Source organism: Hemitrygon akajei, chromosome 3 (genome assembly GCF_048418815.1).
Source record: "Hemitrygon akajei chromosome 3, sHemAka1.3, whole genome shotgun sequence".
Lineage (NCBI taxonomy): Eukaryota > Metazoa > Chordata > Chondrichthyes > Myliobatiformes > Dasyatidae > Hemitrygon > Hemitrygon akajei.
In genome coordinates, this window is record NC_133126.1 from 210,248,162 (window position 1) to 210,392,340 (window position 144,179).

Genomic DNA, 144,179 nt, shown 5'->3' on the forward strand with positions numbered 1-144,179 from the left:
CAATGCTGGAGATGTAGTAATGGGGGAACAAGGAAATGGTGGATGAACTGAATAAATATTTTGCATCAGGCTTCACTGTAGTAGTATGGTGGAAGTTCCAAGTGTCAGGGGCAAGAAATGTGTGAAGTTTTACTGCAACCCAGAGAGGTGGCTCTTGGGAAACTGAAATGTCTGAAGGTAGATAAGTCATGATGGTGTATAACCCAGAGGTCTGAGGTGGCTGAAGAGATTGTGGAGGCATTAGTAATGATCTTTCAAGAATCACTAGCTTCTGAAATGGTTCCTGAAGAATGGAAAATTGAAAATGTCACTCCACTCTTCAAGAGGAAAGAGAGGTGGCAGAAAGGAAATTATAGGTGAATTAGTCTGACCTCTGGTCGGGAAGATGTTGGAGTTGACTATTAAGGATGAGGTTTTGTGATACTTGGAGGCACATGATAAAGTAGGCCATAGTCAGCATGGTTTCCTCAAGGGCAAATCTTGACTGACAAATCTGTTGGAGTTCTTTGAAGAAATAACAAGCAGAATAGACAAAGGAGAATTGGCTGATGTTGTGTACTTTGATTTTCAGAAGGCCTTTGCTAGGTGCCACGCATGAGGCTGTTTAACAAACTACGAGCCCATGGTATTACAGGAAAGATTCTAGCATGGATAAAGCAGTGGCTGATTGGCAGGAGGAGAAGAGTGGGAATAAAGGGAGCCTTTTCTGGCCGGCTGCCAGTGATTAGTTGTGTTCAATAGGGGTCTGGATTGGGACCGATTCTTTTTGCATTATATGTCAATAATTTGGATGATGGAGTTGATGGCTTTGTTGCAAAGTTTGCAGACAATATGAAGATTGGTAGAGGGACAGGTTGTCTGAGGGACTTAGAGAGGCTACAGAAGGACTTAAGACAGTTTAGGAGAATGGGCAAAGAAATGGCAGATGGAATACAATGTTGTGAAGTGTATGGTCATGCACTTTGGGAGAAGAAATGAAAGGGTAGACTACTTACTAAATAGAGAGAAAGTACAAAAAACTGAGGTGCAAAGGGACTTGGCAGTCCTTGTGTAGGATTCCCTAAAAGTTAATTTGCAGGTTAAGTCTGTGATGTGGAAAACAAATGCAGTGTTAACATTCATTTCAAGAGGACTAGAATATAAAAGCAAGGATATAATGTTGAGACTTTATAAAGCACTGGTGAGGCCTCACTTGGAGTATTTGGGCCTCTCAGAAAGGATGTGCTGAAGCTGGAGAGGGTTCAAAGGAGGTTCATGAAAATGATTCCAGGATTGAATGGCTTGTCATATATAAAGAGTGTCTGATGACTTTGGGATTGTATTCACTAGAATTCAGAAAAATGAGGTGTGATCTGATTGAAACCTATTGAATGGTGAAAGGCCTTGATAGAGGATGTTTCCAGTGGTGGGAGAGTCTACGACCAGAGGGCACAGCCTCAGAATAGAGGTTTGTCCTTTTAGAACAGAGATGAGGATGAATTTCTTTAGCCAGAGAGTAGTGGGTCTGTGGAATTCTTTGCCAGAGGCAGCTGTGGAGGCCAGATCTTTATGTATATTTAAGGTAGAGATTGACAAACTCATGATTGGTCAGGGCATGTAGGGATACGGGGAGAAGGCAGGAGATTGGGCCTGATAGGAAAATTGGATCAGCTATGATGGGCCAAATGGCCTAATTCTGCTCCTATATCTTATGGTCTGGTAACAGTGGGATGGAGGCTGTCCTTGGGCCTGGAGGTACGTGTTTTCAAGATTGGTGGAAGAGGGGGAAGAAGAGAGAATGCCTGGGATGGGTGAGGTGTTTGATTATGCTGGCTGGTTTACCCAGGCAGTGGGAAATGTAGACAGAATCCATGGAGGAGAGGCTGGTTTCTGTGATGTGCTGAGCTGTGCCCACAACTCTCTTCAGTTTCTTGCAGTTACAGTTGCCGTACCGGGTATTGTAATGAAATGATTTGTCAGGGTTGCAAGAAAAACAATTTTTTTCACTGTATTCTAGTACATGTGACAATAATAAACCAATTGAACCATTTTGCACAGGATAATTGGACCATGATATTGTGGAGGAGGAATTCCATCCAGGTACTTAACCCTGATAGAGGTCATAGCATGTTGAATTGAGGTAAAGCCACGCTGAAGTACAAATTTAAAACAACATAATTCCATCAGCAAAATGATCAGCAGCAGGGCCTGTTTTATCCTGTTTTAGTGGCCCGCAGTTCAGAAACATGAAAATGTGGGCCTCTGTACCTCCCTCTGAGAGAGGATCCTTGATTTCCTCATTGGGAGACCACAGTCACTGACAATCAACATCGGCACACCTCAGGAGTGTGTGTGCTAAGCCCACTGCTCTACTCTCTACACCCATGACTGTGTGGCTGGGCACAGCTCAAATTCCATCTATAAATTTGCTGACGACACAATGGTTGTTGGCAGAATCTCAGATGGCAATGAGGAGGCATACAGGAAAGCGATAGATCAGCAGATTGAGAGGTGTCACAATAACAAACTTGAAAACTTGCACTCAACATCTGTAAGACCAAGAAATTAATTGTGGACTTCATGAAGGGGAATTTGAGGGAACACACTCCAGTCCTCATTGAGGGGTCTGTGTTGGAAGGGTGAGCAGTTTTAAATTCCTGGTTGTCAACAGTCCTGAAGATCTATCCTGGGTCCAACATATTAATGCAATTACATAAAAGGCTGTTTCATTAGGAGTTGGAGGAGATTTGGTATATCACCAAAAGCACCAGTGAATTTCTACAAACGTACCATGGAGAGGATTCTAACCAGCTGTATCACTGTTTAGTATGGGGGCTGCTACACCACTGTCTTGTCCCATGTTTCAATGTACAAGTGACATCTCCCTGCACGGGAAGATCAGCATATTTTCAGCAGAGAGGTCTTTAGATGGCAGATACCATCTGCTCAGCGAGGGCCCCTGAGAGCAGCATCTAACTGCTCTAGACTGAAATTTCCTGCTGCCACACTGCCACAATGCCCAGTACGTGGGAACAATTTCACAGAATTACCAAATGTACTTCATGCTGATTTTCCGTTTCAACCATCTGCCAGCTAATCAGCGAGGGGAAGAAGCCACAGACTGGAGATGAGGAACAGTGAGAGGAGCTGGCAGGTGATAGGTGGAACCAGGTGAGTGGGAGGGGATTGAAGTGAGAATCTGGGAGGTGATAGGTGGAACCAGGTGAGTGGGAGGGGATTGAAGTGAGAATCTGGGAGGTGATAGGTGGAACCAGATGACCAGATGATTGGGGGGGGGGGGAAATGAAGTGAGAATCTGGGAGGTGATAGGTAGAAGAGGGAAAGGGCTGAAGACAATGGAACTTGATAGGAGAGGAGAGTGGATCATGGGAGGGCAACACATCATACTCTGTCTGGGTAGCCTCCAACCTGATGGCATGAACATTCATTTCTCAGGCCTCCGGTAGTTTCTCCCCTCTCCCCCTTCCCTCTTCTTCAATTACTCATCCTGGCTCCCCTCTCACCTCTCCTCTTCTCCTCATCTGCCAGTCACCTCTCATTGACTCCCCTTCTCCCGCGGCTCACTATCCTGATCAGATTCTTTCTTCTCCAACCCTTTACCTTTTCCACCCATTAACTCCCAGCTTCTTATTTCATCCCCTTTCTGCCAACCACCCACCTTCCCCCTCACCTGGTCTCATCTATCACCCCTCACCTTGTCCTCCTTTCCCTCCCCCACCTTCTTATTCTGGCATCTCTCCCCTTCCTTTCCAGTCCCAAAGAAAGGTCTCAGCCCGAAACGTTGACTGTTTATTCATTTTCATGGCTGCTGCCTGACCTGATGATTTCCTTCAGCACCTGCAGAATCCTTCATGTTTATCGTCAGCGAGGCAGTGTGTTGGAATTTACAAGTCTGAATGTCTCTTTTTGCTTGTGAAATGTTGAGTTTTCTCTTGTGTCCTGCTCAAAGTGCATGTAAATAAATCATAAATAGATTAAGTTAATGTCTGCAATTTTTAATCAGTTTTTTATCAGCCATTTGAACTAAAAGGCCAAGGAGCAAACTGACAGAGATTAGGATTTGGATTTTCTTCAGGACAGAAGTTCACGTGTAGATCCTACACAGGACTTTAGACCATAAGGCAAAGGATCAGGGTTAGGCCATCCGGCCCATCAAGTCTCTTTCACCATTCCAGCATGGCTGATTTATTATCCCTCTCAACCCTATTCTCCTGTCTTCTCCCCGTAACCTTTGACACCCTGATTAAACGAGAACCTGTCAACCTCTGATTAAAATATACCCAAAGACTTGGCCTCCACAGCCAATGAATTTCACAGATTCTCCACCCTCTGGCAAAAGAAATTCCTCCATCTCTGTTCTAAATGGACATTTTCCTATTTGGGAGCTGCATCCTCTGGTCCTAGATTTATCCACTACAGGAAACATCATCTCCACATCCACTGTGGCTAGGACTTTCAACATTCAATAGGTTTCAATGAGATCACCCCTTATTCTTCTAATCTCCAGTGAGTACAAGCCCAGAGAAATCAAAATCCAGGTGAGGTAAGGCTGGGTAAGCTCCTTTAATTAATCTAATTAGATTAATTAAATAGGTAATTAAGTAGATAATGGAGGCAGCAGTTAGGGCAGTTGAGTGCTCTGTTTGCAGTATGTGGGAAGTCAGGGTGAGCACTGTTGTCCCTGATGACTACACCTGCGAAAGGTGCAGCTCCTGACAAACTGTGTTAGGGAACTGGAGCTGGATGAACTTCGGATCATTCGGGAGGCTACCAGGGACAAGTTGAAGTGGTTGTGACTCTGGCACTGAGACTGGACCCTCAGCTCAGAAGGGAAGGAGGGAAAAGAGGAGAGCAGTAGTGATCGGGGATTCAATAGTTAGGGGGACAGATAGGAGGTTCTGTGGAAGAGATCGAGAATCCCGGATGGTCTGTTGCCTCCCTGGTGCCAGAGTCTGCGATATCTCGAATCGTCTCAGTATTCTCAAGAGAGAGGGTGAGCAGCCGGACATCATGGTCCATGTAGGGACCAATGACATGGGTAGGAAGAGTGAGGAGGTCCTGAAAGGTGAGTTTAGGGAGCTAGGTGCCAAGTTAAAGGACAGGACCTCCAGGATAGCAATCTCAGGATTGCTACCAGTGCCACGTGCAGGTGGGTTTAGAAATAGTAAGATAGTGCAGATCAACACGTGGCTGAAGACGTGGTGCAGGAGGGAGGGCTTCAGATTTATAGATAATTGGGCAGTTTTCCAGGGAAGATGGGACCTGTTCCGGCTGGAAGGTTTACATCTGAACTGGAGAGGGACAAATATTTTTGCAGGCAGGTTTGCTAGAGAGGCTCCAGTGGATTTAAACTAGATATGGGGGTGGGGGAGGGGGAGGAGAACCAGAGTGTATGTATGTATGGGAGAAGGAAGAAAAAGAAGACAGTTCTCTATACTGTTAAGAGATAAACAGAGAGGAAGAGGTGGAGAATTTCTGAAATGCATTTATTTTAATGCTAGGAGCATTGTAAGAAAGGTGGATGAGCTTAGAGCATGGATTGATACCTGGAAATATGATGTTGTAGCTATTAGTGAAACATGGTTGCAGGAAGGGTGTGATTGGCAACTACATATTCCTGGATTTTGTTGCTTCAGGTGTGATAGAATCGGAGGGACAAGAGGGGGAGGTGTTGTGTTGCTTGTCAGAGAAAATATTACAGTGGTGCTTTGGCAGGATAGATTAGAGGGCTCGTCTAGGGAGGCTATTTGGGAGGAATTGAGGAATGGGAAAGGTGTAGTAACACTTATGAGGGTGTATTATAGACCACCTAATGGGGAGCAAGAATTGGAGGAGCAAATTTGCAAGGAGATAGCAGATATTTGTAGTAAGCACAGGGTTGTGATTGTGGGAGATTTTAATTTTCCACACATAGACTGGGAAGCCCATACTGTAAAAGGGATAGAAGGTTTGGAGTTTGTAAAATGTGTGCAGGATAGTTTTATGCAGCAATACATAGAGGTACCAACTAGAGAAGGGACAGTGTTGGATCTTCTGTTAGGGAATGAAATAGGTCAGGTGACGGAGGTATATGTTGGGGAGTACTTCAGGCCCAGTGATCACAATGCCATTAGTTTCAATATAATTATGGAGAAGTATAGGACTGGACCCAGGGTTGAGATTTTTGATTGGAGAAAGACTAACTTTGAGGAGATGCAAAAGGATTTAGAAAGAGTGGGACAATTTGTTTTATGGGAAGGATGTAATAGAGAAATGGAGGTCATTAAAAGGTGAAATTTTGAGGGTACAGAATCTTTATGTTCCTGTTAGGTTGAAAGGAAAGGTTAAAAGTTTGAGAAAGCCATGGTTTTCAAGGGATATTGGAAACTTGGTTAGGAAAAAGAGAGATATCTACAATAAATATAGGCAGCATGGAGTAAATGAGGTGCTCGAGGAATATTAAGAATGTAAGAAGAATCTTAAGAAAGAAATCATAAAAGCTAAAATAAGATACGAGGTTGCTTTGGCAAGTAAGGTGAAAATAAATCCGAAGGGTTTCTATAGTTATATTAATAGCAAAAGGATAGTGAGGGATAAAATTGGTCCCTTAGAGAATCAGAGTGGACAGTTATGCATGGAGCCAAAAGAGATGGGGGAGATTTTGAACAATTTCTTTTCTTCGGTATTCACTAAGGAGAAGGATATTGAATTGTTTAAGGTGAGGGAAACAAGTAGGGAAGTTATGGAAACTATGACGATTAAAGAGGAGGAAGTACTGGAGCGTTTAAGGAATATAAAAGTGGATAAATCTCTGGGTCCTGACAGGATATTCCTTAGGACCTTGAGGGAAGTTAGTGTAGAAATAGCAGGGGCTCTGACAGAAATATTTCAAATGTCATTAGAAACGGGGATGGTGCCGGAGGATTGGTGTATTGCTCATGTGGTTCCATTGTTTAAAAAGGGTTCTAAGAGTAAACCTAGCAATTATAGGCCTGTCAGTTTGACGTCAGTGGTGGGTAAATTAATGGAAAGTATTCTTCGAAATGGTATATATAATTATCTGGATAGACAGGGTCTGATTAGGAACAGTCAACATGGATTTGTGCGTGGAAGGTAATGTTTGACAAAACTTATTGAATTTTTTGAAGAGGTTACGAGGATAGTTGATGTTGCCTTATGGACTTCAATAAGGCCTTTGACAAGGTTCCACACGGAAGGTTAGTTAGGAAGGTTCAATCGTTAGGTATTAATATTGAAGTAGTAAAATGGATTCAACAGTGGCTAGATGGGAGATGCCAGAGAGTAGTGGTGGATAACTGTTTGTCAGGTTGGAGGCCGGTGACTAGTGGTGTGCCTCAGGGATCTGTACTGGGTCCAATGGTGTTTGTCATATTCTTTAATGATCTGGATGATGGGTGGTAAATTGGATTAGTAAGTATGCAGATGATACTAAAATAGGTGGCGTTGTGGATAATGAAGTAGGTTTTCAAAGCTTGCAGAAAGATTTAGGCCAGTTAGAAGAGTGGGCTGAAAGATGGCAGATGGAGTTTAATGCTGATAACTGTGAGGTGCTACATTTTGGTAGGAATAATCCAAATAGGACATACATGGTAAATGGTAGGGCATTGAAGAATGCAGTGGAACAGAGTGATCTAGGAATAATGGTGCATAGTTCCCTGAAGGTGGAATCTCATGTGGATAGGGTGGTGAAGAAAGCTTTTGGTATGCTGGCCTTTATAAATCAGAGCATTGAGTATAGGAGTTGGGATGTAATGTTAAAATTGTACAAGGCATTGGTGAGGCCAAATTTGGAGTATTGTGTACAGTTCTGGTCACCAAATTATAGGAAAGATGTCAACAAAATAGAGAGAGTACAGAAGAGATTTACTAGAATGTTACCTGGGTTTCAGCACCTACGTTACAGAGAAAGGTTGAACATGTTAGATCTTTATTCTTTGGAGCATAGAAGGTTGAGGGGGGACTTAATAGAGGTATTTAAAATTATGAGGTGGATAGATAGAGTTGATGTGGATAGGCTTTTTCCATTGAGAGTAGGGGAGATTCAAACAAGAGGACATGAGTTGAGAGTTAAGGGGCAAAAGTTTAGGGTAACACGAGGGGGAACTTCTTTACTCAGAGAGTGGTAGCTTTGTGGAACGAGCTTTCAGTAGAAGTGGTAGAGGCAGGTTCGATTTTGACATTTTAAAAAAAAATTGTATAGGTATATGGACAGGAAAGGAATGGAAGGTTATGGGCTGAGTGCAGGTCAGTGGGACAAGGTGAGAGTAAGCGTTCAGCACAGACTAGAAGGGCCGAGATGGCCTGTTTTTGTGCTGTAATTGTTATATGTTATAAACACTCCTCATATATAAACCCTTTCATTCCTGAACAGACAGGGAGGCAGATTCTGGAAAGGAGTAATAATAACGGTTGTTGTGGTGGGAGATTTTAATTTCCCAAGTATTGATTGGCATCTCCTTAGAGTGAGGGGTTTGGATGGGGTGGAGTTTGTTAGGTGTGTTCAGGAAGGTTTCTTAACACAATGTGTAGGTAAGCCTACAAGAAGAGAGGCTGTACTTGATCTGGTATTGGGGAATGAACCTGGTCTCTCAGTGGGAGAGCATTTTGGAGATAGTGATCACAACTCTTATCTCCTTTACCATAGCATTGGAGAGGGATAGGAACAGACAAGTTTGGGAAGTGTTTAATTGGTGTAAGGGGAAATATGAGGCTATCAGGCAGGAACTTTGAAGCAGAAATTGGAAGCAGATGTTCTCAGGGAAATGCATGGAAGAAGTGTGGCAAATGTTCTGCGGATATTTGCTTGGGGTTCTGAGTAGGTACGTTCCAATGAGACGTGGAAAGGATGGGAGGGTACAAGATCAGTGGTGTACAAAGGCTGCTCTAAATCTAGTCAAGAAGAAAGAAGAGCTTACCAAAAGTTCAAAATACTAGGTAATGACAGGAATCTAGAAGATTATAAGGCTAGCAGGAAGGAGGTTAAGAATGAAATTGGGAAAGCCAGAAGGTCCATGGGGCCTTGGCGGACAGGATTAAGGAAATCTCCAAGGCATTCTACAAGTATGTGAAGAGCAAGAGGATAAGACATGAGGGAATAGGACCTGTCAAGGGTGGCAGTGGAAAAGTGTGTATGGAAACGGAGGAAATAGCAGAGGTACTTAATGAATACTTTGCTTCAGTATTCACTACAGAGAAGGATCTTGGCGATTGTAGGGATGACTTGCAGCGGGCTGAAAAGCTTGAGCATGTAGATATTAAGGAAGAGGATCTTTTGGAAAGCATCAAGTTTGATGAGGCACTGGGACCAGACAAGATGTTCCCCAGGCTACTGTGGGAAACAAGGGAGGAGATTGCTGAGCCTCTGGCAATGATCATTGCATCATCAGTGAGGACAGGAGAGGTCAGGATTGGAGGGTTGCGGATGTTGTTTGCTTATTCAAGAAAGGAAATAGGGATAGCCCAGGAAATTATAGACCAGTGGGTCTTAATTCAATGGTTGGTATGTTGAGGGAGAAGATCCTGAGAAGCAGGATTTATGAACATTTGGAGAGGCATAATATGATTAGGAATAGTCAGCATAGCTTCGTCAAAGGCAGGTCGTGCCTTACGAGCCTGATTGAATTTTTTGAGGATGTGACTAATCATGTTGATGAAGGAAGAGCCGTAGATGTAGTGTATATGGATTTTAGCAAGACACTTTTAAGGTACCCCATGCAAGGCTTATTGAGAAAGTAAGGAGGCATGGGATTCAAGGGGACATTGCTTTGTGGATCCAGAACTGGCTTGCCCACAGAAGGCAAAGAGTGGTTGTAGATGGGTCATATTCTGCATGGAGGTCGGTGACTGGTGGTGTCTCAGGGATCTGTTCTGGGACCCTTACTCTTTGTGATTTATATAAATGACCTGGATGAGGAAGTGGAGGAATGGGTTAGTAAATTTGCTGATGACACAAAGGTTGGGGGTATTGTGGATAGTGTGGAGGGCTGTCAGAGGTTACAACGGGACATTGATAGGATGCAAAACTGGGCTGAGAAGTGGCAGATGGAGTTCAACCCAGGTAAGTGTGAGGTCGTTCATTTTGGTAGGTCAAATATGATGGTAGAATATAGTATTAATGGTAAGACTCTTGGCAGTGTGTAGGATCAGAGGGATCTTGGGGTCCGAGTCCATAGGACACTCAAAGCAGCTGCGCAGGTTGACTCTGTGTTTAAGAAGGAATACGGTGCATTGGCCTTTATCAATCGTGGGATTGAGTTTAAGAGCCAAGAGGTAATGTTGCAGCTATATAGGACCCTGGTCAGACTCCATTTGGATTACTGTGCTTAGTCCTGGTCACCTCACTACAGGAAGGACATGGAAACCATAGAAAGGGTGCAGAGGAGTTTTAGAACCATAGAACACTACAGCACAGTACAGGCCCTTCAGCCCTCCATGTTGTGCTGACCCATATAATCCTTTAAAAAAAGTACTAAACTCACACTACCCCATAACACTCCATTTTTCTTTCATCCATGTGCCTGTCCTAGAGGCTCTTAAATACCCCTAATGTTTTAGCCTCCACCACCATCCCTGGCAAGTCATTCCAGGCACTCACAACCCTCTGTGTAAAAAAAACTTACCCCTGACAATGTCCTTACAAGGATGTAGCCTGGATTGGGGAGCATGCCTTATGAGAATAGGTTGAGTGAACTCGGCCTTTTTTCCTTGGAGCGACGGAGGATGAGAGGTGACCTGATAGAAGTGTACAAGATGATGAGAGGCATTGATCGTGTGGATAGTCAGAGGCTTTTCCCCCGGGCTGAAATGGCTGGCATGAAAGGGCATAATTTTAAGGTGCTTGGAAGTAGGTACAGAGGAGATGTCAGGGGTGTTTTTTTTACACAGAGAGTGGTGAGTGCGTGGAATGGGCTGCCAGCAACGGTGGTGGAGGCGGAAATGATAGGATCTTTTAAGGGACTGCTGGATGTCTACATGGAGCTTAGAAAAATAGAGGCTATGGGTAAAGCCTAGGTAGTTCTAAGGCAGGGACAGGTTTGGCACAGCTTTGTGGGCAGAAGGGCCTGTATTGTGCTGTAGGGTTTCTATGTTACTAATCATTCTCATGAGCCTCCTTTGGATCCTGTCCAATATCAGTACTCCCTTTCTGAGATAACAGGCCCAGAATGCTGTCAATACTCCAAACTCTCAGCCTCACATTCTTGCTTTTATATTCTAGTCTTCTCAAAATGATTGCCAACATTGCATTTCCCTTCCTCACCACTGACCCAACTTGCAAGTTAGCCTTTACAGAAACCTGCACGACAACACCCAAGTCCCTTTGCACCTGACATTTTGAATTTTCTCCCCCTTTAGTCTACATCTTTATTCTTTCTACTGAAGTGCATGACCATACACTTTCCTACACTATATTCCATCTGCCACTTCTTTTCCCATTCTCCAGTCTGTCTCAGCCCTTCTGCAGACTCCCTGCTTCTTCAACACTACCTGCCCCTCCACCTATCTTCATGTCATCCACAAACTTGGCCACGAAGCCATCAGTTCTGTCATCCGAATTATTGCCATACAACATAAACAGAAGTGGTCTCAACACCGAACCCTGTGGAACATCACTAGTCACCAGCAGCCAACCAGACAAGGATCCTTTATCCCGCTCTGTGCCTACACGTACGACATTAGCCAATTGCCAGTCCTCTGGGACCTTGCTTGTGGCTAGAGAGGACACAAAAATACTGATCAGGGGCCCAGCAATCTCATCTCTTACCTCCTTCAATAAGGTGAGGTAAATCCCATCAGGCCCTGGGACCTATCCGTCTTGAAGCTCACTTGGTGGTACAAAAGGTATGAAGACGCCAATGCAAAGTGTTGGACAAAAACTGAAGAGGGTTGTAGGCTCATGGACACTAGCCTCCCCACCATCGAGAACCTCTTCACGTGCCTCAAAAGGCGACATCCATCATTACCCAGGAGTCAGAATTAGAATCAGAATCAGATTTAACATCTCTGGCATATGTTGTGAAATTTGTTAAATTTGCTACAGCGGTATATGATTAATATAGAAAAAACCTGAATTACAGCAATTATATATATGTATATTAAATAGTTCAGTCAAAATATGTAGTGCAAAAACAGAAATTAAAAAAGTATTGAAGTAATGTTCATGGGCTCATTGTCCATTCAGAAATCTGTTGGCAGAGGGGAAGAAGCTGTTCATGAATCACTGAGTGTGTGTCTTCAGGCTCCCGTACCTCCCCTCTGATGGTAGCAATGAGAAGAGGGCACGTCCTGGGTGGTGGGGGTCTTTAATGATGGACGCTGCTTTCCTGAGTCACTGCTCCCTGAAGATTCTGGGATACTACAGAGGCTAGTACCCATGATGGAACTGACTAATTTTACAACTTTCTGCAACTTACTTTAATCCTTTGCAGTAGCCCTCCATACCAGATGGTTATGCAGTCTATCGGAATGCTCTCCATGATATATCTAGGTTTTTGAGTGTTTTAGGTGACAAACCAAATTTCCTCAAACTCATAAGGAAATATAGCTGCTGTCTTGTCTTCCTTATAGCTGCATCAATTATGTTGGCACCAGGTTAGGTCCTCAGAGATATTGACACCCAGGAACTTGAAACTGCTCACTCTCTCCACTTCAGGTTCCTCTGTGAGGATTGGTTTGTCTTCCCTCATGTTACCCTTTTTACCCTTGTCTTACACCACTCAACTCGTTGGTATATCTCAGTCCTGTACACCCTGTTGTCACCATCTGAGATTCTGCCAACAATGGTTGTATCATCAGCATTTGGGCTGTGCCTAGCTTGGGTGTAGAGAGTGGAGCAGTGGGCTAAGCACACATCCCAGTGGTGTGTCAGTGTTGATTGTCAGGAGGTGGAGATGTTATCACCAATCCACACAGATTGTGCCAGGATCTTCCGGTCCCTTGAGCCACACTGTCCAGTAACCCTCGCCTAATCACGGGACAATTTATTTTGACCAATAAACTTACTAACTGGTAGGAGGAAACTGAAGCACATGGAGGAAATCCATATGGTCAGGGGAGAACGTACAAATTCCTTACAGCAGATGTTGGATTTCAACTCCAAACTCCAATGCCCTGAGCTGCAATAGCGTCGTCTAGCTGTGACGTTACCATGGTGCCCCTTTGCGTATGAGATGGGAGCATGTGGAGGGAGCTAACCCCTGTGTCTCAACCTCTGACCTCACCTTCCTGGGTGTGGAATAAAAGTTCTTCAAGAGATCTTCTCTGTCAAAGAACACTTTATTGAAATCAAAATTCTTTCAGAAAAATCCACAGATTTACATTACGAAATTTCAAATATTTAATAAAATAAAATTAGATGTTTTAATTCTTAAAATAAAACTGGGTGTGTGAAATGTGGGCCTGTGGCAGGGTACAAACATCTGCTCAGCAGATGGGATACAGGCTGGAAGGGGGCCGCATGTGCAAGGATAATACTGGGAATATATTTGGAATACTCTATCTGTAGTATCGGAATATAGGGTTCAACTCTGTCACCTCGTTATGGGAAGGATATGGAAGCTTTAGAGAGGGTGCAGAGGAGATTTATGAGAACGCTGCCTGGATTAGAGGGATACTATCAGGATAGGTTGAGCGAGTTAGGGCTTTTCTCTTTGGAGTGAAGGAGAATGAGAGGAGACTTGATGGAGGTGTACAAGATGATAAGATCAAGTGGACAGCCAATGACTTTTCCCCAGACAGATATGAGGGAGCATAATTTTTAAGGTGATTGGAGGAAAGAGTAAGGGGATGTCAGAGGTTATTTACGCAGAGTGGGGGGGGGGTGGAACCCCTGCCAGGGGTGATGGTAGAGGCAGATACATTAGGAACATTTAAGAGATTCTTGGGCACATGGATAAAAGAAATGGTGGGCTCTGTGGGAGGGAAGGATTGCCTTTGGTTTTAGAGTAGGTTGAGAGGTCGCGGGCCAAAGGGATTTCCCCATCACTGTTTCTGGTGTGGCAAGCACTCACCGTCCAGAGGGGAGGGAGACAAGGAACGTGAACACAGAGACAGCTTGGAGGCTCTCTACCATCACACTCCCCCCCCGCCCACAGTCCCACCGACTAGAGTTTCACAGGAGTGTGTCCTCTGCTACCGTAGCTACGGGTCAGATGGTGCAGGGTTCGGGGAGAGAAGGGATGGACTAGGACACCTGATGCCCCCGTGTTGTTCCTTGCACCTACCCTGATGTTTTCATTGTTTGTTTTTATTTAGAACCACAGTGCGGAACAGGCCCTGTCCAGCCCCTGAGCTGTGTCACCCAGCAACCCACCTATTTAACCCCAGCCTAACCACAGGACAATTACCCTACTAACCTGCCCATCTTTGGACTGTGGGAGGAAACTAGAGCACCTGCAGGAAACCCACGCGGTTCCATGGGGAGGATGTAAAAACTCCTTATAGGGGATGCCACGATCGAACTCTGAAATCTGAACACCGAGCTGTAATAGTCTTAGGCTAGTGGGGTACCCATGTCCGCCATGCAAGCACAAGTGAACCACCTGACCGAGGGGTCACAGGGGAAAGAAATCACTCCTTCCCCAGCCCTCTCCTTCCTCCAACCTCACTAACCAAACCCACCCCCCCACCACCGACACCAGGCAAGGGTGTAATAATGGGATGGGAGACCATAAGATAATAGTGTTGGACTGAGAATGCTGGCCTCGATGGAAACCTCCCTTTGATTGGCTTGAAGTATTTGTATTTTTCATACAAGCAATGATTAAGGAGAATAGTTCAAGGTTCCATGACCACAATAAACCCCTGCTGGTTGGAAGTGCAGTTCCTGGCAGGTACAGGATGAACAGAGGGATGTTATAGCAGGGTAGAGGTAGTGGCGATAAGCTCCCACTCCCTATTCAATGCTCCCAATGACGTGCATTTCAAACAGCCTCTGACAACCAAGTCTATCTCCTGGCCTTCATGTGTGGCATATTCCCAACAAGAGGGGCATAGAAAGGGTAAATGCTTGCAGACATTCTCCATGGAGGATGGGAGAGACTAGAACCAGAGGTGAAAGGTGTAATGTTTAGGGACAACATGAGGGTGGTCAGAGCGTGGAACCAGCTGCCAGTGGAAGTGGTGAATGTGGGTTGGATTTCAATACTTAAAAGGAATTTGGATAGGGCCATGGTCTGGGTGCAGAGCACTGGGACTAGCGGAATAACATTCTTTTAAAAGTCAGTGAGATATAGCACAGAATCAGCCCTTCGAGCTGCACCACCCAGCAACCCCCAATTTAACCCTAGCCTCACCATAGAACACTGTACAAAGACCTACTAATCGGTGCGACTTTGGGCAGTGGGAGGAAACCGGAGGAAACCCACGGACTTCACGGGGAGGACCTACAGAGACTCCTTACAGACGGCACTGGGATTGAATGCTGACCTCCGGAAAACCCTCAGCTTTACTCGCGTGGCTCTCACCACCACGTTACTGTGAATGATGGGCTTAAGTGAGTAAGGGAAGAACTGAGGGAGGCTGGAGGTCAGTGGAACACAGGGGTGGGAGTCGTGAAGAGAGGTGACTAGTTATGATTGTTCTAATTCGCTGGTTCGAGATGGTGTTAGGTAATGGTCCGTTCACAGCAGAATTTCATATCAGTGGAGAGGGTATAAAATAGAGCATTTGGGGTGGGGGGCTTGGGGGCAGTTCCTCGAGCCCTCACTAACGGGCTGGTGGGGGGGGGGGGGTCCATACACACTGCGATAAGTCATGGTTGCTATGTTCTGTCCTAATAAAAAAAGTTTCGTCGTTCTAACCAGATAATTGGAGCTCGGATCTTTCTGCCTATCGGAGACAGGTCCAAGGACCTTACTTTGTAAACAATACAAGTGACACGTGTATCAGCTGTGTCGGTTGGTAATGCAAATGAAGCGTTTCACTGTAGACGTGATAAATAAGTGTGAATCTGAATGTGTCACAAGGCCAATGGAGACAACACTGAGCTCTCGTTCAGAAGGAGCGTGAGCGTTTTTCACTGTCCACAGTGAAACACAGAGTGTCCTTAAAGACCTGAGAAAGATACTTGAGCTGTCTGTCACTCGCTCTCTCCAAAGACATCGTAAACTGAGCCGAAGAAATGACAGGGCTTCCCCTGCACACAAGAAATTCTTCAGGTGCTGGATATCCAGAGCAACACACACAAAATGCTCGCGGAACTCAGGCAGTGTCTATGAAAGGGAATGAAGAGGTAATGTTTTGGGCCGAGATCCTTCATCAGGACTTTCCCCGAGGTCACGTTTGAATTCCTGGACAAACCAAGCTCCATCTTGATGACTGAGAGCTCCGGCAGAACGGAATGTCTTCTTGCCCCAGTGTCTTCTATCAGGTACTTCTTCACGCAAAACAAGCAGGCAAGGCAGGTCATCCACAGAGGCAAGGGAATATTGTAAACAGTAGCTTGAAAGCAACATGCTCTCTGCCAAGTCTCTCTCTGCACGGCTCCTGCTCCAGGCCGCACCGTGCTCGAGAGCAAGCCCGCAGGGTCCTCCTCTCATCTAGGCATCTGTGCTGCCCAGGTGTTCCAGTTCAGTAGCGGAGGCTTTCTGCTTTCGTGACGAGGATTTCTTGCGCCGGAAACCTTGTGCGATCTGCTCGAACGTCTTGCCTTTTGTCTCGGGAACCCTGAAGTAGGTGAACAAGGTGAAGCCAATGAGCAGGCAGGCGAAAATGACAAATACGTATGGGCCGCACAGCTCCTGAATGGAAAAGAAAGCAGACAGTGTCAATGTATTAGATAAGTTCAATGGGACAAGCAGCCTGAAGCCGAATCCCAGTCCACCTTTTAAATCAAATGCTTCAGGGGTTCAATAATATAATCTCGTTCACTGACAGATCAATTCTAGTAGTTCATCTTAATCCCACTGCCCTGGTTTCTTCCCTTTGTCTTGTAGCATTCCTGATCCCACTGTCCCACTCTCTCCCCACAGTCCTGTATCAGTCCCCAAACTAATCCCACTGTCCCACTCTCTCCCCACAGTACTGTATCAGTCCCCAAACTAATCCCATTGTCCCACTCTCTCCCCACAGTCCTGTATCAGTCCCCAAACTAATCCCATTGTCCCACTCTCTCCCCACAGTCCTGTATCAGTCCCCAAACTAATCCCACTGTCCCACTCTCTCCACACGGTACTGTATCAGTCCCCAAACTAATCCCACTGTCCCACTCTCTCCACACCGCCCTGTATCAGTCTCCAAACTAATCCCACTGTCCCACTCTCTCCACACAGTCCTGTATCAGTCCCCAAACTAATCCCCCTGTCCCACTCTCTCCACACAGTCCTGTATCAGTCCCCAAACTAATCCCACTGTCCCACTCTCTCCCCACAGTCCTGTATCAGTCCCCAAACTAATCCCACTGTCCCACTCTCTCCCCACAGTCCTGTATCAGTCCCCAAACTAATCCCACTGTCCCACTCTCTCCCCACAGTCCTGTATCAGTCCCCAAACTAATCCCATTGTCCCACTCTCTCCACACAGTCCTGTATCAGTCCCCAAACTAATCCCATTGTCCCACTCTCTCCACACAGTCCTGTATCAGTCCCCACACTAATCCCACTGTCCCACTCTCTCCACACAGTCCTGTATCAGTCCCCACACTAATCCCCCTGACCCACTCTCTCCACACAGCCCTGTGTCAGTCCCCAAACTAATCCCATTGTCCCACTCTCTCCACACAGCCCTGTGTCAGTCCCCAAACTAATCCCACTGTCCCACTCTCTCCCCACAGTCCTGTATCAGTCCCCAAAATAATCCCACTGTCCCACTCTCTCCCCACAGTACTGTATCAGTCCCCAAACTAATCCCCCTGTCCCACTCTCTCCACACAGTCCTGTATCAGTCCCCAAACTAATCCCACTGTCCCACTGTCTCCACACGGTACTGTATCAGTCTCCAAACTAATCCCCCTGTCCCACTCTCTCCACACGGTACTGTATCAGTCCCCACACTAATCCCACTGTCCCACTCTCTCCCCACAGTCCTGTATCAGTCCCCAAACTAATCCCCCTGTCCCACTCTCTGCCCACAGTCCTGTATCAGTCCCCAAAATAATCCCCCTGTCCCACTCTCTCCACACGGTACTGTATCAGTCCCCACACTAATCCCACTGTCCCACTCTCTCCCCACAGTCCTGTATCAGTCTCCAAACTAATCCCCCTGTCCCACTCTCTGCCCACAGTCCTGTATCAGTCCCCAAAATAATCCCCCTGTCCCACTCTCTCCACACGGTACTGTATCAGTCCCCACACTAATCCCACTGTCCCACTCTCTCCCCACAGTCCTGTATCAGTCTCCAAACTAATCCCACTGTCCCACTCTCTGCCCACAGTCCTGTATCAGTCCCCAAAATAATCCCCCTGTCCCACTCTCTCCACACAGTCCTGTATCAGTCTCCAAACTAATCCCACTGTCCCACTCTCTGCCCACAGTCCTGTATCAGTCCCCAAAATAATCCCCCTGTCCCACTCTCTCCACACAGTACTGTATCAGTCTCCAAACTAATCCCACTCCCCACTCTCTCCACACGGTACTGTATCAGTCCCCAAACTAATCCCCCTGTCCCACTCTCTCCACACAGTACTGTATCAGTCTCCAAACTAATCCCCCTGTCCCACTCTCTCCCCACAGTCCTGTATCAGTCCCCAAACTAATCCCACTGTCCCACTCTCTGCCCACAGTCCTGTATCAGTCCCCAAAATAATCCCCCTGTCCCACTCTCTCCACACAGTCCTGTATCAGTCTCCAAACTAATCCCCCTGTCCCACTCTCTCCCCACAGTCCTGTATCAGTCCCCAAACTAATCCCACTGTCCCACTCTCTCCCCACAGTCCTGTATCAGTCCCCAAACTAATCCCCCTGTCCCACTCTCTCCACACAGTCCTGTATCAGTCCCCAAACTAATCCCCCTGTCCCACTCTCTCCTCACAGTCCTGTATCAGTCCCCAAACTAATCCCCCTGTCCCACTCTCTCCTCACAGTCCTGTATCAGTCCCCAAACTAATCCCCCTGTCCCACTCTCTCCTCACAGTCCTGTATCAGTCCCCAAACTAATCCCACTGTCCCACTCTCTCCACACAGTCCTGTATCAGTCTCCAAACTAATCCCACTGTCCCACTCTCTCCCCACAGTCCTGTATCAGTCCCCAAACTAATCCCCCTGTCCCACTCTCTCCTCACAGTCCTGTATCAGTCCCCAAACTAATCCCCCTGTCCCACTCTCTCCTCACAGTCCTGTATCAGTCCCCAAACTAATCCCACTGTCCCACTCTCTCCACACAGTCCTGTATCAGTCCCCAAACTAATCCCCCTGTCCCACTCTCTCCCCACAGTCCTGTATCAGTCCCCAAAATAATCCCACTGTCCCACTCTCTCCCCACAGTCCTGTATCAGTCCCCAAACTAATCCCATTGTCCCACTCTCTCCCCACAGTCCTGTATCAGTCTCCAAACTAATCCCACTCCCCACTCTCTCCCCACAGTCCTGTATCAGTCCCCAAAATAATCCCACTGACCCACTCTCTCCCCACAGTCCTGTGTCAGTCCCCAAACGAATCCCACTGTCCCACTCTCTCCCCACAGTCCTGTATCAGTCCCCAAACTAATCCCACTGACCCACTCTCTCCTCACAGTCCTGTATCAGTCCCCAAACTAATCCCACTGTCCCACTATCTCCCCACAGTCCTGTATCAGTCCCCAAACTAATCCCACTGTCCCACTCTCTCCCCACAGTTCTGTGTCAGTCCCCACACTAATCCCACTGTCCCACACTCTCTCCCCACAGTCCTGTATCAGTCCCCAAACGAATCCCACTGTCCCACTCTCTCCCCACAGTCCTGTATCAGTCCCCAAACTAATCCCACTGTCCCACTCTCTCCCCACAGTTCTGTGTCAGTCCCCACACTAATCCCACTGTCCCACACTCTCTCCCCACAGTCCTGTATCAGTCCCCAAACGAATCCCACTGTCCCACTCTCTCCCCACAGTCCTGTATCAGTCCCCAAAATAATCCCACTGACCCACTCTCTCCTCACAGTCCTGTATCAGTCCCCAAACTAATCCCACTGTCCCACTATCTCCCCACAGTCCTGTATCAGTCCCCAAACTAATCCCACTGTCCCACTCTCTCCCCACAGTCCTGTATCAGTCCCCAAAATAATCCCACTGACCCACTCTCTCCCCACAGTCCTGTATCAGTCCCCAAACTAATCCCACTGACCCACTCTCTCCCCACAGTCCTGTATCAGTCCCCAAACTAATCCCACTGTCCCACTCTCTCCCCACAGTCCTGTATCAGTCCCCAAAATAATCCCACTGACCCACTCTCTCCCCACAGTCCTGTATCAGTCCCCAAACTAATCCCACTGACCCACTCTCTCCCCACAGTCCTGTATCAGTCCCCAAAATAATCCCACTGACCCACTCTCTCCTCACAGTCCTGTATCAGTCCCCAAACTAATCCCACTGTCCCACTCTCTCCCCACAGTTCTGTGTCAGTCCCCACACTAATCCCACTGTCCCACACTCTCTCCCCACAGTCCTGTATCAGTCCCCAAACGAATCCCACTGTCCCACTCTCTCCCCACAGTCCTGTATCAGTCCCCAAAATAATCCCACTGACCCACTCTCTCCTCACAGTCCTGTATCAGTCCCCAAACTAATCCCACTGTCCCACTATCTCCCCACAGTCCTGTATCAGTCCCCAAACTAATCCCACTGTCCCACTCTCTCCCCACAGTCCTGTATCAGTCCCCAAAATAATCCCACTGACCCACTCTCTCCCCACAGTCCTGTATCAGTCCCCAAACTAATCCCACTGACCCACTCTCTCCCCACAGTCCTGTATCAGTCCCCAAACTAATCCCACTGTCCCACTCTCTCCCCACAGTCCTGTATCAGTCCCCAAAATAATCCCACTGACCCACTCTCTCCCCACAGTCCTGTATCAGTCCCCAAACTAATCCCACTGACCCACTCTCTCCCCACAGTCCTGTATCAGTCCCCAAAATAATCCCACTGACCCACTCTCTCCCCACAGTCCTGTATCAGTCTCCAAACTAATCCCACTCCCCACTCTCTCCCCACAGTCCTGTATCAGTCCCCAAAATAATCCCACTGTCCCACTCTCTCCCCACAGTACTGTATCAGTCTCCAAACTAATCCCACTGTCCCACTCTCTCCCCACAGTCCTGTATCAGTCCCCAAACTAATCCCACTGACCCACTCTCTCCCCACAGTCCTGTATCAGTCCCCAAACTAATCCCACTGTCCCACTCTCTCCCCACAGTCCTGTATCAGTCCCCAAACTAATCCCCCTGTCCCACTCTCTCCCCACAGTCCTGTATCAGTCTCCAAACTAATCCCCCTGTCCCACTCTCTCCACACAGTACTGTATCAGTCCCCAAACTAATCCCCCTGTCCCACTCTCTCCACACAGTACTGTATCAGTCCCCAAACTAATCCCCCTGTCCCACTCTCTCCCCACAGTCCTGTATCAGTCTCCAAACTAATCCCCCTGTCCCACTCTCTCCCCACAGTCCTGTATCAGTCCCCAAACTAATCCCACTGTCCCACTCTCTCCCCACCACCCTGTATCAGTCTCCAAACTAATCCCCCTGTCCCACTCTCTCCCCACAGTCCTGTATCAGTCTCCAAACTAATCCCCCTGTCCCACTCTCTCCCCACAGTCCTGTATCAGTCTCCAAACTAATCCCCCTGTCCCACTCTCTCCCCACAGTCCTGTATCAGTCCCCAAAATAATCCCACTGACCCACTCTCTCCCCACAGTCCTGTATCAGTCCCCAAACTAATCCCCCTGTCCCACTCTCTCCCCACAGACCTGTGTCAGTCCCCAAAATAATCCCACTGTCCCACTCTCTCCCCACAGTCCTGTATCAGTCCCCAAACTAATCCCACTGTCCCACTCTCTCCCCACAGTCCTGTATCAGTCCCCAAACTAATCCCCCTGTCCCACTCTCTCCCCACAGTCCTGTATCAGTCCCCAAAATAATCCCACTGACCCACTCTCTCCCCACAGTCCTGTATCAGTCCCCAAACTAATCCCACTGTCCCACTCTCTCCCCACAGTCCTGTATCAGTCCCCAAACTAATCCCACTGTCCCACTCTCTCCCCACAGTCCTATATCAGTTCCTAAACTAATCCCACTCCCCACTCTCTCCCCACAGTCCTGTATCAGTCCCCAAACTAATCCCACTGTCCCACTCTCTCCCCACAGTCCTGTATCAGTCCCCAAAATAATCCCCCTGTCCCACTCTCTCCCCACAGTACTGTATCAGTCTCCAAACTAATCCCACTGTCCCACTCTCTCCCCACAGTCCTGTATCAGTCCCCAAACTAATCCCACTGACCCACTCTCTCCCCACAGTCCTGTATCAGTCCCCAAACTAATCCCACTGTCCCACTCTCTCCCCACAGTCCTGTATCAGTCCCCAAACTAATCCCACTGACCCACTCTCTCCCCACAGTCCTGTATCAGTCCCCAAACTAATCCCACTGTCCCACTCTCTCCCCACAGTCCTGTATCAGTCCCCAAACTAATCCCCCTGTCCCACTCTCTCCCCACAGTCCTGTATCAGTCTCCAAACTAATCCCCCTGTCCCACTCTCTCCACACAGTACTGTATCAGTCCCCAAACTAATCCCCCTGTCCCACTCTCTCCACACAGTACTGTATCAGTCCCCAAACTAATCCCCCTGTCCCACTCTCTCCCCACAGTCCTGTATCAGTCTCCAAACTAATCCCCCTGTCCCACTCTCTCCCCACAGTCCTGTATCAGTCCCCAAACTAATCCCACTGTCCCACTCTCTCCCCACCACCCTGTATCAGTCTCCAAACTAATCCCCCTGTCCCACTCTCTCCCCACAGTCCTGTATCAGTCTCCAAACTAATCCCCCTGTCCCACTCTCTCCCCACAGTCCTGTATCAGTCTCCAAACTAATCCCCCTGTCCCACTCTCTCCCCACAGTCCTGTATCAGTCCCCAAAATAATCCCACTGACCCACTCTCTCCCCACAGTCCTGTATCAGTCCCCAAACTAATCCCCCTGTCCCACTCTCTCCCCACAGACCTGTGTCAGTCCCCAAAATAATCCCACTGTCCCACTCTCTCCCCACAGTCCTGTATCAGTCCCCAAACTAATCCCACTGTCCCACTCTCTCCCCACAGTCCTGTATCAGTCCCCAAACTAATCCCCCTGTCCCACTCTCTCCCCACAGTCCTGTATCAGTCCCCAAAATAATCCCACTGACCCACTCTCTCCCCACAGTCCTGTATCAGTCCCCAAACTAATCCCACTGTCCCACTCTCTCCCCACAGTCCTGTATCAGTCCCCAAACTAATCCCACTGTCCCACTCTCTCCCCACAGTCCTATATCAGTTCCTAAACTAATCCCACTCCCCACTCTCTCCCCACAGTCCTGTATCAGTCCCCAAACTAATCCCACTGTCCCACTCTCTCCCCACAGTCCTGTATCAGTCCCCAAACTAATCCCCCTGTCCCACTCTCTCCCCACAGTCCTGTATCAGTCCCCAAACTAATCCCACTGACCCACTCTCTCCCCACAGTCCTGTATCAGTCCCCAAACTAATCCCACTGACCCACTCTCTCCCCACCGCCCTGTATCAGTCCCCAAACTAATCCCACTGTCCCACTCTCTCCCCACAGTCCTGTGTCAGTCCCCAAACTAATCCCCCTGTCCCACTCTCTCCCCACAGTCCTGTATCAGTCCCCAGACTGATCCCACTGTCCCACTCTCTCCCCACAGTCCTGTATCAGTCCCAAAACTAATCCCCCTGTCCCACTCTCTCCTCACAGTCCTGTATCAGTCCCCAAACTAATCCCACTGTCCCACTCTCTCCCCACAGTCCTGTATCAGTCCCCAAACTAATCCCATTGTCCCACTCTCTCCCCAGTCCTGTATCAGTCCCCAAACTAATCCCATTGTCCCACTCTCTCCCCACAGTCCTGTATCAGTCCCCAGACTGATCCCACTGTCCCACTCTCTCCTCACAGTCCTGTATCAGTCCCCAAACTAATCCCACTGTCCCACTCTCTCCCCACAGTCCTGTATCAGTCCCCAAACTAATCCCATTGTCCCACTCTCTCCCCAGTCCTGTATCAGTCCCCAAACTAATCCCATTGTCCCACTCTCTCCCCACAGTCCTGTATCAGTCCCCAAACTAATCCCACTGTCCCACTCTCTCCCCACAGTCCTGTATCAGTCCCCAAAATAATCCCACTGACCCACTCTCTCCCCACAGTCCTGTATCAGTCCCCAAACTAATCCCCCTGTCCCACTCTCTCCCCACAGTCCTGTATCAGTCCCCAAACTAATCCCACTGTCCCACTCTCTCCCCACCACCCTGTATCAGTCTCCAAACTAATCCCCCTGTCCCACTCTCTCCCCACAGTCCTGTATCAGTCTCCAAACTAATCCCCCTGTCCCACTCTCTCCCCACAGTCCTGTATCAGTCTCCAAACTAATCCCCCTGTCCCACTCTCTCCCCACAGTCCTGTATCAGTCCCCAAAATAATCCCACTGACCCACTCTCTCCCCACAGTCCTGTATCAGTCCCCAAACTAATCCCCCTGTCCCACTCTCTCCCCACAGACCTGTGTCAGTCCCCAAAATAATCCCACTGTCCCACTCTCTCCCCACAGTCCTGTATCAGTCCCCAAACTAATCCCACTGTCCCACTCTCTCCCCACAGTCCTGTATCAGTCCCCAAACTAATCCCCCTGTCCCACTCTCTCCCCACAGTCCTGTATCAGTCCCCAAAATAATCCCACTGACCCACTCTCTCCCCACAGTCCTGTATCAGTCCCCAAACTAATCCCACTGTCCCACTCTCTCCCCACAGTCCTGTATCAGTCCCCAAACTAATCCCACTGTCCCACTCTCTCCCCACAGTCCTATATCAGTTCCTAAACTAATCCCACTCCCCACTCTCTCCCCACAGTCCTGTATCAGTCCCCAAACTAATCCCACTGTCCCACTCTCTCCCCACAGTCCTGTATCAGTCCCCAAACTAATCCCCCTGTCCCACTCTCTCCCCACAGTCCTGTATCAGTCCCCAAACTAATCCCACTGACCCACTCTCTCCCCACAGTCCTGTATCAGTCCCCAAACTAATCCCACTGACCCACTCTCTCCCCACCGCCCTGTATCAGTCCCCAAACTAATCCCACTGTCCCACTCTCTCCCCACAGTCCTGTGTCAGTCCCCAAACTAATCCCCCTGTCCCACTCTCTCCCCACAGTCCTGTATCAGTCCCCAGACTGATCCCACTGTCCCACTCTCTCCCCACAGTCCTGTATCAGTCCCAAAACTAATCCCCCTGTCCCACTCTCTCCTCACAGTCCTGTATCAGTCCCCAAACTAATCCCACTGTCCCACTCTCTCCCCACAGTCCTGTATCAGTCCCCAAACTAATCCCATTGTCCCACTCTCTCCCCAGTCCTGTATCAGTCCCCAAACTAATCCCATTGTCCCACTCTCTCCCCACAGTCCTGTATCAGTCCCCAGACTGATCCCACTGTCCCACTCTCTCCTCACAGTCCTGTATCAGTCCCCAAACTAATCCCACTGTCCCACTCTCTCCCCACAGTCCTGTATCAGTCCCCAAACTAATCCCATTGTCCCACTCTCTCCCCAGTCCTGTATCAGTCCCCAAACTAATCCCATTGTCCCACTCTCTCCCCACAGTCCTGTATCAGTCCCCAAACTAATCCCACTGTCCCACTCTCTCCCCACAGTCCTGTATCAGTCCCCAAAATAATCCCACTGACCCACTCTCTCCCCACAGTCCTGTATCAGTCCCCAAACTAATCCCACTGACCCACTCTCTCCCCACAGTCCTGTATCAGTCCCCAAAATAATCCCACTGACCCACTCTCTCCTCACAGTCCTGTATCAGTCCCCAAACTAATCCCACTGTCCCACTCTCTCCCCACAGTTCTGTGTCAGTCCCCACACTAATCCCACTGTCCCACACTCTCTCCCCACAGTCCTGTATCAGTCCCCAAACGAATCCCACTGTCCCACTCTCTCCCCACAGTCCTGTATCAGTCCCCAAAATAATCCCACTGACCCACTCTCTCCTCACAGTCCTGTATCAGTCCCCAAACTAATCCCACTGTCCCACTATCTCCCCACAGTCCTGTATCAGTCCCCAAACTAATCCCACTGTCCCACTCTCTCCCCACAGTCCTGTATCAGTCCCCAAAATAATCCCACTGACCCACTCTCTCCCCACAGTCCTGTATCAGTCCCCAAACTAATCCCACTGACCCACTCTCTCCCCACAGTCCTGTATCAGTCCCCAAACTAATCCCACTGTCCCACTCTCTCCCCACAGTCCTGTATCAGTCCCCAAAATAATCCCACTGACCCACTCTCTCCCCACAGTCCTGTATCAGTCCCCAAACTAATCCCACTGACCCACTCTCTCCCCACAGTCCTGTATCAGTCCCCAAACTAATCCCACTGTCCCACTCTCTCCCCACAGTCCTGTATCAGTCCCCAAAATAATCCCACTGACCCACTCTCTCCCCACAGTCCTGTATCAGTCCCCAAACTAATCCCACTGACCCACTCTCTCCCCACAGTCCTGTATCAGTCCCCAAAATAATCCCACTGACCCACTCTCTCCCCACAGTCCTGTATCAGTCTCCAAACTAATCCCACTCCCCACTCTCTCCCCACAGTCCTGTATCAGTCCCCAAAATAATCCCACTGTCCCACTCTCTCCCCACAGTACTGTATCAGTCTCCAAACTAATCCCACTGTCCCACTCTCTCCCCACAGTCCTGTATCAGTCCCCAAACTAATCCCACTGACCCACTCTCTCCCCACAGTCCTGTATCAGTCCCCAAACTAATCCCACTGTCCCACTCTCTCCCCACAGTCCTGTATCAGTCCCCAAACTAATCCCCCTGTCCCACTCTCTCCCCACAGTCCTGTATCAGTCTCCAAACTAATCCCCCTGTCCCACTCTCTCCACACAGTACTGTATCAGTCCCCAAACTAATCCCCCTGTCCCACTCTCTCCACACAGTACTGTATCAGTCCCCAAACTAATCCCCCTGTCCCACTCTCTCCCCACAGTCCTGTATCAGTCTCCAAACTAATCCCCCTGTCCCACTCTCTCCCCACAGTCCTGTATCAGTCCCCAAACTAATCCCACTGTCCCACTCTCTCCCCACCACCCTGTATCAGTCTCCAAACTAATCCCCCTGTCCCACTCTCTCCCCACAGTCCTGTATCAGTCTCCAAACTAATCCCCCTGTCCCACTCTCTCCCCACAGTCCTGTATCAGTCTCCAAACTAATCCCCCTGTCCCACTCTCTCCCCACAGTCCTGTATCAGTCCCCAAAATAATCCCACTGACCCACTCTCTCCCCACAGTCCTGTATCAGTCCCCAAACTAATCCCCCTGTCCCACTCTCTCCCCACAGACCTGTGTCAGTCCCCAAAATAATCCCACTGTCCCACTCTCTCCCCACAGTCCTGTATCAGTCCCCAAACTAATCCCACTGTCCCACTCTCTCCCCACAGTCCTGTATCAGTCCCCAAACTAATCCCCCTGTCCCACTCTCTCCCCACAGTCCTGTATCAGTCCCCAAAATAATCCCACTGACCCACTCTCTCCCCACAGTCCTGTATCAGTCCCCAAACTAATCCCACTGTCCCACTCTCTCCCCACAGTCCTGTATCAGTCCCCAAACTAATCCCACTGTCCCACTCTCTCCCCACAGTCCTATATCAGTTCCTAAACTAATCCCACTCCCCACTCTCTCCCCACAGTCCTGTATCAGTCCCCAAACTAATCCCACTGTCCCACTCTCTCCCCACAGTCCTGTATCAGTCCCCAAAATAATCCCCCTGTCCCACTCTCTCCCCACAGTACTGTATCAGTCTCCAAACTAATCCCACTGTCCCACTCTCTCCCCACAGTCCTGTATCAGTCCCCAAACTAATCCCACTGACCCACTCTCTCCCCACAGTCCTGTATCAGTCCCCAAACTAATCCCACTGTCCCACTCTCTCCCCACAGTCCTGTATCAGTCCCCAAACTAATCCCACTGACCCACTCTCTCCCCACAGTCCTGTATCAGTCCCCAAACTAATCCCACTGTCCCACTCTCTCCCCACAGTCCTGTATCAGTCCCCAAACTAATCCCCCTGTCCCACTCTCTCCCCACAGTCCTGTATCAGTCTCCAAACTAATCCCCCTGTCCCACTCTCTCCACACAGTACTGTATCAGTCCCCAAACTAATCCCCCTGTCCCACTCTCTCCACACAGTACTGTATCAGTCCCCAAACTAATCCCCCTGTCCCACTCTCTCCCCACAGTCCTGTATCAGTCTCCAAACTAATCCCCCTGTCCCACTCTCTCCCCACAGTCCTGTATCAGTCCCCAAACTAATCCCACTGTCCCACTCTCTCCCCACCACCCTGTATCAGTCTCCAAACTAATCCCCCTGTCCCACTCTCTCCCCACAGTCCTGTATCAGTCTCCAAACTAATCCCCCTGTCCCACTCTCTCCCCACAGTCCTGTATCAGTCTCCAAACTAATCCCCCTGTCCCACTCTCTCCCCACAGTCCTGTATCAGTCCCCAAAATAATCCCACTTACCCACTCTCTCCCCACAGTCCTGTATCAGTCCCCAAACTAATCCCCCTGTCCCACTCTCTCCCCACAGACCTGTGTCAGTCCCCAAAATAATCCCACTGTCCCACTCTCTCCCCACAGTCCTGTATCAGTCCCCAAACTAATCCCACTGTCCCACTCTCTCCCCACAGTCCTGTATCAGTCCCCAAACTAATCCCCCTGTCCCACTCTCTCCCCACAGTCCTGTATCAGTCCCCAAAATAATCCCACTGACCCACTCTCTCCCCACAGTCCTGTATCAGTCCCCAAACTAATCCCACTGTCCCACTCTCTCCCCACAGTCCTGTATCAGTCCCCAAACTAATCCCACTGTCCCACTCTCTCCCCACAGTCCTATATCAGTTCCTAAACTAATCCCACTCCCCACTCTCTCCCCACAGTCCTGTATCAGTCCCCAAACTAATCCCACTGTCCCACTCTCTCCCCACAGTCCTGTATCAGTCCCCAAACTAATCCCCCTGTCCCACTCTCTCCCCACAGTCCTGTATCAGTCCCCAAACTAATCCCACTGACCCACTCTCTCCCCACAGTCCTGTATCAGTCCCCAAACTAATCCCACTGACCCACTCTCTCCCCACCGCCCTGTATCAGTCCCCAAACTAATCCCACTGTCCCACTCTCTCCCCACAGTCCTGTGTCAGTCCCCAAACTAATCCCCCTGTCCCACTCTCTCCCCACAGTCCTGTATCAGTCCCCAGACTGATCCCACTGTCCCACTCTCTCCCCACAGTCCTGTATCAGTCCCAAAACTAATCCCCCTGTCCCACTCTCTCCTCACAGTCCTGTATCAGTCCCCAAACTAATCCCACTGTCCCACTCTCTCCCCACAGTCCTGTATCAGTCCCCAAACTAATCCCATTGTCCCACTCTCTCCCCAGTCCTGTATCAGTCCCCAAACTAATCCCATTGTCCCACTCTCTCCCCACAGTCCTGTATCAGTCCCCAGACTGATCCCACTGTCCCACTCTCTCCTCACAGTCCTGTATCAGTCCCCAAACTAATCCCATTGTCCCACTCTCTCCCCACAGTCCTGTATCAGTCCCCAAACTAATCCCACTGTCCCATTCTCTCCCCACAGTCCTGTATCAGTCCCCAAACTAATCCCACTGTCCCACTCTCTCCCCACAGTCCTGTATCAGTCCCCAAACTAATCCCCCTGTCCCACTCTCTCCCCACAGTCCTGTATCAGTCCCCAGACTGATCCCACTGTCCCACTCTCTCCCCACAGTCCTGCATCAGTCCCCAAACTAATCCCCCTGTCCCACTCTCTCCCCACAGTCCTGTATCAGTCCCCAGACTGATCCCACTGTCCCACTCTCTCCCCACCGCCCTGTATCAGTCCCCAAACTAATCTCCCTGTCCCACTCTCTCCCTACAGTCCTGTGTCAGTCCCCAAACTAATCCCCCTGTCCCACTCTCTCCCCACAGTCCTGTGTCAGTCCCCAAACTAATCCCACTGACCCACTCTCTCCCCACAGTCCTGTATCAGTCCCCAAACTAATCCCACTGTCCCACTCTCTCCCCACAGTCCTGTATCAGTCCCCAAACTAATCCCACTGTCCCACTCTCTCCCCACAGTCCTGTATCAGTCCCCAAACTAATCCCACTGACCCACTCTCTCCCCACAGTCCTGTATCAGTCCCCAGACTGATCCCACTGTCCCACTCTCTCCCCACAGTCCTGCATCAGTCCCCAAACTAATCCCACTGTCCCACTCTCTCCTCACAGTCCTGTGTCAGTCCCCAAACTAATCCCACTGTCCCACTCTCTCCCCACAGTCCTGTATCAGTCCCCAAACTAATCCCCCTGTCCCACTCTCTCCCCACAGTCCTGTATCAGTCCCCAAACTAATCCCCCTGTCCCACTCTCTCCCCACAGTCCTGTGTCAGTCCCCAAACTAATCCCACTGACCCACTCTCTCCCCACAGTCCTGTATCAGTCCCCAAACTAATCCCACTGTCCCACTCTCTCCCCACAGTCCTGTATCAGTCCCCAAACTAATCCCACTGTCCCACTCTCTCCCCACAGTCCTGTATCAGTCCCCAAACTAATCCCACTGACCCACTCTCTCCCCACAGTCCTGTATCAGTCCCCAGACTGATCCCACTGTCCCACTCTCTCCCCACAGTCCTGCATCAGTCCCCAAACTAATCCCACTGTCCCACTCTCTCCTCACAGTCCTGTGTCAGTCCCCAAACTAATCCCACTGTCCCACTCTCTCCCCACAGTCCTGTATCAGTCCCCAAACTAATCCCCCTGTCCCACTCTCTCCCCACAGTCCTGTATCAGTCCCCAAACTAATCCCATTGTCCCACTCTCTCCTCACAGTCCTGTGTCAGTCCCCAGACTGATCCCACTGACCCACTCTCTCCTCACAGTCCTGTATCAGTCCCCAGACTGATCCCACTGACCCACTCTCTCCCCACAGTCCTGTATCAGTCCCCAGACTGATCCCACTGTCCCACTCTCTCCCTACAGTCCTGTATCAGTCCCCAAACTAATCCCCCTGTCCCACTCTCTCCCCACAGTCCTGTATTAGTCCCCAAACTAATCCCATTGTCCCACTCTCTCCCCACAGTCCTGTAGCAGTCCCCAAACTAATCCCACTGACCCACTCTCTCCTCACAGTCCTGTATCAGTCCCCAAACTAATCCCACTGTCCCACTCTCTCCTCACAGTCCTGTGTCAGTCCCCAAACTAATCCCACTGACCCACTCTCTCCCCACAGTCCACTCGGTATCACTCCCCACAGCTCCGTTCTCTCCCCAGGGTTTTGGATTATGCTAATGATTCAACATTCCCTGTGTTTTGTACCTGGGATATGATTTCCTTATTCCAAGGTCCAACTTTCTTTATCCCCAGCTATTTCCACCCTCTCGTGAAACACCGGCACCAGCTCCCACAATCACTTTAAACTTCATTAGTTCATTTGGAAATGTATTATAATACTGTGTAGCATCTAAATAATGTGTTGAAATATGAACAGAAATAACAGTGAATAGTGTGAAGGTACAGAGGGATACTGCAGTTCATAGCTCCCTGTCACTGGCTACAGTGTTGGATCAGACTCTTTAACTCTAGGTTAGACTGTTTAATTGATGTTTTAACTGCAGTTTTAAAATTAAATATCTGTTTGCATTTTATATAATCACTTATATACAGGTAACTATTTCCTAGTGGCTACAATATGTACATGCAAGTTTAATGTGCCTCTGAAGCTTCCTTCAGGCTGTTATAGCCGAGGGAGGTAGTGGGGACAAGCTCCTAATGGCACTCATCTCTAACACCCTCTGACAATCAGCACAACTCCTGGCCTTCACGTGTGGCTTAGCTACTAAGCCTGGTGGAACTGTTTCTCCTTACAGAAGGAGGGGTTACCCCTGCCTTAAAACCAGCCGCTTTGGGCAGTTGGGGCTCGTCAGCCATGGTCGTCAGCTCATCTAGGAGAAGAAGAACTCTGATCTCAAACCTCTGCTGCCTTGAGGCTACACCTACTCATGACGGAGGCCGAGAGAGTAAACGAGGGAAAATCTGGAGTCCCTAAGGCAGTCTTACATTGAGTTCACAACTCCTGTGACGCTGCTGGTACCAAACTGTATCGGTCTCTGCCGTTCCTTTGGGTTCATTAGGTGTGTGGAGAGGGGGAGCCCGCTACGCGGTTTGCTCTCCATATCGTACTGCCCTGGCTTGCGTGTCACAATATCCATGGTCGACCTTGACCAATGGAGAGCCTCATAGTTGTTATACACAGTATAATTCAAGTCACTTTTATTGTCATTTCGACCATAACTGCTGGTACAGTACACAATAAACATGGGTCAACGTTTTTTCAGGACCATGGTGTTGCATGACACAGTACAAAAACTAGACTGAACTATGTAAAAAACAACACAGAGAAAAACTACACTAGACTACAGACCTACACAGGACTGCATAAAATGCACAAAACAGTGCAGGCATGACAATAAATAATAAACAAGACAATAGGGCAGTAAGTTGGTGTCAGTCCAGGCTTCGGGTATTGAGGAGTCTGATGGCTTGGGGGAAGAAACTGTTACATAGTCTGGTCGTGAGAGCCCGAATGCTTTGGTGCCTCTTCCCAGATGGCAGGAAGGAGAAGAGTTTGTATGAGGGGTGCGTGGGATCCTTCATAATGCTGTTTGCTTTGCGGATGCAGCGTGTAGTGTAAATGTCCGTAATTGCGGGAATTCTGGAACACTCTGGAAGCTTCTTTGTACAGCACTATTTGAATAATGACTTTCCAATTAGTTAACTTCTATCCATAAATTCGAATGGAATTTTACCTTATCCGTGGGTATAAAAAAATCTGTTCTATGCTACATGCCATCTTAGTTCTCTCTCTTTGTTTAGTAGTCTCTATCACTCTGTTCAACTCTTTTGTTCTATTAATACAATAAAATAATCATGAAGTAACAAAATTTGTGCCTCTTTCTTGACTTCTGAAGAAAGAAGATTAAAAACATCAGAAGCAAATGGCACACTTTCCTTTAATAGTCGAGGCACTGAATTCAAAAGTCCTGAAGTTATGTTGTAACTTATAAAACTCCAGTTAGACCATATCTGGAGTATTGAATACAGTTCTGATCGTCCCACCATACGAAGGGCTTGAGGATTTGGGGAGGCTGCAGAAGAGGTTTACCAGGCTGCTTGGATTTCAACCCCTTATCTAAGGAAGGATATGCTGGCATTGGAGGAGGTCCAGAGGACATTCACAACAATGATTCCAAGAATGACAGGTTTAATGTACTGCACAAGGAGTGTTGGATGACTCTGGACATGTACTCTCTGGAGTGTAGAGGAATAGGAGGGGGCATCTCATTGAAACCTACCGAATATTTAAAGGCCTAGGTAGAGTGGATGCGGAGAGAATGTTTCCTATAGTGGTGGACACAACCTCAGAATACTAGGACAGCCCTTTGGAGCAGAGGTGAGGAGGAATTCCTTTAGCCAGCTGTGGAGTTCTTTGCACTGCCAGGCGTGGTGGTAGCGGCAGATATCATCAAGCCATTTAAGAAGTTTTTAAGCAGAGTATGCCGAAAAGGGAGGGGTATGGATCGCGTTCAGGAAGAAAGGATTGGTTTAATTACATGTCACTAACTTATTTAGTTCAGGAGCTAGGGGCCTGTTCCTGCTTCACTGTTGTAGAGAATAAACAGATAGATTGTCTTTATTAGTCGCATGTACATTGAAACATCGAAACGTACAGTGAAATCAACCAGAGTCTGAGGATGTGCTGGGGGCAGTCCACAGGTGATAACATGGCTTGCCCTTAACTTACTAACCCGAGTCTGTTCATATTTGGAGTGTAGGAGGAAACCCATGCGGTCAAACTCTTACACACAGTGAGGGGTTTTAAACCCTGATCGCTGGTCCTGTAAAGCACGCTACACTGTCCTGCTGCATATTGTATGTCTATGTTTTGTGTTTTACGTCCAACCCCAGGAAAGTCCTGGGTACGATGGATTTTGGGAGCGTAGCTATAGAGACAGGCCCTCCATCGGTTGGGGTTGAGAACGGTGTTGCGTCCTGGCTGTTTACGATATACAAGCCAGGGCAGTACGATACCGAGAGCAAGTTGTAGCAGCCCCACCCCCACTCAACTGACGAATTCAAAGCAATGGCAGACACCAATATGGTTTGGCACCAGCAACGTTGCAAGAGATGCCAGTCAGTGTTGAACTCAACGTAAGACTGCCTTCGTGACTCCATTTCCAGAATTTTCCTCAGGGTTTACTCCCAAAGCCTTCCCCGTGGGTGTGTATAGCTGAGGTTTGAGATCAGAGCTTTCCTTCTCCTTGATGAGCTGCCAACGTGGCTGACGAGCCCGTCTGCCTGAAGTTACTGTTCTTCAGGTGCCACTAACCCGCCTTTACCCCTTCTCCTGTTGTTAGAAACGGCTCCGCCAGGCTCAGTAGCTAAGCCTAATGTGAAGGCCAGGAGCTGGACTTGGGTGTCAGAGGCTATTTGAGATGAATGCATTGGGAGCATTTAATAGGTAGTGGGAGCTTATCCCCACTTCCAACCCCCACTCCCCCCGGCTATGACAACCTTCATTAACTATATATAGAAATATAGAAAACCTACAGCACAATACAGATTCTTTGGCCCACAAAGCTGTGCCAAACATGTCCTTACCTGAGAAATTACCTAGGGTTACCCATAGCCCTCTATTTTTCTGTGCTCCATTAGAACATGGAACAGTACAGGCATTAGACCATAAGATCATAAAACATAGGAGCAGAATCAGGCCATTCAGCCCATCGAGTCTGCTTCGTCATTCCATCATGTATAATCACTCTGCCTTTGGCCTGATGATGGTGTACTGAGCTTATAATGTACTCCAAGATCAATCAAACTCTTGCCCTCTATTTTCTATCATCCTGTCTAAGAGTTTTGAAAAGTCCCTAATGGATCTGTCTCTACCAGCAGCCCTGGCAATGTGTTCCATACAGCCCCACTTGCTGACATCCCCCCATCCTTCCCTCCAATCTCCTTCAAGTTAAGCCGTTTTGCCTTTCGGTTGGTCCTCATTGTGCTGGAGAGGGCCGCCTGGGCAGGAATGGGGCTGGAACACGGGTCAGGTGCGGCTGTGATCGACGGAGACTTACCGCAATGTAGGGGAAGCACATGCCCACCAGGAAGTTGCAGGTCCAGTTGCAGAAGCCGGCGATGGTGACCGCCGCCGGCCGGGGTCCCTGGCTGAACAGCTCGGCCGCAATGAACCAGGCGATCGGGCCCGGCCCAATCTCGAAGAAGGCGACGTAGAGGAAGATGGCCACCATGCTGACGTAGCTCATCCAGGTGTACGTGTGCTGAGGGAGGGAGAGAGGAGAGGGAGATGGTCATGAAGGCCTCAGAGACACCAGGGGTTAAAGAAAAACAATCAACATGCTGAGAACCACTGGGTCTTTACCCTTGTAGGAAGAGAGCAGAGACAGGGACTCACACTGAAGGAGATGGGGGAGATGGCTTCCCATCTGCCACTATGAAGTTAGAACTCTGCAGACCCTTCAGCCCACCATGTTGTGTTGACTTTTTAAACTACTCCAAGATCAATCTAACCCTTCCCTCCCACATAACCCTCCAGTTTTCTATCATCCATGTGCCTATTTAAGAGTCTCTTAAATGTCCCTAATCTACCTACCTCTACCAGACCCCCGTTCCATGTACCCACCATTCTCTATGTAAAAAATCTACCTCTGAAAACCCCTATTCTTCCCTCCAATCACCTTAAAATTATCTCCCCTCATAATAGGTGTTTCCTCCCCGGAAAAACGTTTCTGGCTACACACTCGATCTACGCCTCTTATCATCTTGCACACCTCTAATAAGTCAGCTCTCATTCTCCTTCGCTCCAAAGAGAGAAGCCCTGGTTTCCCCAGCCTGTCGTCCTAAAACACGCTCTCTAATCCGGGTAGCACCCTGGTGAATCTCCTCTGCACCCTCTCTAATCCGGGTAGCACCCTGGTAAATCTCCTCTGCACCCTCTCTAATCTGGGTAGCACCCTGGTAAATCTCCTCTGCACCCTCTCTAATCTGGGTAGCACCCTGGTAAATCTCCTCTGCACCCTCTCTAATCCAGGCAGCATCCTGGTGAATCTCTTCTGCACCCTCTCTAATCCAGGCAGCATCCTGGTAAATCTCCTCTGCACCCTCTCTAATCCAGACAGCATCCTGGTAAATCTCCTCTGCACCCTCGTCACTTGTCAGTCATACTAAACCCGATTCTGTCTGACCTCCACTGAGACTTTGACATTTGCTCCCACGGTGCTGAGTTGGCTTCAAAGTTTAAGGTTCAAAGTAAATTTATTATCAAAGTACATAAATGTCACCATACACCACCCTGAGATTCGTTTTCCTGTGAACACTCAATAGATACAGAGAAACACAATAGAATCAATGAAAATCTACACACAAAGATGGACAAACAACCAATGTGCAAAAGAGGACCAACTGTGCAAATACAAAAAACAGAATAATGTTGAGAAGATGAGTTGGAGAGTCCTTGAAAGTGAGTCCAAAGGTTAAGCATTCAGTTTAGTGTTGAGGTGAGTGAAAGTTATTCATCCTGGTTCAAGAGCCAGAGATGGCCGAGGGGTATTAACGATTCCTTGACCTGAGGCTCCTGTACCTCCTTCTCGATGGAAGCAGCAAGAAGAGAGCATGGCCTCGCATTCCCGGGGTCCGAATTTTTAGCGCCAAGTGGTCGCTCACCTGCAGAGCCAGGCCGAACGTCAGGAGAATGGCACAGCTACACATCCCAGCCAGGCCCACTATGAAGAGGCTCCTGCGGCCAGCGTGCTCCACCAGGAAGACCTAGAGAGAGACGCACACGTGTCACTTCAAGCAGCTGGAGGCACACGCCTTTCCCTTGATTTATTCTTTCACAGGCAACAGCAGCGTTGATCGCCCACGCCTCAGTACTCCCTGCACCAACAGGAAGGTGAAAATAGGAGTCTGGAGGCTTCAGAACAACTTCTTCCCCTCTGCCTTTAGATTTCTGAATGGACAAAAACACTTCTTCATGCTTTTTGCATGACTTACTGAATCTAACTTTTATATATACTTACTGTAATTTACAGTTTTTTTACCGTTATGAATTGCACTGTACGGCTGCCACAAAACAACACATTTCACAGCGTATGTCAGTGATATTGAACTGGACTCTGATTCTGAAATTTGCTGTTTTGCAGCACTGATATAGTGAAAGGCATGAAATACTGTAAGTTACAATGGGTAATATATACACATTCAGTGGCTGTACAACTCTTGTTAATGCAGATATCTAATCAGCCAATCACATGGCAGCAACTCAATGCCAAAGGTATGTAGGCATGGTCAAGAGGCTCTGTTGTTGTTCAGACCAAAGAATGGGGAAGAAACGTGATCTAAGTGACTTTGACTGTGGAATGTTTGTTGGTGCCAGACAGGGTGGTCTGAGTACCTCAGAAACTGCTGTGAATCTGTGAAATTCTTAATGACAGAATATTGTGGAGGCAAAGTCATTGTGTATGTTTAAAGTGGAGGTTGATTAGTCAGCGGATCAAAGGTTACGGGGAGAAGGCAGAAGAATGTTACTCCGCTATTTAAGAAGGATGGGAGGCAACAGAAAGGAAGCTATAGACCTGTTAGCCTGATATCAGTGGCTGGGAAGTTGATGGAATCGATTGTTAGGGATGACATGATTGAATACCTGGAGGTACATGACAAGATGGGCCAAAGCCAGCATGGTTTCCTGAAAGGAAAATCCTGCCTGACAAACCCACTGCAATTCTTTGAGGAAATTACAAGCAGGGTAGACAAAGGAGATGTAGTAGACGTGGTGTACTTGGATTTTCAGAGGGTCTTTGACAAGGTGCCGCACATGAGACTGCTTAGCAAGATAAAAGCCCATGGAATCACAGTGGTGTTACTAGCATGGGTGGAGCATTGGCTGAATAAAGGGTTCCTATTCTGGCTGACTGCCGTTACCAGTGGAGTTCTATGAGGGCTGTGGAGGCCAAGTCACTGGGTGCATTTAAGGCAGAGATAGATAGTTTTTTGATTAGTCAGGGCATCAAAAGGGTATATGGGGAGAAGGCAGGGGAGTGGGAATGACTGGAAGAATTGGATCACCCCATGATTGAATGGTGGAGCAGACTGGTCTTACGGTCTTAATGTTGTTGAGGGGGATAATAAATCAGCCATGATGGAGCAGACTTGATGGGCCGAATAGCCTAATTCAGCTGTCATGTCCCATTAACCCAATAACCATATCCCACAAAATTATCACTCCTGGTTACTTACCGAGACCACAGTGAAGATTGTGTTGATGACCCCCACCCCAATCGTGGCGTATGTTGGCTGAGACAGCCCGGCCTGGCGGAAGATGGCGGTTGAGTAGTAAAAAATCTGGAGGGTAAAGAACAACAAACGCTTACAGAGTGGAAGAGAAACCGGGTGCCGTAGCGGACAGTAAACGTGCAAAGAGGTTACCCATCTAACAGGGACCTGACGAGACAGGGGCAGGTCCATAGTATGCAGCAGCAGTCTGAGGATCAGAAGCCCGATAGAATGATTTGACAGAGGAGAGACCATTCAGTCCATCAAAGTTCCAAAGTGTTGGAGTTATCACAGTACGTTTACGTCACCATACACTGCCTGAAGTTTCATTGTCCTGTGGTCATTCTCAGTAGGTACAAAGAAACACAACAAAATTAATGAAAGACCTTGCCCAACAGGAAGGGCAAATATCCAATGTGCAAAAGACAGCAACCTGTACAACACAAAAATACTAATAAATAATATTGAGAACTTGAGTTGTAGAGTCTTGAAAGTGAATCCATGAGTTATGGAATCAGTTCAGGGTTGAGGTCAGTGAAGTTATCCCCTCTGGCTCAGGAGCCTGATGGTTGAGGGGTAATAACTGTTTCTGAACCTGGTGGTGTGAGTCCTGAGGCTCCTGGACCTCCATCCTGATAGCAGCAGCGAGAAGAGAGCACGGCCTGGATGGTGAGTAGTCCTTAATGACGGATGCTACTTTTCTGTGACAGCACTTCGTGAAGAGGAGCCCAGTAGTGGGGAGGGCTTTACCCATGATGGAAGGTTGAAGGAGCAAGATGGTCAGCCCAGGTATGTGAGGACTAGGAAGAGCATAGGTTCCCTTTGCACAGCTGGGGACAGGAGCCATTTGTCATGCCAAGCCCGGATAAGGATGTAAACGGAGTGACACTTACTATTGGTCAGTCAATTAACTAATTCTAAACTATTAATGCAAGATTCAAGATTGTTTAATATCATTTCCTATACACCAGTACTAATGAGAACAAAATAATTGTTACTCCAGATCTGATGCAGTACTAATTTCATGCACTGATTTATCAAGAACCTATCTTCCTCCACTTTAAAAATACCAAATAATCTGGCCTCCACAGCCACCTGTTGCAACAAATTCCACAGATTCACACCCTCTTTCTAAAGAAATTCCTCCTCATCTCCATTCTAAATGGTCATCCCTCTATTTTGAGGCTATGCCCCCGGTCCCAGACTCCCCCACGACAGGAAACATCCTCTCCATATCCACTTGATCTAGGCCTTTCACCATTTGATAGATTTCAATGTGAAACTCCCTCATTCTTCTAAATCCCAGTGATTACAGGCCCAGAGCCATCAAATACCCCTCATATAATGTCTTTCATTCATGTAATCATTTCCCTGACCTTCCTTTGAACCCTCTCCAATATCAGGATATCCTTTCTCAGATAAGAGGCCCCAAACTGTTCACAAGGTACAGGATAGATATGTCCCACAGAAAAAGAGGTTCTCAAATGGCAGGGGTTAACCGTGGCTAACAAGGGAAGGATTGCATAGAAGCCAAGGAAAGGGCAGATAAGGTGGCAAAAGTGAGTGGCAAGTTGGATGACTGGGAAGCTTTTAAAATCCAACAAAAGGCAACTAAAAAGCTATAAGAAGGAAAAGATGAAATATGAGGGCAAACTATAAAGCAGGATACCAAAAGTTTTTCCAGTTACATAAAATAAAAGGGAGGGGAGAATTGACAATTGGACCACTGGACATGATGCTGGTGAGGTAGTAATGGGGGACAAAGAAATGGCAGATGAACTTAATAAGTACTTTGCTTCAGATTTACTGTGGAAGACACTAGCAGTGTGCCAGAGGTCTGTGAGTGTCAGGGAGCAGGAGTGAGTGTCATTGCCATTACAAAGGAAAAAGTGCTAGGCAAACTGAAAGGTCTTCAGGTGGATAAGTCACCTGGGTCAGATGGACTACATCTCAGAGTCCTGAGAGGGGTTGCTGAAGAGATAACAGATGCATTAGTCATGATCTTTCAGGAATCACTTGATTCTGGCATGGTCTTGGAGGACTGGAAAATTGCAAATGTCGCTCCACTCTTTAAGAAAGGAGGAAGACAAAAGAAAGGAAGTTATAGGCCAGTTAGCCGGACTTCAGAGGTTGAGAATATGTTGGAGTCCATTATTAAGGATGAGGTTTCGGGGTACTTGGAGACTAATGATAAAATAAGTCAAACTCAGCATGGTTACTGTCAATGGAAATCTTGCCTGAGAAATCTGTTAGAGTTGTTTGAGGAAGTAACAAGCAGGGTGGACAAAGAAGAGGCAGTGGGTGTCATTTACCTAGATTTTCAGAAGGCATTTGATAAGATGCCTCACATGAGGCTGCTTAACAAGATAAAATCTATGGTGTTACAGGAAAGATACTGACATGGATAGTGGAATGGCTGACAGGCAGGAGGCAGTGAGTGGGAATAAAGGGGGCTTTTCTGGTTGGCTGCTGGTGATTAGTGGTGTTCCTCAGGGGTCAGCATTGGGACCACCACTTTTCACATTGTTTGTCAAAGCTCTAGATAATGGAATTGATGGCATTGTGGCAAAGTTTGTGGTTGATATGAAGCTAGGTGGAGGGGTAGGTAGTGCTTTAATTGCAGCAGGACCTGGACAAATTGGAAGAATGGACAAAAAAGTGGCAGATGGAATACAGTATTGGGAAATGTATGGTAAAAGGAACAATAGTGCAGACTATTATATAAATGAGGAGAAAATTCAAACATCAGAGGTGCAGAGGGACTTAGGAGTCCTTGTGCAAGACTCCCAGAAGGTTAATTCATAGATTGAGTCTGTGGTGAAGAAGCCAATGCAATGTTGGTGCTTATTTCGAGGGGAATAGAATATGTAAACAAGGAGATAATGCTGGAGTTTTATAAGACAGTGGTCAGCCACACTTCTGTTATTATCAACAGTCTGGGCCTCTTATCTCAGAAAGGATGTGTTGTCATTGGAGAGGGTCCAGAGGAGGTTCACGAAGATGATTTCAGGAATGAAGGGGTTAACATATGAGAAGCGTTTAGCAGCTTTGGGCCTGTACTCACTGGAATTTAGAAGAATGTGTGGGGTTCTCATTGAAACCAACTGAACGTTGAAAGGACTAGATAAGATGGAGGTGGAGAGGATGTTTCCTTTGATGGGGGTACCCAGAACTAGAGGACAGAGACTCAAAATTGAGAGGTGACCTTTTAAAACAGAAGTAAGGAGGATTATTTTTTAGCCAAAGAGTGGTGAATCTGTGGAATGCACTGCCATTGATTGCAGTGGAGGCCAAATCTGTAGTTTATTCAAAGCAGAAGTTGATAGGTTCTGGATTGGTTGGGGTATCAAGGGATATGGTGAAAAGGCAGGTGTATGGGGTTGAATGGGATCCAGGATCAGCTGTGATGAAATGGCAGAGTGGATTTGATGGGTCGAATGGCCTAATTCTGCTCCCAAGTCTTATGGTCTTTAAACTGCTCAGAATACTCCAAGTGAGGCCTCACCAGTGCGTTATGAAGCCTCAGAATTACAACTTCGCCTTCATACTCTAGTCCTCTCAAAACGAATGCTAACATTGCATTTGCCTTCCTCACCACTGACCCAACCTGCCAGTTCACCTTTAGGGAATCCTGCATGAACAATCCCAAATCCCTTTGCACCTCACATTCTAGAACTTTTTTCCCCATTTGGAAAATAGTCTATGCTTTTGTTCCTTCTACCAAAGTGCATGACCATACACGTCCCAACACTGTATTCTATTTGTCACTTCTTTGCCCATTCTCCTAATCTGTCTAAGTCCCTCTGTAGCCTCTCTGCTTCCTCAAAACTACCTGAATCTCCTCCTATCTTCATATTGTATGCAAGCTTCTCCTCCTATCAATTCCATCATCAAAATCATTGATATGTAATGTACAAAGAAGCGGTCCCAACACAGATCCCTGTGGAACATCACTAGTCACCACAGCCAAACCGGAAAAGACTCTCTTTATTTCCAGTCTTTGCCTCTTACCAATCAGCCAATCCATGCTGGCATCTTTCCTGTTAAGCTGCTCTCATCTTGTTAGCAGCCTCAGGGTGGCACCTTGTCAAATACACAGCATTTACCGATTCTCCTTTGTCTATTCGGCTTGTTATTTCCTGAAAGAATCCCATAAAGTTTATCAGGCCAGATTTTCCCTTAAGGAAACCATGCTGACTTTGTCCTATTATTTTATCATGTGCCTCCAAATACCCAAATCCTTGACAATCAACTCCTACATCTTCCTAACCACTGAGGTCAGGCTAACTGGCCTTTAATTTCCTTTCTGCTGCCTTCCTCTCTTCTTGAAGAGAAGAGTGACATTTGCACTTTTCCAGTTCTCTGGAACCATGCCGAAATTTAGTGATTCTTGAAAGATCATTTCTGAAGAGATTCTGGAGGCATCCCTAATCCCTCCACAATCTCTTCAGAACCCTGGGGTGTAGTCCATCAGGTCCAGGTGACTTAGCTGCCTTTCAGTCTCCAAGCAACTTCTCCCTAGTAACTGCATCTTCACACATTTCTGCCCTCTGACACAATCAAACTTCCAGCATACTGCTAGCGTCTTCCACAGTGAAGACTGATGCAAAATACGCCATTTCCTTGCCCCCCATTACTCTCTCTCTCTAGCATAATTTCCCAGTGGTCTGATATTTAATCTCACCTCTCTTTTACTCTTTATATATTTGAAAAAAACTTTTGGTACTCTCTTTGATAATATTGGCTCACTTGCCTTTGTATTCCATCCTCTCCCTCTGTATAGCTTTTTTAGTTACATTCTGTTGGATTTTTAAACCTTCCCAATCCTCTAAATTCCCACTAAATTATGCTTTATTATATGCCTTCTCTTTTGCTTTTATGTTGACTTTGACTTCCATTGTCAGTACAGTTGCATCATCCTGCCTTTAGAACATTTCTTCATATTTGATGTATCCATCCTGCATCTTCCAAGTTGCTCCCAGAAACTCCGTTGCTGTTCTGCCACCATCCCAGCTAGTGTTCCCTTCCAATCAACTTCGGCTAGCTCCTCTCTCATGCCTCTGTAATTCCCTTTACTCCATTGTAATACTGATACATCTTACTTTATCTTCTCCGTTTTAAACTGTAGGGTGATTTCAGTGCTTCCCAAGGATTCCTTTACCTTAAGCTCCCTAATCAAATTTGTAACTGGTTTGTACTGGCTGGCTTGTGTGTTACTTAGAGAGGTGGTGTGTAACATCCATGGTTGATCCTGACCCACTGAGTGCCTCAATGTGGAGATTCTATTGACTATAAACACAGTAGTGTCTTAGTGATTGATTGCACTAATAAGGAATTGGAACATACACAATGTTACCAATCAGTCAGTATCTGCATCCAATTAGTCACTACTGTATAAAATAGTCTTTCTGTGTTCAAACTTCAGAACAGTTTAGTGACAAGGTGCATGCTGTTCTCCTTGTGCACAAGTAAATGAGGTGTGCTTGAGGAATGAGTGCAAGTTTTCAGAGTTCAGTTTATCGGTGCCAACACAACCAATTAGACACAGGGACCCTTCCTCCCCACCCCACTTCTTCCTCATAGCTTCACGCCTTTTATTCCTGTGATTTTAGTTAGGCATTTGACAAGTTTCCTCTTGGGAAGTTGCATGGGTTCCACTAGAGAACCCAGGAGAAGCCCACGTTATCACAGGGAGAAAGTGCAAACTCTACACCTAGAGTGGTGGAGGTTGGGATTGAGCTCTGAAGCCGAGCCACTCTGCATTAACAGAGTTAAAGAAAGGGGAAAAGTGTCAGTACTGTGTGTGGGCAATGATTAATTCAAGCAATTCCCACTCTGTTGATTGGCTCAGTTTCCAGATGGGAGGGAGAGCGGGAGAGAAAGAGAGGGGGGAGAGATAGAGATAGGGAGAGAGGGATAGAGATAGAGAGATGGAGAGAAGGAAAGAGGAAGTGAGTGAGTGAAAGAGAGAGAGGAAGGGAGAGATGGAGAGTGAGGGGGAAAGACTGATCCCCAGACAAATAGTGGCTCAGAGAGTAGTTCTAGGACCTCCGAGCTCAATACAGACCTTTGACATTGTTCAAGTGGAGTTTGCACTTTCTCCCTGTGACAACATGGGCCTCTCCCAGGTTCTCTAGTGGAACTCATGCAACTTAATGTTACGGATTGGCCTCCCAAGAGGAAACTTGTCAAATGCCTGACTAAAATCCACGTAGACAACATCAACAGCTCACAAGAGACTGAGAAACTGTGCACAGCGGAGTAGAAAACCATTAGACATAGGTGTAGAATTAGGCCAGTCAGTCCATCAGGTCTGCTACACCATTTCATCATAGCTGATCCATTTCCCTCTCAACCTCATTCTCCCTAACCTATGAACCTCCAACTAGTCAAGAACCTATCAACCTCCAGCACATTCTTGTACTGTGTATACTCCATAGTGTCTTTTGATGAACATGTGATGAATAAAGCTCATCTTTAATTTCTAAAGGAGGTGGGAACAGAACCAGAATGGTGATTTCAACATCAGGAATGAGGATAGGATGGGCTGGAACTTGAATCCTACACCAGATGTTGTGTATGGTCCAAGCATCTGAAATGGGGTGGATCGAACATCTGATACAGGGTGGATCGAACGTCTGACACGGGGTGGATCGAACGTCTGACACGGGGTGGATCGAACGTCTGACACGGGGTGGATGGAACGTCTGACACGGGGTGGATCGAACGTTTGATACAGGGTGGACACATAAGGCATTGGTGAGGCCTCACTTTGAGTATTGTTAGCAGGTTTGGGCCCTTTATCTAAGAAAGGATGTTTTGACATTTGAGAGGGTTCAAAGGAGGTTCATGAAAATTATTCCAGAATGAAAGGTTCATCATATGAAGATCAACTAATGGCTCTGGGCCTCTATTCACTGGAATTTAGAAGAATGAGGAGGGGTTTCATTCAAAGCTATCAAATGTTGAAAGGACTAGATAGATTGGATGTGGAGAGAATGTGTCCTATAGGGGGAGAGTCTAGGACCAGAGGACACAGCGTCAGAATAGAGAGAAGCCCATTTAGAACCTCAGAACAGAGATGAAGAGGAATTTCTTTAGCCAGAGGGTGGTGAATCTGGAATTGATTGCCATGGGCAGCTGAGACAGCCGAGTCATTGGGTGTACTTTCGACAGAGGTTGGTAGGTTTTTGATTAGTCAGGGCGTGAAAGGTTACAGGATGAAGGCGGGAGAATGGGGTTGAGAGGGAAATGGATCAGCCATGATCAAATGGCGGAGCAGACTCGATAGACTGAATGGCCTAATCCTGCGCCTATATCTTACGGACCCAACGTTAGATACATCAGATAAAGAGGCCTGCACACTCGGAGTCCCGGATGCATTAATGTTGGGGTTCCAAAGACAACCCTACTCACCGCATTGATACCGGAGAACTGCTGGGAGATGTGCAGCATCAGTGCCACAGTGATGGGCTGTCGGTAATTGGAGGAGCAGAATAACTGTGCAATGGAGACCTTTGGCTCCTTCTCGATCTCCTCCTTCTCCTTCTTCATCTCTGCAATTTGCTTGTCAGTGTCAGAGGTCCCCAGCAGTCTGCACAGACCTGCAATGTAGTGAAACCAACATCTCAACCATCAGGCTCCTGAACCAGCGCGGATAACTTCACTGGCCTCAACACTCAACAACCTATAGACTCACTTTCAAGGACCCTACAACTCATGTTCTCAGTATTTTTTGCAGTTTGTCTTCTTTTGCGTATTGTTTGTTAGTCAGTCTTTCTTTATGCACAGTTTTTCATAAACTATTGAGATTCGTTCTCTTGCAGGCATATTGGAATTGCTCTCAGCAACTCAAAATTTTGAAACATTGAGAGTACTGCGTTTGTATGTTTTTGTCAGAATAAAGACAAAGGCCAACAGGTTTAGAGAACCTTTTTCTTTGAGAGATATTGAGGACCTGGTTAAGAAGGCTTTTTTTAAAACTAAGACAAATCCAAAAACTTAGCGACATATGCCAGTGATATTAAACCTGATATTGATTCTAAAAGAATCATCAAGCAAGCTGAAAGCGAATTCATGCCATGAAGTCATAAGACATAGAAGCGGGATTAGGCCATTCAGCCCATCAAGTCTGTTCTGACATTCACTTAATATCCTTTTCAAACACAAGACATACACAGCTATTTTAAGACCAAAACGTTAGCAAGAGACAAAATTGGTCATGTTGAAAATCATTCAGAATGAGGTAGTAAATTAGCTTCACGGGAGAAGCCATAAGACCATACAGAGCTGAATTAGGCCGTCTAGTTCATCCAGCTCCAGCTCCAACTCCTGAACGTGGTTTGTTCGCAGCTGCAGCTGGATGCACTTCTTGAAGTTGTAGTTGTCGGGGACACTGGAGGTCTCCCTGCTTTTCCACATTCTATAAGCAGCATTCCATGACATATCTACTGTCCTAACTGAGCAGATATAAAGAACAGAATGAAAAAAAAAATTGAGATTTTCTTTCCTTTACTTTCTCTGAGTGAAGCCCCTCTTTAGAGAATCCTCGAAGAGCTAAAGCCTCAAGATCACCACTCTGGCGACGTCCACTCAGACAACAGCTGCTGGGACAAAAGCTGCTGTAGCCCATCCACTTCAAGGTTCAATGTGCTGAGCATTCAGAGATGCTCTTCTGCACACCACTGTTGTAACGTGTGGTTATTTGTGTTACTGTCACCCTCCTGTCAGTCCGCCCATTCTCCTCTGATCTCTCTCATTAACAAGGTGTTTCCACCCACAGAACTGCCCCTCACTGGATATTTTTTATCGCACCATTATCTGTAACGTCTAGAGACTGTTGTGCATGAAAATCCCAGGAGATCAGCAGTTTCTGAGGTACTCAAACCACCCCGTCTGGCACCAACCATCATTCCATAGTCAAAGTCACTTAGATCACATTTCTTCCCCATTCTGATGTTTAGTCTGAACAATTTAACCTCTTGACCACATTAATAAGACATAGAAGGGGAATTAGGCCATTCAACCCATTGAGACTGCCCCACCATTCCATCATGGCTGATCCTGGATCCCACTCAACCCCATACACCTACCTTCTCATCACATCCTTTAGTGCCTCAACCAATCAGAAAACAATCAACTTCTGACTTGGCCTCCACCGCGGTCTGTGGTAGAGCATTCCACAGATTTACTACTCAATGTCTAAAAACAATTCTCCTTACCTCTGTTCTATAGGGTTGCCCCTCAATTTTGAGGCTGTACCTATAGCCCCACCAGAGGGAACATCCTCCCCACATCCACCCCATCTAGTCCATACAACGTTCAGCAGGTTTTGTTGAGATCCCCACACATTATTCTAAATTCCTGTGAGCACAGGCCCAAATCTTCCAAACACTCCTCATATGTTCACTCCTTCATTCCCAGCATCATCCTGATGAACCTCCTCTGGACTCGCCAATGACAACACATCCTTTCTGAGATTTGGGGCCAAAACTGTTAACAATACTCCAAATGCAGCCTGACTAGTGTCTTATAAAGGCTCAGCATTGTCTCCTTGGTTTTATATATTCTATTCCCTTTGAAATAAAAGTCAACATTGCATTTGCCTTCTTTACCAAAGACACAAGCTGTACATTAACCTTCTAGGCGTCTTGCATGAGGACTCCTGTCCTTTTGCACCTCTAATGTTTGAACCTTCTCCCCGTTTAGATAATAGTCTGCCCTATCGTTCCTTTTACCAAAATGCATCATCGTACATTTCCCAACACTACATTCCATCTGCCACTTTTTTCCCCATTTTTCCAATTTGTCTAAGTCCTGCTGCAATTGCATTGTTTCCTCAGCACTACCTACCCCTCCGCCTGTCTTCGTATCATCTGCAAACTTTGCCACAAAGCCATCAATTCCATTATCTAAATCATTGTCAAACAATGTGAAAAGTAGCGGTCCCTGAGGAACACCACTAGCCACTGGCAGCCAAACAGAAAAGGCCCCTTTTATTCCCACTTGCTGCCTCTTGCCTGTCAGCCATTCCTCTATCCATGTCAGTATCTTTCCTGTAATGCCATAGAATTGTTTCTTGTTAAGTAGCCTCATGTGTGGCACCTTATCAAATGCCTTCTGGAAATCCATGTAATTGACATCCACTGCCTCTCCTTTGTCCACCCTGCTTGTTACTTCCTTGAAGAACTCTAACAGGCTTGTCAGACAAGATTTCCCTTCATAGAAACCGTGCTGACTTTAACTTATTTTATCATTAGTCTCCAAGTACCTGGAAACTTCATTCTTAATGATAGACTCCAAACACTTTCCCAGCCACTGAGTTTAGGCTAACTGACCATTATTTCCTTTCTTTTGCCTTCCTCCCTTCTTAAAGAGTGGAGTGACATTTGCAATTTTCCAGTCCTCTGGGAACATGCCAGAATCAAGTGATTCTTGAAAGATTATGACCAACGCATCTGTAATCTCTTCAGCATCCTCTCTCAGGACTCTGGGATGTAGTCCATCTGGCCCAGGTGACTTATCCACCTTAAGACCTTTCAGTTTGCCTAGCACTTTTTCCTTTGTAATAGCAATGGCCCTCACTCCTGCTCCCTGACACTCACAGACCTCTGGCACACTGCGAGTGTCTTCCACAGTGAACACTGAAGCCAAGTACCCATTAGATTCATCTGCCATTACTTCGTTCCTCATTACTTCCTGTTTGCCAGATTTTATGCATTGAATTGTTGCCACATGATTGGCTGATTATTTATTTGCATTAATGAGCAGGTGTACCTAATAAACTGGCCACAGAGTGCATGTTACTGTGTCCACACACCAAAACACCAGAAGATAATGGAGCAGGATTGGGCCATTTGGCCCATCGAGTCTGCTCCACCATGGCTGAGTTATTTACTCTCTCAAGCCCACTCTCATGCCTTCTCCCAGGAACCTTTGACGCATCAAGAACCTTGCTTTAAATATACCTAATGATTGCCATCCACAGCAGTCAGTGGCAATGAATTCCACACACTCGCCTCCCTCTGGCTGAAGAAATCCCTCCTCGTCTCTGTTCTGAACGGATGTCCCACTATTCTGAGGTTGTTCCCTCTGGTCCTATACTCCCCCAATAGAGGAATCTCTCCACTTCCACACTATCTAGGCCTTACAAGACAGGCAGTCCCCGGGTTACGTACGAGTTCCATTCCTGAGTCCGTCTTTAAGTCGGATTTGTACGTAAGTCGGAACACGTACATCCAGTATTATTTAGCGTCAGTTAGTCAAACGTTTGTCTTAGTATATGGTATATATTTTACCTTTCTATGCATATAAAACATTTAAGAAACGTATGCATTCCAATAATTAAACCACTGTTTTGCTTAGTAATAATTGTAGCTTTCATCAGCTTTCACATGCTCTCACATGCTCCATTATTCTCACTTTATCCGTTATCCTTTAAAATTGTTCTGATCGTTGACCGACTGTAGCCTAACGCTTTTCCAATGACTGATGGCATTTCACCTCTTTCTGATCGCTTTATTATTTCCACTTTATTTTCAATTGCGATCGCTTCCCGTCAATGGAACAGAAACACTGTGGGCGTCAGATCCCGAGCTCCGCCGGCTCCCGAGGTCCGCTGGGTCCTGAGGACCACCGCACAGAGACAGGTTAAATGGGACAAGTGGGGGCTGTGCTGGGTTTGGGTGTTTGATCCTCTGCAGTATTCCGCGTGGGAATTTAAACTGGAGGTGGCAGTGTTTTTTTTAATGAAGTCGAGTTGTGAGCTCGACATCAACCCGGCACGGCTGGTACAGGAGTCACTGGATCGACATCAAACCGGCACAGGAGCGGACTGTCACTGGATCGAATCTCCGTTCTCGAGCCCGGTGCTGATCTCATTGTGCCTCCATCCGACTGGAACGGGGTGGGGGGGGTGGGTGGCGGGGTCAGGGTGAATCTTACTAAGAAAAATTTAAGCCAAATACAAAGTTAAACACTCAACACAGTGTCAACAGCAATGACTTAAAATGGCGTACGGCATCACGATCCGACTTAAAATGACGGACGGCGTTCTCCTTCTCCAGTTCGTAAGTACGAGCTGACCGAAAGTCGGACGTTCGTAACTCGGGGACTACCTGTACTTGATAGGATTCAGTGAGATTCCCTTTCATTCTTTGAAACTCCAGCGAGGACCAGCCCGGAGAATCCGAATCAGAATCAGGTTTATTATCACCGCCATGTGTTGTGAAATTTGTTAACTTAGCAGCAGCAGTTCAATGCAATACGTAATATAGCAGAGAGAAAAAATAATAATAATAAATAAAGCAAAACATAATAATAAATAAATAATCAAGTAAATCAATTACATATGTTAAATAGATTTTTAAAATCTATTTAAAATAGATTTTTTATTATAATAGATTTATTAAAATCTATTAAAATAAAATAGATTTTATTAAAATAGATTAAAATAGATTTTTAAAATCTATCATAGTAAGAGGTACGGAAAGGGGTTTCTGCGGCAACAGGCGAGATTTAAGGATGGTGTGTTGCCTCCCTGGTGCAAGGATCCAGGACATCACGGACCGATTGCAGGGAATCCTCAAGGGTGAAGGTGAACAGCCGGAAGTGGTAGTGCATGTCGGCACAAATGACATCGGGAAGAAGAGGAAGGACATTCTGCAGCGGGACTTCAGAGAACTCGGAAGAAGGCTGAAATGCAGGACTTCCAGGGTGGTTATCTCTGGTTTGCTTCCAGTTCCTCGTGCTGGAGAGGGCAGGAACAGGGAGATAATGGATCTGAATGTGTGGCTGAGGAACTGGTGCAGGAAGCAAGGATTTACATTCTTGGACCACTGGGATCTGTTTTGGGGTAGGGATGAATTGTACAAAAGGGACGGGTTGCACCTTAATAGGCGGGGGACCAGCATTCTGGCAGACAGGTTTGCCACTGCAACACGGACGTGTTTAAACTAAGTAGTGGGGGGGAGGGGATGAACTGGAAATATAAGGATGGAGTTAAAGGGAAAGTGAAAATAAGAAAAGTTAAAAAGGACAACAGAATCAATGGAGTAGAAAGCTCAAGAAGAGATCATACAGTATGGCCAAGTGAAATAGGAATTGATATGAAAGGAGAAGGGAATAATGAATTAAAAGTATTATATATGAATGCACAAAGTATAAGGAATAAAGTAGATGAGCTTGAGACTCAGTTGGAAATTGACAACTACGATGTTGTGGGAATAACTGAGACATGGCTTCAAGCGGACAGGGCCTGGGAAATGAATATTCAAGGATATACATCTTATCGAAAGGACAGACTGACTGGTAGAGGGGGTGGGGTGGCTCTGTTGGTGAGGAATGATATTCAGTCCCTTATGAGGGGGGACATAGAATCAGGGGATGTAGAGTCTGTATGGATAGAACTGAGAAATTCTCAGGGTAGAAAGACCCTAATGGGAGTTATCTACAGGCCTCCAAACAGCAGTCTGGATGTAGGGTGTAAGTTGAATGAAGAGTTAAAATTGGCATGTCGCAAAGGTAATGATACAGTTGTCATGGGGGATTTCAACATGCAGGTAGACTGGGAGAATCAGAATGGTACTGGACCCCAAGAAAGGGAGTTTGTGGAGTGCCTCCGAGATGGGTTCTTAGAACAGCTTGTACTGGAGCCTACCAGGGAGAAGGCAATTCTAGATTTAGTGTTGTGCAATGAACCGGATTTGATCAGGGACCTCGAGGTAAAGGAACCATTAGGAGGTAGTGACCACAATATGATATGTTTTAACCTACAATTTGAGAAGGAGAAGGGAAAATCGGATGTGTCAGTATTACAGTTGAACAAAGGGAACTATGGAGCTATGAGGGAGGAGCTGGCCAAAGTTCAATGGAACAATACCCTAGCAGGGAAGACAGTGGAACAACAATGGCAAGTATTTCTGGGAATAATGCAGAAGGTGCAGGATCGGTTCATTCCAAAGAGGAAGAAAGATCCTAAGGGGAGTAAGGGGCGGCCATGGCTGACGAGGGAAGTAAAGGGCAGTATAAAAATAAAAGAGAAAAAGTATAACATAGCAAAGATGAGCGGGAAACCAGAGGACTGGGAAGCTTTTAACGAGCAACAGAAGATAACAAAAAAGGCAATACGCCAAGAAAAAATGAGGTACGAAGGTAAACTAGCCAAGAATATAAAGGAGGATAGTAAAAGTTTCTTTAGGTATGTGAATAGCAAAAAAAAAAGTTAAGACCAAAATTGGGCCATTGAGGACAGAAACGGGTGAATTTATTATGGGTAACAAGGAAATGGCAGATGAGTTGAACAGGTATTTTGGATCTGTCTTCACTAGGGAAGACACAAACAATCTCCCAGATGTAATAGTGGCCAAAGGAACTAGGGTAAAGGATGAAGTGAAGGAAATTTATATTAGGCAAGAAATGGTGTTGGATAGACTGTTGAGTCTGAAGGCTGATAAGTCCCCGGGACCTGATGGTCTGCATCCCAGGGTACTTAAAGAGGTGGCTCTAGAAATCGTGGACGCATTGGTAATCATTTTCCAATATTCTATAGATTCAAGAACAGTTCCTGCTGATTGGAGGGTGGCTAATGTTGTCCCACTTTTCAAGAAAGGAGGGAGAGAGAAAACAGGGAATTATAGACCGGTTAGCCTGACATCAGTGGTGGGAAAGATGCTGGAGTCAATTATACAAGAGGAAATTACGACACACTTGGATAGCAGTAGAAGGATCAGTCCGAGTCAGCATGGATTTATGAAGGGAAAATCATGCTTGAATAATCTTCTGGAGTTTTTTTGAGGATGTAACTATGAAAATGGACAAGGGAGAGCCAGTGGATGTAGTGTACCTGGACTTCCAGAAAGCTTTTGATAAAGTCCCACATAGGAGATTAGTGGGCAAAATTAGGGCACATGGTATTGGGGGCAGAATACTGACATGGATTGAAAATTGGCTGGCTGACAGGAAACAAAGAGTAGTGATTAACGGGTCCCTTTCGGAATGGCAGGCTGTGACCAGTGGGGTACCGCAAGGTTCGGTGCTGGGACCGCAGCTGTTTACAATATACATTAATGATTTAGATGAAGGGATTAAAAGTAACATTAGCAAATTTGCTGATGACACAAAGCTGGGTGGCAGTGTGAAGTGTCAGGAGGATGTTATGAGAATGCAGGGTGACTTTGACAGGTTGGGTAATGATACAGTTGTCATGGGGGTGCAGGTTGGGTGAGTGGGCAGATGTATGGCAGATGCAGTTTAACGTGGATAAATGTGAGGTTATCCACTTTGGTGGCATGAACAGGAAGGCAGATTACTATCTAAATGGAGTCAAGTTAGGAAAAGGGGAAGTACAACGAGATCTAGGTGTTCTTGTACATCAGTCAATGAAAGCAAGCATGCAGGTACAGCAGGCAGTGAAGAAAGCTAATGGCATGCTGGCTTTTATAACAAGAGGAATTGAGTATAAGAGTAAAGAGGTCCTTCTGCGGCTGTACAGGGCCCTGGTGAGACCACACCTGGAGTATTGTGTGCAATTTTGGTCTCCAAATTTGAGGAAGGACATTCTTGCTATTGAGGGAGTGCAGCGTAGGTTCACAAGGTTAATTCCCGGAATGGCGGGACTGTCATATGTTGAAAGATTGGAGCGACTGGGCTTGTATACACTGGAATTTAGAAGGATGAGAGGGGATCTGATTGAAACATATAAGATTATTAAGGGATTGGACACACTGGAGGCAGGAAGCATGTTCCCACTGATGGGTGAGTCCAGAACTAGAGGCCACAGTTTAAGAATAAGGGGTAGGCCATTTAGAACAGAGATGCAGAAAAACTTTTTCACCCAGAGAGTGGTGGATATGTGGAATGCTCTGTCCCAGAAGGCAGTGGAGGCCAAGTCTCTGGATGCATTCAAGAGAGAGTTAGATAGAGCTCTTATAGATAGCGGGGTCAAGGGATATGGGGAGAGGGCAGGAACGGGGTACTGATTGTGTATGATCAGCCATGATCACAGTGAATGGCGGTGCTGGCTAGAAGGGCCGAATGGCCTACTCCTGCACCTACTATTGTCTATTGTCTAAAATGTGCAAAAACAGAAATACTGTGTATTAAAAAAAAAGTGAGCCATCAAACACTCCTCATACGTTAACTCTTTCATTCCTGGAATCATTCTCATGAACCTCCCGTGGAGCATCTCCATTGCCAGCTCATCTTTTCTTAGATAAGCGGCTGAAAGCTGCTCACAATAGTCCAAGTGGGGTCTGACCAGTGCCCGATAAAGTCTCGGCACAACACACAAAAGCTCACATTCACAAACACAGAAAAATCAGACACATTCCAATTCATGCTTTCACACGTTAATTGAGGGCAGTTCTTTTCATGAGGTGTGCCCCACCCTTTCCCTCACCTTTGACAAGCCCCCATGTTCCACCAATCAGGGCTAAGATGGCAGGTCACCAGAGAACCTGATGACTAACCAATCTGCCCTGTTTAGTGTGACGTACCGTTGGAGAACTCAGTTTAACCAGGCCCACGTGGTTGCCATGGCAATTGCCACCAGCACAGATTTAAAGTTTGAAAAGAATGGTTGAATATAGAAGGGATAATTGCTGTTTATAGATTATGGAGGAGCAATTGCCGTCAATAAACGATCAGACGTGTTCTGGGTTATTTCCCCGAGTGATTTCCTGTTGAGTTTTATCCGCCCTCTTTCCTGTACATAATGAGTCACTCATTTCAACAGATGCCAAGAGCTCCCTGCGGCCTCTGCCAACCACGTCAAGAGGGAGCCAGGAATTTTATCCGAACAGGCACAGAAAATTCTGCAAATACTCAGGAGGTCAGGCGGCATCTGCAGAGAGAGATACCAACTCACCATTTTGGCCAATGAAGTGAATCTATCTAAAGTCAGTTTGAACTTTGGAGAATGCAGACTGGTGGTAGGGGCAGATCCATTAGGGACATTTGAGAGACTCTTAGATAGGCACATGGAAAGAATATAGAGCAGTACAGAACAGGTACAGGCCCTTTCACCCAAAATGTTGTGCAGAACCAATTAAATTAAACTTTTCCACTGAGGGTGTTGGATGTTTGCAAAGCTAGATATATCAGGTATATTTAAGAAACTCCTAGGCACATGGATGATAGAAAGATCAAGGCCTTTGTAGGAGGAACACACACAAAGTGCTGGAGGAACTCAGCAGGCCAAGCAGCATCTATGGATAAAAGCGCAGTCAACGTTTTGGGCAAAGACTCTTTGGCAGTCCTGCCTACTGAGTTCCTCCAGCATTTTATCTGTGTTGCCTAAAGTCAAATAATAATGAGGCAGTCTACAGAGAGGAAGTCATCACCTTGACTCAGTGGTGTCAAGAAAACAACCTCTCCCTCAACGTCGCAAAAACAAAAGAGCTGGTTGTGGATTACAGGAGGAATGGAGACAGGCTAACCCCTGTAGACACCAATGGATAGATCTTGGGTTGAGAGAGTGAATGGCTTTAAATTCCTTGGCATAAACTTCACCAAGGATCTCACGTGGTCTGTACACACCAGCTGTGTGGTGAAAAAAGCACAACAGCACCTCTTTCACCTCAGATGGTTGAGAAAGTTTGGTATGGGCCCCCAAATTCTAAGAACTTTCTACAGGGGCACAATTGAGAGCATCCTGACTGGCTGCATCACTGCCTGGTATGGAAACTGTACTTCCCTCAATCGCTGGACTCTGCAGAGAGTGGTGCGGACAGCCCAGCGCATCTGTAGATGTGAACTTCCCACTATTCAGGACACTCACAGAGACAGGTGTGTAAAAAGGGCCCAAAGGATCATTGGAGACCTGTGTCACCCCAACCACAAACTGTTCCAGCTGCTACCATCCGGGAAATGGTACCATAGCATAAAATCCAGGACCAACAGGCTCTGGACAGCTTCTTCCACCAGACCATCAGACTGATTAATTCATGCTGATATAACTGCATTTCTATGTTATACTGACTGTCCTGTTGTACGTACTATTTATAATAAATTACTATAATTGCACTTTGCACATTTGAACGGAGGCGTAATGTAAAGATGTTTTACTTCTCGTGTATATGAAGGATGTAAAGGATGAAGGAAGTAAATTCAATTTCCAGCACCTGCAGCTTTTCTGTTGTAGGAGGGAAGGGTCAGACTGACCTCAGAGCAGGTTACGCTGAAGGGCCTGTACTGTGCTGTAACGTTCTATGTTGTGTTTCATTCGATGAAATGTTCAGCAGTTTCCTTTTATTTATTCAGTTATATTAATTATTTTTTTCTTTATTTATTGAGATACAGCACAGAATAAGCCCTGCTGGTCCTTCGAGCTGCACCACCCAGGAACCCCCAATTTAACTCTGGCCCAATCACCGGACAGTTTACAACTTACCAAGTGATATGTCACTGGCCTGAGGGTGGAAACAAGAGCATGCGGAGGAACCCCACATGGCTACGGAGAGAACGTTCCAACTCCTTACAGACATTGACGGGAATTGAACCCGGGTCACTGGTACTTGTGCTCACTACCACTATACTACCCTGGCTTCTCCATAGATGCTTCCTGACTTCTTGAGTGTTAACAGCTTTTCCTGCTTTTCTTGCCAGTAACTGCAAGATTTGGCTTCACATTGGATATAGATCTTAAATCTCCTGCCCACTCCCCACTGCACATCACTCCCTCTCCGTGACGCTCAGATAAATCAGAATCCTGGCTGGTTTCTCTGCTGTCATCCTGAAAAGTAATTTCTAGACTAGCTAGAAATGTTTAAGAGGCATTTAGACAGACAGATGGACAGACAAGGAATAAGATATGGACCATTAGCTGGCAGATGGGATCATGTTTAAACTGGCATCATGCTTCCTAAGCTTGTCATAGCCGGGGGGTGGTAGTGGGGAGAAGCTCCCACTACCTATAAAGTGCTCCAAATGGTGTGCGTCACTAACAGCCTCTGACAACCAAGTCCAACTCTTGGCCTTCACATGTGGCTTTGCTACTAGGTCCAGTGGAACCATTTCTACTGATAAGAGAAGGGGCAGAAGTGGACCACTGGTACCACAAAACCAGTTGCCTCAGGCAGGTGGGGCTTGTCAACCTTGGACGGCAGCCCGCCAAAGAGAAGGAAAACATTAATTTTAAACCTCCGCTGCCAGCCAGGGTCCCTGAGGCAGTTTGATGTTGCTTACAACTATATTCTGACAACCTCTGTGGCGGCACTGATGCCAAGCTGTATCGGCACTTGCCCTTCCCTCGGACGACATCAGTGACATGGAGACGGGGAACCTGCTGCATGGGCAACAGTTGGTTCTTCAAATCTTCCCAGCCAGGTTTGCACCCTGGAGAGGGCACAGTCCACCAGAGGCAAAAACCCGTGATCACCAGCTGCTTACTGCTATGGTTGGCACAGACATGGTGGGTCTAAGGGTGCATTAAAAACCTAGAACTGCACAGCACAGAGCAGAGCTTATAGCCCACAAAATCTCCTCTAAACAACCTAAATCTGCTCTAAACAACCTACATCTGCTCTAGACAATCTAAATCTGCTCTGAACAATCTAAATCTGCTCTAGACAATCTAAATCTGCTCTGAACAATCTAAATCTGCTCTAGATAATCTAAATCTGTTCTAGACAATCTAAATCTGCTCTAGATAATCTAAATCTGCTCTGAACAATCTAAATCTGCTCTAGACAATCTAAATCTGCTCTGAACAATCTAAATCTGCTCTAGACAATCTAAATCTGCACTGAACAATCTAAATCTGCTCTGAACAATCTAAATCTGCTCTGAACAATCTAAATCTGCTCTAGACAATCTAAATCTGCTCTGAACAATCTAAATCTGCTCTAGATAATCTAAATCTGTTCTAGACAATCTAAATCTGCTCTAGATAATCTAAATCTGCTCTGAACAATCTAAAGCTGCTCTAGACAATCTAAATCTGCTCTGAACAATCTAAATCTGCTCTACACAATCTAAATCTGTTCTAGACAATCTAAATCTGCTCTAGATAATCTAAATCTGTTCTAGACAATCTAAATCTGCTCTAGATAATCTAAATCTGCTCTGAACAATCTAAATCTGCTCTAGACAATCTAAATCTGTTCTAGACAATCTAAATCTGCTCTAGATAATCTAAATCTGCTCTGAACAATCTAAATCTGCTCTAGACAATCTAAATCTGCTCTAGATAATCTAAATCTGCTCTGAACAATCTAAATCTGCTCTAGACAATCTAAATCTGCTCTGAACAATCTAAATCTGCTCTGAACAATCTAAATCTGCTCTAGACAATCTAAATCTGCTCTGAACAATCTAAATCTGCTCTAGACAATCTAAATCTGCACTGAACAATCTAAATCTGCTCTGAACAATCTAAATCTGCTCTAGACAATCTAAATCTGCTCTGAACAATCTAAATCTGCTCTATACAATCTAAATCTGCTCTAGACAATCTAAATCTGCTCTGAACAATCTAAATCTGCTCTGAACAATCTAAATCTGCTCTAGACAATCTAAATCTGCTCTAGACAATCTGAATCTGCTCTACATAATCTAAATCTGCTCTGAACAATCTAAATCTGCTCTAGACAATCTAAATCTGCTCTGAACAATCTAAATCTGCTCTAGACAATCTAAATCTGCTCTGAACAATCTAAATCTGCTCTAGACCATCTAAATCTGCTCTAGACAATCTAAATCTGCTCTGAACAATCTAAAGCTGCTCTAGACAATCTAAATCTGCTCTGAACAATCTAAAGCTGCTCTAGACAATCTAAATCTGCTCTAGACAATCTAAATCTGCTCTAGACCATCTAAATCTGCTCTGAACAATCTAAATCTGCTCTGAACAATCTAAATCTGCTCTAGACCATCTAAATCTGCTCTGAACAATCTAAAGCTGCTCTAGACAATCTAAATCTGCTCTAGACAATCTAAATCTGCTCTAGACCATCTAAATCTGCTCTGAACAATCTAAATCTGCTCTGAACAATCTAAATCTGCTCTACACAATCTAAATCTGCTCTAGACAATCTAAATCTGCTCTAGACAATCTAAATCTACCCTGAACAATCTAAATCTGCTCTAGATAATCTAAATCTGTTCTAGACAATCTAAATCTGCTCTAGATAATCTAAATCTGCTCTGAACAATCTAAATCTGCTCTGAACAATCTAAATCTGCTCTGAACAATCTAAATCTGCTCTAGATAATCTAAATCTGTTCTAGACAATCTAAATCTGCTCTAGATAATCTAAATCTGCTCTGAACAATCTAAAGCCGCTCTAGACAATCTAAATCTGCTCTGAACAATCTAAATCTGCTCTACACCATCTAAATCTGCTCTAGACAATCTAAATCTACTCTGAACAATCTAAATCTGCTCTAGACAATCTAAATCTGCACTAGATAATCTAAATCTGCTCTGAACAATCTAAATCTGCTCTAGACAATCTAAATCTGCTCTGAACAATCTAAATCTGCTCTGAACAATCTAAATCTGCTCTGAACAATCTAAATCTGCTCTAGACAATCTAAATCTGCTCTGAACAATCTAAATCTGCTCTAGACAATCTAAATCTGCTCTAGACCATCTAAATCTGCTCTGAACAATCTAAATCTGCTCTAGACAATCTAAATCTGCTCTGAACAATCTAAATCTGCTCTAGACAATCTAAATCTGCTCTGAACAATCTAAATCTGCTCTAGACAATCTAAATCTGCTCTAGACCATCTAAATCTGCTCTGAACAATCTAAATCTGCTCTACACAATCTAAATCTGCTCTAGACAATCTAAATCTGCTCTAGACAATCTAAATCTACCCTGAACAATCTAAATCTGCTCTAGATAATCTAAATCTGTTCTAGACAATCTAAATCTGCTCTAGATAATCTAAATCTGCTCTGAACAATCTAAATCTGCTCTGAACAATCTAAATCTGCTCTGAACAATCTAAATCTGCTCTAGACCATCTAAATCTGCTCTGAACAATCTAAATCTGCTCTAGATAATCTAAATCTGTTCTAGACAATCTAAATCTACTCTGAACAATCTAAATCTGCTCTAGACAATCTAAATCTGCACTAGATAATCTAAATCTGCTCTGAACAATCTAAATCTGCTCTAGACAATCTAAATCTGCTCTGAACAATCTAAATCTGCTCTGAACAATCTAAATCTGCTCTGAACAATCTAAATCTGCTCTGAACAATCTAAATCTGCTCTAGACAATCTAAATCTGCTCTGAACAATCTAAATCTGCTCTAGACAATCTAAATCTGCTCTAGACCATCTAAATCTGCTCTGAACAATCTAAATCTGCTCTAGACAATCTAAATCTGCTCTGAACAATCTAAATCTGCTCTAGACAATCTAAATCTGCTCTGAACAATCTAAATCTGCTCTAGACAATCTAAATCTGCTCTAGACCATCTAAATCTGCTCTGAACAATCTAAATCTGCTCTGAACAATCTAAATCTGCTCTACACAATCTAAATCTGCTCTAGACAATCTAAATCTGCTCTAGACAATCTAAATCTACCCTGAACAATCTAAATCTGCTCTAGATAATCTAAATCTGCTCTAGACAATCTAAATCTGCTCTAGATAATCTAAATCTGCTCTGAACAATCTAAATCTGCTCTGAACAATCTAAATCTGCTCTGAACAATCTAAATCTGCTCTAGACCATCTAAATCTGCTCTACACAATCTAAATCTGCTCTAGACAATCTAAATCTGCTCTAGACAATCTAAATCTGCTCTAGATAATCTAAATCTGCTCTGAACAATCTAAAGCCGCTCTAGACAATCTAAATCTGCTCTGAACAATCTAAATCTGCTCTAGATAATCTAAATCTGTTCTAGACAATCTAAATCTGCTCTAGATAATCTAAATCTGCTCTGAACAATCTAAAGCCGCTCTAGACAATCTACATCTGCTCTGAACAATCTAAATCTGCTCTAGACAATCTAAATCTGCTCTGAACAATCTAAATCTGCTCTAGACAATCTAAATCTGCTCTAGACAATCTAAATCTGCTCTAGATAATCTAAATCTGCTCTGAACAATCTAAATCTGCTCTGAACAATCTAAATCTGCTCTGAACAATCTAAATCTGCTCTAGACCATCTAAATCTGCTCTGAACAATCTAAATCTGCTCTGAACAATCTAAATCTGCTCTGAACAATCTAAATCTGCTCTAGACAATCTAAATCTGCTCTAGACCATCTAAATCTGCTCTGAACAATCTAAATCTGCTCTGAACAATCTAAATCTGCTCTAGACAATCTAAATCTGCTCTAGACAATCTAAATCTGCTCTAGACAATCTAAATCTGCTCTAGACCATCTAAATCTGCTCTAGACCATCTAAATCTGCTCTGAACAATCTAAATCTGCTCTGAACAATCTAAATCTGCTCTAGACAATCTAAATCTGCTCTGAACAATCTAAATCTGCTCTGAACAATCTAAATCTGCTCTGAACAATCTAAATCTGCTCTGAACAATCTAAATCTGCTCTGAACAATCTAAATCTGCTCTAGACAATCTAAATCTGCTCTAGACAATCTAAATCTGCTCTGAACAATCTAAATCTGCTCTGAACAATCTAAATCTGCTCTGAACAATCTAAATCTGCTCTGAACAATCTAAATCTGCTCTAGACAATCTAAATCTGCTCTGAACAATCTAAATCTGCTCTGAACAATCTAAATCTGCTCTAGACAATCTAAATCTGCTCTACACAATCTAAATCTGCTCTACACAATCTAAATCTGCTCTGAACAATCTAAATCTGCTCTGAACAATCTAAATCTGCTCTACACAATCTAAATCTGCTCTACACAATCTAAATCTGCTCTGAACAATCTAAATCTGCTCTGAACAATCTAAATCTGCTCTAGACAATCTAAATCTGCTCTGAACAATCTAAATCTGCTCTACACAATCTAAATCTGCTCTACACAATCTAAATCTGCTCTGAACAATCTAAATCTGCTCTGAACAATCTAAATCTGCTCTAGACAATCTAAATCTGCTCTGAACAATCTAAATCTGCTCTGAACAATCTAAATCTGCTCTACACAATCTAAATCTGCTCTGAACAATCTAAATCTGCTCTGAACAATCTAAATCTGCTCTGAACAATCTAAATCTGCTCTAGACAATCTAAATCTGCTCTGAACAATCTAAATCTGCTCTGAACAATCTAAATCTGCTCTGAACAATCTAAATCTGCTCTGAACAATCTAAATCTGCTCTGAACAATCTAAATCTGCTCTGAACAATCTAAATCTGCTCTGAACAATCTAAATCTGCTCTGAACAATCTAAATCTGCTCTGAACAATCTAAATCTGCTCTAGACAATCTAAATCTGCTCTGAACAATCTAAATCTGCTCTGAACAATCTAAATCTGCTCTGAACAATCTAAATCTGCTCTGAACAATCTAAATCTGCTCTGAACAATCTAAATCTGCTCTAGACAATCTAAATCTGCTCTGAACAATCTAAATCTGCTCTGAACAATCTAAATCTGCTCTACACAATCTAAATCTGCTCTGAACAATCTAAATCTGCTCTGAACAATCTAAATCTGCTCTGAACAATCTAAATCTGCTCTAGACAATCTAAATCTGCTCTAGACCATCTAAATCTGCTCTGAACAATCTAAATCTGCTCTACACAATCTAAATCTGCTCTAGACAATCTAAATCTGCTCTAGACAATCTAAATCTGCTCTAGACAATCTAAATCTACCCTGAACAATCTAAATCTGCTCTAGATAATCTAAATCTGCTCTAGACAATCTAAATCTGCTCTAGATAATCTAAATCTGCTCTGAACAATCTAAATCTGCTCTGAACAATCTAAATCTGCTCTGAACAATCTAAATCTGCTCTGAACAATCTAAATCTGCTCTGAACAATCTAAATCTGCTCTAGACAATCTAAATCTGCTCTGAACAATCTAAATCTGCTCTACACAATCTAAATCTGCTCTGAACAATCTAAATCTGCTCTGAACAATCTAAATCTGCTCTGAACAATCTAAATCTGCTCTAGACAATCTAAATCTGCTCTAGACCATCTAAATCTGCTCTGAACAATCTAAATCTGCTCTACACAATCTAAATCTGCTCTAGACAATCTAAATCTGCTCTAGACAATCTAAATCTGCTCTAGACAATCTAAATCTACCCTGAACAATCTAAATCTGCTCTAGATAATCTAAATCTGCTCTAGACAATCTAAATCTGCTCTAGATAATCTAAATCTGCTCTGAACAATCTAAATCTGCTCTGAACAATCTAAATCTGCTCTGAACAATCTAAATCTGCTCTGAACAATCTAAATCTGCTCTAGACAATCTAAATCTGCTCTGAACAATCTAAATCTGCTCTGAACAATCTAAATCTGCTCTGAACAATCTAAATCTGCTCTGAACAATCTAAATCTGCTCTGAACAATCTAAATCTGCTCTGAACAATCTAAATCTGCTCTGAACAATCTAAATCTGCTCTGAACAATCTAAATCTGCTCTGAACAATCTAAATCTGCTCTGAACAATCTAAATCTGCTCTGAACAATCTAAATCTGCTCTGAACAATCTAAATCTGCTCTGAACAATCTAAATCTGCTCTGAACAATCTAAATCTGCTCTGAACAATCTAAATCTGCTCTGAACAATCTAAATCTGCTCTGAACAATCTAAATCTGCTCTGAACAATCTAAATCTGCTCTGAACAATCTAAATCTGCTCTAGATAATCTAAATCTGTTCTAGACAATCTAAATCTGCTCTAGATAATCTAAATCTGCTCTGAACAATCTAAAGCCGCTCTAGACAATCTAAATCTGCTCTGAACAATCTAAATCTGCTCTGAACAATCTAAAGCCGCTCTAGACAATCTAAATCTGCTCTAGACAATCTAAATCTGCTCTGAACAATCTAAATCTGCTCTAGATAATCTAAATCTGTTCTAGACAATCTAAATCTGCTCTAGATAATCTAAATCTGCTCTGAACAATCTAAAGCCGCTCTAGACAATCTAAATCTGCTCTGAACAATCTAAATCTGCTCTGAACAATCTAAAGCCGCTCTAGACAATCTAAATCTGCTCTGAACAATCTAAATCTGCTCTAGACAATCTAAATCTGCTCTGAACAATCTAAATCTGCTCTACACAATCTAAATCTGCTCTGAACAATCTAAATCTGCTCTAGACAATCTAAAGCTGCTCTAGACCATCTAAATCTGCTCTGAACAATCTAAATCTGCTCTAGACAATCTAAATCTGCTCTAGACAATCTAAATCTGCTCTGAACAATCTAAATCTGCTCTGAACAATCTAAATCTGCTCTGAACAATCTAAATCTGCTCTAGACAATCTAAATCTGCTCTGAACAATCTAAATCTGCTCTAGACAATCTAAATCTGCACTAGATAATCTAAATCTGCTCTGAACAATCTAAATCTGCTCTAGACAATCTAAATCTGCTCTGAACAATCTAAATCTGCTCTAGACAATCTAAATCTGCTCTGAACAATCTAAATCTGCTCTAGACAATCTAAATCTGCACTGAACAATCTAAATCTGCTCTAGACAATCTAAATCTGCTCTGAACAATCTAAATCTGCTCTAGACAATCTAAATCTGCTCTGAACAATCTAAATCTGCTCTAGACAATCTAAATCTGCACTAGATAATCTAAATCCGCTCTGAACAATCTAAATCTGCACTAGATAATCTAAATCTGCTCTGAACAATCTAAATCTGCTCTGAACAATCTAAATCTGCTCTACACAATCTAAAGCTGCTCTAGACAATCTAAATCTGCACTGAACAATCTAAATCTGCTCTAGACAATCTAAATCTGCTCTGAACAATCTAAATCTGCTCTGAACAATCTAAATCTGCTCTGAACAATCTAAATCTGCTCTGAACAATCTAAATCTGCTCTAGACAATCTAAATCTGCACTGAACAATCTAAATCTGCTCTAGACAATCTAAATCTGCTCTAGACAATCTAAATCTGCTCTGAACAATCTAAATCTGCTCTGAACAATCTAAATCTGCTCTAGACAATCTAAATCTGCTCTGAACAATCTAAATCTGCTCTAGACAATCTAAATCTGCACTGAACAATCTAAATCTGCTCTAGACAATCTAAATCTGCTCTACACAATCTAAATCTGCTCTAGACAATCTAAATCTGCTCTAGACAATCTAAATCTGCTCTAGACAATCTAAATCTGCTCTACACAATCTAAATCTGCTCTGAACAATCTAAATCTGCTCTGAACAATCTAAATCTGCTCTGAACAATCTAAATCTGCTCTGAACAATCTAAATCTGCTCTAGACAATCTAAATCTGCACTGAACAATCTAAATCTGCTCTAGACAATCTAAATCTGCTCTGAACAATCTAAATCTGCTCTGAACAATCTAAATCTGCTCTAGACAATCTAAATCTGCTCTAGACAATCTAAATCTGCACTGAACAATCTAAATCTGCTCTACACAATCTAAATCTGCTCTAGACAATCTAAATCTGCTCTAGACAATCTAAATCTGCTCTAGACAATCTAAATCTGCTCTACACAATCTAAATCTGCTCTGAACAATCTAAATCTGCTCTGAACAATCTAAATCTGCTCTAGACAATCTAAATCTGCTCTGAACAATCTAAATCTGCTCTGAACAATCTAAATCTGCTCTAGACAATCTAAATCTGCACTGAACAATCTAAATCTGCTCTAGACAATCTAAATCTGCTCTGAACAATCTAAATCTGCTCTAGACAATCTAAATCTGCTCTGAACAATCTAAATCTGCTCTAGACAATCTAAATCTGCTCTAGACAATCTAAATCTGCTCTGAACAATCTAAATCTGCTCTGAACAATCTAAATCTGCTCTAGACAATCTAAATCTGCTCTGAACAATCTAAATCTGCTCTAGACAATCTAAATCTGCTCTGAACAATCTAAATCTGCTCTAGACAATCTAAATCTGCTCTGAACAATCTAAATCTGCTCTGAACAATCTAAATCTGCTCTACACAATCTAAATCTGCTCTGAACAATCTAAATCTGCTCTGAACAATCTAAATCTGCTCTGAACAATCTAAATCTGCTCTGAACAATCTAAATCTGCTCTGAACAATCTAAATCTGCTCTAGACAATCTAAATCTGCTCTGAACAATCTAAATCTGCTCTGAACAATCTAAATCTGCTCTGAACAATCTAAATCTGCTCTAGACAATCTAAATCTGCTCTAGACAATCTAAATCTACCCTGAACAATCTAAATCTGCTCTAGATAATCTAAATCTGTTCTAGACAATCTAAATCTGCTCTAGATAATCTAAATCTGCTCTAGATAATCTAAATCTGCTCTAGACAATCTAAATCTGCTCTGAACAATCTAAATCTGCTCTGAACAATCTAAATCTGCTCTGAACAATCTAAATCTGCTCTAGACAATCTAAATCTGCTCTAGACAATCTAAATCTACCCTGAACAATCTAAATCTGCTCTAGATAATCTAAATCTGTTCTAGACAATCTAAATCTGCTCTAGATAATCTAAATCTGCTCTGAACAATCTAAATCTGCTCTGAACAATCTAAATCTGCTCTGAACAATCTAAATCTGCTCTAGACAATCTAAATCTGCTCTGAACAATCTAAATCTGCTCTGAACAATCTAAATCTGCTCTAGACAATCTAAATCTGCTCTGAACAATCTAAATCTGCTCTGAACAATCTAAATCTGCTCTGAACAATCTAAATCTGCTCTGAACAATCTAAATCTGCTCTGAACAATCTAAATCTGCTCTGAACAATCTAAATCTGCTCTGAACAATCTAAATCTGCTCTGAACAATCTAAATCTGCTCTAGACCATCTAAATCTGCTCTGAACAATCTAAATCTGCTCTGAACAATCTAAATCTGCTCTAGACAATCTAAATCTGCTCTGAACAATCTAAATCTGCTCTGAACAATCTAAATCTGCTCTGAACAATCTAAATCTGCTCTGAACAATCTAAATCTGCTCTGAACAATCTAAATCTGCTCTGAACAATCTAAATCTGCTCTAGACAATCTAAATCTGCTCTGAACAATCTAAATCTGCTCTGAACAATCTAAATCTGCTCTACACAATCTAAATCTGCTCTGAACAATCTAAATCTGCTCTAGACCATCTAAATCTGCTCTAGACAATCTAAATCTGCTCTGAACAATCTAAATCTGCTCTGAACAATCTAAATCTGCTCTGAACAATCTAAATCTGCTCTGACCAATCTAAATCTGCTCTGAACAATCTAAATCTGCTCTGAACAATCTAAATCTGCTCTGAACAATCTAAATCTGCTCTGAACAATCTAAATCTGCTCTGAACAATCTAAATCTGCTCTAGACAATCTAAATCTGCTCTGAACAATCTAAATCTGCTCTGAACAATCTAAATCTGCTCTACACAATCTAAATCTGCTCTGAACAATCTAAATCTGCTCTAGACCATCTAAATCTGCTCTAGACAATCTAAATCTGCTCTGAACAATCTAAATCTGCTCTGAACAATCTAAATCTGCTCTAGACCATCTAAATCTGCTCTAGACAATCTAAATCTGCTCTGAACAATCTAAATCTGCTCTGAACAATCTAAATCTGCACTAGATAATCTAAATCTGCTCTGAACAATCTAAATCTGCTCTAGACAATCTAAATCTGCTCTGAACAATCTAAATCTGCTCTGAACAATCTAAATCTGCTCTAGACAATCTAAATCTGCTCTGAACAATCTAAATCTGCTCTAGACAATCTAAATCTGCTCTAGACAATCTAAATCTGCTCTAGACAATCTAAATCTGCTCTAGACAATCTAAAGCTGCTCTAGACAATCTAAATCTGCTCTAGACAATCTAAATCTGCTCTGAACAATCTAAATCTGCTCTAGACAATCTAAATCTGCTCTGAACAATCTAAATCTGCTCTAGACAATCTAAATCTGCTCTAGACAATCTAAATCTGCTCTGAACAATCTAAATCTGCTCTGAACAATCTAAATCTGCTCTGAACAATCTAAATCTGCTCTGAACAATCTAAATCTGCTCTGAACAATCTAAATCTGCTCTAGACCATCTAAATCTGCTCTGAACAATCTAAATCTGCTCTACACAATCTAAATCTGCTCTAGACAATCTAAATCTGCTCTAGACCATCTAAATCTGCTCTGAACAATCTAAATCTGCTCTAGACAATCTAAATCTGCTCTGAACAATCTAAATCTGCTCTGAACAATCTAAATCTGCTCTGAACAATCTAAATCTGCTCTAGATAATCTAAATCTGTTCTAGACAATCTAAATCTGCTCTAGATAATCTAAATCTGCTCTGAACAATCTAAAGCCGCTCTAGACAATCTAAATCTGCTCTGAACAATCTAAATCTGCTCTACACCATCTAAATCTGCTCTAGACAATCTAAATCTACTCTGAACAATCTAAATCTGCTCTAGACAATCTAAATCTGCACTAGATAATCTAAATCTGCTCTGAACAATCTAAATCTGCTCTAGACAATCTAAATCTGCTCTGAACAATCTAAATCTGCTCTGAACAATCTAAATCTGCTCTGAACAATCTAAATCTGCTCTAGACAATCTAAATCTGCTCTGAACAATCTAAATCTGCTCTAGACAATCTAAATCTGCTCTAGACCATCTAAATCTGCTCTGAACAATCTAAATCTGCTCTAGACAATCTAAATCTGCTCTGAACAATCTAAATCTGCTCTAGACAATCTAAATCTGCTCTGAACAATCTAAATCTGCTCTAGACAATCTAAATCTGCTCTAGACCATCTAAATCTGCTCTGAACAATCTAAATCTGCTCTGAACAATCTAAATCTGCTCTACACAATCTAAATCTGCTCTAGACAATCTAAATCTGCTCTAGACAATCTAAATCTACCCTGAACAATCTAAATCTGCTCTAGATAATCTAAATCTGCTCTAGACAATCTAAATCTGCTCTAGACAATCTAAATCTGCTCTAGACAATCTAAATCTGCTCTAGACAATCTAAATCTGCACTAGACAATCTAAATCTGCTCTAGACAATCTAAATCTGCACTAGACAATCTAAAGCTGCTCTAGACAATCTAAATCTGCTCTAGACAATCTAAATCTGCACTGAACAATCTAAATCTGCTCTAAACTCAGTCTAATGCTTTCCCTCCACCTAGCTCTCAATTTTTCTTGCACTATACTGTTGTATGGGTGCCAGGCAGGGCATACATCTCTACCAAATGAGGTGTAAGGTGCTCCTTCCCTATGCTAGCCTGCAGCTCACCCTTGAGCAAGGTGTAGCACCTGCTTAATCCCTTGATCAGGGTCACGTGAAGCCATGGGAGCAGGTGGTGGACGGTCATATGAGCAGCCGGTGCATATCACAAGCCCTGGTATGTGAACACTGACGCCAGGCAGACAATCTCTGGGAAGTATTGATAATGGCTGGGGTCACTCATCTTGTAGACACTGCCCAGAAGAAAGCAATGCACACCACTTCTATAGATAAATTTGCCAAGAGCAAATGATTGCCCAGGTCATGCGACATGGCACAGAATGATAGAGCACACAGTTGTATCCTTAATGTTCAGAATTAAAATCTGAGGTTGATTGGCAGACTCCCTCTACCTTACATCTGAGTTTCCTGGCAGTGTCTTGTTTGGTGTGTCTCAGGGACCCCAGACTCCAGCCAGTAGGTGATTGCTAGAAAGCTCAGCTGCTCCTTTATTTCCTCAGGCTTTTTCTCTTCACCTTACCAAATTTTATCAATCCATCACAGAAAGCGTCCCTTTTCGATGTATCACAGTTTTCTGCTCTGCACAGGACCACAAGAAACTGAAGAGGTTTGTAAACACAGCTCAGCACATCACAGAAACCAGCCTCCCCTCCATGGACTCTGTCTGCACATCTCACTGCCTCGGTAAGGCAGCCGGTATAACCAAAAACTCCACGCTCCTGGCATTCTCTCTTCTCCCCTCTCCCATCAGGTAGAAAATACAAAAGTCTGAAAGCACCCACCACAGGCTCAAGGCCAGCTTCTATCTCACTGTTATGAGGCTATTGAATGGTCCCCTAGTACAGCAAGATGGACTCCTGACCTCACAATCAACCTTACTGTCTGCCTGCACTGCACTGTACAGAGTCATAGAACACTACAGCAGGACAGACCCTTTGGCCCATCTAGCTGATTCTCAACTGTTATCCTAAATAATTCTAATGACCATAGTCCTCCATACCCCTCCAATCCACGTACGTAACAAACTTCTCATAAGTGTTTACATCAAACCCTCTGAAATCAAACCTTTCTCTGTAGCTGTAACCCTTAACTCTGCATTCGAAAATGCAAGAGGCTGTGGAAATCCCGATTTCTTTCCAGTGCTGATGAAGGGTTTCGGCCTGAAACATCGACTGTTCATTCTCTCCAGAGATGCTGCCTGGCCTGCTGAGTTCCTCCAGCAATTTGTGTGTGTTATTGTGCATTCAGTTATTGTTTTACCTTGTACTACCTCAATGCTCCATTATAAAGAAAGTATCCATCTCGATAGCATGCCAAACAAACTATTTCTCCTCCTCAGTGTACTAGTTTACCCTCAAGTCTGCCACAGAAGGAACAGCTGATCCATACATAAGGATTCAAGTTTTATTTTCCGAACATCAGATTGGGGAAGAAATGTGATCTAAGTGAGTTTGACTGTGGGATGATTGTTGGTGCCAGATGGGGTGGTTTGAGTATCTCAGAATCTGTTGATCTCTTGGGATTTTCATGCACAACAGTCTCTAGAGTTTACAGAGAATGGTGTGAGAAAAAAAAACATCCAGTGAGTGGCTGTTCTGTGGCTGAAAACGCCATGTTAATGAGGGATATTAGAGAATGGCCAGACTGGTTCAAACTGACGGGAAAATGACAGTAAATCAAATAACCTTGCCTTACAACAGTGGTGTGCAGAAGACCATCTCCGAATGCACAACCTGTTAAAATTTGCAGTGGATGGGCCACAGCAGCAACCGGGTTTTACTCCTGTAACTAATGCAGAGACCAACGTGTTTATATAAATGTGAAATTAAATAAACAGTGCGTACAGAGAGCAACGGTAATGTGCGAGTGTCCATGGGTTGGTTCGTTGTCTGTCAGAAATCTGATGGTGAAGGGGAAGAAGCTGTTCCCAAACCTCTGCCTAAACTTCCCTGTTTCTCACTTCTCCTTCAAAGTGACCGCATTAAAGTTCTTGAGTGACTGTGACAATCCAAGACAGTCCAACTTTCAGGCTGAGACCCTTTGTCAGGACTGAAAAGGAAGGAGAAAGACACCAGAATAGTAAAATAAAGGGAGGGCGGAGAACAAGCTGGCAGGTGATAGGTGAGACCAGGTGAGGGTGAATGTGGGTGGGTGGGGAAGGGGGATGAAGTGAACCAGGCAGGTGATAGGTGAGACCAGGTGAGGGTGAACGTGAGTGGGTGGGGAAGGGGGATGAAGTGAACCAGGCAGGTGATAGGTGAGACCAGGTGAGGGTGAACGTGGGTGGGTGGGTGGGGAAGGGGGATGAAGTGGGAAGCTGGCAGGTGATAGGTGAGACCAGGTGAGGGTGAACGTGGGTGGGTGGGGAAGGGGGATGAAGTGGGAAGCTGGCAGGTGATAGGTGAGACCAGGTGAGGGTGAACGTGGGTGGGTGGGGAAGGGGAATGAAGTGAACCAGGCAGGTGATAGGTGAGATCAGGTGAGGGTGAACGTGGGTGGGTGGGGAAGGGGGATGAAGTGAACCAGGCAGGTGATAGGTGAGACCAGGTGAGGGTGAACGTGGGTGGGTGGGGAAGGGGGATGAAGTGGGAAGCTGGCAGGTGATAGGTGAGACCAGGTGAGGGTGAACGTGGGTGGGTGGGGAAGGGGGATGAAGTGGGAAGCTGGCAGGTGATAGGTGAGACCAGGTGAGGGTGAACGTGGGTGGGTGGGGAAGGGGGATGAAGTGAACCAGGCAGGTGATAGGTGAGACCAGGTGAGGATGAACGTGGGTGGGTGGGGAAGGGGGATGAAGTGAACCAGGCAGGTGATAGGTGAGACCAGGTGAGGGTGAATGTGGGTGGGTGGGGAAGGAGGATGAAGTGAACCAGGCAGGTGATAGGTGAGATCAGGTGAGGGTGAACGTGGGTGGGTAGGGAAGGGGGATGAAGTGCACCAGGCAGGTGATAGGTGAGATCAGGTGAGGGTGAACGTGGGTGGGTGGGGAAGGGGGATGAAGTGAACCAGGCAGGTGATAGGTGAGATCAGGTGAGGGTGAACGTGGGTGGGTGGGGAAGGGGGATGAAGTGAACCAGGCAGGTGATAGGTGAGATCAGGTGAGGGTGAACGTGGGTGGGTGGGGAAGGGGGATGAAGTGGGAAGCTGGCAGGTGATAGGTGAGACCAGGTGAGGGTGAACGTGGGTGGGTGGGGAAGGGGGATGAAGTGAACCAGGCAGGTGATAGGTGAGATCAGGTGAGGGTGAACGTGGGTGGGTGGGGAAGGGGGATGAAGTGAACCAGGCAGGTGATAGGTGAGATCAGGTGAGGGTGAACGTGGGTGGGTGGGGAAGGGGGATGAAGTGAACCAGGCAGGTGATAGGTGAGACCAGGTGAGGGTGAACGTGGGTGGGTGGGGAAGGGGGATGAAGTGGGAAGCTGGCAGGTGATAGGTGAGACCAGGTGAGGGTGAACGTGGGTGGGTGGGGAAGGAGGATGAAGTGAACCAGGCAGGTGATAGGTGAGATCAGGTGAGGGTGAACGTGGGTGGGTGGGGAAGGGGGATGAAGTGGGAAGCTGGCAGGTGATAGGTGAGACCAGGTGAGGGTGAACGTGGGTGGGTGGGGAAGGGGGATGAAGTGAACCAGGCAGGTGATAGGTGAGATCAGGTGAGGGTGAACGTGGGTGGGTGGGGAAGGGGGATGAAGTGAACCAGGCAGGTGATAGGTGAGATCAGGTGAGGGTGAACGTGGGTGGGTGGGGAAGGGGGATGAAGTGAACCAGGCAGGTGATAGGTGAGATCAGGTGAGGGTGAACGTGGGTGGGTGGGGAAGGGGGATGAAGTGGGAAGCTGGCAGGTGATAGGTGAGACCAGGTGAGGGTGAACGTGGGTGGGTGGGGAAGGGGGATGAAGTGAACCAGGCAGGTGATAGGTGAGATCAGGTGAGGGTGAACGTGGGTGGGTGGGGAAGGGGGATGAAGTGGGAAGCTGGCAGCTGATAGGTGAGATCAGGTGAGGGTGAACGTGGGTGGGTGGGGAAGGGGGATGAAGTGAACCAGGCAGGTGATAGGTGAGATCAGGTGAGGGTGAACGTGGGTGGGTGGGGAAGGGGGATGAAGTGGGAAGCTGGCAGGTGATAGGTGAGATCAGGTGAGGGTGAACGTGGGTGGGTGAGGAAGGGGGATGAAGTGGGAAGCTGGCAGGTGATAGGTGAGATCAGGTGAGGGTGAACGTGGGTGGGTGGGGAAGGGGGATGAAGTGAACCAGGCAGGTGATAGGTGAGATCAGGTGAGGGTGAACGTGGGTGGGTGGGGAAGGGGGATGAAGTGAACCAGGCAGGTGATAGGTGAGATCAGGTGAGGGTGAACGTGGGTGGGTGGGGAAGGGGGATGAAGTGAACCAGGCAGGTGATAGGTGAGACCAGGTGAGGGTGAACGTGGGTGGGTGGGGAAGGGGGATGAAGTGAACCAGGCAGGTGATAGGTGAGACCAGGTGAGGGTGAACGTGGGTGGGTGGGGAAGGGGGAGATGGTAAATGAAAAAGATAAAGGTTTGAAGAAGAAAAAATTAGGAGAGGAGAGTGGACCATGGGAGAAAGGGAAGGAGGAGGTTCACCTGAGGGAGGTGATGGGCAGGTGAGGAGAAGAGGAGGGATGAGAAACTAACAGAATGGGGAATGGAGAAAGTGAAGGAGGGAGTGGGGGGAGTAATTACCATATGCTAGAGAAATCGATTTTCATGCCATCAGGTTGGAAGCTAAATGAGGTGAAAAGTTGAATCATCACTGAGTAATGATTTGATCTGTATGAACAGCATACAAGACAAGATTTTCACTGTGTCTTGGTACATATAACAATGATAAGTCAACACCAAGTCCAACTACTTGGAGATCAAAAGCGGCCTGTCCCAGCCTTGCTTGAAGTGGTTCCTGCGCCTGCCGTACAGAGTTACAAATCCAATCCTTCGCCAGAAATAAATTCCTCCTCGCCTCCATTTTAAGTAGATTTTCCCACCCCTAGTTCTAGATAACCCCACCGGGGGAAACATCCTCCCAGCCCCCACCTTGTGAAATCCCCTCAGGATTTTAATCTTTCATTCTTCTAATCTCCACAGAATTCAGAGCCAACTTCCTCAACCTCTTGTCGTCCATCAACATCTTCACTTTATTGAATTCTCTGCACTGCCTCCAAGCACTTGACAACACCCCTTATCAAATGGCAAGACAGAAGCTGTACAGCCAGTGCAATCTCACCCAGAAAGACAGACAGACACACACACACACACACACACGCACACACACGCACACACACGCACACACACGCACACACACACACACACACACACACACACACACACACTCACACACACACACACACACACACACACACACACACACACACTCACACACACACACACACACACACACACACACACACGCGCGTTGAAATGTATTAGCAAATATGCAGACAATGCTGAGATACACGTATACACTGGGTGTGCATAAACATAAAAACCAGCCACACGGACTAAAGCACCACACGCGGACACATCTCCACTGACACACACACACACGTTTCCTTGCAGCACTTAACATGCACCCCACCCTCTGTCATAAATAGACAAGCCCCCATGCTCAGCCAATCACAGGATATGTGAGGTGTGAGTGTGTGTGACTCATCACTCTGTGTATATTCACACACTTGCTGAACCCGGATACCCACGATCGCCATGGGAACATCCACAAATCCAGTTTCAAAGTTCTGAAACAAGACATTCATGTCAGAGAACAACTTGCTTTTGATGTATTCCTGGAGCCTGATTGCCATTATGTAATGCTCGGGGGACCATTTTGGCTTTGTACTCACTGTCAGTCTTTGCTGCACTTACCAGTTCCACTTTACCCCCTCCCTGTCACCTGGGGCATAACCTTATTACCCTGTCAGAAACAATGCTCTTCCACCCAAACTCTGCCTGGCAGGCAGAGCTATGGATCTGTAGTGGAGAGTATACTGACTGGTTGCATCATGGGCCGGTAAGGAAACACCAAAGTCCTCGAATGGAAAAGCCTACAAAAAGTACTGGATATGGCCCAGTCCATCACAGGTAAAGCCCTCCACACCACTGAGCACATCTACGTGGAGTGTTGTTGCAGGAAAGCAGCATCCATCATCAAGGACCCCCCCACTCAGGTCATGCTCTCTTCTCGCTGATGCCATCAGGAAGAAGGTTCAGGAGCCTCAGGACTCAAGCATCAGGTTCAGGACAGTTTTTACCCCTCAACCATCAGTGTCTTGAACCAGAGGGGATAACTTCACTTACCCCATCACTGAACTGCTCCCACAACCTATAGACTCATTTCGAGGACTCTTCATCTTGTGCTCTCAATATTTATTGCTTATTTATTTATTTATTTATTTATTATTATTTGTTTTGTTCTATATGCTGTGAATGAACCAGGAGGTGGTATATGGTGACATTAAGTAAGTATATGTACCTTGATAATAAATTTACTTTGTATTTTGAAATTTGAGGTCTTGTGAGGACAGGATATCTCACATTACATTGGAGTTAAATCTCCATTAACAAAAAGGCCCGGCAGAGGACGTACTTGCAGCACTTGGTAAAACTGCATCTTCCCCAGAGCATAAACAAGAGAAAATCTGCAGAGCACAAACAAGATTGATTTCTCAAACCTCTGGTAATCCCCCCCCCCCCTTTCCCATTCCCCTTCCCCTTTCCCATCTCTCACCTCATCTCCTTACCTGCCCATCGTCTCCCTCTGGTGCTCCTCCCCCGTTTCTTTCTTCCATGGCCTTCTGTTCTCTCCTAACAGATCCCTCCCCTTCCTTCTCCAGCCCTGTATCTATTTCACCGATCAACTTCCCAGCTCTTTACTTCATCCCTCCACTCCCAGTTTCACCTATCACCTGGTGGCCATCTCTCCCCACCCCCCTCGTCTTTTTTTCTCCAGCCCTGCCGAAGGGTCTCGGCCTGAAACATTGACTGTACTCGTTTCCATAGATGCTGCCTGACTGGTTGAGTTCCTCCAGCATTGTGTGTGTGTGTGTGTGTGTGTGTGTGTGTGTGTGTGTGTGTGTGTGTGTGTGTGTGTGTGTGTGTGTGTGTGTGTGTGTGTGTGTGTGTGTGTGTGTGTGTGTGTGTGTGTGTGTGTGTTTTTGAAAATCTGCAGACGCTGGAAATCCAGAGCAACACACACAAAATGCTGGAGAAACTCAGCCGGCCAGGCAGCATCAATGGAAAAGAACACAGTCGACATTTCGGGCCGAGACCCTTCAGCGGGACCCGGCCGGAAAGGTGGACTGTACTCGTTTCCATCGATGCTGCCTGACTGGTTGAGTTCCTCCAGCATTTTGCGCTCAGAGCACGATGGTGTGATTCTGCTCTGCCATCACAGCGGGCACCCTCACGGCAGCCGCTACTGTCCGGTTTGGTGCAGCATCCTCCCACGATACAAAAACTACAGCAAACTGTCAGGTCGGCAGAAAGTCACAGGCTGTGGCCTACCATCACTACAGGACTAGCACAGGTCGAGGACAAAGAAGCAGGCAGGAAATTTCATTGCAGACACTACCCACTCTGCAAAGTACCTTTTCCAAAAACTCCCTTCAGGAGAGCTCTAGAGAACTATTACAATCTTAAAAGTTTCCAGTTAGTCCCACCCCCCTACTTTATCTAATACACCTGTCACTGTACTGTTACCCACTTTTTATAATGCTGTTTACATTGTAAATACATGCTGGAATTTAAGGAGTCATATAGAGCACCACAGCTCAAAAACAGGCCCTTTGGCCATCTAGTCCATGCTAATCTGTTGTTCTGCCTAGTCCAGTCGATCTGCATCTGGACCATAGCCCTCTATTCCCCTCTGATCCATGTACCCATCCAAACCTCCCTTAAATGTTAAAATCAGACCTACATTGACCACTTCCACAGCAGCTCGTTCCACACTCTCACTGCCCTCTGAGGGCAGCTCGTTCCACACTCTCACCCTCTGAGTGAAGCTCGTTCCACACTCTCACCGCCCTCTGAGTGAAGCTCGTTCCACACTCTCACCTTCTGAGTGAAGCTCGTTCCACACTCTCACCACCCTCTGAGGGCAGCTCGTTCCACACTCTCACCCTCTGAGTGAAGCTCGTTCCACACTCTCACCGCCCTCTGAGGGCAGCTCGTTCCACACTCTCACCCTCTGAGTGAAGCTCGTTCCACGCTCTTCCCACCCTCTGAGTGAAGCTCGTTCCACACTCTCACCACCCTCTGAGTGAAGCCCGTTCCACACTCTCACCGCCCTCTGAGTGAAGCTCGTTCCACACTCTCACCGCCCTCTGAGTGAAGCTCGTTCCACACTCTCACCACCCTCTGAGTGAAGCTCGTTCCACACTCTCACCCTCTGAGTGAAGCTCGTTCCACACTCTCACCCTCTGAGTGAAACTCGTTCCACACTCTCACCGCCCTCTGAGTGAAGCTCGTTCCACACTCTCACCCTCTGAGTGAAGCTCGTTCCACACTCTCACCGCCCTCTGAGTGAACGAGTTCCACACTCTCACCGCCCTCTGAGTGAACGAGTTCACTTCCATGTTCCCCTTAAACCTTTCACTCTTAGACCATGAGCTTCGGTTCAAGTCTCACCCAACCTTGGAAAAAGCCTGACTGCATTTGCCCCATCTATGCCCCTCATTTATTCCACCTCTGTACTTATTCACCATTCAGAGATACAGCGCGGAACAGCCACAACACCCAGCAACCCACCTATTTAACCCAACCCAAACACAGGACAATTTACAACAACCTACTACACTGTATGTCCTTGGATCCTGGAACAAAACCAGAGCACCCAGAGGAAAGCCACGCAGTCACGGGGAAAACGTACAAACTCCTTACAGGCTGCGGCAGGAATGGAACCCAGATCACTGGCAAAGTGCTGCAGGACAACAGATTTCACGAGGTATGCCGCTCGTATTTAACCTGATTCTGATTCTGAGTTGGATTTATTATCGTCACATGGACAGAGATACAGTGAAAATCCTCTGTTTTGGATGCCATCCAGACTCAAGTCCAACAAGGAAGAAGAAAAGGAAATTGGAATGCAAAGGGTAATGTCAATAGTTTCAGGGAGAGTGCAGTGCAGGTAAGTTATAAAAGGATCATGATGTGGCAGATTGGGAAATAGGGAGATCATCTTTAATGTACAAGATATCCCTTCAGCAGTCTGATAACAGTGGGTTAGAAGCTGTCCTTAAGCCTGGTGGTATTTGATTTAAAGCTTCTGTATCTTCTGTCTGATGGGAGAGGGGTAAAGAGAGAATGTCTGGGGTGGGGAGGGGGGAGTCTTTAATTCAGCCGGCTGCTTTACTGAGGAAGCAGGAAGTACAGAGGGTATGTCGGTTTCTGTGATGTGCTGAATTCTGTTTTCTTTAGAGAAAGGTGTGACCTTTGGGTTAATGGTTGGTGGAGAGGATGTTTCCTATAGCGAAAGAATCTAGGTCCAAAGGGCACAGCCTCGGAATAGAGGGACATCCCTTTGGAACAGAGATGAGCAGGGATTTTTTTTTTAGCTAGAGAGTAGTGAATTTCTGGAATTCTTTGCCACCAATGCTGTGGAGGCCTAAAGACATTGCGTATATTCAAAGCAGAGGTTGATTAGTCAGGGTGTGAAAGGTTACAGGGAGAAAGCAGGAGAATGGGGTTGAGAGGGATAATAAATCAGCCATGATGGAATGGCAGAGCAGTCTCGATGGGCTGAATGGCCTAATTAGACTCTTATATATCATGGTCTTAATGGACCACTGTAAATTCTGCCTAGTGTGTCTGTGCCTGGGACAATCTAGGGAGAGTAGCAGGAATTTGGGGAGAATAAAAACTGGGATTCCTGTCAGATTCCTGTACAAAAGTGGTTAGTGTTCCATGTGGACTATGTTTCCATGTTTTCCTGCTCCATGATTCAACGGGATGCAGAGCTGGGCTGAGAACTGGCAGATGGAGTTCAACCCAGAAAAGTGTGACTTTGGTAGGTCGAACTTGAAAACACTAGGTTAGTGACAGTATTCTTAGTGATGCAGAGGAATAGAGGGATCTTTGGGTCCACATCTACAGATCCCTCGACGTTGACAGGCTGGTTGAGAAGGCGTATGTATGTTTGCTTTCATTACTCAGGGGACTGAATTCAAGAACCACAAGGTAATGTTGCAACTCCATAAAACTGGTTAGACCACACTTGTGTTCAGTTCTAGTCACCTCATTATAGGAAAGATATGGAAGCTTTAGAGCGGGTGCAGAAGAGATTTACCAGGATGCTGTCTGGATTAGAGAGTATGTCTTATGAGGACAGATTGAGTGAGCTAGGGCTTATCTCTTGGGAGAGAAGGAGGATGAGAGGTGACTTGATAGAGGTGTACAAGATGATAAGAGGCATAGACTGAGTGGACTGCACAGAGAGCTTTTCTCAACATGGAAATGGCTAATACGACTGGAAAAAGGTATAGGGTCAATGTCCAAGGTAGGTTTTTAGCACAGAGAGTGGGGGTAAGTGGAAAACGCTGCCAGGGCCGGTGGTAGTGACAGATACTTTAGGAGACTCGTAGATAGGCACATGGAGAGAAGGGTTAGATTGATCTGAGACTAGGTTAAAAAGTTGGCACAACATTGTGGGCCAAATGGCCGGTACTATGTTGTGGTGTTCTAGAATCACACTATAATTCCTTTCCCCCACCCACACACTTCTCTATTCCATGAAAAATCCTGTTGTGACCACAGATAGACCCGAGAGGTCAGTGCAAACCTTTGGGAATGACATTGAATAATTGTCAGGTTGAACAATTTCTGAAGGGGCACTGAACCCATAAACAACACCTTCACCAGTTTTCTTTTTCTATCGGTCTCCGAAATTCAAACAATCCAACTCAAAAGATCACTGGCAGGTGAGCTTTTTTGAATTATGCTCCTAAAACTGTGGAATTCAATACCTAAAACTATAAGGATGCAGACAGAGTTGAAACTTTAAAAACACTAGCTCAAAGCGTATTTACTTTACCTTGCTATTAACTAACATCTTTTTATATTTTATTTTCGTTTGCACTTCTTCCCCATTGTAAACCACTTGGAATTACATTGTCTGTATGAAAAGTGTTCTAGAAATAAGTTATTATTATTTATTCTTTCTCAGCTGAAGCTGGTAAAACATGAGGGATGGGCATAGCCAAACACGCCCATCTCTCAGTTGCTAGGAATAGATCATTATTATTAGCTTTTCTCTCATTTTTCAGTACTTAATTACTTCTTAAAATGTATTTCTTAATATAATTTATAGTATACTTTAGGCTGGTAGGGCGGAGATACCAAAGGAGGTGTAAGGCACTCCTTCTCTCCGCTACCCTGCAGGTCACCCTTGAGCAAGGTGTAGCTCCTGCTTAGCCCCCGATCAGGGTCACGTGAAGCCATGGGAGCAGGTGGTGGTTGGTCGTATGAGCAGCCGGCGCACATCACCAGTCCCGGTTATGTGACCACTGACACCAGGCAGACAATCTCTGAAGAGTATTGATAATGGCCGGGGTCACCCATCTTGTAAAGACACTGCCCAGAAGAAGGCAATGGCAAACCACTTCTGTAGAAAAATTTGCCAAGAACAATCATTGTCAAGACCATGATTGCCTATGTGGCACGTAATGATGATGGCAATGAGTATATTTTAAAAATTACAATGTAGCGCTGCCATTAAACACCAAACTTGATGACATATTAAATCTGATTCTGATTCTCAAGCTTTCGGAGCCTGAAAACAACAGGAGGTATTGCCCAGTCAATCAGTGAGCAGATTGAAAACCCGGATGCTGGAGTTTCTGCAGATGCAGGAAATCTAAAGCAACACACACAAAATGCTGGAGAAAGCAGCAAATTAACGAATCTCACGAGATGTGCCGTTGACATTAAACCTGATTCTGACCCTGGTGAAGGGTCTGGACCCAAAACATCAACTGTTCATTCCCCTTCACAGATGCTGCCCGACCTGCTGAGTTCCTCCAGCATCGTGTGTGTGTGTTTTCTGGATTTCAGGCATCTGCAGAATCTCTTGTGTTGATAACTCAACTTATCGATTTTCCCTGGACCTGAACTTGCCTCCATCCCCCTCCTTCCCCCCTCCAAGGCCAGTCACTCACCCTTCCTGGCTGCCTCCTCTCTGCCGAGCTTTATGTAGAGGTATCGCGGGCTCTCGGGGCAGAAGGGTAGCAAGATGGCCTGCAGAATGGCGGGTGCGCCTGACAGCCCGAGAAGCAGTGGCCACAGACGGTCGTTCCCCAACAGCGAGTTGAGCCCGATCACCTGCCATGGACAGGAGCAGAGGTCAATGTTTGTCCGGGTGGGGAAAAGGGGATTGTTTTGCTGCTGTAGTTTGTATGTTGGCTGCGTGTGGTTCTGCAAACATTGTGGGCATGCCATGTTGGTGTTGGAGTGTGTGGCAATAATTATGGGCTGCTCCCAGCCCACTCTCAAGGGTGATAGAAAAATACACAGAACAGGCCCTTCAGCCCATCTAGTCCATGCCTAGACTCATCAACTTGCACCAACCCAGATCATAGTCCTCTGTAGCCCACCTACAAATTTCTGTTAAATGTTGAAATGGAACCTATATGCACGACTTCCACTGGAGCTCGTTCCACACTCTCACCCGCCTCTGAGTGAAGAAGTTCCCCCTCATGTACCCCTTAAACATTTCACCTTTCACCCTTAACCCATGACCTCTAGTCTATTCTCAGTTGGGAAAAGCCTGCTGGCATTTACCCTATCTATACCCCTCATAATTTTGTATACCCCTATCAAATCTCCTCATTCCCCTCTGCTTTAGGGAACAAATTCCCAGCCTATTCAACCTTTCCCTGTAACTCAGGCTCTCCAGTCCTGGCAACATCCTGGTAAATTTTCCCTACACTCATTGTTTCTTGCAGGCAGCATGGTAGGGTAGCAGTTGGCGCACTTGCTTTACAATTTCCGATCAGGGTTCGATTCCCACCACTGTCTGTACTACTGACACCACCAGGTTCAGGAACAGTAATTATCCCTCACCTGTCGGGCTCCTGAACCACAGGGGATAACTTCACTCACCCCAACACTGAACTGCTCCCACATCCTGTGGACTCACTTTCAAGGACTCTTCATCTCATGTTCTCGATATTTATTTCTTATTTATTTATTGTTATAATTTCTTTCTTTTTGTATTTTGCACACTGGTTGAACACCCAGTTGGTGCGGTCTTTCACTGATTCTGTCATGGTTATTATTTTATTTGGATTTGTTCAGAATGCCTGCATGAAAATGAATCTCACGGTTGTATATCATTATAATAAATTTTCTTTAAACTTTGAAAAAGGAGTTTGTATGTTCTCCTGCGACCATCTGGGTTTCAACCGGGTGCTCCAGTTTGCTCCCACATCCAAAGACATACGAGTTAGGCTTAGTAAATTGTGGGCGTACAACACTCTCAGACTATGCTGGAACTGGACAGCTCCTGGGACTTGTACAACACACTCTCGGACTGTGTTGGAACTGGATAGCTCCTGGGACTTGTACAACACACTCTCGGACTGTGTTGGAACTGGACAGCTCCTGGGACTTGTACAACACACTCTCGGACAGTGTTGGAACTGGACAGCTCCTGGGACTTGTACAACACACTCTCAGACTGTGTTGGAACTGGACGGGTGCTGGGACTTGTACAACACACTCTCGGACTGTGTTGGAACTGGACGGCTCCTGGGACTTGTACAACACACTCTTGGACTGTGTTGGAACTGGACGGCTCCTGGGTCTTGTACAACACACTCTCAGACTATGCTGGAACTGGACGGCTCCTGGGACTTGTACAACACACTCTCAGACTATGCTGGAACTGGACGGCTCCTGGGACTTGTACAACACACTCTCGGACTATGTTGGAACTGGACAGCTCCTGGGACTTGTACAACACACTCTCAGACTGTGTTGGAACTGGACGGCTCCTGGGACTTGTACAACACACTCTCAGACTGTGTTGGAACTGGACGGCTCCTGGGACTTGTAAAACACACTCTCGGACTGTGTTGGAACTGGACGGCTCCTGGGACTTGTACAACACACTCTCGGACTGTGTTGGAACTGGACGGGTGCTGGGACTTGTACAACACACTCTCGGACTGTGTTGGAACTGGACGGCTCCTGGGACTTGTAAAACACACTCTCGGACTGTGCTGGAACTGGATGGCTCCTGGGACTTGTACAACACACTCTCAGACTGTGTTGGAACTGGACGGCTCCTGGGACTTGTAAAACACACTCTCGGACTGTGTTGGAACTGGACAGCTCCTGGGACTTGAAAAACACACTCTTGGACTGTGTTGGAACTGGACGGCTCCTGGGACTTGTACAACACACTCTGGGACTGTGTTGGAACTGGACGGCTCCTGGGACTTGTACAACACACTCTCAGACTATGCTGGAACTGGACGGCTCCTGGGACTTGTAAAACACACTCTCGGACTGTGTTGGAACTGGACAGCTCCTGGGACTTGTACAACACACTCTCGGACTATGTTGGAACTGGACGGCTCCTGGGACTTGTACAACACACTCTCGGACTGTGTTGGAACTGGACGGCTCCTGGGATTTGTACAACACACTCTCGGACTGTGTTGGAACTGGACGGGTGCTGGGACTTGTACAACACACTCTCGGACTGTGTTGGAACTGGACAGCTCCTGGGACTTGAAAAACACACTCTCGGACTGTGTTGGAACTGGACGGCTCCTGGGACTTGTACAACACACTCTCGGACTGTGTTGGAACTGGACGGCTCCTGGGACTTGTACAACACACTCTCGGACTGTTTTGGAACTGGACGGCTCCTGGGACTTGTACAACACACTCTCGGACTGTGTTGGAACTGGACGGGTGCTGGGACTTGTACAACACACTCTCGGACTGTGTTGGAACTGGACAGCTCCTGGGACTTGTACAACACACTCTCGGACTGTGTTGGAACTGGACAGCTCCTGGGACTTGTACAACACACTCTTGGACTGTGTTGGAACTGGACAGCTCCTGGGACTTGTACAACACACTCTCGGACTGTGTTGGAACTGGACAGCTCCTGGGACTTGTACAACACACTCTCAGACTGTGTTGGCCAGTGGAGCAAGACAACACATTCATTGTACATTTCGATGTTTTGATGCACTGTACATGTGATAAGTAAAGCTAATCTTTAAAATTCTTTAAGATTGCTTGAGATGTTTAATGTCATTTCCAGTACACAAGCTTAGAGGGGAACAAAATAATTGTTACTCTGGATCCAATGCAGCAGAAAAAAAAACTCTTTAAGATAAAAAAAACTGCAATAATTAAAAAAGACAATGAATATAAATGCATAAGATAGCTTATATACATAAATTGATTGTACGTCCATAAAGTGACAGTAGAACAGGAGTGTCTGTACATAAGGCGACTGACAGGAAATGATAAAGTCATTGGTTGGGGGTGTGGAGGGGTGGGCTAGAGGGTGGAGGTGTTGATCAGCCTCACTGCTTGGGGAAAGTAACTGTTTTTGAGTCTAATAATCCAGCCGTAGAAGGTACATAGCCTCCACAGCAGATTAGGATTGCATTTAATCTTGAAACTGCCAGAGGAAATGGTGGAGGTTGTTTAAATACAGGAGACTTGGATAGTAGGGGTGTGGGGCACTGTTGGCGTGCCAGTGTACTGTACCTGGCTCAGGAGGATTCCCGTGACGATGGCCAGCTGGTGGATGGTGCCCAGTGCCCCGCGCATGCTGGTGGGGGAGATCTCCCCGACGTACATGGGCACCAGTCCCGACGATAGACCTACAAGGGAAGCAGAGAGCTTGGTTGGTCTCATCTGAAACATTCGAGCCAGCACAGCCCAGCAGTCTGAGCCATTCTCACGCTGCTTTGTGGATGATATATAGAGGCCTCTCCACTGGACTGTGACAAGAGAAAGGAAAATGCACCCACCACAGAGAGGCCATCAGGCTAACCAACGACATCTGCCCACTTACATAAATCCCACACTAACCCCAATTTATTAGACGATAAGATACAGGAGCAGAATCAGGCCATTCAGCCCATCAAGTCAGCTCTGTCATTCCATCATGGCTGATTTATTATCCCTCTCAACCCTAATCTCCTGCCTTCTCCCTGTAACCTTTGATGTCCTGACTAATCACAAGCTCATCAATCTCCACTTTAAATGTACCCGATCCACAGCCCTCTGTGGCAATGAATTCCACAGATTCACCACCCTCTGGCTAAAGAACCTCCTCATCTCTTCATCTAAATGGACATCCCTCTATTCTAAGTCTGTTCCTTCTGGCCATAGACTCCCCCCATGGTAAGAAACATCTTCTCCACATTCACTCTATGTAGGCCTTTCAATGTTTGGTAGGTTTCAGTGAGACCCACCCTCTCATTCTTCTGAACGCTGGTGAATTCAGGCCCAGAGTCATCAAATGCTCTTCATCCATTAACCCTTTCATTACCAGAATTATTCTCCAGGTGTCCTCATTCTTGCCTTGTCCTTCTAAACTCCAGTTTCTGGGAATGGTCATCTACAAATGCCAGTTCTAAACTCCAGTTTCTGCGAATGGTCATCTACAAATGCCAGTTCTAAACTCCAGGTTCTGGGAATGGTCATCTACAAATGCCAGTTCGAAACTCCAGTTTCTGTGAATGGTCATCTACAAATGCCAGTTCTAAACTCCAGTTTCTGTGAATGGTCATCTACAAATGCCAGTTCTAAACTCCAGTTTCTGGGAATGGTCATCTACAAATGCCAGTTCTAAACTCCAGTTTCTGGGAATGGTCATCTACAAATGCCAGTTCTGAACTCCAGTTTCTGGGAATGGTCATCTACAAATGCCAGTTCTAAACTCCAGTTTCTGGGAATGGTCATCTACAAATGCCAGTTCTAAACTCCAGTTTCTGGGAATGGTCATCTACAAATGCCAGTTCTGAACTCCAGTTTCTGGGAATGGTCATCTACAAATGCCAGTTCTAAACTCCAGTTTCTGGGAATGTTCATCTACAAATGCCAGTTCTGAACTCCAGTTTCTGGGAATGGTCATCTACAAATGCCAGTTCGAAACTCCAGTTTCTGTGAATGGTCATCTACAAATGCCAGTTCTGAACTCCAGTTTCTGGGAATGGTCATCTACAAATGCCAGTTCTAAACTCCAGTTTCTGGGAATGGTCATCTACAAATGCCAGTTCTAAACTCCAGTTTCTGGGAATGGTCATCTACAAATGCCAGTTCTAAACTCCAGTTTCTGGGAATGTTCATCTACAAATGCCAGTTCTAAACTCCAGTTTCTGGGAATGGTCATCTACAAATGCCAGTTCGAAACTCCAGTTTCTGGGACTGCTCCGCTACTATTTCCAGTTCAACAGCTCCATCTGTTACAGTGTGCCTTCATCCAGCCATGTCTTCCTCACAACCACATTGTGCCAACTGGCACCGTGGGCATGTGGGATCCAGTGAGGGCAGGTGACCCTGGCTCGAGACTAACCACCAAAAACCTCCGGAGTATCAATGCTTTACCACAATAGATGCCGGTGATGGCTCTCCCTGCGATGACCATGATGTGTGATGGGCCCATTTTAGCCAAGCCCATCAACAGAGCACCGGCTATTGCCAGAACGTTGAGAACCTTCATCGCCTTCAGCCTGGAGAGTGAGGAAAGCACAGAGGTTAGAAAGCAACTTCAGAGTCAAAGATTCCTTAAGATTGTCATTTCCAGAACATAAATGTAATGAAGAACAAAATAACTGTTACTCCTGGTCCGATGCAGCACAAAAATACACGGTAAGATAAAGAGCACAATAATAAAAAAGATACTTTGAGGGGCAGAGCGAGGAGATGGCACTAAATGGCGACTACCTGCATCTTCAGAAATAGCTCTATTTCCATCTTTGATGTCTCTTTTCTCCTTTTCAAGGTTCTTTTGAAGACCCTGACCTGGAGTTACACCCTGACTTTGGTTCCATGTGGGAATGGGACCCACTCTCGGGGCCTCACGACCGCTAGGAAATGATAAAGTGGTGGTGGTTGGGGGTGTGGAGGAGTGGGTTAGTGGGTGGAGGTGTTGATCAGCCTCACTGCTTGGGGAAAGTAACTGTTTTTGAGTCTGGTGGTCCTGGTGTGGATGCTACGGAGCCTCCTCCCTGATGGGAGTGGGACAAATGAGCAGGGTGGGTGGGATCTTTCATGATGTTACTGGCCTTTTTCCAGCACCTTTCTATATATATGCCGTTGATGGAGGACAGGCTATGCCAATGATACGCTTTGGATCTGCAGGCTGCAGTGCAGTTTTTGTACCAAGGAAAAATTTTACAAGAAACCTGAGGGAGATGTTTTTACTCAGAGTGTGGAACAAGCTGCCACTGGAAGTGCTGGATGCGGGTTAGATTATAGACTATAAGACCATAAGACATAGGAGCAGAATTAGGCCATTCAGCCCATCAAGTCTGCTGCGCCATTTCATCACGGCAGATCCCGGATCCCTTTCAACCCAATGCACCTGTCCTGTCTCCATATCTCTTGACACCATGACCAATCAGGAAACTATCAACTTTCACTTTGAATCCACCACGGTCAATGGCAATGCATTCCACAGATTCACCACTCTTTGGCTAAAAAATACTCCTCCTTACTTCTGTTTTAAAAGGTCACCTCTCAATTTTGAGACTGTTCTCTAGTTCTGGATACCCCCACCATGGGAAACATCCTCTCCACATCCACCTTATCCAGACCTTTCAACATTCGGTAGGTTTCAATGAGATCCCCCCGCATTCTTCTAAATCCCAGTGAATACAGGCCCAAACCTGCCAAACGCTCCTCATATATTAACCCCTTCATTCCCAGAATCATTCTCATGAACCTCCTCTGGACTCTCTCCAATGACAACACATCCTTTCTGAGATATGGGGCCCAAAACCGTTGACTATACTCCAAGTGCGGCCTGACTAATGTCTCATAAAGCTTTAGCATTATCTCCTTGTTTTTATATTCTATTCTTCTTGAAATAAATGCCCACATTGCATTTGGCTTCTTTACCACAGACTCAACCTGTAAATTAATCTTTTGGGAGTCTTGCACGAGGACTCCTAAGTCACTCTGCACCTCTGGTGTTTGAACCTTCTCCCCGTTTAGATAATAGTCTGCACTCTTGTCCCTTTTACCAGAATGCATTATCATACATTTCCCAACAGTGTATTCCACCTGCCACTTTTTTGCCCATTCTTCCAATTTGTCTAAATCCTGTTGCAATCTTATTGCTTCCTCAGCACTACCTACCCCTCCGCCTATCTTTGTATCACCTGCAAACTTTGCCACAAAGCCATCAATTCCATTATCTTAATCATTGACGAACAATATGAAAAGTAGCAGTCCCAATACTGACCCCTGAGGAACACCACTAGTTACCGGCAGCCAACCAGAAAAGGCCCCTTTTATTCCCACTTGCTGCCTCCTGCCTGTCAGCCATTCCTCTATCCATGTCAGTATCTTTCCTGTAACACCATAGGATTTTTATCTTGTTAAACAGCCTCATGTGTGGCACCTTATCAAATACCTTCTGGAAATCCAAGTAAATGACATCCACTGCCTCTCCTTTGTCCACCCTGCTTGTTACTTCCTTGAGGAATTCTAACAAATTTGAGAGGCAAGATGTCCTTTTTCAGTAACAATGCTGACTTTGACTTATTTTATCATTGGTCTCCAAGTATCTTGAAACCTCGTCCTTAATAATAAACTCCAAAACTTACCAACCACTGGAAGCTTCTCCCCATTTGGAACTGGAACCACACGTTAGGCTAACTGGTCTATAATTTCCATTCTTTTGTCTTCCTCGCTTCTTAAAGAGTGGAGTGACATTTGCAATTTTCCAGTCTTCAGGGACCATGCCAGAATCCAGTGATTCTTGAAAGATCATGGCCAATGCATCTGTTATCTCTTCAGCAACCTCTCTCAGGACTCTGGGATGTAGTCCATCTGGTCCAGGTGACTTATCCACCTTAAGACCTTTCAGTTTGCCTAGCACTTTCTCCTTTGTAATAGTAATGACCCTCACTCCTGCTCTCATGGACCTCTGGCATTCTGCGAGTGTCTTCCACGGCAAAGACTAAAGCAAAGTACTTATTAAGTTCATCTGCCATTTCTTTGTCCCCCCCATTACTACCTCACCAGCATCATTTTCCAGAGGTCCAATATCAACTCTCACCTCCCATTTACTCTTCATATAGATGAAATTTTTTTTGGTATCCTGCTTTATATTGCACACATTCAGAGGGCTAGTCTGCCCTCATATTTCATCTTTTCCCTTCTTATAGCCTTGTTACTTGCTTTTCGGTGGATTTTAAAAGCTTCCCAATCATCCAATGTCCCACTCACTTTTGCTACCTTCTATGCCCTTTCCTTAGCTTTTACGCAGTCCTTAACTTCCCTCATCTACTCCTGCCATTTGAGAACAACCTGTGGGATGTATCTATCCTGCACCTTGTGAATTATTCCCAGAAACTTCAGCCATCTCTGCTCTGCCGTCATCCCCACCAGTATCCTCCTCCAATCCTCCTGGGCAAGCTCCTCTCTCATGCCTCTATAATTCCCTTTATTCCGTTGTGATACTGATGCGTGTGGCTTATGCTTCTCCCTCTCAAACTGCAGTATGAATTCAATCATATGATCACTGCCTCCTAAGGGTCCCTTTACGATAAGCTGACTAATAAAATCTGGATTATTACACAGCATCCAGTCTAAGATGGCCTTTTCCCCGAGTAGGCTCGAGCACAAGCTGCTCTAAAAAGCCATCAACAATTTCCTTCTCTTGCGATCTGACACCAACCTGATTTTCCCAATCCCCCTGCATAATGAAGTCCCCCATTACCATTATTATATGCCCATTTGTAAACCTGCTGCAACATCTAAGAGTAGTTTCGATAGGTACATGGATGGTCCAGGTGCAGGTCGATGGGGCGAGGCAGAAAAATAGTTTGGTGCAGACTAGATGGTTCAAAGAGCCAGTTTCTGTTCTGTTTCTTGTGGCCACAGGCAGAAACCTGAGCAGGTTCACGAGAACAGATTAAAATATAAAGAATGTTTAATGGCTCTGGGCCTGTACTTCCCAGAGTTTAGAAGAATGAAGGCGGAGTCTCATTGAAACCTATCGAATATTGAAGAGCCTAGGTAGGTGATGTGATGAGGATATTTCCTATAGTGGGGTAGTCTAGGACCAGAGGGCACAGCCTCAGAATAAAAGGGTGCCCATTTAGAACAGAGATGAGGAGGAATTTCTTTAAGCAGAGGGTGGTGACTCTATGGAATTCATTGCCACAGATGGCTGTGGAGGCCAAATCATTGGGTCTATTTAAAGCACAGGTTAATAGTTTCTTGATTAGAAAGAATGTTAAAGATCACAGGGAGAAGGCAGGAGAATGGGATTCAGAGGGATAAAAAAAATCAGCCATGATGGAATGGTGTAGCAGACTTGATGGGCTGAGTGGCCTAATTCTGCTCCTTTGTCTTAAGGCATATAGTTGTGGTTAAAAGGGCGGTACAAAATCTGTTCTGTTTTATCATGATGGTTAGGGACAAGTATTGTCCAGGACATCTTGCTCTATGAGAACTCCTGCACCCAGCCACCAGGCAGGAAGTTTAATATCTCAGTCAGAAGATGGACATGTTGCCCTTCCTTGGTTCCATGTTGAACAGTGGGCCTTAACTCTCTTGAAAGGTTAACAATCTAATTCTGGAAGACTCTGAGATGCCCAGAAACTGCGGGCAAATCCTTAAAGGAACACAAATAGTTTCAAAGTTCAAAGCAAATGAATTATCAAAATTCATATATGTCACTATATACAACTTCGAGATTCGTGTTCTTGTGGGCATTCACAGTAAATAGAAAGAAGCAGAAAAGAATCAATGAAAAACCTCACACAACAAGGACAAACACCGAAAAACAAAAGACAATAAATTGTGCAAATACAAAACAGAAAAAAAGTAAATAAATAATAAATATTGAGAACATGAGTTGCAGAGCACTTGAAAGTGAGTCTATAGGTTGTGGAATCAGTTCAGTGTTGTGTGGAGTGAAGCTATCCTCTCGGGTTCAAGAGCCTGATGATTGAGGGGTGATAACTGTTCCTGAACCTGGTGGTGTGGGACCTGATGGTTGAGGGGTAATAACTGTTCCTGAACCTGGTGGTGTGGGACCTGATGGTTGAGGGGTAATAACTGTTCCTGAACCTGGTGGTGTGGGACCTGATGGTTGAGGGGTAATAACTGTTCCTGAACCTGGTGGTGTGGGACCTGATGATTGAGGGGTAATAACTGTTCCTGAACCTGGTGGTGTGGGACCTGATGGTTGAGGGGTAATAACTGTTCCTGAACCTGGTGGTGTGGGACCTGATGGTTGAGGGGTAATAACTGTTCCTGAACCTGGTGGTGTGGGACCTAATGGTTGAGGGGTAATAACTGTTCCTGAATCTGGTGGTGTGGCACCTGATGGTTGAGGGGTGATAACTGTCCCTGAACCTGGTGGTGTGGGACCTAATGGTTGAGGGGTAATAACTGTTCCTGAACCTGGTGGCGTGGGACCTGATGGTTGAGGAGTAATAACTGTTCCTGAACCTGGTGGTGTGGGACCTGATGGTTGAGGGGTAATAACTGTTCCTGAACCTGGTGGTGTGGGACCTGATGATTGAGGGGTAATAACTGTTCCTGAACCTGGTGGTGTGGGACCTGATGGTTGAGGGGTAATAACTGTTCCTGAACCTGGTGGTGTGGGACCTGATGGTTGAGGGGTGATAACTGTCCCTGAACCTGGTGGTGTGGGACCTGAGGCTGCTATACCTTCTTCCTAATGGCAGCAGTGAGAGGAGAGCATGGTCTGAGAGGTGGGTGTCCCTGATGGTGGACGCTGCTTTCCTGCGACAGTGCTCCTTGTAGATATGCTCAATGATGGGGAGGGTTTTACCCCTGATGGACTGGGCTTTATCCATTACTTTTTGTAGGATTTTCCATTCCTGGGCATTGTTGTTTCCGTACCAGGCCACGATGCAACCAGTCGGAGTATCTCCACTCTCCATCTATGGAAGTTAGTCAACGTTTTAGATGTCATGCTGAATGTGTGAATTTAGCCAAAATCTCTGTGGGTTAATTTGGGAAAGGAGTGAAGGCGTGATGCTATTAGAGCTCTTGGTTCAATACCAGCATCCTCTGTAAGAAAGTTTGTACATTTTTCCCAAATGTGTGTCGGTTTCCTCTGGGTGCTCCCACAGTCCAAAGACGGTTAGTAGGTTCATTGGTCAGTGTAAATTGCTCTGTGATTAAGCTGGGGTTAACTATGTGGTTGCTGGGCGGTATGGCTCGTTGGGCTTGCTTCACACTGTTTCACTAAATAAAATGAAATTGGATAATCTATTTGCATACCTGCCCAGTCTGTCCGCCAGATAGCCGACGAAGAAGGATGAGAACATGCCCCCGATGCAGAAGACGGCGACAGACAGGGTCCAGTAAACAACCACAAGCCGGTCCTTCTGCAGGCTCGCTGCTTGTGTGAGATTCCCGGTCGCCGTGTCGTTTTGGTCAGCATGGAGGATCCGGGCATAATGCCTCTCGATAACCTGGGGAGGGGATCAGACCAGGACTGAGCCTTTGCACGCAGAATACCCTTGAGCACTGAACCTCTAATCCAAGTAGGAGTTACAAGCCAAACTCTATCATGGTAACATAGGACCATGACAGCACAACACAGGCCCTTCGGCCCACAATTTTGTACCAACCTTTTAACTAAGATCAATCAAACCCTTCCCTTCCCTCTAACCCTCCACTGCTCTCTCAGCCATGTGTCTATCTAAGAGTTTCTTAAATGTCACTATGTTGTCTGCCTCTACCCTGGCAGGGCACTCTACACACCCACTACTCTCTGTGCAGAAAACGTACCTTCCTCTGACACCCCCCATACGTTCCCCTTAACACCTTAAAATTACGCCCCATTTCCATCCTGGGAATAGGCCTCTGTCTGTCCGCTCCATCTATGCCCCTTATCATCTTATACACCTCTCACCCTCTCTCAGGATTGCTGGTTGTCTGTTGTATCCAACAATGACAGGAGACCTATGGGGGAGAATTTTTAAACTGGAAGACCTGGACAGAGTTATAGAAAACCACAGCACAGAAACAGGCCCTTTGGCCCATCTTGACAGCTGCACTCTCTTGACCTTGGAAGCCTGGGTCCAATAGTACGAGTAGTCATCATAAACCGGGGTTGTCTGTGTGCTTTTCCTCTCAGGGCTGCAGGGGTGAGGGGTCATCCTCTGACATCCCCCCTACATTTCCCTCCAGTCACCTTATGCCCCCTGGTATTAGCAATCGCCATGCTGGGAAAAAGTCTCTGGCTGTTCACTCTTATCATCTTACACACCTCTATCACGATTCAAGATTCAAGATTGTTTAATTTCATTTCCAGTACACAAATGAGAATTAAATAATTGTTACTCTGGTCTAAATACTGCTTTGAACTCCTCCATATATTCTGGACTGTTGGTGCCAGATGGGGTGGTTTGAGTATCTCCTGGGACTTTCATGCACAACAGTCTGTGGAATTTGCGAGGAATGGTGTGAGGAACAAAAGGTATCCAGTGAGCAGCAGGTCCGTGGGGACAAATGTTTTGTTAGTGAAGGAGATCAGAGGTGAATGGCCGCACTGGTTCAAGCTGACAGCAGTAACTCAAATGACCACGCGTTACAACAGCGGTGTGCAGAAGAGCATCTCTGAGCGCGACATGTCGGACCGTGAAGTGGGTGGGCCACAGCAGCAGAAGAATCAGAATCAGGTTTATTATCACCGGCAAGCGACGTGAACATTGTTAACTTAGCAGCAGCACCAACAGACCACAAACATACACTCAGTGGCCGCTTTATTAGGTACAGGAGGTAGCTAGTAAATGGCCATTGACTGTATGTTGTGAAATTTGTTGTTTTGAGGTAGCAGTGCAGTGCAATATAGAAATATAAAACACAAGTTCTGCAAAAATAGTGAGGTGGTGCCATGAGACCAGCGACTGTTCACAAATCTGATGGTGGAGCTGCTCCTGAAACACTGAGTATCTCTTCAGGGTTATTTGGCTGAAGCCTGCTATTGTGGACTGTGGGATCTTGCCGTGCAGGATCCGGTCCCACCTTTCCTTCCTTCAAGGCGGCTGCACGTCATCAGCATTTCGAGTGCAGTAGGGAGCTCCACCCAAGGAGGCGACGAGTGTTCGAAAGAAGCAGGACCGGACCCGACAATTCCTTGCATCACTGTCCAATCACAAAGAAGGCGGCTCCACCTCGTCAGGAGTTTGAGGAGACTCGGTATGTCACCAAAAGACTCTCGCTTATTTGTACTGAAGTACCATGAAGAGCATTCAGTGGTTGCATCACTGTCTGGCGATGTACCAAATTGGGAAAACGCTGTAGGAAGTTGCAAACTCAGCCAGAAAACTGCTACGTTTTGCAATGTACTGCTGCCACTAAACAAATTTTAAGACGTATGTCAGTGATAATAAATCTGATCATATTTCGTCTGGGTAGCCTCCAACCTGATGGTATGAACGTAGATTTCTCCTTCCAGTATTTTCCCCTTCCTTTTCCCTGTTTTTGTATTCTCCACTCTGGCCTCTTACCTCTTCACCTCACTATCCCTTCACTTCTCCCTGGTGCCCCTCCTCCTTGCCTTTCTCCCATGGTTCACTCTTCTGTCCAATCAGATTCCTTCTTCTTCAACTCTTTACCTTTTCCACCTATCACCTCCCAGCCTCTTACTTCTTTACCGACCCACCCGGCTTCACCTATCACCGGAAACGGAAGAAGTGCTACACCTGCCCCCACACTTCTTCCCTCACCACCATCCCAGGCCCCAGACAGTCCTTTCAGGTGAGGCACCACTTCACCTGTGAGTCAGCTGGGGTGATATACTGTATCCGGTGCTCCCGATGTGGCCACTTATACATTGGGGAGACCCGCCGCAGACTGGGAGACCGTTTCGCCGAACACCGGCGCTCAGTCCTCCAGCAGTGGCGGGATCTCCCTGTGGCCACACACTCAATTCCACAGACCACTCCCACTCCGGCATGTCTGTCCACGGCCTCCTCTACCGTCAAGATGAGGCCACAAGCAGGTTGATGGAGCAATACCTTATCTCCCGCCTGGGTAGCCTCCTACCTGCCGGCATGAACATCCAACTCACAGACCTCGGTTGATACCCCTGCCCCGCCCTTACCCCCATCCCTATCTATTATTTCAGTCTGGTTCTCTTTCTCTCTCTTTTTTCCCCCTTCACTATTATCTCCCCCCAGCCCTACCTTTCTTTCTCTTTTATTTCCCATAATTCTCCACCTTCCCCCTAGCCCATTTCTCTCCAACCTATCACTTCCCAGCTCTCTATTTTATCCCTCCCCCCACTTCTTATCCCCCCTTGACCATCCCATGTTACTTCACTCCTGATGTAGGGTTTCGGCCCGAAACGTCGTCACTATCTCCTCCCATAGATGCTGTCTGGCCAGCTGAGTTCTGCCAACATTTTGTGTTTTTATTCACCTATCACCTCCTTGTTTGTCCTCCCTCCCTCCCCCCCACCTTCTTTTTCTGGCTTGTTCCCCCTCCTTTCCAGTCCTGATGAAGATTCAAAGTGCATTTATTATCAAAGTATGTTTGCAGAACACAGCCCTGAGATTTGTCTTCCCACACAGACAGCCACAAAACAAAGAGAACGTGTTGAAAACATACACCCAATGTGGCAAAAAAAAGAAAAAAACAAAGCGGAAAAAAGACTTGGTGTGTCACGTCAGTGATAAACCGGTTCGGATTCGGATGACCCCGGTTGAAGCGATGACAAGCTGCTTGTCTGACTTACCTCCTGGGGTGCGTTGATAACTCCCGTTCCATAGCCAAACTGCAGCGATCCCAGTACCGCAGTGAAGACAGACAAGAGCAGGAGGCCAGATGGCTGGGGGCAGAGAGCACAGGACAGTCACAGGCTGGACGCATTAATTAGTCACATGCACATTGAACCATACAGTACAGAATGTGTTCACAAACAAGAGAAAATCCGCAGACGCTGCAAATCCCAGCAACACACACAAAATGCTGACGCAATTCCGCAGGACAGGCAGCAGCTGTGGAAAAATGCACAGAGGACGTTTCAGGCCGAGACCCTTCCCACAGGACTGGAGAGAAAAAGATGAGGAGTAGATTTAAAAGGTCGGGGGAGGGGAGAGAGAACCACAAGGTGATAGGTGAAACCTTGAGGGGGGAGGCGGAGGTAAAAAGCTGTGAAGTTGATTGGTGAAAGAGATGCAGGGCTGGAGAAGGGCGAGTCTGATAGGAGAGGACAGAAAGGCCATGGAAGAAAGCAAAGGGGGAGGAGCACCAGCGGGAGACGCTGGGCAGGTGAAGAGATGAGGCAAGAGAGGGGAAAGGGGATGGGGAATGGTGGGGGGGGGGCACCACTGGAAGTTTGAGAAATCAATCTTGTTTGTGATCTGCACATTTTCTCTTGTTTATGTTCTGAGGAAGATGCAATGTTACCAAGTACGTCCCCTGCCAGGCCTTTTTGTTAATGAAGATATAACTCCAATGTAATGTGAGATATCCTGTCCTCACAAGATCTCAAATTTCAAAATACAAAGTAAATTTATTATCAAAGTATATATTCTTAATGTCACCATACACCACCTCCAACATTCTGTGTGTGAGTACGTAATGGGTTGTTTGTGCTAACAACCAACACAATCTGCGGATGTGCTGGGGGCAGCCCACAAGAGTTGTCATGCTTCCGGTGCCAACATAGCCTTGCCCACATTGTTCAGCAGGACAACTCTGAGCCAACATTGAACAAGACAGATGCAACAAAGGCAAAACAAATCCCTTCCTGACACCCCAAACCCCCACTGGTCTTTGTCCTCGTGCCCCACCAACCTTGGTCATGAACCCTGGGGATCACAGGCCTTCGACCTCAGTGCCTGTTATCCTGACTCCTGTCCCTGGGGATCCACCATCTAGACACGCCAACTGACCTCGAGCCCAGAAACCCAGCTTGTCCCTGGGCTCTGGAGGGATTCAGCCCCAGCAGGCGCACACTGATCAGAGTGGGTGGGAATGAGGGCAGAAAGGAAGAAAGGACAGGAGGATGGAGATGAACACGGGGAGGAGGAAAGGAGAGTATATAATGGAGGAGAGTACACATGCCAGAGTTGACCCTTCATATTAGCCATGTCCAGCCTGGGAAAAAGTCTCAGGCTATCCACTCGATCTTTGCCTCTTATCATCTGATACATCTCTAGCAAGTCAGCACTCTTAACTGTTACCATCAGGGAGGAGGTACAGAGGCCTGAAGGCACTCACTCAGCGATTCAGGAACAGCTTCTTCCCCTCTGCCATCCAATTCCTAAATGGACATTGACCCCGTGAAAACTGCCTCATTTTTTTTAAAAATGTATTATTTCTGTTTTAGCACTATTTCTAACCTATTTAATATACAGTACATATACAGTTACTGTAATTTATTTTTTAAATGTTCTTTCTGTATTATCGTGATTCAGATTGAACTGCTGCTGCACAACACATGCCGGTGATAATAAACGTGATTCTGTTTCCGCGAGCACCCACGGCTCTGTGTGAAAGACATGCCTCTGACATCCCCCACTCCCACGTACTTCCCTCCATTCACACTGAAACGATGCCCTCTCTCATTAGTCACCTTCACTTTGGCTGTCAGCAGCAGACACAAAATGCTGGAGGAACTCAGCAGGTCAGGCAGCATTGATGAAGGGGAATAGGGATTCAACGTTTAGGGCCGGGGCCCTGCCCACTCTATTATGCCTCTTATTATCAAGCCACCTTTCATCCTCCTTCACTCCGAACGGAAGAGCCCTAAGGTCGCTCAACCTATCCTCATGAGCCATGCTCTCTAATCCAGGCAGCAACCCAGTAAATCTCCTCTGCACCCTCTCTCACCCAGGCAGCATCCTGGTGAATCTCCTCTGCACCCTCTCTAATCCAGGCAGCATCCTGGTAAATCTCCTCTACACCCTCTCTAATCCAGGCAGCATCCTAGTAAATCTCCTCTACACCCTCTCTAATCCAGGCAGCATCCCAGTAAATCTCCTCTGCACCCTCTCTCACCCAGGCAGCATCCTGGTGAATCTCCTCTGCACCCTCTCTAATCCAGGCAGCATCCCGGTGAATCTCCTCTGCACCCTCTCTAATCCAGGCAGCATCCCGGTGAATCTCCTCTGCACCCTCTCTAATCCAGGCAGCATCCTGGTCAATCTCCTCTGCACCCTCTCTAATCCAGGCAGCATCCTGGTGAATCTCCTCTGCACCCTCTCTAATCCAGGCAGCATCCTGGTAAATCTCCTCTGCACCCTCTCTAATCCAGGCAGCATCCTGGTGAATCTCCTCGGCACCCTCTCTAATCCAGACAGCATCCCGGTGAATCTCCTCTGCACCCTCTCTAATCCAGGCAGCATCCCAGTGAATCTCCTCTGCACCCTCTCTAATCTAGGCAGCATCCCAGTGAATCTCCTCTGCACCCTCTCTAATCCAGGCAGCATCCCAGTGAATCTCCTCTGCACCCTCTCTAATCCAGGCAGCATCCCGGTGAATCTCCTCTGCACCCTCTCTAATCCAGGCAGCATCCTGGTGAATCTCCTCTGCACCCTCTCTAATCCAGGCAGCATCCCGGTGAATCTCCTCTGCACCCTCTCTAATCCAGGCAGCATCCTGGTCAATCTCCTCTGCACCCTCTCTAATCCAGGCAGCATCCTGGTGAATCTCCTCTGCACCCTCTCTAATCCAGGCAGCATCCCAGTAAATCTCCTCTGCAGCCTCTCTAATCCAGGCAGCATCCCGGTGAATCTCCTCTGCACCCTCTCTAATCCAGGCAGCATCCTGGTGAATCTCCTCGGCACCCTCTCTAATCCAGGCAGCATCCCGGTGAATCTCCTCGGCACCCTCTCTAATCCAGGCAGCATCCCAGTGAATCTCCTCTGCACCCTCTCTAATCTAGGCAGCATCCCAGTGAATCTCCTCTGCACCCTCTCTAATCCAGGCAGCATCCCAGTGAATCTCCTCTGCACCCTCTCTAATCCAGGCAGCATCCCGGTGAATCTCCTCTGCACCCTCTCTAATCCAGGCAGCATCCTGGTGAATCTCCTCTGCACCCTCTCTAATCCAGGCAGCATCCCGGTGAATCTCCTCTGCACCCTCTCTAATCCAGGCAGCATCCTGGTCAATCTCCTCTGCACCCTCTCTAATCCAGGCAGCATCCTGGTGAATCTCCTCTGCACCCTCTCTAATCCAGGCAGCATCCCAGTAAATCTCCTCTGCAGCCTCTCTAATCCAGGCAGCATCCCGGTGAATCTCCTCTGCACCCTCTCTAATCCAGGCAGCATCCTGGTAAATCTCCTCTGCAGCCTCTCTAATCCAGGCAGCATCCCGGTGAATCTCCTCTGCACCCTCTCTAATCCAGGCAGCATCCTGGTAAATCTCCTCTGCACCCTCGCTAAAGCTTCACCGGAATGAGGCAACCAGACTCAAGACAATTCCCCTGTGTGTTTGGATATGAGCAATTATCAGGGATTATTGACACATTCCAGAAGTTTCACAAATACTTTTGTAACATAATATCGCCTCACATCACACCTTCAAATCAGGCTGAGCAGGAAACTTGGAGATTTTAGACAACCCAATCCTCCAATTACAGAAGGAGCATAGAGCTTGCTCTCCACATGACTCTCTTGTCCTCTCATCCCTCCCCAGTGATATCCCTGCAGCCGTGACAAGTGCTACACCTGCCCGTTCGCCTCCTCCTTCACCACCAACCAGGGTCCCAACCATTCCTTCCAGGTGAGCTGGCCTTATCAGGGTCACCTATTGCATGCGGTGCTCCTCTCCATCGGTGCGACCTGATGTACGGTAGATTGGGGGAGTGATTTGGTGAGCACCTTCACTCTGCCCACCACGAAAGACAGGATCTCCTGGTTGTTATCCAATTCTGTTTGATTTCCCAGTTTCCATTCCAGCCCATGGTCTCCTCTACTGCCATGATGAGGCCAAACTCAGGTTGGAGGAGCAACACCTCATATTCTGTCTGAGTAGCTTCTAACGTGATGGCATGACCATCGATTTTTCTAACTTCCAGTAATTTCTAAAGATTTGAAATTTATTTATATACTTAGATATACCAAAATTACTCAGTTGTTGTGGAGGAACTTAAAAGTTTGCATAGATTGGACATGTCACCTAAAACTGTGACAAACTTCTACAGACACACAGTGGAGAGTATTCCTGACTGGTTACCTCATGGCCTGGTATGGAAGCACCAATGTCCAGGAATGGAAAGACCTACAGAAAAGTTTTGGATACAGCCCGGTCCATCACAGTCGGCTTCCTCGTAACTGAGCACATCTACACGGAGAGCCGCCAAAAGAAAGCCATATCCATTGCTAAGGATCCACACCATCCAGGTCATGCTCTCTTCTCATTACTACTTCTGAGCAGGAAATACAGAACCATCAGCTCCCACACCACCAGGTTCAGGAACAGTTATTACCCCTCAACCATCAGGACCCACACCACCAGGTTCAGGGACAGTTATCACCCCTCAATCATCAGGTCCCACACCACCAGGTTCAGGGACAGTTATTACCCCTCAACCATCAGGTCCCACACCACCAGGTTCAGGAACAGTTATTACCCCTCAACCATCAGCTCCCACACCACCAGGGTCAGGAACAGTTATTACCTCTCAACCATCAGGTCCCACACCACCAGGTTCAGGAACAGTTATTACCCCTCAACCATCAGCTCCCACACCACCAGGGTCAGGAACAGTTATTACCTCTCAACCATCAGGTCCCACACCACCAGGTTCAGGAACAGTTATTACCCCTCAGCCATCAGGTCCCGCACCACCAGGTTCATGAACAGTTATTACCCCTCAACCATCAGGTGCCACACCACCAGGGTCAGGAACAGTTAATACCCCTCAATCATCAGGTCCCACACCACCAGGTTCAGGAACAGTTATTACCCTTCAACCATCAGGTCCCACCCCACCAGGTTCAGGAACAGTTATTACCCCTCAACCAACAGGTCCCACACCACCAGGTTCAGGAACAGTTATTACCCCTCAACCATCAGGTCCCACACCACCAGGTTCAGGAACAGTTATTACCCCTCAACCATCAGGTCCCACACCACCAGGTTCAGGAACAGTTATTACCCTTCAACCATCAGGTCCCACGCCACCAGGGTCAGGAACAGTTATTACCTCTCAACCATCAGCTCCCATACCACCAGGTTCAGAAAATGTTATTACCCCTCAACCATCAGGTCCCACACCACCAGGGTCAGGAACAGTTATTACCCCTCAATCATCAGGATCCTGAACCATCGTGGAGAACTTCACTCAACTCACACTGAACTGATACCACAACCCTACACACTCCCTTTCAAGGACTCTACAATTCATATTCTCAGTATTATCTAACAGTGTGTTTCCTCCAAGTGCTCCAGTTTCCTCCCAAAGCAGGATAGTAGGTTAATTGGTGAAATGGGTGTAATTGGGTAGCGTGGAGGATGGGCTGGAAGGTCCTGTTCTAACTCAAAAATAAATAAATCTGGGAGCCCCTGGAAATACTGACAACCCCTCCCCCGGGATCCCCTGTAAATATCTACACGCTCCCCAGACACCCCTGTAACTATTAACCCACATCCTCAGTACCCCTGTAAATACTGATACACAGCCCGGGACCTCCCAACAATCTCATTGGGAATCCCTGTAAATATTGACACCCTGAAAACACTGACACAAACCCCGGGAACCCAATAAATACCCACACACACTCACTGGAGCCCCTGTAAATACCAACACAAACCCTGACATACCCTGTAAGTACAGACACACTCACCAAGACCCCCTGTAAATACTGACTCACTCCCCAGAACCTCTGTAAATGCTGACGCTGTTTAGTATACATCCTGTGAATAATCACACACTGAGCATCCTTCAAAGAAGCTGGCCCACCAATTATATCTTGAGCGATTATTGCTTTAACGTAAGGGACCATCGGAAGAAGTGCTGAGATCTCGAACAGGATTATAAAACAAAAACGATTCTGTGTGTACTCTGGTCTCAGGCCGTAAAGAGGTACTGGGAGTGATATGTTTCATCATTCTGGTCTGAGTTAAAAGTCTAGCAGTGGCATTCTGATTGAGTTGAAGGTTGTCGATAGATTGCCTTGGAATAAATAAATTTCAGTAATCTAGGTTATGTGATTGATCTCAGCACTGACTCGACTCAAACCCGTGTCCTAGCAGCTCTCACAAAGAAATCTGGAGCATTTTATGAGCACAGCTGTCCTGATGAAGGGTCTCTACACGAAACGTCAACTGGTTATTCATCTCCATAGATGCTGCCTGACCTGCTGAGTTCCTCCAGGATTTTGTGTGTGCGTTTCTGAGGCACTTTTATGCCTGAAATGCTGTCAAGCGGACTAATGGAGGTGGAGCGAGTCATTTGGACACAAGGGAATTTTCCACACACTCAGGATGTTTTTCTCTGGAGTGCCGGAGACTGAGCGGACTCCCGATGGAAGTTTATCAGATTAGACAGGCACACAGTCCATATCCTTTGTCCCACCAGGGCCAAAATGTCTAATACTACAGGGCATTCCTTTAATGATGAAAGGGGTATTTACTGAGAGGGGTATTCATTTAATAAGAGGGGATAAATTCAAAGGATTTTTTACACAAACACAAGAGATTCTGCTGTGCTGAAAACTTTGAGCAACACGCCCAATGTTTCTATGGAGGGAAATGAACAGTCATCTTACGGGCTGAGGCATTGACTGCATCGATGCTACCTGACCTGCTGAGTTCCTCCAGCATCTTGTGTGTTGTATTTTTTAAACACAGAGCGTGGTGGGTGCCTGGAATGCGCCGCCTGCGGTGGTGGCGAAGGCAGATGTAATAGAGGCATTTAAGAGATTCTTGGATAGGTGCATGAATGTGCAGAGACTGGAGGGATGCGAATAGCATGCAAAGAGAAGGAACGGGGATTAGGTTAATTAGCCCAGCACAACACTGCAATACTCCGAGCAACACACACAAAATGCTGGAGGAACTCAGCAGGCCAGACAGCGCTTGTGGAAAAGAGTACAGTCGACATTTCGGGTCGAGACCCTTCGGCAGGGCTCCTACTCTGCACACAGCCCTCCCAAACCCTCACCTCTAACACGAGCTCAACATACCTCACCACACAGCAGTGGAGGCGGAAACATGAGAGACGCTTAGCAGATGTTTAGAAAGGCAGATGATGGTGAGGCAAGTGGAGGGATATGGACATTGTGTAGGCAGAGAGATTAGTTTAGTTGGCCATTTGATCACTAATTTAATTAGTTCAGCACAACTTTGTGGGACGAAGGGCCTGTCCCTGTGCTGTATGTTCTTGTGTTCGATGTATTTCAGAGACTCTTAAACAGGCGCATGGATGATAGAAAATTGGAGGGCTGTGCAGGAAGCAAGGGTTAAATTGATCTTGGAGTATTTGAATTAGCCCAGCACAATGCTTCATCACTCTGCACAAAGATTCCTGTATCTTTAAAACTGATTTTAAAGTTCTCTTGCTTGCTTTGCTGCAGCTTTATAAAACTCTCCTGCACAGCCCTGGGTTTGTCTTTATCGCATACAGTTCTAGTTGCCCCAATATAGCAAGGGTATCAAGGACCACAACCTTATCGTATTTGGTTTGAAGACTTGCATGCCTCAATGACCCAGAGATCTACAGTCTGCTGGCTTTATGCTTTGGCGTTTGGTAGGGTCACCATGCCAAGCAGGTCAAACAAGACTGTAGTGGACACAGCCATGAGGAATCCTAGAGAGGCTGGTCAAGGACAGAGAGAGATGGAGGATCTTCATTGCTGCCCAAAACGCCAGCTGCATAATGGGCAGTAAGTAAGCAAGTCGAGGTGTTGAAGAGGTACAGGAGAGGTTCACCAGGATGCTGCCTGGGTAAGAGGGCATGTGCTGTCATGCGAGGGTGGACAAACTTGGGTTGTTTTCTCTGGAGTGGAGGAGGCTGAGGGGAGATCAGATCGAGGTTTATAAGATTATGAGAGGCATAGATAGACAGTCTTTTTGCCAGGGTGAGCATGTCTAATACCAGAGGGGATGCATTTAAGGTGAAAGGAGGTAATTTCAAAGGATGTGAGGGGTACATTTTGTTACACGGAGAGTGGTGGGTGTCTGGAATGGCTGCCTGGGGTGGTGGTAAAGACAGATACATTAGAGGTGTTTAGATAGGCTCAGGAATGTGAGGAAAAGGGAAGGATATGGACATTGTGTAGGCAGAGGGGATTAGTTTTGGTCACTTGATTACTAACTTAATTGGTTTGGCAGCACATTGTGGGCCGAGGGTGCTGGACCGCACTGTGGTGTCTATTCGATGTTTTTACCCTCTCAGTGTTCTGGCAGCGGAGTGATTACAGATTCCAGCAATTTCCAGCATCTGCAGATTTTCTCTTGTTTGTGATTACAGAATCGTTTTCGGTTTATTATCCTGTTCGTGCTCTCATATCTTCTCCCGCCGGTCTCTTAAATATAAATAATCTTCCAGTCGCTACGGAGCTAACCGTTTGGTTTCCCGCCGCCTCCCTCTCCAAGCCCAGGTTGCAGCGAACCGTTCACTCAGCGGACAAGATCATTGGTTGTCAGCTACGGGCATTAAAAAACCAGTTCGTCGCCAGAGCGAAGAAAAGAGCTGGGAAAATTATTGCGGACCCCACCCTCCTTAGCAGATTGCCTTCAGGGAGACGCGTCTGTCACCACCAGGTCTACACGTCATCTCTCAAGTTTCTGACCTGCAGCTTCTCAGCTGCTACACAACGCTAAATGCTGGAATACCTCAGCAGGCTAGGCAGCATCTATGGGGGAAAAAGGTAAAAAGCCACCGTTTCGGGCCGAGACCCTTCGGCAGACAGTACCGAGATGTACCCCAGGTTACTGTGGAAGGCGACGGAGGAGACTGCTGAGCTTCTGGCGATGATCTTTGCATCATCAATGGGGACGAGAGAGGTTCCGGAGCATTGGAGGGTTGCGGATGTTGTTCCCTTATTCAAGAAAGGGAGTAGAGATAGCCCAGGAAATTATAAACCAGTGAGTCTTACCTCAGTGGTTGGTAAATTGATGGAGAGGATCCTGAGAGGCAGGATTTATGAATAAGGCTCTAAAAGTAATCCGGGAAATTATAGGCCGGTAAATTTGACATCAGTAGTAGGTAAATTATTGGAAGGAGTACTAAGAGATAGGATCTACAAGAATTTGGATAGAGAGGGACTTATTAGGGAGAGTCAACATGGCTTTGTGCGTGGTAGGTCATGTTTAACCAATCTATTAAGAGTTTTTCGAGGAGGTTACCAGGAAAGTGGATGAAGGGAAGGCAGTGGATGTTGTCTACATGGACTTCAGTAAGGCCTTCAACAAGGTCCTGCATAGGAGGTTAGTTAGGAAGATTCAGTTGCTAGGTATACATGGAGAGGTAGTAAATTGGATTAGACATTGGCTCAATGTTCTCTGGATGCTTTCAAGAAGGAGCTAGATAGGTATCTTATGGATAGGGGAATCAAGGGATATGGGGACAAGGCAGGAACCGGGTATTGATAGTAGATGATCAGCCATTATCTCAAAATGGCGGTGCAGGCTCGAAGGGCTGAATGGTCTACTTCTGCATCTATTGTCTATTGCCTATTGTCAATGGAAGAAGCCAGAGAGTGGTAGTGGAGGATTGCTACTCTGAGTGGAGGCCTGTGACTAGTGGTGTGCCATAGGGATCAGTGCTGATTCCATTGTTATTTGTCATCTATATCAATGATCTGGATGATAATGTGGCAAATTGGATTAGCAAATTTGCTGATGATACAAAGATTGGAGGTGTAGTGGACAGTGAGGAAGGTTTTCAAAGCTTGCAGAGGGATTTGGACCAGTTGGAGGAATGGGCTGAAAAATGGCAGACGGAGTTTAATGCGGACAAGTGTGAGGTATTGCACTTCGGAAGGTCAAACCAAGTTAGAACATACAAGGTAAATGGTAGGACACTGAGGAGTGCAGTAGAACAGAGGGATCTGGGAGTACAGGTACATAATTCCCTAAAAGTGGCATCACAAGTAGATAGGGTTGTAAAGAAAGCTTTTGGTACATTGGCCTTTATAAATCAAAGTATTGAGTATGAGAGTTGGAATGTAATGGTGAGGTTGTATAAGACATTGGTGAGACCGAATTTGGAGTATTGTGTGCAGTTTTGGTCACCTAATTACAGGAAGGACATTAATAAGGTTGAAAGAGTGCAGAGAAGGTTTACAAGGATGTCGCCGGGTCTTGAGAAACTGAGTTACAGAGAAAGGTTGAATAGGTTAGGACTTTATTCCCTGGAGCGTAGAAGAATGATGGGAGATTTGATAGAGGTGTATAAAATTATGAAGGGTATAGATAGAGTGAATGCAAGCAGGCTTTTTCCACTGAGACTAGGGGAGAAAAAAACCAGAGGTCATGGGTTAAGGGTGAAGGGGGAAGTTTAAAGGGAACATTGGGGGGTCTTCTTTACACAAAGAGTGGTGGGAGTGTGGAATGAGCTGCCAGATGAAGTGGTAAATGCGGGCTCACTTTTAACATTTAAGAAAAACTTGGACAGGTATATGGATGAGAGGGGTTTGGAGGGATATGGCCCAGGTGCAGGTCAGTGGGACTAGGCAGAAAAATGGTTCGGCACAGCCAAGAAGGGCCAAAGGGCCTGTTTCTGTGCTGTAATGTTCTATGGTTCTAACATTTCAAGACGTATAATATGATTAAGAATAGTCAGAATGGCTTTGTCAAGGGAAGGTCGTGCCTTAAGAGCCTGACTGAATTTTTTGAGGATGTGTCTAAACACATTGATGAAGGAAGAGCAGTAGATGTAGTGTATATGGATTTCAGCAAGGCATTTGATAAAGTACCCCATGCAAGGCTTATTGAGAAAGTAGGGAGGCATGGGATCCAAGGGGACATTGCTTTGTGGATCCAGAACTGGATTGCCCACAGAAGGCAAAGAGTGGTTGTAGACAGGTCATTTTCTGCATGGAGGTCGGTGACCAGTCGTGTGCCTCAGGGATCTGTTCTGGGATCCTTACGCTTAGTGATTTTTATAAATGAGCTGGATGAGGAAGTGGAGGGATGGGTTAGTAAGTTTGCTGATGACACAAAGGTTGGGAGTGTTGTGGATAGTGTGGAGGGCTGTCAGAGGTTACAGCGGGACATTGATAGAATGCAAAACTGGGCTGAGAAGTGGCAGATGTTCAACCCAGATAAGCATGAAGTGGTTCACTTTGGTAGGTCAAATATGATGCAGAGTATAGTATTAAAGGTAAGACCCTTGGCAGTGTGGAGGATCAGAGGGATCTTGGGGTCCAAGTCCATAGGATGCTCAAAACAGTTGCGCAGGTTGACTTTGTGGTTAGGTAGGCTTATGGTGCATTGGCCTTCATCGATCATGGAATTGAATTTAGGAGCCAAGAGGTAATGTCACAGCTATATAGGACCCTGGTCAGACCCCACTTGGAGTACTGCGCTCAGTTCTGGTCGCCTCACAACAGGAAGGATGTGGAAGCCATAGAAAGGGTGCAGAGGAGGTTTACAAGGATGTTGCCTGGATTCAAGGCTTCAAGCGGACAGAAATGAATATTCAAGGATATACATCTTATGAAAAGGACAGACTGACTGGCAGAGGGGGTGGGGTGGCTCCGTTGGTGAGGAATGATTTTCAGTCCCTTGCGAGGGGGGACATAGAATCAGGGGATGTAGAGTCAGTATGGATAGAACTGAGAAATTCTAAGGGTAGAAAGACCCTAATGGGAGTTATCTACAGGACCCCAAACAGCAGTCTGGATGTAGGGTGTAAGTTGAATGAAGAGTTAAAATTGGCATGTCGCAAAGGTAATGATACAGTTGTCATCGGGGATTTCAACATGCAGGTAGACTGGGAGAATCAGAATGATACTGGACCCCAAGAAAGGGAGTTTGTGGAGTGCCTCTGAGATGGATTCTTAGAACAGCTTGTACTGGAGCCTACCAGGGAGAAGGCAATTCTAGATTTAGTGTTGTGCAATGAAACAGATTTGATCAGGGACCTCGAGGTAAAGGAACCATTAGGAGGTAGTGACCATAATATGATATGTTTTAACCTACAATTTGAGAAGGAGAAGGGAAAATCAGATGTGTCAGTATTACAGTTGAACAAAGGGAAGTATGGAGCTATGAGGGAGGAGCTGGCCAAAGTTCAATGGAACAATACCCAAGCAGGGAAGACAGTGGAACAACAATGGCAAGTATATCAGGGAATAATGCAGAAGGTGCAGGATTGGTTCATTCCAAAGAGGAAGAAAGATCCTAAGGGGAGTAAGGGGCAGCTGTGGCTGATGAGGGAAGTAAAGGGCAGTATAAAAATAAAAGAGAAGTATAACATAGCAAAGATGAGCGGGAAACTGGAGGACTGGGAAGCTTTTAAAGAGCAACAGAAGATAACAAAAAAGGCAATACGCCAAGAAAAAATGAGGTACGAAGGTAAACTAGCCAAGAATATAAAGGAGGATAGTAAAAGCTTCTTTAGGTATGTGAATAGCAAAAAAAAATTAAGACCAAAATTGGGCCATTGAAGACAGAAATGGGTGAATTTATTATGGGGAACAAGGAAATGGCAGACGAGTTGAACAGGTACTTTGGATCTGTCTTCACTAGGGAGCACACAGACAATCTCCCAGATGTAATAGTGGCCAAAGGAACTAGGGTAAAGGATGAACTGAAGGAAATTTATATTAGGCAAGAAATGGTGTTGGATAGACTGTTGAGTCTGAAGGCTGGTAAGTCCCCGGGACCTGATGGTCTGCATCCCAGGGTACTTAAAGAGGTGGCTCTAGAAATCGTGGACGCATTGGTAATCATTTTCCAATGTTCTATAGATTCAGGAACAGTTACTGTTGATTGGAGGGTGGCTAATTTTGATATGTTCTTGATTAGACAGGGTGTCAAAGGTTACCGGGACAAGGCAGAAGGGGGGGAGTTGATGGTTATAGTGAGGTAGTGTACATGGGTTCATTGTCCATTCAGAAATCAGATGGGGGAGAGGAAGAAACTGTTCCTGAATCATTGAGTGTGTGTCTTCAGGTTCGTTTACTTCCCTCCTGATGGTAACAGTGAGAAGAGGGCACATTCTGGATGATGCGTTGAAAATGCTTTCGAGGGATAATAAATCAGCCAGCATGGAATGGCGGGGCAGACACGATGGGCCGAATGGCCCAATTCTGCTCCTATGTCTGATGGTTATGGTCTAAAACATCTTTGAAATACATCGTACGTGGGAATATTACACTCTATAAATAAATCATTCTTGTCGTTATTATTACTGCAGAGTGAAGAGCGTATTCCTGTGCCGGATCTTTTTAATGTTCCATGACACACAACCGCTCTGGATAATGTCCGGTACATTTGCCTCTGTTCCGGGTTTTACTCCATAGATCGACACATCTACTGAGGGAGCGCCACACAGCGGACCAGCATTACTGAGGGAGCGCCGCACGTTCCAGTGACGGGGGTTGTTCTGAAGTAACGCCTCGCTATCGGGGGCGCAGCCTCTCATCCGAATGGACAACTGCCCGTCCACCCCCACCACCCGCAACCGAAGAGAAGATACATTGAAGGCCATTCCTTCCCAGGATAGCAGGGATCGCTGGTTTCATCACCGCCTCCACACAGGATCGGACAAAGCTGTAGAAAGCTGTAAGCTTAGCCATAGAAAGGGTGCAGAGGAGGTTTACAAGGATGTTGCCTGGATTCAAGGCTTCAAGCGGACAGAAATGAATATTCAAGGATATACATCTTATCAAAAGGACAGACTGACTGGCAGAGGGGGTGGGGTGGCTCCGTTGGTGAGGAATGATTTTCAGTCCCTTGTGAGGGGGGACATAGAATCAGGGGATGTAGAGTCAGTATGGATAGAACTGAGAAATTCTAAGGGTAGAAAGACCCTAATGGGAGTTATCTACAGGACCCCAAACAGCAGTCTGGATGTAGGGTGTAAGTTGAATGAAGAGTTAAAATTGGCATGTCGCAAAGGTAATGATACAGTTGTCATCGGGGATTTCAACATGCAGGTAGACTGGGAGAATCAGAATGGTACTGGACCCCAAGAAAGGGAGTTTGTGGAGTGCCTCTGAGATGGATTCTTAGAACAGCTTGTACTGGAGCCTACCAGGGAGAAGGCAATTCTAGATTTAGTGTTGTGCAATGAAACAGATTTGATCAGGGACCTCGAGGTAAAGGAACCATTAGGAGGTAGTGACCATAATATGATATGTTTTAACCTACAATTTGAGAAGGAGAAGGGAAAATCGGATGTGTCAGTATTACAGTTGAACAAAGGGAACTATGGAGCTATGAGGGAGGAGCTGGCCAAAGTTCAATGGAACAATACCCTAGCAGGGAAGACAGTGGAACAACAATGGCAAGTATATCAGGGAATAATGCAGAAGGTGCAGGATCGGTTCATTCCAAAGAGGAAGAAAGATCCTAAGGGGAGTAAGGGGCAGCGGTGGCTGACGAGGGAAGTAAAGGACAGTATAAAAATAAAAGAGAAGTATAACATAGCAAAGATGAGCGGGAAACCGGAGGACTGGGAAGCTTTTAAAGAGCAACAGAAGATAACAAAAAAGGCAATACGCCAAGAAAAAATGAGGTACGAAGGTAAACTAGCCAAGAATATAAAGGAGGATAGTAAAAGCTTCTTTAGGTATGTGAATAGCAAAAAAAAATTAAGACCAAAATTGGGCCATTGAAGACAGAAATGGGTGAATTTATTATGGGTAACAAGGAAATGGCAGACGAGTTGAACAGGTACTTTGGATCTGTCTTCACTAGGGAGCACACAGACAATCTCCCAGATGTAATAGTGGCCAAAGGAACCAGGGTAAAGGATGAACTGAAGGAAATTTATATTAGGCAAGAAATGGTGTTGGATAGACTGTTGAGTCTGAAGGCTGGTAAGTCCCCGGGACCTGATGGTCTGCATCCCAGGGTACTTAAAGAGGTGGCTCGAGAAATCGTGGACGCATTGGTAATCATTTTCCAATGTTCTATAGATTCAGGAACAGTTACTGTTGATTGGAGGGTGGCTAATTTTGATATGTTCTTGATTAGACAGGGTGTCAAAGGTTACCGGGACAAGGCAGAAGGGGGGGCTGATGGTTATAGTGAGGTAGTGTACATGGGTTCATTGTCCATTCAGAAATCAGATGGGGGAGAGGAAGAAACTGTTCCTGAATCATTGAGTGTGTGTCTTCAGGTTCGTTTACTTCCCTCCTGATGGTAACAGTGAGAAGAGGGCACATTCTGGATGATGGTTGAAAATGCTTTCGAGGGATAATAAATCAGCCAGCATGGAATGGCGGGGCAGACACGATGGGCCGAATGGCCCAATTCTGCTCCTATGTCTGATGGTTATGGTCTAAAACATCTTTGAAATACATCGTACGTGGGAATATTACACTCTATAAATAAATCATTCTTGTCGTTATTATTACTGCGGAGTGAAGAGCGTATTCCTGTGCCGGATCTTTTTAATGTTCCATGACACACAACCGCTCTGGATAATGTCCGGTACATTTGCCTCTGTTCCGGGTTTTACTCCATAGATCGACACATCTACTGAGGGAGCGCCACACAGCGGACCAGCATTACTGAGGGAGCGCCGCACGTTCCAGTGACGGGGGTTGTTCTGAAGTAACGCCTCGCTATCGGGGGCGCAGCCTCTCATCCGAATGGACAACTGCCCGTCCACCCCCACCACCCGCAACCGAAGAGAAGATACATTGAAGGCCATTCCTTCCCAGGATAGCAGGGATCGCTGGTTTCATCACCGCCTCCACACAGGATCGGACAAAGCTGTAGAAAGCTGTAAGCTTAGCCAGCTCCATCACGGGCACCAGCCTCCCCAGCACCTGGGACACCTTCAAACGGTGATGACTCAAAAAGGCGGCATCCTTCATCAAGGACCCCCACCACCCAGGGCATACCCTCTTCTCACTGATACCATCAGGACGGAAATACACGAACCTCAAGACACACACTCAACAGCTTCTTCCCCTCCGCCATCAGATTTCTGAATGGACACTGAACCCACGAACACCACCTCACTGTTTTTCTTTATTTTTTCCTCTCTTTCTGTACTCATTTACTTTAATCTCTCTCTCTCTCTCTCTCTCTCTCTCTCCTCTCTCTCTCTCTCTCTCTCTCTCTCTCTCTCTCTCTCTCTCTCTCTCTCTCTCTCTCTCTCTCTCTCTCTCTCTCCTCTCTCTCTCTCTCTCTCTCTCTCTCTCTCTCTCTCTCTCTCTCTCTCTCTCTCTCTCTCTCTCTCTCTCTCTCTCTCTCTCTCTCTCCTCTCTCTCTCTCTCTCTCTCATTGTAATTTGTAGTACTGATGCTGCAGATCAACAGGTTTCATTGCCATTGATTCTGACCGGTCGCCCCTCAGTTTCCCTCAGCCTAATCGATATTAACCCGATTCTGATCCTGACCCGTCACAACCAGCTCATAATCGCTGCATCGCCTCTCTTTTGGTGGGATCTTGCCGTGCCCAATTCAAGCTGCCACGTTACCTGCACTTCATTGGAGGTTGGAGGGCAGAGCTTGTCCGCTGCGGGCAGCCCCGGGTGATAGCAACTCGTCTCCCAGCGCCGAGAACGGGCAGGCTCCCACATCCAGGGCTACAGCCTCGACAAAGACCATATATACCTCTCCTCACGGGATCATCAACCGCGCGCTGACACTTTATGCCCCTCAAGGCAACTCTGGGCAACTTTAGGAAACTTCGAGAAACTTTGGAACAGTGTGCAGTGTGTAGATCACAGCCGCACCGGGACAAACGCCGGCTTACCTTTTGCGATCCCCTGTCCTGACCACTCTTGTCCATTGCCGGCCGGAGGAGCCGCTGCAGGTGCCGGCGGGGAGGAGCGGAAGGCGAACGCTCGCTATTTAACTGTCGGAGCTGTCCCGCCCTACACTGGGACGGTTTACTACGTGTTACCTCCGAGTCCCTCCTACCGCTCCGTGTGTGTATGTGTGTGTGTGTGTGCGTGGTAAATGTGTGTGCGGGCGCGTGGAGTGCGTGGTTGTGCATGTGTGTGAATGTGTATGTGTGTCATTGTGTGTGCGTGGGCTGGAAGTGTGTGTGTGTGTGTGTTGTGTGTCATTGTGTGTGCGTGGGCTGGAAGTGTGTGTGTGTGTGTGTTGTGTGTATGTGTGTGTATGAGAGAGAGTGGTGGTGTGTATGTGCACTGTATGTTTGTATCGGTCTGTACAGTACGGGATGTGCTCAGGTCTGAGTGAGGGGAGGGTGACATCCCCCCTCCCCCCAGCGCTGGGGTTCCAGGTGTCCTGTATGCCACAGCCTCGGAGAGCTGGCAGTGGAGAGTCACACTACGACCCTTGTGACAGGCAAGTTAGCAAAGGTCAGCAGAGAGGAGGACTACAGAATGCAGTGTCAATAGTGACATGAAAGTGGTACCTGTTAGGGCCAGAGGGAGTACACAGCAGCAATCTCCAAAGGGGCTGCTGCTAGAGGACATAGAAACATAGAAAACCTACAGCGCAATACAGGCCCTTCGGCCCACAAAGTGCTCTTGTTTCCCCCACAGTCCAAAGGCGTAGGGGTTAGTGGGCTCATTAGTCACATGTGTGTGTGTGTGAGGCACGGGCTCATTTGTCCGGAAGGACCTGTACCTCAAAACTAAATTAACAGACTAGGTACCTGTGCTTTATTTGTACGTGGAAACATACAGTGAAATGCGCTATTTGTGTCACGACCACCACGGTCCGAGGATGTACTGGGGGCAGCCCGCCAGTGTCACCACACATTCTGCACGCTGCCACCTGTGGAAACCCACGCGTCGTGGGGAGAATGTCCGTTCAGGCAGCGGTGGGAATTGAACTCTGACGCATAGCGCTGTAACGCAGTTACACAAACTGCTCTGTTACCACGCCAGCCCTAGCTCACTCTGAATGATCATTTCACCTCGGGGACAGGTTAGTGAAAAAGACCCATTCCAATCCCGTCAAACACCTTTGTTCTGTCCAAGCTGGGAGGATGTCCCAGCGGCTATCCATTTCAGTTCCAATCCCCATTTCCACTCTGACTTGGCCCCCTCTGCTGCCACAATGAGGACACTTTCAGATTGGAGGAGCAACATTAAATCTTCTGTCTGGGTAGCCCCCAACTTGATGGAATGAACTTCAAGTAATTTCTCCTCTCTCTCCCTTCTCCCTTTTTTCATTATCCATTCTGTCTCCCCTTTTACCCCTCGTCTTCAGCACATCTCCCTCTTGTTTCCCTCCTCCTTCCCTTTCTCCCACGGTCCACTCTTCTCTCCTATCAGAGTCCTTCTTATTCAGCTCTTTACCTTTTCCACCAATCACCTCCCAGCTTCTCACTTTATTCCTCCCTCCCCCACTCACCCTCTTTCCCCTTACCTGGTCTCACCTGTCAGCTTCCAGCTTGCATTCCTTCCCCTCCCCCCACCTTCTTATTCTGGCGTCTTCCCCCCTAACGTTCCAATCCTGTCGAAGGGCCTCGGCCCAAACCATCGATGCTCTATTCCCCTTCATAGATGCTGCCTGACCCGCTGGGTTCCTCCAGCATTTTGTGTGTGTTGCTCTGGATTCCACGCCCTCACTTCGGGAAGTCTGATCACCTGGCTGTGCTTCTACTCCCTGAGTATAGGCCGAGACTGAAGACTGCAGGTTTGGACAAGGGAAGCACAGGAGCATCTACAGGGACTGCTTTGAATCGCTGGACTGGACTGAATTCAGGGATTCATCGTCAAATCCGGATGAGTATGTTGCAGTTGTTACTGACTCCATTAAAACCCGTGTGGATGAGTGTGTGCCTACAAAGACTTACTGTAAATTCCCAAACCAAAAGCCGTGAATGAACCAGGAGGTACGTCGTCTGCTGAAGGCCAGATCTGTGGCATTCAGGTTTGGCAACCCAGGCCTGCACCAGAAAACAAGGTATGATTTGTGGAGGCTATTTCAAGGGCGAAGAGACAACTTTGAACGAGGTTGGAGGCGACATCGGATGCACGGCAACTCTGGCAGGGTCTGCAAGACATCACTTCCTACAAAGTGAAACCCAATCGCATGAGTGGCAGCGATGCTTCACTACCAGATGAACTCAACACCTTCTATGCACGCTTTGAAAGGGAGAAACCAACTACAGCTGTGAAGATCCCTGCTGCACCTGATGACCCTGTGTCTCAGAGGCCGATGTTAGTCTGTCTGTAAAGAGGGTAAACCCTCATAAGGTGGAAGGTCCCGACGGAGTACCTGGTAAGGCTCTGAAAACCTGTCCCAACCAACTAGCGGGAGTATTCAAGGACATTTTCAACCTCTCACTGCTACGGGCGGAAATTCCCACTTGCTTCAAAAAGGCAACAGTTATACCAGTGCCTAAGAAGAATAATGTGAGCTGCCTTAATGACTATCACCGGTAACACTCACATCGACAGTGATGAAATGCTTTGAGAGGTTGTCATGACTAGACTGAACTCCTGCCTCAGCAAGGACCCGGACCCATTGCAATTTGCCTATCGCCACAATAGGTCAACAGCAGACACAATCTCAATGGCTCTCCACATGGCTTTAGAGCACCTGGACAACACAAACACCTACATCAGGATGCTGTTCATTGACTATGGCTCAGCATTTAATACCATCATTCCCACAATCCTGATTGAGAGTTACTGAACCTGGGCCTCTGTACCTCCCTCTGTAATTGGATCCTCGACTTCCTAACCGGAAGACCACAATCTGTGCCTATTGGTGATAACATATCCTCCTCGCTGACGATCAACACTGGTGCACCTCAGGGTGTGTGCTTAGCCCACTGCTCTCTCTGTATACACATGACTGTGTGGCTAGGCACAGCTCAAATACAATCTAAAAATTTGCTGACGATACAAGCATTGTTGGTAGAATCTCAGGTGGTGACAAGAGGGCGTACAGGAGTGAGATATGCCAACTAGTGGAGTGGTGTCGCAGCAACAAGCTGGCACTCTACATCAGTAAGACGAAAGAACTGATTGTGGACTTCAAGGGTAAGATGAAGGAACACATACCACTCCTCTTCGGGGGATCAGAAGTGGAGAGAGTGAGTAGTTTCAAGTTCCTGGGTGTCAAGATCTCCGAGGGTCTAACCTGGTCCCAACATATCGATGTAGTTATAAAGAAGGCAAAACAGTGGCTATACTTCATTAGGAGTTTGAAGGGATTTGGCATGTCAACAAATACAGTCAAAAAACTTCCATAGATGTACCGTGGAGAGCATCCTGACGGGCCTGCATCACTGTCTGGTATGGAGGGGAGGGGCTACTTGCACAGGACCGAAAGAAGCTGCAGAGGGTTGAAAATCTAGTCAGTCTCATCTTGGGCACTAGCCTACAAAGTACCCAGGACATCTTTAGGGAGCGATGTCTCAGAAAGGCAGCGTCCATTATTAAGGACCTCCAGCACCCAGGGCATGCCCTTTTCTCACTGTTACCATCAGGTAGGAGTTACAGAAGCCTGAAGGCACACACTCAGCGATTCAGGGACAGCTTCTTCCCCTCTGTCATCTGATTCTTAAATGGACATTGAACTCATGAACGCCACCTAATTTTTAAAATATATATTATTTCTGGTTTTTGTACGATTTTTAATCTATTTCAATACACGTATCCTGTAACTTATTTATTTATTATTATTATTTTTTCGTCTGTATTAAGTATTGCATTGAATGGCTGCTGCCAAAATTAACAGGTTTCACATCACACGCTGGTGAGTATAAACCTGATTCTGCTTCTGATTTCCAGCGTCTGCAGTATCCCTTCTGTCTACTTCGCCTGGTCCTCCACCATCCTGCCTTCTGTAGGATATCCATTCCGTCTGCAGCTGGCTCCGTTCCCCCTGCCCAGTTTTATCTGCTCCCAGCCCACCCACTCTGGTGAGACTTTCACAACTTCAGCTTCAAGTTCAAGTTTAAATATCATCAACCATACATGAATATAGCCGAAGGAAACAGCATGCCTCCGGGGCCGAGGTGCAAAGCACCTTACCAGCAGCACATGGCACACTGCACGTAGCATAAATATGGTTATGATTTCAGAAAAACAGTCACACGGAGAAAAAGGTAATTTTGCCCGAAATCCTGAATGGCATGACTGTGCATAAATTGGAAGTTGTTCCTTGTCCAGCTTGTTTGTCCATCAAGTGAACACTGGAGGGCAGCACTGAGCGAACACTGGAAGGGCCATGCCACCAACCCAGTATCGGTTCGCTGCTGTAGCCCATCCACTTCGAGGTTCGATGTGTCATGCATTCAGAGATGCTCTTCTGCACACCGCTGTTGTAATGTGTGGTTATTTGAGTTACTGTCACTTCCTGTCTGGCCATTCTCCTCTAACCTCTCTCAGTTTTGCCCACTGACAGGATGCTTTTTGTTTTCCTCACCATTCTCTGTAAACTCGAGAGACTGTTGTGAGTGAAACTCCACAGGAGATCAGCAGTTTCTGAGATACTCAAACCACCCCATCTGGCACCAGCAATCATTTCACAGTCAAAGTCACTCAGATCACGTTTCCTTCCCCATTCTGATGTTTGGTCTGAACAACAGCTGAACCTCCTGACCATGTCTGCATGCTTTTATGCATTGAGCTGCTGCCACACGATTGGCTGATTAGATATTTGCCTTAACGAGCAGGTGTGCCTAATAAAGTGGCCACTGAGTGTACAAACACAAAGAGATTCTGCAGTTGGTGGAAATCCAAGCAACACACACAACAAAAATGCTGGGGGGACTCAGCAGGTCAGGCAGAGCATCTATGAAAATGAATAAACGTTGAGGTTCAGGATGGAGTGGACAGTCTATGTACGTTGTGTAATGTTAATGTATGTTTCTGTAATTTATGTTTGGCATGTTGGTAATGCAGGTTGCTCTTGCTGAAATATTCATGGCATTGATACCCAGGGTATGGTATCTGTGATAGTGTCCATACAGGGTACAGTACAGAGCGCCACAGTAGTGTAGCGGTCAGTGCGACACTGCATCAAAATTTGGGGTTCAGTTCTGATGTCCTCTATCAGGAGTTTCTACCTCCACCTGGTGACTGTGTGGATTTAGACAATAGACAATAGGTGCAGAAGTAGACCATTCGGCCCCTTCGAGCCTGCACCACCATTCTGAGATCATGGCTGATCATCTACTATCAATACCCGGTTCCTGCCTTGTCTCCATATCCCTTGATTCCCCTATCCATAAGATACCTATCTAGCTCCTTCTTGAAAGCATCCAGAGAATTGGCACCACTGCCTTCCGAGGCAGTGCATTCCAGACCCCCACAACTCTCTGGGGAGAAGAAGTTTTTCCTTAACTCTGTCCTAAATAACCTACCCCTTATTCTCAAACCATGGCCCTCTGGTACTGACTCTCCCAGCACCTGCAACATATTTCCTGCCTCTATCTTGTCCAATCCCTTAATAATCTTATATGTTGCAATCAGATCCCCTCTCAATCTCCTTAATTCCAGCATGTACAAGACCAGTCTCTCTAACCTCTCTGCGTAAGACAGTCCAGACATCCCAGGAATTAACCTCGTGAATCTACGCTGTACTTCCTCTACAGCCAGTATGTCCTTCCTTAACCCTGGAGACCAAAACTGTACACAATACTCCAGGTGTGGTCTCACCAGGGCCCTATAGAAATGCAAGAGGATTTCCTTGCTCTTGTACTCAATTCCCTTTGTAATAAAGACCAACATTCCATTAGCCCTTCTTCACTGCCTGCTGCACTTGCTCATCACCTTCAGTGACTGATGAACAAGGACTCCTAGATCTCTTTGTAATTTCTCCCTTACCTAACTCTACACCATTCAGATAATAATCTGCCTTCCTGTTCTTACTCCCCAAAGTGGATAACCTCACACTTATTCACATTAAACGTCATCTGCCAAGTATCTGCCCACTCACCCAGCCTATCCAAGTCACCCTGAATTCTCCTAACATCCTCATCACATGTCACACTGCCATCCAGCTTAGTATCATCAGCAAACTTGCTGATGTTATTCTCAATGCCTTCATCTAAATCGTTGATGTAAATCGTAAAACAGCTGTGGTCCCAATACCGAGCCCTGTGGCACCCCACTAGTCACCACCTGCCATTCTGAGAAACACCCATTCACCATTACCCTTTGCTTTCTATCTGCCAACCAGTTTTCTATCCATGTCAATATCTTCCCCCCAATGCCATGAGCTCTGATTTTACCCACCAATCTCCTATGTGGGCAAATGCCTTCTGAAAATCGAGGTACACTACATCCACTGGATCTCCCTTGTCTAACTTCCTGGTTACGTCCTCGAAAAACTCCAATAGATTAGTCAAGCATGATTTGCCCTTGGTAAATCCATGCTGGCTCAGCCCGAATCCTATCACTGCTATCTAGATATGCCACTATTTCATCCTTAATAATGGACTCTAGCATCTTCCCCACTACTGATGTTAGGCTGGACAGGACGATAGTTCTCTGTTTTCCTCCCCTCCCCTCCTTTCTTAAAAAGTGGGATAACATTAGCCCATTCTCCAATCCTCAGGAACTGATCCTGAATCTAAGGAACATTGGAAAATGATTACCAATGCATCCGCAATTTCCAGAGATTTCTTCCGGGTGCTCCCACAGTTTCCTCCCACAGTCCAAAGATCTACTGGTTATTAGGTTAATTGGTCATCCGTATGGTTAGGCTGCGGTTAACTGGGGGCCGCTGGGCAGCGTGGCTTGGAGCTGGGAAGACCCTTGACCATGCTGTATCTCAAAATTACAGAAATGCACAAATAGAACAGACAGAGCCAGAGTTACGCCAGCTTCAGAGAGGTCAAACAGGGCGAGTGCATGAACGTTAAGCACGCAATTCTTCAACCACTGTTCTCATTGCAAAACATACATCAGCTTTGTGGACAAACAGATGGTTCCAAAGTCCTGGCCGGTGATAAATTATTAAGAGATGAGCTCTCAGTCCCCATTATGCCTTCCTCACCTTATTTATCTTGTGGAATCAGAACAAATCTCGGTTAATGGCAGAGGTTCTAAAGGTTCAAAGTAAATTTATTATCAAAGCACCAGATACAATTCTGAGCTTCATTATCTTGCAGGCATTCACAGTAAAAACAAGGAAACACAGTAGAACCTGAGAAAGGGCATACGGGAGTGAGATATGCCAACTAGTGGAGTGGTGCCGCAGCAACAACCTGGCACTCAGCCGTCAGTAGGATGAAAGAGCTGATTGTGGACTTCAGGAAGGGTAAGACGAAGGAACACATACCAATCCTCATAGAGGGATCAGATGTGGAGAGAGTGAGCAATTTCAAGTTCCTGGGTGTCAAGATCTCCGAGGATCTAACCTGGTCCCAAATATCGATATAGTTATAAAGACGGCAAGACAGCATCCATACTTCATTAGGAGTTTGAAGAGATTTGGCATGTCAACAAATACACCCAAAAACTTCTATAGTTGTACTGTGGAGAGCATTCTGACAGGCCGCATCACTGTCTGGTATGGAGGGGCTACTGTACAGAACCAAAAGAGGCTGCAGAATGTTGTAAATTTAGTCAGCTCCATCTTGGGTACTAGCCTACAAAGTACCCAGGACATCTTCAGGGAGCGGTGTCTCAGAAAGGTAGTGTCCATTATTGATGACCTCCAGCACCCAGGACATGCCCTTTTCTCACTGTTACCATCAGGTAGGAGATACAGGAGCCTGAAGGCACACACTCAGCGATTCAGGAACAGCTTCTTCCCCTCTGCTATCCGATTCCTAAATGGATATTGAATCTTTGGACACTACCTCACTTTTTTTTTAATATACAGTGTTTATGTTTTTGCATGTTTTTTCAATCTATCAAATATATGTAATTGATTTACTTATTTATTATTATTATTATTTTATTTTATTTTTTTCTTGCTGCTAGATTAGGTGCTGCATTGAACTGCTGCAGCTAAGTTAACAAATTTCACAACAGATGCCAGTGATAATTAACCTGATTCTGATTCTGAAGACTGCACACACTAAGACAGACAAACAACCAAAGTGCAAAAGATAACAAAATGTGCAGAGATGAAAGAAAATAATAACAATTACAAATTATTCTATTGAAATGGCAGAAGAGATTAAAAGACAAATTTGAAACCTTAACTCACCTAATGGAGTATAAAATGGATAACCTGGGCAAGAGAGTTAGCAGAAAAGCTAAGGAAATACTAAGGTCCATACACGATATGATCAACCTGACAAAAGCACGGTAGAGTTTACAGACACAGTGGAACAAATGCAGGGCATTTGCAAAGCCAGGCTAAATAGATACATGAAATGCACTCGGTGAAGAACACAGAATTATCAGTTTGGGAACAGCGAAGAAGGTTTACACAGGACGTTGAAACTAAATTCGACTTGCCAAACTGTCACCAACCCTAGCACAGAACTACCAACAAACACAAAGATAATGAACTTTTGGTCTAATACCTGGACAAACAGGGCAACGCACAATCAAAGAGCAACATGGAGTAGGGGGGGAAAGAAGGCACTCATACGATTGAAGAAGTGCAAATACCTGAAGTTACAATGTTTATGCTGAAAGAGGTTATAAAAAACAACCACAGCTGGAAAAGTACTGGAAGTGGTAAGTCATAATTATTGGTATAAAATATTACTCACCTTTATCCGTACCTATTAACGTTTATCAACAATTTTCTGAAAAATCCTGACAATGTGCCTGAATTTTTGACAGAAAGTAAAACATATCTTTTACCTAAAGGGGAAATCACAAAAGATACATCAAAATTTTCAATCTCTCACTGCTACGGGCAGTTCCCACTTACTTCAAAAAGGCAACAATTATACCAGCGCCTAAGAAGAATGATGTGGTCTGCTTTAATGAGTATCACCCAGTAGCACTCACATCGACAGTGATGAAATGCTTTGAGAGGTTGGTTATGACTAGACTGAACTCCTGCCTCAGCAAGGACCTGGACCCATTGCAGTTTGCCTATCGCCACAATAAATCAATGACAGACGCAATCTCAATGGCTCTCCACACTGCTTTAGACCACCTGGACAACACAAACACCTACGCCAGGATGCTGTTCATCAACTATGGCTCAGCATTTAATACCATCATTCCCACAATCTTGATTGAGAAGTTGCAGAACCTGGGCCTCTGTACCTCCTTCTGCAATTGGATCCTCAACTTCTTAACCAGAAGACCACAGTCTGTGCAGATTGGCGATAACATCTTCTCCTCGCTGACGATCAACACTGGTTAACCTCGGGTGTATGCTTAGCTCTACTCTCTATATACCCATGACTGTGGGGCTAGGCATAGTTCAAATTCCATCTATAAATTTTCTGACGATACAACCATTGTTGGTAGAATCTCAGTTGGTAGCAAGAGGGCGTACAGGAGTGAGATATGCCAACTAGTGGAATGGTGCTACAGCAACAACCTGGCACTCAACATCAGTAAGACGAAAGAACTGATTGTGGACTTCAGGAAGGGTAAGACAAAGGAACACATACCAATCCTCATAGAGGGATCAGAAGTGGAGAGAGTGAGCAGCTTCAAGTTCCTGGGTGTCAAGATCTCTGAGGATCTAACCTGGTCCCAACATATCGATGTAGTTATAAAGAAGGCAAGACAGTGGCTATACTTTATTAGGAGTTTGAAGAGATTTGGCATGTCAACAAATACACTCAAAAACTTCAACAGTTGTACCATGGAGAACATTCTGACAGGCTGCATCACTGTCTGGTATGGAGGGGCTATTGCAGAGGACTGAAAGAAGCTGCAGAGGGCTGTAAATTCAGTCGGCTCCATCTTGGGCACTAACCTACAAAGTACACAGGACATCTTCAAGGAGCGGTGTCTCAGAAAGCGAGAGTCATTATTAAGGACCTCCAGCACCCAGGACATGCCCTTTTCTCACTGTTACCATCAGGTAGGAGGTACAGAAGCCTGAAGGCACACACTCAGCGATTCAGGAACAGCTTCTCCTCCTCTGCCATCTGATTCCTAAATGGACATTGAACCCTTGGACACTACCTCACTTTTTAAAAAATATACAGTATTTCTGTTTTTTGCAAACTTTTTAAAAAAATCTATTCAATATACGTAATTGATTTACTTGTTTATTTATTATTTTTTCTCTCTCTGCTAGATTATGTATTGCATTGAACTGCTGCTGCTAAGTTAACAAATTTCGCGTCACATTTCGGTGAAAATAAACCTGATTCTGTTTCTGAAATATTGTCCTGTTACTTGTTTACAAACTATATATGAAATTGTAATGTCGCATATGTGGCAACTCATCACCACTCACTCAGATAACCACAATATACTAACAGAGGAGCAGAAAGGGTATGAGAGGATGTAAAGAACGACTGATAATAGATTACGCAATTCTGGAAAAGCAAAAATCTTTCACGTCGCTGTAGTGGCTACCAAAAAGTCTCTGTTCCACACTCATGGTTATTAGAAGTTCTTACTATATATGAACTGCACCCATTACTTGTCTGAGATTCCTGCAACATCTGATGAAGCACTGGCACAATATTAACAACCAAAAAAGAACAGCCACCATTATCAAAATGAATTGAGGCATTTTCTAGGGCAACTCTCTAAGTCCACTTTGGTTCTGTCGAGCTTTAAACCAGCTCTCTAATTTTCTGAATCAGATGAAGATTGGGTATCAAATCAGAAGCGACGAAATGCGCTATACTTTAATACGCCTTCTACACATGGAGGATTTGAAATTGAACGCTCCTTCATCAGTTAAGCTAAAGCAATTAATTCAATTATTTTCAAAAGATGTAAACACGAACTTTGGACTAGATAAGTGCAGAACATGAGACATAAAGAAAGTTGCAATAGAGCTAATAGAATACGAAACATAGCAGCAGGATACAGTACAACCGTACCAAACATACAAGTGTCTGAGATAGCAACAAGCAAAGAAAATAGATCGTTGTGTGATACAGAGAAAATTTCTGACAGAATTTACTTCAAGGCTGCCAAACGGAACTCTATAGTAAAAATATGACAAAGACAATAAACATTTTTTCTATCCCTATATTAATATATTCTTCTGGCATGATTTTTGATCTGGAAAATTTACAAAGAAAAATACAAAGTGAAATGATATGTTTCACTTATCACTTAACGTTATGCATATTCGACTGTGCTTAGAATAACACCACCAAGGGGGACGAGGAATAAGAGACATTAAGAACCTACACAACAGTCAGATAAAACTTTCATCAATGAAAAGAGGACTCAGCCCTCCATGCAAGCATATGCAATTCTGATAAGTACACACCACTAACTCTGATGAGAGCACGTCACTGAAACAAAAGACAGAACCACTCTTGAAGAAAAAGGTAGCCAATGGAAGAGCATAGCCCTCCAGGGAAGACCTCCCCACAATCTGAGCTGACTAGATGTCAACAAGGAAACACTGAACGCCTGGCTCAGATCTGGCGACCTTTTCCTAGAAACAAAATGGTTCCTTGTGGAAATAAAGGACCAAGTGTTTAACACAACAATCATCAAAAATACATTAAAAAAAAGAACAACAAATTCAAGATGATAAACGTAGAAAATGCTAAATGAAAAACCAGAAACAATCCAACACATTAAGGGACCCTGTAGCAGTTTAACACAATCTGATTACTTACACAGGCACAATCATGTGGCAAACAATATTCATCAAAGTTTTGCATTAAAATACAGACTTGTGAACGAAAGCACACCTCACGAATGAAGCCTGATCCAGTTTTAGAGTCAGAATGCCACAAATTATATTATGACCGAATAGTTATTACAGATAGGACAATCCATAATAACCATCTGGATATAATATACAGGATAATCAAGCAAGCAGAATTTATTTAATAGATATAGCCATTCCAAACACACAATATACCAAAATCAACAAGTAAAAACATCAGAAATATGCTGAATTAAAAGAGGAAATTGAAAGACTTTGGAACATGAACAGGGTATACTTTGTCCCAATAGTAATATCTACAACTGGTATCATCCCAAAGGTACTACACAATAGCATTAAACAATTAGGACTACACAGCAACATAAGATCATAAGATATAGGTGCAGAATTGGGCCATTTAGCCATTCAAGCTTGTTCCGCCATTTCATCATGGCTGACCCAATTTTCCTCTCAGCCCCTATCTCCTGCCTTCTCCCCGTATCCCTTCATGCCCTGACCAATCAAGAATTTATCAACTCTGTCTTAAATATGCATAAACATGCGTCCACCACACCTCCCTGTAGCAAAGAATTTCATAGACTCACCACTCTCTGGCTAAAGAAATCCCCCTTCATCTCCATTCTGAAAGGATGACCCTTTATTCTGAGGCTGTGTTCTCTTGTCCTCATTTTTATATTCTAGCCTATCATTGCATTTGCCTTCCTCACCACAGACTCAACCTGCAAAGTAAACCAGCAGGGAATCCTGCAAATCCCTTTGTGACTCTGATTTTTGTCTTTTCTCTCCAGTTAGCAAACAGTCAAACCTTCCATTTCTTCTATCAAAGTGCATGACCATACAATTTCTGACACTGTATTCCGTCTGCCATTTCTCTGCCTAATCTGTCTAAGTCCTGCTGTAGCTACTCTACTCCCTCAAACCCACCTGCCCCTCGTATCATCTGCAGACTTTGCAACAAAGCCATCAATTCCATCATCCAAATCATTGACATATAATGAAAAAAGAATCAGTCACAACCAGACCCCTGTGGAACACCACTGCCATCGGCAGCCAGTCAGAAAAGCCTCCCTTTATTCCCACTCTTTGCCTCCTGCCAATAAGCCACTGCTCTACACTCTTTTCTGTAATACCATGGGCTCTTCACTTGTTAAGCAACCTCATGTGCAGCACCTTGTCAGCATCTAAAGATTCTCCTTTACCTATCTCGCTTGTTATTTCTTCAAAGGATTCCAACAGATTTCTCAGGGAAGATTTTCCCTTGATGGACCCATGCTGACCTGGGTCTATTTTATCACGTGCCTCAAAGTACCTTGAAACCACATTTTTAACAATCATCTCCAATATCTTCCAAATCACTGAGTTCATGGTAACTGGCCTACAATTTCATTTCTTCTGCCTCTTTCCCTTCTTGAAGAGTGGAGTGACATTTGTAATTTTCCAGTCCTCCAGAACCATGCCAGAATTTATTGATTCTTCAAAGATCATTACTAATACCTCCACAATCTCTTCAGCCACCCCTCAGAACACTGAGGTTTCCACCAACTGGTCCAGGTGGCTTATCTACCTTTAGACCTTTCAGCTTCCCAAACACCTTCTCTCTAGTAATGGTAGTTGCACTCACTTCTGCCTCTGACACTCTTGAACTTCTAGCATACTGCTCGTGCCTTCTCCAGTGAACTCTGATGCAAAATACTTATTCAGTTCGCCCACCATTATTAACTCTACAGCTTCATTGCCAGCAGTTCAATACCCACTCTTGCCTCTCTTTGGCAACACACACAAACTGCTGAAGGAACTCAGCCGGCCAGCTAGCATCTACGGAAAAGAGTAAACAACCGATGTTTCAGGTTGAGACCCTTTGTCAGGACTGAAAAGAGAGAAGTCAGAATAAAACAGCAAGGTGGCAGGTGATTGATGAAACCGGGAGAGGGGGAGGGGGTGAAATAGAGAGCTGGGAAGTTGACTGGTGAAGAAGATAAAGAGTTGGAGAAGGGGGAATCTGATTGGAGAGGGTAGGAGACCATGGAAGAAAGGGAAGGGGAGGAGCACCTCAGGGAGGTGATTAGAAGGTCAGGAGATAAGGAGAGAGAGGGAAATGGAAATGGGGTGTGGTGAAGGAGGGGGAATCAGGAAAGGGGGGTGGTGCAATTTACTGAAAGTTGGTGACATCGATGCTCATACCATCAGGCTGGAGGCTACCCAGACAGAATATAAGGTGTTTCTTCTCCACCTTAGTGTGGTCTCATTGTGGCAACAGAAGAGGCCATGGACTGACATGTCGGAATAGGAATGGGAAGCAGAACTGAAATGGGTGGCTACCAGGAGATCCTGCTTTTTCTGGTGGGTAGAGAATGTGTGCTCAGCAAGATGGTCTCCCAATCTATTGTCAGGTCTTACTGATATACAGGAGACCACAACGGGAGCACCAGATACAGTAGATGGCCCCCAAAACACTTGCAGGTGAAGTGTTGCCTCGCTTGGAAAGACCTTTTGGGGCCCTGAATGGTAGTGGGGGAAGAGGTATAGAGCCAGGTTTGGCACTTGTTCCACGTGCAAGGATAAAAGACCACTGAGCTTAGGGAATAGATCAACATCAACACAGAATTATGATGTTGTGGCCATTACTGAGACTTGGTCGCAGAAGAGGCAGAATCGGCAGCTCAAAATTCCGGATTCCACTGTTTTGGATGTGAGAGAGCAGGAGGGGTTAAAGGAAGAGAAGTGGAATTACTAGTCAGGGAAAACACACCACAGCAGTGCTCCGTAAGGACAGACTGGTGAACTTGACTAGTGAGGTGTGATGAGTGGAACTGAGAAATAAGAAAATTATTACACACAAAATGCCGGAGGAATTCAGCAAGCCAGGCAGCATCTATGGAAAAGAGTAAACAGTCAATGTTTCGGGCCGAGACCCTTCATCAGGACCTGATCAGGTACTCTTTTCCATAGATGCTGCCTGGCCTGCTGAGTTCCTCCAGAGTTTTGTGTGTTTTGCTTGGATTTCCAGTATCTGCAGATTTTCTCTTGTTTGTGAATAAGAAAGGTATGACTACGTTAATGAGGTTATAATGTTACATATCACTCAATGGTCCGTGGGATTCAGAGGAAGTTTGTAGACTGTTGCAAGAAACATAAGGTTGTTACAGTAGGTGATTTTAACTTGCCACATATTGACTGGAAATCCCATACTGTAAAAGGATGAAATGGGATAAAGTTTGTCAAATGTATTCAGCAGAGTTTCCTTCATCAGTATGTAGAAGTCCAAACGAGAGAGCATGTGGTACTGAATCTGCTATGAGGGAATGAGACAGACAGGTGACAGAAGTTTGTGTAGGGGAACACTTTGCATCCAGTGACCACAATGCCATTAGTTTCAAAGTAAATAAGCAAAATGATAGGTCTGGTCCAGGGATTGAGATTCTAAATTGGAGAAATCCATTTTGATGGTATCAGAAATGACCTGGGACAAGGTGTTTTCTGGCAAAGGCATACTTGGAAAGTGGGAGGCCTTCAAAAATGAAATTTTGAGAGTACAAAGCTTGTTTGTGCCTGTTAGAATAAAAAGTAAAGATAACAAATGGTTTTCAAGAAATATTGAGGCCCTGGTTCAGAGAAAAAAGGTGTATTACAGATATAGGCAAGTAGGAAGAAATGAGGTGCTTATGGAGTACAAGAAATCCAAGAGAACAGAAGAAAGAAATCAAGAGGGCTAAAAGAAGGCACAAAATTGCTCTAGTAGACAAGGTGAAGGAGAATCCTAAGGGATTCTACAGGTATGTTAAGAGCAAAAGGATTGCAAGGGACAAAATTGGTCCTCTGGAAGATCAGAATGGTGATCCATGTGTGGAGCCAAATCAGATGGGGGAGATCTTAAAAGAATCTTTTGCATCCGTATTTACTCAGGAGGTGGACACAGAGTCTGTAGAATGAGGCAAAGTGTCATTAATTTCATGGACCCTGTACAGATTACAGAGGAGTAGGTGTTTGCTGTCCTGAAACAAATCAGGGTGGATAAATCCCCAGGGCCTGACAAGGTGCTCCCTTGGACCCAACATAAGGGTCCGGCTGTATAAGTATTTGGATGGATGTGGACTGATTGAGGATAGTCAGCACGGCTTTGTGTGTGGTCCTTCATGTCTAATCAATCTTATAGAGTTCTTGGAGGAAGTCACCAGGAAAATGGATGAAGGCAAGGCAGTAGATGTTGTCTACATGAACTTTAGTAAGGCACTTGATAAGGTCCCACATGGGAGGCTGGTCAAGAAGGTTCAGTTATATAACAATTACACACGGAAACAGGCCATCTCGGCCCTTCTAGTCCGTGCCGAACGCTTACTCTCACCTAGTCCCACTCAGCCCATAACCCTCCATTCCTTTCCTGTCCATATATCTATCCAATTTTACTTTAAATGACAATTTCGAACCTGCCTCTACCACTTCTACTGGAAGCTCATTCCACACAGCTACCACTCTCTGAGTAAAGAAATTCCCCCTCGTGTTACCCCCTAAACTTTTGCCCCCTAACTCTCAACTCATGTCCTCTTGTCTGAATAAACAAGTTGCTCAACATTCAGGATGAGGTAGTAAAATGGAATAGACATTGGCTTTATAGGACAAGCCGAAGTGGTAGTAGAGGGTTGTCTCTCTGACTGGAGGCCTGTGACTGGTAGTGTGCCGCAGGGATTGGTGCTGGGTCCTTTGTTGTTTGTCATCTATATCAATGATTTGGGTCAGGTGGATGAAGTTACTTCAAACTCAACGGCTGTGAAGGCGGATGGAGGCTGCAACAAATCCCTCAGCTCCAATCGTCGTGGTTTCCATGCCACTGGAATCAGTTGGTTGATTTGTGAAGTATCGTGTGCTTCTTGGAGTGCAACATCAAGTACACGTTAAACAAATACATGCACAGGCGTCTTCGCTCTGTGATAGATCAACGGAACGAAGACCATCATCCTCGACCTCGAGGGATAGCCATGACGACAACGACAATGATTTGGATGATAATCATTAACTGGATTAGCAACTTTGCAGATGACACCTGGATTGGGGGTGTAGTGGACAGTGAGGAAGGCAATCATGGCTCGCAGGGGGAGATCTGCATCAGCTGGAAAAATGGCAGCAAGTGCAGGCAAGTGCGAGGTTTTGACCAACCTGGGTAGGTCTTAAACAGCGAATGGTAGAGTATTGAGGAGTGTGGTAGAATAGAAGCATCTGGAACACAGTTCCATAATTGATTGAAAGTGATGTCATAGATAGATAAGGTCATAAAGAAAGCTTTTGGTAAGTTGGCCTTTGTAAATCAAAGTATTGAGTACAGAAGATGGGAAGTCATGTTGATTTTGTATAGGATGTCAGTGAGGCCTAGTTTGGAGTATAGTGTGCAGTTTTGGTTGCCTACCTACAGGAAAGATGTAAACAAAGTTGAAAGAGTGCAGAGAAAATTTACCAGGATGTTGTTGAGTTTGAAGGACCTATTTATATGGAAAGATAGAAAAGTTTAGGACTGCATTCTTTAGAATGTAAAAGATTGAGAGGAGATTTGATGGAGTTTACAAAATTATGAGGGGTATCGATAGGTAATTGCAAACAGGCTTTTTCCACTGTTTGGGTGGGTCTACAACCAAATCAATCAAAGCAAATTAAACCAAGTTAAATTATCATTGAAACAACCAAATGAAGCAGTGTTCCTCTGGGGCCAAGGTGCAAAACATACACAGCATATTCAAAATAGCGAGCAAAAAAAACCACTTATGTAGTCCAAGACCCTGAGCGACATGTCCCGCAAATTGTTGGCAGTCCACAGATGCATGCCGTCAAGCCTGTAATTTGACTGATCAGACACAAGAGGGCAACATTCATGGAAGAAGCGGGCCCACAACCGAGCACGGATGCCACGCTGCACCACCGCTGGCATCTCCTCACTTGGGCTGCAGAAGCAGGCAAGCCCGCGGCTTGAGGCCTACCCCTCACTACAACTGAGGCTACGCAGCTCCCACGCCACCTGTCTGCCAGCTAGCAAGGGAAGCATGCCTGCAGCATCTCACATTATCAGTGTCCAACAGCATCTTGTCATTGCCACAGATCAGTCCAAGACAATCATCCACGGTCACATGCACTAACTCCGATGCCCTCAAGTAGCGGCAGCTCCTTTGAACCCAATCCGACTCCTTCACCGACACACCGGCTGGTTCCTTCGGCACTTTGGCTGGTTATTCTGATCAAGGAGCAGCTCGCTCGTGTAGTAGACCTGTTGAACCCGAAGTTCTTGGAGTCCAGTGTAGCTTTACAATCATAGAAAACACATTTAATAAAAAAAAACACCCTTGCTTGACTCCAAGATGCCACTGCATCCGAACACGCTACCATCTTTCTGGAAGTGTAACCAGATGTCATGGGTTAAGGGTGAAAGTTTAAGGGGAACATGAGGGGATACCTCTTCACTGAGAGGGTTGTGAGAGTGTGCAATGACTTGCCAGTACAAGTGGTGCATGCGAGCTTGATTTCAATGTTTAAGAGAGGTTTAGATGCTAGGGATATGGAGGCTATGGTCCCGGTGCCGGTCGATGGGAATAGGCAGTTTAAATGGGTTTGACATGCACTAGATGGCCAGAAGGGCTTGTTTCTGTGCTGTACTTCTCTATGACTTTACCATGGAGAGATCAGTAGGGAGGGTCGAGCGGACAAGGGAGTCACGTCAGGAGCAATCCCTGCAGGAAGCAGAAAGTGTGGAGGGCGAGGGAAAGACGTGCTTGGTGGTGGGATCCCTTTGGAGATGGTGGAAGTTATGGAGCATTATGAGCTGGATGTGAGGATGAGAGAAACCCTATTTCTGGTGTGGTGACGGGAAGATGGCGTGAGGGGAGATGTTGCGGAAAGGAAGAGATATGGGTGAGGGCAGCATTGATGTTGGAGGAAGGGAAACCCCTTTCTTTGAAGAGGGAGGACATTTCAGTCGTTCTGGAATGAAAACCTCATCCTGAGAGCAGAAGCAGCAGAGACGGAGGAACTGAGAGAAGGAGACGGCATTTTTACAAGTGACGGGGTGGGAAAAGGTAGCTGTGAGAATCAGTGAGTTTACAAATGATATTTACTGTCTACAGAAAGATTGAGGAAAGGAAGGAAGGTGTAGGAAAAGGATCAAGTAAACTTGAGAGCAATGTGGAAGTTGGAGGGAAAGTTGATGATATCAGCAGGTGCAGGAATGCAGTCACATATGCTCTTGATCTTTTCAATGACTTTACATTCCCTGGCCCAGATTGTCTCATTTTCACTATGAGTGTCCAGGGCTATGCCTGCCTTTTTGTCAGCTCACCTAGACTCACCTCTCTTTCACTTTATATTTCTTAACAAACAATTGGTATCCTCTTTGATATTACTGGCTAGCTGAACTTCATATTTCAAGTTGTATATTGTATGCATTCTTGATATTAAATGAAGCTATTGAACTCAGGTTGGAGGAGCAACACCTCCTATACCGTCTGGGTAGTCTCCAGCCCCTTGGTATGAACGTTGAATTCTCCAACTTCCAGTAATTCCCTCCCTCCCCCTTCCCCCATCCCACCTTCACTCTTCCTCCTCCTCCAGCTGCCTATCACCTCTCTCATGATTCTGCCTTCTTCTACTACATAGTGCTTTCCCCTTTCATTCCTTCTTCACCTCTCCGGCCTATCCCCTCCCCGCTTCCCCTTGATCTTTCCTCTGATTGGTTTTTCACCTGGCACCTATCAGCCTTCTCCTTCCCACCCTCCCCCCCAACCATCTTTATAGGGCCCCTGACCCCTCCCTCTTCAGTCCTGACGAAGGGTCTCGGCCCGAAACGCTGACTGCTCGTTTCCATGGATGCTGTCCGACCTGCTGAGTTCCTCCAGCGTGTTGTGCGTGTTGCTTTGACCCCAGCATCCGCAGTGTACTTTGTGTGAACCGTTTCATCTTTCGCCTCTTAGCGTTTTTCATTGCTTTTTATTTGTTTTTAAAAGTTTCCCAATCTCAAAGATAAGATAAGTGCAGAGCATTAAGCATCAAGAAAGGTTCAGCAGAGCTGGTAGAGCGTAGAGCGGAGTACAAGCAAAGGACGAACACAAAAGCTGGCACGTATCAACAAGCCGCTTCAATAGGAACCTTATCATCTTTGGTCTGATTGAGTAAAGTTAGGGTAGCAGTTGGCGTGATGCTGTTACACCACCAGTGACACAGAATCGATTCCCATTACTGTCTGGAAGGAGTTTTCGTTCTCCCCTTGACCCTAGGGGTTTCCGCCAGGTGTTCCCATTTCCACCCATATTCCAACAAACGTACAGGTCAGGTTAGCAAGTTGTGGGCATGCTACGTTGGTGCCAGAAGTACGGCCACTCTTGCCCTCAGCACATCCTCGGACTCGATTGGTTGCTTACGCAAATGATGCTGTGGTGTTATGAGGTACCACGGTATGAGATAACTTCTCCACCTAATAAGGTGGCCACTGAGCATATGTTTATGGTTTTCTGTTGCTGTAGGTTTGACGTGTCGTGCATTCAGAGATGCTCTTCTGCCCTCCACTGTTGTAACGTGTGGTTATTTGAACTACTGTTGACATCCTGTCAGCTTGAACCAGTCTGACCATTCTCCTCTGATCTCTCTCACTAAGAAGGTGTTTTCACCCACAGAACCACCGCTCACTGGATCTTTTTTGTTTTTTGCACCATTCTCTGTGAACTCTAGAGACTGTTGTGTGTGAAAATCCCAGGAGATCAGCAGTTTCTGAGATACTCAAACCACCCCATCTGGCACCAACAATCATTCCCTTGTCAAGGTCACTCAGATCACATTTCTCCCCCATTCTGATGTTTGGTCTGACTGGACCTCTTGACCCTGTCAGCATGCTTTTATGCATTGAGTTGCTGCCACATGATTGGCTGATTAGATATTTGCATAATGAGCAATGCTCAGGTGTACCTAAAAAAGTGGCCACTGAGTGTAGGGCTAGCTTACATAAAGACCTTGTCGACTTAGATAAGTTGGGACGAAGGGCGTGTTACCATTGAACACAGGACAGTACATTACAGGAATCCTCTTGGCCCATTAATAATTAAACTTCTAATTAAAGTTCTTCCCCCACATTTCCCACATCTCTCCATTTTACGCACACTTATGTGCCTAAGAGCCTCTTTCCAAGGTGTGTTTTAGGTACAACTTCCTGCTTTAGGAACAGCTTCTTCCCACTCGCCACCACATTTCTAAATGGACAATGAACCCACTCATAAAGGTGGCGTAGTGGTTAAGCGTGATGCCATTGGGGCCTGGGCCATCAGAATTCAGAATTCAATTCCGACATCGTCTGTAGGGAATCTCTCTATGTCCTCCGTGTGGAATGCGTGGATCTTCTCTGGCTGCCCTGGTGCAAAGGTGCGATAGGTAGTACGTTGGCTGGTCATTGTAAATTGTCCTGTGACAGGATAGGGTTAAATTGGGGGCTGCTGAGGGGTGCAGTCGGAAGGGCCAGAAGGGCCTATTCCATGTTGTGCCTCAGTAAATTAATAAATAAACACTACCCCAATATATTTTTCCTTTCTTTTGCTCTTTTTTACAGTCTATTTAATTTTTTTGTATTATACAGTATTTCTTACTGCAATTTATATTTTATACACTATGTACTGCTGCTGCAAAACAACAAATTTCACGACTGACGGCACCGATGTTAAACCTCATTCTGATTCTGCCTCTGCCACCACCCTCAGCAACACAAACCAGGCACCTACCACTCTCTGTATAGAAAAACTTGCCCCTCACGTCTCCTTTGAACCTTAAGTTCGTAGCCTCGGCTATGAGACATTTCAACCTTGGTTCTCTATTCCATCAGTGCCTCTCATAATCTGATAAACCTCCATCAGATCTCTCCTTATCCTCTGTCACTCCAGCGAAGACAAGTATGTCCTGCTTCTCCCTTCTTCACTCAGAGGCCCATGGGGCATGTGTGGAATTCATCGCCACAGACAGCTGTGGAGGCCAAGTCATTGGGTATATTTAAAGTGGAGGTTTAGTTCTTTATTAGTAAGGACATCAAAGGATCCGGGAAGGAGGCAGGAGAATGGCAGGGCAGACTCGATGAGTTGAATGGCCTGATACTGTTCCTATGTCTTATGATCTTCTGGTCTTCAGCCAGTCTCAGCCACTTTCAAGGAACTATGAATCTGTCTTTCTAGATCCATTTGTTCTACAATGCTCCTCAGTGTCTACAAGTCCTAACCTGCTTTTTCCTTCCAAAGTGCTGCATCTTACACTTGTCTACATGAAATTCCATCTGCTATTTTCCGGCCCATATTTTCAGCTGGCGTAGATCCTGCTGCCAGCTTTGATAGTCTCCCTCACTGGTGTTCCCCCTGCCTCTGCCCATCTTAGTCAGGGACATGAGCTTATCAGAATCAGAAACAATATCAGGTCTATTATCGTTGGTATACTTAAGACTATAAGAAATAGAAGCAGATTTAGGCCATCCAACACACCAAATCTACTCTACCATTCAATCATGGTTGATTTAAGATCCCTCTCAACCCCATTACCCTGCCTTCTCCCTGTAACCTTTGATACCCTGACTAATCAAGAACCTATATAAACCTCCGCTTTTATATACACATTGTCTTGTTCTCCACAACCATTTGGGCGATGAATTCCATAGATTCACTACCCTCTCGCTATTCCTCCTCATCTCTGTCTGAAAGGAACGTACCTCTATATGATGAGAATTTTGCTGTTTTGCATCAGCGTTACAGTGCTCAGACAGAAATTAACTAAGTTATAAATTCAACCACAGGGGATAGTGAGGCAGTGTTTAAGGTTCATGGACCATATAGAAATCTGATGTGGGGGGAAGGGTGGGGAATCTGTTCCTGAAACAGTGTCTGCACCTTCAGAGGGCATGTCCTGGATGAAGAGGTTTTGAGTAGTTGTAGAGTGTACACACTGTGTGCTGATAGAGTATGGAACATCACAGCACACTACAGGCCTCTCGTTCCACAATGTTGTGCTGACATTTGAACCTACCCCAAAACCAATCTGACCCTTCTCTCCCACATAGCTCTCCAGTTTTCTCTCATCTGTGTGCCTACCTAAGAGTCTTTTAAATACCCCTAATGTATCTGCCTCTACCATCACCCTGGCAGGGTGTTCCACTCTCTGTGATAATAAACCTACCTCTGACATCACCCTATACTTTCCCCCCGTCACCTTAAAATTATGCCTCCTTGTATTAGCCATGTCCGCCCTGGGAAAAAGTCTGGCTGTCCACTCTGTCTATGCCTCTTATCATCTTGTACGCCTCTATCGTCATCCTTCATTCTCCTTCGCTCCTGATGATCGAGGGAGGTGTGTGGAGGGAGGGGGGGGGGGTCAGTTGTTTTGGGTATGAAGGGTTTTCCAAGCATTACCAATTCCTCTCTTGTAATGAGTGGTCCTTGAACTTAGTTCAGACAAATACACCTAAATTTAGGGTGACACGGTAGTGTAGCGATTGGTGTGACACTATTACACCTATTGGAGTCTGGAGTTCAACTCCAACATCCTCTGTAAGGAATCTGTATGTGCTCCCCGTATGCATTGATTTCCTCGGGTTTCCCGGTTTATGCCCACAGTTGAAAGATATTCCGGTTAGTCGGTTAATTGGTCGGTTGGTCTCTGATTGGTCTCTGATATTAAATGTACCCATTGTTCCGTGATTAGGCGAGGATTAAATCAGCGGTTGTCGATGGAGCAGCTCAAAGGGCTGGAAGGGTCTGCTCCACAACGTATCTCTAAATAAATAACAGTAAACACCCCACCGCAAAAATATCAAACCACTTAAAAATTAGCACCTTCTGGAGTGTTCCAGCAGATCATCTGTTTGCTTTGGCTCACTTGTTGTTCAAAGGTTGCCAGGGGCTGACCACAGACTAACACACCATTCCCAGTAATCCTCAATTGGAAAGGCAGCGTGTGCGTGGCCAGACCTTCAGATTCCCATTCGGATTCGGATTCCGATTTCAATTCAGGTTCGGATTCAAATTTGGATTCCAATTCAGATGTATTTATCACAGGCACATCAAATTCTGATTCAGATTCATTTATTTATCATGAGTACATTCAGACGTGCAGTCAAATGCGTCATTTGTGTTAACATCCAACGCAACCTGAGGATGTGCTGGGGGCAGCCACACATCCCGGCACCAACACAGCATGTCCACAATGCCCGGCAGAACAACAGAAGCAGCAAAAATGACAGGTTAAACCAAAACAGCAACAGTAAAACAAATTCCTTTCCCACCCTCCCCCTCACACACAGATCATCTAAGAATTTATATTATTTCTTCTTTCTGAATCCTGCCCGCGAGAACTCTTCAATATGAGTGGCCAGTCACCCAGCTTGAGCATACCATAGCTGCTGGATGTCAAAGCATTCTCGCCCGGCCTGTGAGCAGTTTGACCGCATCAGTTTCCTCCGGCTGTCCACAGTCCAGACGTTGGTGATTGTGGGTGTGCCATGTTGGTGTCTGAAGCACAGTGAAACTCACTCTGACTGAGCACGCTGCGTTGACGCAAACAGTGCATATCACTGTACGTTTCCACGTTTCCATGCAGAGGTGTGAAACAAAGTTAAACTTTATTTTGCAATCTAATCACACAAAGCAGCTGGAAAAGATCAACAGCTCAGGCAGCATCTGTGCACAGAGTTTCAGAACTTGATGTGGCTTGAATGAAATCAGCGGAGAGAGAGTAACTGGTAGATACAAAGCAGCTTCTTTATTCGACAAAACAGGGTTCAGCAGGTATCATACGGACGGAGACACTTTCAGTGGACCAACGTGGGGCTCGATATTTATTTGCTACACACATAAAGACAACTCCATATTTACAAAGTATAGACAATGCTTTCTTTTGAAGACACATACAAACTTGAATACATTCATCCCACAGACGTCAGCAGGTCTGGGCTGATATTCACAGTTTTTAGGAAATGATTGTTACAAATGGACTGGGATTCTGATATTCACAGTTTTTAGGGAACGTGTTGTTACAAATGGACTGGGATTCTGATATTCACAGTTTTTAGGGAATGTGTTGTTACCAATGGACTGGGATTCTGATATTCACAGTTTTTAGGGAATGTGTTGTTACCAATGGACTGGGATTCTGATATTCACAGTTTTTAGGGAACGTGTTGTTACAAATGGACTGGGATTCTGATATTCACAGTTTTTAGGGAATGTGTTGTTACAAATGGACTGGGATTCTGGTATTCACAGTTTTTAGGGAATGTGTTGTTACCAATGGACTGGGATTCTGGTATTCACAGTTTTTGGGGAATGTGTTGTTACCAATGGACTGGGATTCTGATATTCACAGTTTTTAGGGAACGTGTTGTTACAAATGGACTGGGATTCTGATATTCACATTTTTTCGGGAATGTGTTGTTACCAATGGACTGGGATTCTGATATTCACAGTTTTTAGGGAATGTGTTGTTACCAATGGACTGGGATTCTGATATTCACAGTTTTTAGGGAACGTGTTGTTACAAATGGACTGGGATTCTGATATTCACAGTTTTTAGGGAATGTGTTGTTACAAATGGACTGGGATTCTGGTATTCACAGTTTTTAGGGAATGTGTTGTTACCAATGGACTGGGATTCTGGTATTCACAGTTTTTGGGGAATGTGTTGTTACCAATGGACTGGGATTCTGATATTCACAGTTTTTAGGGAATGTGTTGTTACCAATGGACTGGGATTCTGGTATTCACAGTTTTTGGGGAATGTGTTGTTACCAATGGACTGGGATTCTGATATTCACAGTTTTTAGGGAATGTGTTGTTACCAATGGACTGGGATTCTGATATTCACAGCTTTTAGGAAATGCATTGTCAAGGAACAGCTGAAGCCATTTACTAAGTGTTAATGACCTAAACCCAAAAATTTATCTAACAGTCCCTCCTCTTGGCCCTCCTGGACAGAAATAAATTTGTACGTGGAAAGGTCAACCTAGGAGCATCTACTGAAATAAGGCAGCAAAAACGCCTTGCCTCGAAATTCCCCTCAATTTTGAGTTCCTCGATATCTACCCTAGCATTCCCTAATCGCTACCTACCAAACGTGAAGCAGAGAGGCTGTTTGAATTTGAATAAGTCTTTAGAAATGCAGCTTTAGTGTGCCTGTCAGCTCTTTCCCTGCAGGCTGATTGCAGCTGAATCACATTCCTTTGTCTTCAGCCCTTCATTCTCTGGTCACTGAAACCCTCTTTCCAAGAGACCCACAGGCCCTCTCATCGATGTACAGGAAGGAGTTGGGGTAGCCTCTACGTAAATGCCTGCAAGGACCTCTCCCTGGTGGCACCCCCTCCCGAACTGTCCAGTCGATCGCTGGCCCGACTGCTGACAGGGCCCAGCTCCTCAGGCTGGGGATGACCGCGTTCGGATGCTGTGTGCCGTACGTCATCGAGGTTGTGGAACTTGCTGCCTCAACTTAAAAATCCCTCCCCATCTATTTTCCAATACTTTTCTATTCTATACTATTAAACTAACCGTCTGCCTTCAGCAACCAGCCTTCCTTATTGAGTATCATCGTCATCACACTTCGGCAGCTCTCAGTGTCTTCTGCCACGCTCTCAGCGTTTCCTGCCTTTGCGTTTCCTCCGGGTATGTTTTCATCAGCTGTGGTCAGGTCTGGCATGGCCGGCTGGTGTTTCTCTCTTCGGCTGTCTATAATTACATGGTTACCGGGTTCACTTGATCCCTCGCTCTGTCTGTGGGAGCAACAAGAGGGTGAGTCATATGCTTTAACCTGAATCCAGTGTTTCCACTGGCTGCCTTGCTGAGTCTGCACACAGACACAAGTATCATTGGTTAAGAGTACCGTCTGTGGTCCTATCCACCTGGGGGCAAACCCTCACCATGACCTGGTCGCCGGGCTCTGGAAGGACTATCTCCTTTCCCTCTGGCTCTCTCTGATCAGCGATTCACTGCTGTTGTTTTGCTCGGTCCTGCAACACTTTAAGTTGGTTACAAAGGTCTTTCGCAAATTATGTCATTCTATCCCCAGGCTCCCCGCAACCCGTAATTACCCCATAGGGGAGTCGCATTGCTCGCCCCATCAGTAACCTGTAGGGGCTAACACCCAATGTGTGGTTCGGGGTTGCGTGCAATCTCATCAGGATTCCCGGTAATACATCAACCCATGTCTTTCCTGTCTCAGCTACAGCTTTGGCTAACGCATTCTTGATTGTTCGGTTCATCCTTTCTACCATCCCTGGACTCTGGGGGTGGTAGGGTACGTGGAACCATTGTCGAATCCCTAGCAGTCAGCACATTTCCTTCATCACTTTCCCCGTGAAGTGTGCTCCCTGATCTGAATCCACCTGGACTGGGGTTCCCCACCTTGGGAAGATTTCCTGAACTAGGATCCATGCAGCGGTGCTGGCAGTGCCGTCCCTTGTTGGGAAAGCTTCTACCCACCGAGTGAAGTGATCCATAATTACTAGACAGTGGCTTCTCCCCCTGCTTTTCCGCAGGGGCCCTGTGAAGTCTATCTGGATGTTTTCCCAGGGTCCCCTCGGCCGAGGCTGATTTGCCAGCTGTAGCTTTCTGCCCTTACCGGGGTTATGCTGGGCACAAATGATACAACGGCAGCAGAATTTCTCAACATCCCTGCCCATCCCTGGCCACGACCGGCCCTGCTGGAGAGTTGTGATCATTCTCTGCCTTCCCTGATGCATCGCCCCATGATATATCTTCAGTAGTATCTGCCTAATGCATGGTGGGGCCATGGGGACTCTCTCCTCCCCGTGTGTCCAGCACCCATCTGGACCCTCCTTTGCTCCTTTTCTCCTCCATTTTTCCTTCTGCCTCCACCTCTTCATGTAATTTTACTAAACTGGCTTCTCTCGTTTCTTCCTGTACCCTTGCAATTTCCATTGCCTCTTGTTCCCCGGCTGCCTTCTTCACAGCAACATCTGCCCACTCATTTCCCTTCTGTTTCGTGCTCTCACCTTTCCTGTGTTTTTGTTCCTTTCCTACACCCTGAGCAGCGGTCAGTGCATCAGTTTTTATAGGGTACTGCTTCTGGGGTTTATACAGACCTTCCTCTAGTTTAACTGGGTTTATCTTTACTCGACCACAATCTTTCTTTTGTTTAGCCCACTCTGCCGGGAACCGCTGACACCCTAACCCATACACACCATCCTGGCTCCAGTCTTTGGTGATCGGGGCAGTTGTGACTATGCTGGCCAGGTTGTGTATTCTGTTGGTTGTATGCGTTCGCTGCCCCTGACTTGTCCATTATATTTCTCCCTTCCCCGAATCTATAACAGCTCCTGCTTCCCTTAGGATGTCTATTCCAAGGATAGTGCCCTTGATATTTGGACATACCCAGAAATACACTGGGAGCTGCACTCCCCCGATTTCGAGTATTTGCAACTCGCTTCTTTCTGCTTTCACTGTTTTCCCTCCGACACCCCTGATACAAATGGCCTGTCCGGTTGTTGGCAAGGGTAGGTCAGTTATCGATATCGATGCCCCTGTGTCCACTAACGTATTGCATTGCCGTCCTCCTAACGTTGCTGTTGTGTAAATCCGCGGGTCACCAGCTGTGGTGAACTACATATACCTGTCTGGACTGTTCCTGTGACTCCTCCCACAGACCCCTGCTGACTGCTCCTGTGGCTCCTCCCCAGGCCCCTGCTGACTGCTCCTGTGGCTCCTCCCACTGACCCCTGCTGACTGCTCCTGTGGCTCCTCCCACAGACCCCTGTATAAAGGCGATTGAGGCCTGAGCCCGGCCTCATTCTCCAGGATGTAGTGTTGTTCATTCTTCCAGTCAATAAAAGCCGATATCTCGCTTCTTACGTCTCAGAGTGAGTTATTGATGGTGCATCACCGGCGCTGGCAGTGGGACTCGCTGCCACATCTTTTTCTGACCTAGAAGCCACTTTACTCGCTCTATGATCTGATCGACAGTCAGACTGGTCAGACTGGGCACCGGTGGGGAGAGAAATTGTGTGTCTGCTGTGACATTCACCTGTTTTTCTTTCCTCTGTTTTGGACACTGCCTCCAACCACGTCCCAATAGGCTGCACCTGTAGCACATCAACTCTTTTACCCTCCCACATCTATTCCAGCAATTCCTCACTTCGTGCCCTGGCTGCCGGCAAGCAAGACAAACCCTCTGGGACATCACAGCAGCTGCATCCACTATGGCCACTTTACAATCTCTCTTGCACTTCCTTCGGTGTCTCTCACTGGCCCAGGAAACTATCGCAGAGAAGGTCAACGCCACCGTTATGCCCAGATATAAAACTTCCTGCTGGGCTCTCAGGCCTTCCTTCAGCACCTTCAGGAAGACTGGGTCGTCTCTCCCTGAATTATACAACCCCGAATGATCCTCATATGCTCGATATTTACGTTCTGCGTAATCCATGGCCGTCTTATCTGCTTTTTGAATCACTGCCATTATCGTTCCCTAGTTTCTCTCACCTCCCCCCAGTCGCTGCCTCACTTTTTAAAAATTAAGCCATACCACATGCATTGTAAATGTCTGTTTTGCACGGACTGGCGTAGCACCACAATCTTGTCCTCTTGAGCAATTACAATAAAGCTCTATTCTATTTCAGGTTAGCCCTTCACATAGACTGACATTTTCTTATCTAAACTAATCCTATTGGTCGGCATTAGGCCTATAACCCTCTAACAGACTTTCATGAACTTGTCTAAAATGGTCTTCTGTTTGAAATATTAACCCTATGTTCTTTAGTTTTAGACTCAGTGAAAAATTGTGACTTTTTACTCTAACTGTGCCCCACGAGCCTTCTACACTCCAGAGGAAAGAGACCGCCCTTGGCCGCGAGGTAATGTTGCAGCTCTATAAAACTCCAGTTAGACCTCACTTAGAGAACTGTGTTCAGTTCTGGTCGCCTCATTATAAGAATGATGTGGAAGATTTAGAGAGGGTGCTGAGGAGATTGACCAGGATGCTGCCTGGATTAGAGAGGGTGCAGAGGAGATTTACCAGGATGCTGCCTGGATTAGAGAGGGTGCAGAGGAGATTCACCAGGATGCTGCCTGGATTAGAGAGGGTGCAGAGGAGATTCACCAGGATGATGCCTGGATTAGAGAGGTTGCAGAGGAGATTCACCAGGATGCTGCCTGGATTAGAGAGGGTGCAGAGGAGATTCACCAGGATGCTGCCTGGATTAGAGAGGGTGCAGAGGAGATTCACCAGGATGCTACCTGGATTAGACAGGGTGCAGAGGAGATTCACCAGGATGCTGCCTGGATTAGAGAGGGTGCAGAGGAGATTTACTAGGATGCTGCTTGGATTAGAGAGGGTACAGAGGAGATTCACCAG

General features: G+C 45.9%; 1 protein-coding gene across 1 annotated transcript; it reads right to left on the reverse strand.

Moving 5' to 3' along the window:
* Positions 1-13,253: 13,253 nt before the first annotated feature.
* slc2a2 (solute carrier family 2 member 2) lies at positions 13,254-114,004 on the reverse strand. Its single transcript, XM_073041793.1, has 11 exons — positions 113,911-114,004; positions 96,809-96,901; positions 93,343-93,536; positions 87,457-87,581; positions 85,609-85,724; positions 82,032-82,194; positions 45,988-46,175; positions 38,536-38,640; positions 36,964-37,065; positions 35,358-35,561; positions 13,254-16,736 (listed from the first exon to the last, which is right to left on the reverse strand). The coding sequence occupies exons 1-11, from the start codon at positions 113,944-113,946 to the stop codon at positions 16,536-16,538; spliced, it is 1,527 nt and encodes a 508-aa protein (XP_072897894.1). The 5' UTR covers positions 113,947-114,004; the 3' UTR covers positions 13,254-16,535.
* Positions 114,005-144,179: the final 30,175 nt, after the last annotated feature.

Excerpts from the sequence above, each read along its gene's own strand:
- slc2a2 (XM_073041793.1), bottom strand. The coding sequence starts at position 113,946 with ATGGACAAGAGTGGTCAGGACAGGGGATCGCAAAAG. Across the intron at positions 85,725-87,456 it reads CATCACCGGCATCTATTGTG|GTCTATCGTCGGGACTGGTG; the intron begins GTAAAGCATTGA and ends CTTCCCTTGTAG. Across the intron at positions 46,176-82,031 it reads AGAGGAGGCAGCCAGGAAGG|GTCTGTGCAGACTGCTGGGG; the intron begins GTGAGTGACTGG and ends ACTACATTGCAG.